The sequence below is a fragment of the Halichoerus grypus genome, chromosome X (genome assembly GCF_964656455.1).
Source record: "Halichoerus grypus chromosome X, mHalGry1.hap1.1, whole genome shotgun sequence".
Lineage (NCBI taxonomy): Eukaryota > Metazoa > Chordata > Mammalia > Carnivora > Phocidae > Halichoerus > Halichoerus grypus.
The window spans coordinates 20,912,957-21,034,852 of record NC_135727.1 but is presented as its reverse complement, the minus strand read 5'-3'; the positions used below and the strand labels follow the sequence as shown (position 1 = coordinate 21,034,852).

The following is a 121,896-nucleotide window of genomic DNA, read 5'->3' as shown; positions in this document are numbered from 1 at the left end:
TAACACAAAGAACAGGTGCTGTATAGCACATTTATTTTTGCAATAGATGCAGTGAGGTACTTTAAAAAAATCTCTAATTAAAAATTATATTTCATCATGTTTTTTGCAAAAGCAATAAACACACAACAAACTAACTCCAAAAATATAAGTGAAAATCTCCCCAAAATCTCACCCCACAGAGGTAACAAGCACTTTTTATTAGGGCATGGTGCCCATTTTGAGATACCATATTTCCAGAAATGAGTGTTTCTACCTTAAAGCTATAATATAAACTCTGAGACTCAGTGACAAGTTTTTGCTGGAAGCACACATCTAAATAATCTCATGTGGATGTAATGTTTTTTGTATCTCTCAGAAAGTTAGCATTGATTCTGTGAGTTGGCTTCTTTTCACTCTACCTACTGGGTACGCCTAATTAATAGTTACCCCCACTTTTGTAACTACTCTTCTGTAGATAATGATCACCAGGAGCATCACAAATACAGAGGAGAATGATGCAGCAAACTATACTTAGACATCAGCCAATCAAAAAGCCAAAATACTGTACAGTGAAGATTGCTATTCACACTGTACCATAATAATTGGTATTCATAATGATGACCTTGGATTAGCCACTTAAGATTAAATCCTCGAGATGGTTTTAATAGTGAATAGTATAATCTAGGGTTTTAGAAATGGGTGACTCACATATTTTGGAAAAGAGTTAGCTGTAAGTATATCAGCTAACTCAGCTAAACAGCTTATTAACAGAAGACCCCAAGTTTTCCCAGCCATTTTGAGTAACTTGGACTTGGCTGAGCGGTCACATTCCAACTTGCTTACAGATCTATCACCGATTCACTGAATTGTTTTTCTCATAGTGGGAATGGACTTGGTCACGTTTGTCTCTTCTGCCGCTCAGCCTCGCACACAAATAAGATGGCAGCTCATGTGCACCGCTGGAATCCCTGACTTCGATGGCATTAGCAAGTAACTCATATGTCGGTGCTACTGACATATGTCAATATTGCCTTGCCTTAGCCTATGAAATGTGTGAGAGGAGGGATAAAGTCTTAAAAGCAAACAAAATGGGTGCATTTTATTGTATGTGAACTGTACCTCAATAAAGGTGATTTCAAACAAGCAAATTCTGAACCTGAATCATCCTTCAAGAGAAGGAATACAGGTCTCCACCAAGATGTGTGATGCTTAGTAAGCTTTGGGAAGCTGCCCCCTAATACCGTAAGAAAGTTCTGTTCATTTATCATCTTCCAAGCATAATCTAGGCTTCTGGCAAATTAGACTCAACCACTTGGTTCTACATTCAGTTGCAGAGGGGTGAACCCTCCTAGGGGTTTCCAGTTCCTTTCGAAACTCCACCATTCTGAAAGGACTTATGATTATATGGACATTATATCATATGGGAGACACTGTGAGGCTTATGCCGTGTCCCAAGATCCCTCCACCTGGGTCAGTAATGGTTAGCCCCGAAAACAAGGTTCCCTTTGGCTGGCGCTGCCACCACTAGCTTCCCCCCTTCTCCTACCCCCCGTTTGGCCCTCTCCGGCGGCGGGCCTTCCCCATTGGCCAGCCAAACACAACCGACTGCGACAGCCAATGGAGGCCGCTCTCCTGAACATTCAGAGGATGGGTGCTCGTGGTGTGATGAGGGGAGGTTGGCGCCTGGCACGCGCCCCCCTACATCTGGCAAGTCGGTGACAGAGACAGTAACTCCCCCTACACACGCACACCCCGTGCCCCCGGCTCCCTCCTGTCAGCTGCGCGGGCCCCCACAACCCAAGGCATGTCTTGGCAGCGCCCTCCCCGGCTCCCTGGGGCGCGCGAGTGCACCTGCTTACTCAATAAGACAGAGCATCCCTTTATCCCAACGCTTGGGAGGGGGCCGAGGAGGCGCGGGAGGTGAAAGAGGTATCTCTGCCCCTCCCCACCCCCCTCCGAGTCGTGTCGCTCCGGGGCCGAAGTGGTCCAGAGATGCCTTACGGTGCAGCTCTCTTTGTCCTCTCCAGCTGTGCTCCCTGCCCACTGACCCCGCGCGCTCCGAGAACATGGGGGCGGGGAGCCCGCAACCTATAAAATAAATGGGGGCAAGGAGAAAGGAAGACCTTCCCGGGGCGGCGTGTGCCGCTCTCCTCACCCCCTCCCTTCCCTCCTTAGGCTTCCTCCCTCCGGTGTGTCCCTGGGGTCCAGGCAGGGGAGGGTCTAGGCAACGGCGCGGCGGCGGCAGCCGCTTGGGGAGTGCCGTAGGACCGCCCGCCCGAGCGTCCGGTCCGAGGGCGCAGGCAGAAGGAGGAGGCTCGCGGCCGGCTCACTCTCCTCCATCTCTCTCCGGCTCGCCGGCTTTTGTGTCGGTGCCTCGGAGCGGCAAGGAGGGTGCGCTGGCGGAGGAGGGGGGCCTGGGGAGAGAGGCACCCCCTTCACGCGCGCGCGCACACGTTGCCGGCGCACGCACACACGCGCGGACATACACTCACAGACACGCACACACTCACACGCACAAAGCTCGCTCGCCTCGAGCGCACTAACGTGGCCGTTTTCTTTGTGTGGAGCCCTCGAGGGGGGTTGGGGCCCGGGTCCGGTCCGGGGGAGATGGCGCAGCCCATCCTGGGCCATGGGAGCCTGCAGCCCGCCTCGGCCGCTGGCCTGGCGTCCTTGGAGCTCGACTCGTCGCTGGACCAGTACGTACAGATTCGCATCTTCAAAATCATCGTGATTGGGGACTCCAACGTGGGCAAGACCTGCCTGACCTTCCGCTTCTGCGGGGGGACCTTCCCGGACAAGACTGAGGCCACCATTGGCGTGGACTTCAGGGAGAAGACCGTGGAAATCGAGGGCGAGAAGATCAAGGTGATCCAGACGGTCAGGTCCGGGAAGGGAGGGATCTGGGAGGGGGGCCTCGCCCGAGGCATCGCTCTAGTGGTTGTAAACGTCCAGCGCGTGGCCGTGTGGCCGCTTGCCGAGCCCAAGACCCTCGGCACCTCCTCATTCCCTTTCGCTTCTCTCAGTGGCCTGGTTCCCACCTCACCCGTTTTGTTTTGCTTTTTAGGGCTGGCGGGAGTGGTTACAGTCCTGCCCTTTGCCCCTGCCTGACATCTGCCACAGGAAAAGCCTGTCTGATCCCATCCTTGACCCTGAGCCAGGAGCATGGCACCTGTGGGCAGAGGGAGGCATGAGGCATCTCTTGGTCCTGGTCTGTGGGATAGATCCCAAAGCACTTTACACATCCTGGGGTCTCTTCTGCCTCTTGGGTATGAATGGGCTGCAAGAACCCACTTGGGCTTAGCCCTGAGGCATTAGAGAGGGGGAAAAGATGGAAATCCATAGTGAGTGAAAAGAGCTTTATTTTAAATTATGGCTTATGGTTAAGCTTAGGGCTGAGGTGGAATAGGGGTGAAGTGGGGGTGGTTCTGGCACAAAGCCATGAGCCCTTTTAAAGCAATTGAGACAGGGTCACACACCAGCCCTGCATAAGAGACAAACTTGTTCTCTTGGAGCAGTCGCTCTCCAATGGTCTCTTCTTTATTTGTCTGCGATACCTAATGAATGAACTGCTTCATTACTCATTCTGTTGGTATTGTCTTCAGTAGGCCTTTGTAAAAATGCAGAGCAACTTATCTGGAGGCCAAGGAAAAGTGTCTTGCTCCTCCCCCCCATCAGTTTATTTATCAAATAGGCTAAGTACAGATATTCTTGTCTGACCATTTATGCTCACTTTAGTTCAGATAAGGTAGAAACCCGGGGCGCCTGGGTGGCTCAGTCGTTGAGCGTCTGCCTTCGGCTCAGGTCGTGATCCCAGGATCCTGGGATCAAGCCCCGCATTGGGCTCCCTGCTCAGTGGGGAGCCTCCTTCTCCCTCTCCCACTCCCCCTGCTTGTGTTCCCTCTCTCGCTGTGGCTCTCTCTGTCAAATAAAGAAATAAAATCTTAAAAAAAAAAAAAAAAGGTAGAAACCCGATAGGACAGAAATAGTTCAATGTGCAGAAATATTTCTATGTGCAGAAGGAGGACATGACAAGGGCAGCTTCATGTGTCAGGGGAGCACAGGGGACAGGATGAGGGGCAGGAATGCACCTCAAAAGGCACTGGGCACTAAAGGCCAACTCCCCTAGGCCCACAGCTGGGCTTTTCTCGAGGCTATGGTCTGACCCTGTCGGGTGAAGGTCAGCCTCCCCCTTGCTGGTCAAAGAGCCCAAAGGACCCCAAGGCCCCTCTTCTGGGTGAAGTGGAGAGAAGGGCTGGGTAGTGGAGAAGGATCAAGCACTCTGAACTGTGCACAACTCCGGATTCCTTGATTATTAAAATGAAGGTGTTTTATTTTATTTTTATTATTATTATTTCTTGGATGAATGTGTTAAAATGGCTTCAGAGACTGGGCCAAGGCACTAGACGTCAGGAAGATGGGCAGCTCAGTCCTGGTAAGGGAGAGCTCTGGAGAACAAGTGAGTCCCAGGGTCAGGAAGATAGGGCACTGTTTTGAAATAGTGACCTTTTTGTCCCTTGCATTTTGAGGGGAATTGCTACATTTCCTTTTTAAGTTAAAAGTAGCTATCCGTCTCTATCCTTTTCTAGGGCTCTTATGTTGAGGTTTACTTGGTTTGGACTTTCTCTGGTGTGTCAAACTTCTTTCATGCAAGGTTGTAAGATTCTGGAATTTCTAAAACATGCCTTTTTTTAATGCAAAGTGGGAATATACTTACGGATGTGCTCTTCAACCCTCAAAGGCCTTAACGCTTAATGCTATTGCTTGCTTAAAATCAAGTGTCCCATTGAGCCAAAGAGTTCTCTGGATTTAAAAGAAGGGAAATAAGTCCACCTGAAATTCATATGGAGGAAAAAGAAGCGTTTGGGAGTTTGGGGGAGGAGGGAGGAGAGAGGACAGGAGGAGAGGAGAGGAGTGGAGAGGAGAGGAGGAAGCCAGAAAGTGGGAAACGGGAGGGAAAAACAAGTGGAAGAGGGCCACTGCCCAATGGCCTTGGGGAAATTTTTAGAAGACTTCTTCCCTTCTAACACCCCAGTACTTAGCGAAACTGGATTTTACAGTCTTTGCCAAAGATTCCAGACTTTTTCCCAGAGGGCAGAGCCTGTGACAGTGTGACTCACCAGAAACAGAGCTCAGCACAACACCATGTGCCGATAAGTGCTTAATACAGGCTTTTTTTGGAAGATGATATTTTCGAGAGGGCAGAGCCTTGTGACACTGCTCCCCGAGGGGCCTTCTGAGTGCAGATTCTGAAGGAGCTCAGGGTGCGGGGCGGGGGCGGCGAGAGGGTGACCCTGCCTCTTGTGAAGCCGCTGCAGCTCGGGGGCCCAAGGCAGCAGGCGAGAGCGGCGTGTCTGTGGGAAGGTGGCCGCGCGGCAGCTAGCACCAGATCTAGAGGGGAGGCGATTTGCCCAACACTCCCGCCGGCTGGGGGTTTTTCAGGGAACAAATGCCGAATCCCTGCGAGGAGGTGACTGCTGAAGGCTTCTCCCTTCGGGGGAGGGAGAGAAGTCCAGGGTGACAGGCTGAAGTGGCCCTAGACCACAGCCAGCGGTAGGAGGAGTGCCAGCCCCCACAGGGCCAGGGTGGAGAGGTCTGGGCAAGCTCTTCCCCGGCCCCGGAACAGGGTGTGGCCTCTGCTGGGCTGCCTCCCCGGGGCCCCTGCAGGGGGATGGGGGACTGTGTTATTGGATTGGGGGCTACTCTCTTAATTACCAGGGCCATCTCTAGGGCTTCGAAGCCCCATTTGGTGTCTCCAATCATGTATCCCCGCCCCCTCCCGATCACAACATTTATAATCCAGTGTTTCCTGGTTAACATGAACATCCAGGAAAGCTTCCAATGCGTAGACAACAACAACAACAACAACAACAACAATAATAATAACTGCTATTTATTGATTAAACCAAGAGCCTGGGCTAGGTGCTTTGCATGCACTATCTAATTTGATCTTCACAGCTGCCCTATGCAAATCGGACTGTTATTATCATTCCTATTTTATAGATATGGAGACCAAAGGTAGGTTAAATAACTTGCCTAAAGGCACTTGGATCTGAGCTCCCGTCTTTGACCCTTGAGCCCAAGCACTCCTCTGTCTCACTCCCCTGCCTTCCCTGGGACAGGGTCCGGATTTCCACGTGGATTCAGAGCCCATGCTCTTTACCACGGCTCTCTGCTCTGGGGAGGGGGGGGGGCAATCTCTGGCCCCGGGCAGTGTGCTCAGGGGCGGGTAGCACGCGGGGCAGCCAGCCTTGTGGGCTCTTCTAGGCCAGGGACCCAGGGTTATAGCCCTGGAACTCAGGAACCTTCAAGATGTCTCCTTCAACTGCACCCCAGACACTGAGTTGAGTGCCTGGGTTTTACTTTTTGCACCTTGACTGTCTCCCTTTGGATGTGGAGAATCGGAGAATGTTCAGAGATGGAAGAGACCTTAAAGAATCTCTAACCCAGTGTCCTCATTTAACAGATAGGAAACTGAGGCTTGGAGAGGGAAAGTGACTTGCCCAAGATCACACAGGGACAGGCCTACCGCTCAGGTCTCCCCATTGCCTGGCCAGTGCTCTTCCCTGGCAATTTGGGCTAGTCCCATGGTGTGCCCAACCCATGCAGTTACCTGTGACAGGGACACGAGGGGCATCATATAGGAAAGATGACAGGTCTTCCTGACATCAGCCTTTAAGGACAGGATGTGTCCATCTCCTACAGGTTTAGCTCAATCATACTGAGCTTGCCACAGCCCAAAAGCACTGAAAAATGCCAGATAGGAGTTGGGGGGGGGGGATGGAGGAGGTAAGAGAGGGGAGGTTCAGAACTAATTTTTGAGCCATTCTTTGTAAATTCTCATGGAATTTACCCCTGCTCCTGTCTAGTTTGGTTCTCCCCCTGACAGCTGGGCACCCCCTCTGCCCCAGCCCTCCAGACCAGGGGCGAACTGCAGGTCAGCCATGGCCGTGGGCAGGTGCTGCCCAGGACTGTGGACTCTCTTCTTCTGCTGAGCACTTGGACCAACACCTTCCTGTGTTACATTACTGAGTGGATGGAGGCTGAGCTAAGTGTTCCCTCAGAAGCTGCCTGCAGTCAGAATGACATCATGTCTTCCTTAGGGCTTCTGAGCTTCCATCTTCTGCCAGTTTGCTTAATGGCTAATTATCTCTTAGTGTGTGTTTCTCTGTCGGCCTTGCTGCCTCTCTTTCTGCACGTGAGTTTCTCTTTGTCTCTGTCCTCCTTTGCCATTCTCTGTGTCAGCATCTTGTGTGAATGGGTGTGTATCTTAGACGCAGATGGGACAGTCCAGCTACTTGAAAAAAGATTTGTTTTAGACTTTTCCCATCATCCATTCGGGCATCCTCCAAAGGTTACAGATGTATTTGTCTCCCTTTTTCCATTTCTACCCTCCCCCACCGGCCTCCAACAAAAGGACATTCATCTATAGAAAGATGCCAGATATGTTCCCCAGGGAAAAGAAATACCCATGTCAGCTAAGAGCACGTGCAGGGGTGGGGGACTTGCTGAAACTTGCTCAGGCAGCGGTAGCCCCAGGAGAATGGTTTAAAAAACTAGATTTATCTTTGGCAGCTCCCCACACTCTGCCCCTCGACCCTCCTCCAGCAGGACAGGACCCCCTGTCCCTTTGGGCCTGCCCCCAGCCACCCATGGCATGTTGCTGGCTTTACTCTCTTCTCCCCCTCCCCAGTGACTGCCTTAGCTTTGGCTCTCGCCCATCATCAAGAAGCCAAGCTTTCTGGGCTTTCCAGGAGGAGAACCAGTGGATCCAAGGACCAGTGCTACCAGGACGGCCGATGGGCCTTCTGAGACAATGGCAACAACTAGCTCTTGCAGAACACTTATATTTTGCAAAAGCTCTTTCTTGTGTGTTATTTAATTTGCCTAGTCATTTACTCCGCTACTAAGTAGAGGAGCTGGAACCCAGGTCTCTCAATTCCAAGGCTACTGCTGCTGCATTTCCCACAGCACCTGCTCAATTAGTTGTCGGGCCAGACTTGATGGTGGAGGTTTCGGGCCAGGGAGGAAGGGAGAGTGCGCATTAGGCGCTGTGTCATGTACTTATAAGGAACGCTAATGCTTACAGCATCCCCACAAGACTGCTGAGGTTATCCTCAGTTTGCAGGGGAGGACACTGAAGATAGAGTAAGTAACTTGCCTAGGGACACCTGACTAGTAATAGCACGTGATTGTGCTGAGGTTTGTACCCAAGTTGGTTTGCTTCCTCTATGCCCCCACTAGCCCTTGGAGAGAATAGAGGATCTGGGGAGCATGTAGGTGGCTAAGGGGCAGTCAGCACCCCTGGCTACTGTGTGGATGCAGGGCCCACAGGAAAGGAAGAATGGATGAGAGGAGTACCAGCTGGAAAGCGGAAGGAGATGCTTTCACTGTCTGGCAGGGATCGTGGGTTTGGGAGGATGCTAAGAACAGGGACACCAAACCCCCAAACAAAATGAGGTCATTTGTGTGCAGTGAACCGACTGCTGTGCTCTCCCTTTGTGATGGCTCTGAGGCCAAACCATCCATTCTGATTTTCTGCTGTGAGCAGCCTGTTTCCTGGCTCACTGCTGCCACAGAGAGGGGTGCAAAGAACTTTAAGGTGGCGTTTATAAGGAGCTAGAACGGGAGCAGTGTTACAGTTTAAATTCTGAGCCTCCAAACAAAAGCTTCAGGGCTCCCCATGGCATTGGAAAGGCAAAGGAGGTCTACAGCAGAAAGGGTCTTTCCCCCACAGCTCCGGCAGTTTGGATGGTGTATACAATTCTGAAGCCAAAGAAAAGCCAAACAGCCAACCTACTCAGCCCCAAACACCTCACACACTCCCACCCGTGTTCCTGCTAGTGGCAGGTATTTTTAGAGTTCTGAGCTCATGGTGTTAAAGCATCTGCCACATGCCTGAGGGCTGGTAGGGATTCAGCCTTGCTCAGAGGCAGGAGTTAGGACTACTGGAGGGTGGGGGTGGGGATCAGGAGCCAAGTGGTAATGATATTCTTGTGCTATACCCGCTCTCTTCCCACTGACCTCCATCCCTTTCCTTGCCCGCTCTCCCTTCCTCCCTGCTCAGAGCACTGGCGAGGCGGAAGAAATAAAATCTTTTCTGTCTCTGCTTTCTGACGCAAATCAGTGTTCAAGGACTTATGTTTTTCTGCGTAACCAAAGTCGAATGTTCTCTCTGAAATCGCCTTGGCAGATATGTAGGATGCCAGACTGCTTGTAGTTTTGGTGGCTCAGGCCAGTACTGCTTTTTGATGATGATGATGGATGATGATGATGATAATGATGATGGTGGCAACCATGGTGACAAGTGATCTGATGCAGAAAAAGAACTGCTTACAAGTTTGGCTGGAGAAATGCCAAGAGCACTGATTAAATAACTAGAGAACAAATAATATATTCTAAGTGGTGTGGTACAGGGACACGTGGGTGGCGCAGTCGGTTAAGGGTCTGCCTTTGGCTCAGGTCGTGATCTTGGGGTCCTGGGATTGAGCCCTGTGTCGGGCTCCCTGCTCAGCCAGAAGCCTGCTTCTCCCTTTCCCCCTGCCCCTCCCCCCTGCTCATTCTCTCTCTCCTCCCCTCAAATAAAATCTTTAAAAAAATAAATGGTGTGGTACAGACTCAAAGTGCAATAGAAAGTTTTAAGAAAAGAGAATTTAAGAGAAGTTGGAGAAAAATGGAGTTTTAGGAAGAAGGCAGATGTGAGCTGAGCCTTGAAGGATGGGTGAGACTCAGATAGGGCAATGAGGGGGCACCCAATTCTGCTGGGGAAGGATGGACTAGCACGAGGGAACAAACCGGGTGTAGCCGAGCAGTATGAAACCAGGCTGGGTGGAGTGGAGACTTCTAGAATCAAAAAGACTCTGCTGTAGTCCAGCAGTGAGGAGAGGAGGATCTGGCCTAGGGACATGAAAATCAAAATAGAAGAAGGGGTGAATCTGACAATTGTGCCAAAGGAATGTGGCAGTCATGTCCCTAGAGGAGATGAAGGGGAGCCTGGACAATGAAAATTGATGTTCAGAATGATGAGGACTCTGGGGCCCTGTAAGATCTTCACTCAGCAAAGAGATTCAATTATATTTACCAGATACTCACTGACTGCTAACTCCAAATAAAGGCTATACTTGGTTTTAAAGAGCTGTAGTAGTCAATTAGTGACCATAATCCAATTTTCTTTGATAACTGAGAATTGTATAGGGCCTTGGGACCATCATTCTGATTATGAATTTCTCTTGTCCAAGACTTTGGATGTATAAAGGGAAGTAGATGGGGCTGAATGTGTGTCGACTCCAGGGTATCCCTTGGGAGTTGCATCTTTGTATATGTTACTGATATCAGCATTTTTCCTTCATAATTTGGCCTTTATCCTAAAAGCTGAGATGCAGAAGAAAAATCCAGTGAGCTAAATTGCCTTTTACATACCAAAGAAGTGAACTTAAAATAAGCTAAAAGATGAGACTTTTAACACTAACTTCATTTTCTTTAAAAAGTCATGCAAAGAATGCAAGACAAAGTGATATATGTTTATAGTAGAAAATTTGGAAAATACAAAAAAGAAAGAAAATAAATACCATCTATAGCCCACGGCCCATAAATAACCATTAATCTCCTGGTACATACGCTTCCAGTCTTTCCTAGGCATATATCTATGTTTAATATTTTTCTGAAAAATTGGGACCATAGTATATGAAAAATTTTGTATCCTGCTTTTTTACTTCCTGATACTTTTTTTTTTTTAAGATTATTTATTTATTTCACAGAGAGAAACACAGCGAGAGAGGGAACACAAGCAGGGGGAGTGGGAGAGGGAGAAGCAGGCTTCCCACTGTGCAGGGAGCCCAATGTGGGGCTCAATTCCAGGACCCTGGGATCATGACCTGAGCCGAAGGCAGACGCCCAACGACTGAGCCACCCAGGCGCCCCTCTTCCTGATACTTTATGAGAATTTCCTCTTTGAAAACATTATTTTTAATGTCTGCATAATAGTCCATTGTATAGATATGTACATTCATTTTAGCTATTCTCTTACTGATATTTTAGGTTATTTCCTGTTTTTAAAAAAGTATAAATAATACTGCAATTAAGACCTTTGTACAGAATTTTGACCACATCTCTATTTTATATAGCTTTCTGGAAGTGAGATTACAGACTTGAAGAATTTTGAATATTTTTAAGGTTCTTAATAATATTGCCAAATCGCCCTCCAGAAAAGTTCACCAATTTACATTAATTTTTCAACTAAAAGCCTTAAGATTTTTTAAAAAAGATTTATTTATTTGACAGAGAGAGAGAGAGAGAGAGAGTATAAGCAGGGGGAGTGGCAGAGAGAGGGAGAAGCAGGGTCCCACTGAGCAGGGAGCCTAACGTGGGGCTCAGTCCCAGGACCCTAACGTGGGGCTCAGTTCCAGGACCCTGGGATCATGACCTGAGCCAAAGGCAGATGCTTAACCAACTGAGCCACCCAGGTGCCCCCAAGATTTTTTGACTCAAGATTTTCAACTAAAAATTTTAAGAAATATTTTACATCCCTGAGAGAAACCTCTCTCTATACTTTGATAAGTCCACTCTGCCAGTCTGTGTCAGGGCTTCTCACCACATTTTTGTTTTTTGAAGATTTTATTTTTTTCAAGATTTTATTTATTTGACAGCAAGAGAGACACAGCGAGAGCGGGAACACAAGCAGGGGGAGTGGGAGAGGGAGAAGCAGGCTCCCCGCTGACCAGGGAGCCCGATGTGGGGCTCGATCCCAGGACCCTGGGATCACGACCAGCGCCGAAGGCAGATGCTCAACGACTGAGCCACCCAGGCGCCCCTGTTTTTTGAAGATTTTAAAATTTATTTATTTATTTATTTGTCAGAGAGAGAGAGAATGAATGAGCGCACAAGCAGGGAGAGCGGCAGGCAGAGGGGAAGCAGGCTCCTCGCTGAGCAGGGAGCCCAGTGCGGGACTGGATCCCAGGATCCTGGGATCGTGACCTGAGCCGAAGGCAGACGCTTACCTGACTGAGCCACCTAGGCATCCCTCTCACCACGTTTTTTATAAGATCACAGAATCAAGTTTTCTCCTATGCATTCTTGTTTCCTTTTCTGACTCCAGATACGGGTTTTGTATCTTCCAGGTTCAGGTGTGGGACACAGCAGGTCAGGAACGCTTCCGCAAAAGCATGGTCGAGCATTACTACCGCAATGTGCATGCAGTGGTCTTCGTCTATGACGTCACCAAGATGACATCCTTCACCAACCTCAAGATGTGGATCCAAGAATGCAATGGGCACGCCGTGCCCCCACTAGTCCCCAAAGTGCTTGTGGGCAACAAGTGTGACTTGAGGGAACAGATCCAGGTGCCCTCCAACTTAGCCCTGAAATTTGCCGATGCCCACAACATGCTCTTGTTTGAGACTTCAGCCAAGGACCCCAAAGAGAGCCAGAACGTGGAGTCAATTTTCATGTGCCTGGCTTGCCGATTAAAGGCTCAGAAATCCCTGCTCTATCGTGATGCTGAGAGGCAGCAGGGGAAGGTGCAGAAACTGGAGTTCGCACAGGAAGCTAACAGTAAAACTTCCTGTCCCTGTTGAAACCAAATGGTGTAAATACAAGATCCATTATTACTGGAGTTTTTTCTTTCCCTTTTTTTCCGTGCCTGCATAACGCTGACACTTGCTTGTTTCCATAAAAATTGATATTAAAATAAAATTTGTATAGATTATCACATGCCTTCATGTCTTGCTTTCCTCCAAGAAGACATTTCTGATTGTGCTGAGTAGAAGAGCAGCCTGCCCTCCTAGAGTGGTACGCTTTGCCAAGGCACACTCCCTACCAGCCTTCTATGCCACCTGAATCATTTGAGTCACTTCTTCAGGACTAATTCTTTCTGTTACTCAGTGTCATCAGTGGGCAGAAACACCCAAAGGGGGTGGGATACAGGCCAGACATGTTTTTCTAGGGTGCCAATGGAGGTGGAGGATAGAGAAGTCTTGAAAGGAGATGTTGACTCACAAATATTTCCTAGGTTCCCTGGATGTCGAGAGTAGGTGGCTCTCTCCTTATTTCCCAAAGCTTAAAAATAAAAAGTATAGGTTTCCCAAGGGGCTCAGTTGGCTTCCAAAGTAGTTAAATCCTGCTTCCCATGTTTCACCATGCAGTCTCTGACACCCAGAGTGGTGTTTCTTGAAGAGGGTAAGACTCAAGCCAACAATCCGTTACGCCCCCAGATCCTTGCTGGGTGCTATGGAGGAAACATAGCAAGAAGAGGATTTGTCCCCTATGTTCAAAGACCCTCTGATCTTGTGGGAACAATGTACACACTGAAACCACTTGTGAACGAAAATTACACAATGACATCCCCAAGTTCGAGTCTGTGCCATGGGAATTGAGAGCGTTAGGTACTCAACATTAGGGAGGAGTCACTGAAAAATAACTGACCTTATTTTGTATGTTGAATAGTGTTACATTTGGATTGGTAAAGAGGAGGGGGGTGGGCCAAAGTAGGGAGGCAGGATTGACCTTGGGGGTTGAGTGAAAGGACAAGAGCTGAGCAGCCCTAGTGGGGAGCTGAGGATAGGGAGGCCTGCACAAGAGGCAGGACAGTTTGTTGCTCTTTGAGTCACTGGGAGTTTTTGGTGGCTCTCCAGCAGGAGTCCTGTAGGTATTTCTTAAATGTCTGGTCCTATGGATGTGAAAGCCCCCTGTCCAATTGTTAAAGCAACTAAGAGTGGTTATGAAGGCAGAGCTACAATAGCCCCAGATGGATTTCTTTGTTTTGGGGGTGCTCCCTAAGGCTGCTCTCTTGTCAGAAGCCCACAGAAAGAGGGTCCCAGGCAGACGGCCCCTGAGCATTTTCCTCTGCCAGGTGAATTCAGGTCTGTCCCCTGTCCTCCTCCCCGTCACCCCAGTGAAAGGTAATACGTACCAGATGTGCTTCCCACCCAAACAAGTAGCCTGTCCGGTCCTGCCTAGTTGTCCCTACAACCTTCTTCCTCTAGAACTGGCTAACTCCCCACCCCATCCCCATCCCACCCCCCCACCTGGCCTCGAGCTGAGTCCCAGCCCCCAGTCTGGTTTTCATCACTTGGCTTCTGCCTGGATCTGTCTTTGGAACCTGCCTAATACCCTGGTTAGGGCTGTGTTTTCTTACTAGTTGTCCCCACCCAATGCCCTGCCCTTGAATCTCACCCAAGGGGCTGGGAGCCTGTTGTCTGTTGGCGAACTGTCTGCCGAAACCCCTGTTGCTATGCTTCTCCCCAGCAGAATAACCTTGGGCCTTGTCTCAGACTTGAGATGCTGACTCCTTACCTGGGACACGACCTGCTATTGTGGTCTTTTGGCTCTTGACCTGGCTGCAGGGCTGGATCATCTCTCAGTGGCCGCAGGTATGCTCGTCCATTCTAGTGGGTACATTTCAGTCTGCGTCCTGGCCTGTCTTGGTCAGGGACCTTCTCTGCTGTAACAGGGTCAAGATAACAACCTTCTAAGTCCTCTAATCAGGATTGCCTCTTCTAGACCTGAATTGCCTCTGACACCTTTTAGGCATTCAACATTTACTGAGCATCTACTATGAGCCACTGTGCTAAGCCCTCGGGATATGTAGGTGAACAATATAAAATTCTGCTCTCATAAAGGAGATAGGCAGTAAACAAGAAATGAGATCCATATGAGAGAATTTGAGAGCAGTAAGGACTCTGAGGGCCATAAAACGGTAAATGGATAGAAAGTGAGGGAGGGGGCGGGAGGGCAATATATTAGATAAAGTGAACACAAAAGATACCTTTGAAGAGATAACATTTGAGCTGAGACCCGAATGAAGAAAAGCAACCAGGGGTAAGATCAGAAAGAGAACCCCGAGCAGAGGAAAGAGCAAATGCCAAGGCCCTGAGGCAGAAGTGAGGTTGGTGCGTTTGAGGAACAAAAAAGAGGCTAGTGTGAGCAAGGGGGGAGATATGGGAGGTGAGGTTGAGAAGTAGGTAAGGCCAGGTCTACTGGCTAGGGTTTTATTTAAGTGCAGTGGGAAGCCAGTGGAAAGTTTTAGCATCATCTAGACTCAGTAACCTTTGGAAAGATTCAGGAGGCTTGCTGACCAGCAAGAAAGAGGGAAAAGCCTCTACTTTTCTTAGCTCCTCTGAGAGGAATAGACACCCTTCCTGGGTAACTCCTGAGTGTGGGCCTCAGGGCTGTCATTTCCATGCTGGCTGGCCCCCATCTTAAAAACCAGACTCCGGGGGCGCCTGGGTGGCTCAGTTGGTTAAGCGTCTGCCTTCGGCTCAGGTCATGATCCCGGGGTCCTGGGATCGAGCCCCACATTGGGCTCCCTGCTCGGCGGGGAGCCTGCTTCTCCCTCTGCCACTCCCCCTGCTTGTGTTCCCTCTCTCGCTGTCAAATAAATAAATAAAATCTTTAAAAAACAAAACAAAAACCAGACTCTGAACTTCCCCAAGACTATCATCTTTTGGTCCTGCCAAGGCTCTGGTAATTTTGCAGTGACTAGCAGGCACTCACCAATCCTACCTGCCTCTGTCCTCTGAGCCTCACCTTCGTGATCCTGTCCTTACCTGCAGTAATGACACTGCTCTCCCTCAGGTACCTGGGAACAGAGAATCCTGAGAACCTCTGGGCTTCACCCAGTCTCCCAGCCCTAGAACTTTCTGCTGGCATCAGCAGGGTGGCACAATGGCACTCAGGCCTCCATCAGATTGAGCAAAAAGATTTGGGAATGGGCTGTTCCTAGAATGCAACCAGAGGGAGGGGACTCAGGAGGCCAGAGAACCATGACACCTTGCTTGTTGTGAGGGTGGTGAGGAGCAGGGAGAATCAAGTGAAGTGAGGTGCTTCTAGGCCTCTCATTCAGCCTCACTATGTCTCTGGAATGATCCATGATGGCCAGGATGTCTCCTCTACAGCTCCTCTTTACTTTTTGGAGCTATGCCCTTGAATCTTCACCTGTGTGACAGAGACAGAACCCAGAGAAATAACTACCAACATTTGAATGCCTATTATATGCCAGGCCCTGTAGTAAAACACTACATTCCTTCCCTAGCTCATTTAATGCTCCCTCAACCCTATGAGGTGGGGATAATGATTTCCATTTTACATATATGAATATAGATGTGCTGACAGATTTAGTGACTTGTCCGATATGGTAAGTGGCTAAGCGAGATCTGTCTTACTTCAGTCTAGGCTCTTTCAGTGATATTATACTGTCTTTCTAGCTAGTTCCAAGCTCCAGAACCCTTGCAGGGATTACAGGTTCAATAGAGCTGGTCCCCCTGACCCATGGGGGTTTGGCAAGCAGGTCATTCAATATCCAGGAGGCCAGAATGGGAACATTCCTTCTTGAATGGGATGCCCTGATCAGGTCTCTGCAAGAAGCCCAAGTGGCTGACAGAATTGTCAGCTCTGAGCCAAAGGAGTCCCAAGATATCCCTGCCTTTGGACAACAGCTGGGAACCACACAGACAGCTGGATTCTGCTGCTCAGCCTTTGGGGCTGTAGGATATTGTCACTGGTCCCCCCCCTCGCCCCACGAACTATCCCTCTCCCAGTATCTTGCATTTGCTCAGGCCTCCAGATTCAGCCTGATGACTTGCTTTGGCCAAGTTCACTGAGGCTGAGGACTGTCTCAGCAGGATCCTTCAGTCAGAGAGCCCAAGACCAGATGCTGCTCTGAGCACCACCACCTAGAGCAGTGCCCAGGAGGGATACCCAGCCCAGAGTAGCTGGAGAAGCCCACCAAGTGAAACTGACTACAGCCCACCCTGAGTGTGGGGTGGGGATGGAGAGTGTGGAGATGTGCTGAGAGCTCCCTGGATAGCAAGGCTCAGCTTCTCTAGCAACTTCGAGTAGCAGATGCAGAAAGAGGTCAATGATTATCCTCTTGTAACACCTGAGGGGACAGAGTCACTGCCTTAACTTACAGGCTCTCCTCCACTCACCATCCCTCATCCCCCCCACTGGGAGAGGCCTTGCTCCCTTTGGAAGGACTGGTCTAAAGCTCCACTGCTTTCAAATCTTGTTCTGACTCCAAGTCCCCTTGAATATCCACGACCCTAACAACTGGCGCTGGGGCAGCAGGACCGAGATAGGGGTCCCAGAAATACCCTTAGATTAGCGGCTCCAAAATGCTGGCTCATAGCCAACTGCATGAACTCACTTGGCAACCTGTTAAAGTACAGATTCCTGGGATACTAGCCCCAGACAGTGGGGGCAGAGCTCAGGAATCTGTATTTTTAAAATGTCCATAGTTGGTTCTCATGTGCCTCCCGGGTCTCTTCTCTCTGGCACGTGTTCTCTCCCTCTGGGTGGCTGGGTGTCCCCACGCTTCCTGATGAACTCTCAAATCAGAAACTACCTTTCCCAAGCCAGAGCTTCAAAACTAGTGATCTGCGCAACCATGGAACCCAGCTGCGTGAAGACCACTCCACGCAAGACACAGCTTGATAATTCAATAGAGATTGCACGTCTGCTGTGTGCCCTCTGCTGGTTAAAATTCATGACGGTTGGAAAGTGTTCACCAGTAGGAGTTTTTCTGACTGGTACTGACCGTTTCCTTGGTTGGAAGGCCGTACAGAAGAAGCTAATCCTGGTCCCAGTTTGGGCACTTAGACACCTGAAACTAGAAGGGTTACTAATTAAAAAAAAATAGCTTTATTGAGGTATAATCGATACATAAAAAAAACTGAACTTATTTAGTTTATACAATGTGATGAGTTTGGACATAGGCATATACCCATAAAATCCTTACCACAATCAAGGTAATAAACATATCCATCACCTCCACGTTTCTTTGTGCCCTTTTTTCGTGTGTGTGGCAAGAACACCTACAATTTGTTAAGAGGGGAGATCTCATGGTAAGGGTTACTCTACGAAGTAAGCTACCTCTACCGAATCACTAGGGCTCACCTCACCTCAGGGAAATCTGCAGACCCTGGTAGGAACTACTAGCATGGCAGCAAGGAGGGAGAAGAGACATTGTGAAGCACCTCACCCGCCCAGGGAGCTAGATTTTGAAGCTGGGTGGGTAAGGAAGCCTGAGAGTCTTAGGAGATACTATTGAGGGCACAAGAATATTCCTCTACACCAGTTGAAAAAGACTGAAAAACGGACCTCAAGACCTGAGCTGACTCTATAGTTGGTACTTAATCCCTTCCCTAGTGATAAAGTAAGTACCGTGACCCTTTGCATTTAATCTTAAAGTACTGGAGGAAGCGTCAGGTAAAATCATGGATAAGAAATCTGGCCTACCTGATCCTTACCCAGCAATCCCAGGTGGAAATCCCAATGCTTCGGATAAAGAGGATGTACCCCAGGTATTGTGGTTTTGCCTATCCTTCCAGGGAGATCATTAGATGGGAAGAATATCAGACCTAGCCTAGTTTCCAACCTCTATTCCTCCAACTGAAATAACATTAATGGCAGCGAACTTTTTTAAAAGACTTTATTTATTTGAGAGAGAGTGTGTGTGAGAGAGAGAGATCACGAGCAGAGGGGAGGGGCAGAGGGAGAAGCAGACTCCCCACTGAGCAGGGAGCCCAATGTGGGACTCGATCCCACAACCCTGGGATCATGACCCGAGCCAAAGGCAGACACTTAACGGACTGAGCCACCCAGGTGCCCAACATTGTTTACTATGCACCAAGTATTCGGTTATGTGCTTACCATGGACTATCATGTGTAATTCTCACAATAACCTGTGAGGCATGGAATGATCGAAGTAGCTTGCCTAGGGTCAAAATGCTGCCCAGTGTTGGAGCAGGGTATGACCAAGATCTGTCTAACTGCAGAGCTAGTCACAATGCTAACTTCTCTTACTCTTCTCTATTTCTCTTAAGCCCAAGACGAGGATGTGTTCCTGGGCCTGGGACTAAGGGCTCCACCACTGCTGCATTTAGGACTAAGTAGTAGATGAGTTGGGAGTTGATGCTAGATGCCAGGTCTTGAACTGATTTAATCACTATTAGCTCAGCTATAGGCCCAGAACCTGGAGACAGGGACTGAGTGGGCAACCGAGGATCAAACTGTCCTCCTAGGATGGGAGGGCAGGATAGGGAGATGGAAAGTCTAGGAATAGGCTGGCTCTAACAATTGGAACTGTTTTCATTCAAAAGAGGTGTTTTAGAGGACCTTCTTGCACCATTTGAAATGGGAAGAAATGACCTCTAAGATCCTTTCCAGCTTTCCATTACTATGAACAACAAACAGTGTGATCATGCATTCGTTTTTTTTCAATGTCCATATGTATTTTAAGCCACCTATGAAGATAATGCAGTTTTAGGCCTCTGAATGAGGATTGTTCATTTGTCTACAGATCAGAATCAGCTTTGAAATTGTGCACATCTTTTATTAATGAAAATGCTCAGATTCGACTAAAACCGGGGCAGGGAGGATAATGTTTCTGTAATGTGAACAAGTCAGTACTTCTTGATACTTTTTTCAGAATGACAAGTGAAATCAGTTTGCTCATCTGTAAAATGGGATTGAAAATCATCTTTACAGGATTTTTTTGAAGATTTAACTAAGATAATACATGTGAAATGTAGTTTATGGAAAAAAGTTTGTATATTATACTTATTCAATTCCTCTGATATAAAGGGCAGCGGGAAGAAATGAAAATGGAAGACCATTCAGGTTTTTCCTGATCATTCAGTTTTGAAAATAAAGCTGCATTGAATATATTCTTCTTTTAAATTATTCAGAACTGAAATAATTTGACCACAAAGCTACTTGAAAGTCACCAAAAGAACTAAATAAACTTTTAAAATCACTTCACATTGTGGTCTTTAGGACATTTGATTTAATCAATCAGACAACTGGTTCAATAGCCTAAGTTTTCTAAGCTTGAGATACTTACTGATTCACTCAAGATTTCTTATGCTACAGGGGTGCCCGGGTGGCTCAGTGGGCTGGGCATCCGACTCTTGGTTTCAGCTCAGGTCATGATCTTGGGGTTGTGGGATCGAGCCTGGCATTGGGCTCCATGTTCAGCGGGGAGTCTGCTTGTGATTCTCCCTCTCCCTCTTCCCCTCCCCTCCACTTGCGTGCATGCATACTCTCTCAAATAAACAAATGTTTAAAAAAAGAATTCTTATGCTCTAAGGCTCTGAAGATTTGCTAGATAGAATTACTCCATTCTATTCTCAAAATTTTATCAAGAAAGAAAATTGTACAACTTAAAATGTTCTTCTGCATTATAATTAGTCAGGTAGATATACTGGAGAAGATGGAGAGGGGGGAAGGAGATAAGGGGCAAACAGAACAATTCCAAGACTGAGTAACACTATCTTTAACCTCTGAAAAAAGGGAACTTCTTAATCATTTCCAAGTCCTACAAAAAGAAAGGCCACTTTACTGTTGGTATTTACAATAACACTTTCCCACAAAATTAATAGTACCGGATAAGTAGCCGAGATTCCTGAAAATGAATTCCTGGTAATAATTACTAAAAAGCCTCCCATAAGGAAAGGATTCTCTAAGCACAAAAGACAATGTTTTTCTCCAAAGCAGATTGGATTCTATACTAGTTTTCAACAAAGCAGTGTCGTTTCATAGCCTTTAGACAGAACTACACTCATTTCCAACGTTGGAGAATTACACCACATGTAACTGAAGCGCTGTGATAAAACATCATCCACTCAGCAGTTTGGAGGAATGTACTGCGAGACCTGGGAACTACAACACTAGGTTCCAGATAACCACAGTGCTGATGGATTGCCACTAAAACTGTCAAGGAGAAGATTCTACTGATGAGGAGCTTCCAGGGTCTCCTCTCAGCAGTGGTAATAGTAGTAACAGCAACGGAAGCAGTAACAGCAGAAGCCGGAGGAAGAGCACTAACATGAGTGGTAGTAGCGGGAGCAGCAGTATTTATCGACTGCCTACTTTCTGTCAAGCCAGTGTCAGATCTTACGCGCGCACGCACACACACACACACACAAATTGTTAAAGCAAACTTGTGAGAAAGTCGTCATTACATACCTTTCACTGATGCGAAAGCCGAGCCTTGAGGAAGTTTGTTTGAGGCTACACAACAAACCACGATGTAAACCTAGGACTGGCTTATTTCAAGGCTTAACTCTATGTACACCAGCATACATCACAGTGGTATGGATAAATAGGTATTTTTAGTGTGAAGGATTACAAACAATTGAAGAGATACACCTTAGCCTCTCCGAGTTTGTGGAGGACAGCAAGCTTTTCCAGGGAGTCGAATAACAAAGCGACAGGAGGGAGGCTGCAGAAGGATCTCAAAATCAGAGAAGTGAGGTGTGTGAGTCTGAGTGTGAGGCGAACCATGGTGAGGTCAAGGGAAAGGCAGTATAATTTAGGGAAAATACCTTAATACTATTTAAAAAAGGCAGTTATGACTCAAACGCACCTAGAAGCATTCATAGACATTCCATAAAAATAGAAGTCTGGTGGGCTTGAGACATGAAAAATCTAATGGTATGCCCACCTTTAGTACTGTGTGCTTCACCAATGACTCTCAAGAAAGACACAGTGGGTTAAGGAAAAGAAAATTACCAGAAATGATTGTAGGAAGGTCATAATGAAAAACAGGGTGGGGGCGTCTGGGTGGCTCAGTTGGTTAAACATCTGACCCTTGATTTCAGCTGGGGTTGTGGTCTCAGGGTCGTGAGACTGAGCCCTGCCTCCAGCTCCGTGCTCAGCAGGGAGTGTGCTTGGGATCCCCTCTCCCTCTCCCTTTGCCCTCCCCCTGCTCTTGCACACGCTCTCTATAAATTACATGAATGAATGAATGAATAAATAAAAGAAAAACAGGGTGAAGATTAGGGCCATTCTATCTGAATAAAATGAAGACAAAAATAAAATCACGAAGGGTGGTAATAAACTAACAGTAATAGTAACAATGGTGACTTACATTCCTGTGTGCCAATCACCGTTCTGCTATACACACGTTATGAAGTCATTTAATTCCCTCAGCCCGATGAGTAGGTGCTGTTGTTTACATTTTACACATGAGGCACAGAGCTCAAAGTCACACACATTTAGTCATTGGTAGGGTAGGAACTCCATCCCACCTAGGCAGTCTGCTGCAGAGTCTGGACTCGTAGCTCCTCCACCACACTGCCCCTTGAAGGTACAGGGAGGGTTTTCTCTGGAGTCTGGTATTGAAGCTCATAATCTTAGTATCAAGGAAGATCTCTTGAAGCTGTGTAAGCAGGAAGTAAACTTTAATAGATACTCCTTAATAGATAATAAATAATAGGCTGAAAATTGTAATGGCTTCAAGAAAAGTAGGCAAGTGGGTAGATTGATAAGCTAAGCATAAGTTATAGAGAGAAGCTAGATGTTTTTACAGTAAGAGTCTGAAGCTTTTGGAATTTGAAATAATGTAAAATGACGATGCCCTCCAACACAAATTACTGGTCTGTTCCAGTTATATATTTCTGAAGTTTTACAAACATCATAATGAGCATACAATTTTTTCCTGATATAATTTCTAAGACTATGAAAATGGTATTACTAGCCTCCAGCTACATATGCCACCTTACAAATGACTCACGAACATGAATGAAATGTCTAGAAGTTCATCTTAGTCAATGCCCTCATTCAACTATTTTTTTATTTTTCAATTCAGAAAATCTGACAATAATTAATCTAGGTCAGCATTCTCCATACTGTATCTTATGGAGATGAATGTCTAGAAGTTATTAAGTAGGGGGGGACATTCCAGGATCCAGTAAGTGCTCACTAAATTCTCCTGGAGAACCACAGACCACATGTAGCACGAACAATCCCGTAATAAAGAATCTATGCAACTGTAACCCGGTATTTCCTACATTTGGCCAGGGCACCTCTTTGTTGCAGACCATTTATAAATTATGGACATTCATTCCAGATCTAGATACTCTCTTTTGGACAAGTGTTACTTTTACAAGAGTCCAGGAGGGGAGTTTATCATGCGTAGGAGTAATTGGGGGTATTTTGTTCTCTCAATGTTTAAAGAGTCCCTGTTTCTGCTATTAGGGATGGTGGTATGTGGCATTCTGAATTCATTTTCTCCTAAGAACAATTTATACCAGCCACTCCTTAGTCTCCTCAGCTGATTCCCTCTCATCTCTCTAACCTCTTATTGTTAGCATGCCCTGGAGCTCAGTCTATGGACCTTGTCCTTTCTCTATCCCTGTTCTATTTGTGGTGATCTCATAGCCTGTGACTCTTTAATAAATTTAAAGGTTACTGATAGCCTGGACTTCTCCTCTAAACTCCAAACTCACACATTAGGATGTCCAGGGCATCCCCACTAGGATATCTCTTAGGCATCTCAAATGCAAACATGTCCCAAATCAAAGTCCTCATCTTCCCTCCCAAACCTACTCCTCCTTTAGTCTTTTCCATTTCAGTTAATAACACCACTTTTCCAGTTGCTTAGGCTAATGACTAATGTGCCATCCTCCACAACACTTTTTCTCTCATACTTCATATCCAAACCATCAACAAATTCTGTTGGCTCAACCTTCAAGATATACCCTCAATTGAGCCACTTATCACCTACACTCTCATCATCCTAATTAAACCTCTATTAACTCCCAAATGGATTATTACAACAGCTTCCTAGCTGATCTTCCTGATTCTGCCCTTGGTCCCCTGCAGCTTGTTCTCAAGACAGCAGCTAGGGTGAGCCTGTTAAGACTGTAATAAAGAATTTTTGTGGGGGCACCTGGTGGCTCAGTCGGTTAAGCGTCTGACTCTTGCTCTCAGCTCAGGTCTTGATCTCAGGGTCATGAGTTCAAGCCCCGCACTGGGGTCCACGCTGGGCATGGAGCCTACTTTAAAAAAAAAAAAAAAAAAGATTTTTTGTTTTTCATTGAGGTATTAAAGACTTCTCCATTCAGAATCCACTAATGGCTTCCTATCTCTGAATGAAAGCCAAATCCTTACAACTACCTAGGAGGCCCTATACTACATGGTCCACATCACCTCACAGGCCCCATCTCCTACTACACAGCCCCCTGTCCAGCCCCACTCTACTGTAGCCCCATCAGTCTTGTTGCTGTTCCTTGAGCTAGGCATGATCCTACTTCAGGACTCATTCTTTCTACCTTTCATTGTTATGTTAGCTGATTTTTATTAGGTTAGGTTAAAAAGGTTTCCTTCATATTCCTAACTTGCTAAGCTTAAGGGTTTTTTTTTTTTTTTTTGTAGAGGTGAGAGTCACATACCATAAAATCAAAATTTAAAAAGTCAACCATCTTGGGGCGCCTGGGTGGCTCAGTTGGTTAAGCAACTGCCTTCAGCTCAGGTCATGATCCCAGGGTCCTGGGATCGAGTCCCACATCGGGCTCCCAGCTTAGCGGGGAGCCTGCTTCTCCCTCTGACCCTCTCCCCTCTCATGCTGTTTCTCTCCCGCTCACTCTCAAATAAATAAATAAATAAATAAATAAATAAATAAATAAAATCTTTAAAAAACATATTAAAAAAGTCAACCATCTTAAAGTGAACAATTCAGTGGCATTTAATACATTCACAATGTTGTATAACCATCTTTATTTAGTTCCTAAACATTTTCATCACACCCCAACGTCAACCCTGTACCCATTAAGTAGTCACTCCCCATTCCCCACTGCCCTCTCAGCCCCTGGCAACCACCAAACTGTTCTCCATCTCTATGGATTTAACTATTCTGGATATTATACATAAATGCAATTATACAATATGTGATCTCTTATGACTGGCTTTTTTCACCTAGCATGTTTTTGACGTCCATCCACCTTGTAGCATGTATCAGTACTTCATTCCTTTTTATGGCTAAATGTTACTCCATTGTATGAATATACTACCATTTATTTATTCCTTCATCTGTTGGGCTCTTTCCATCTTTCAGCCATTGGGAATAGTGCTGCTATGAACATGCATGTACGAGTATCTGAGTCCCTGCTTTAGATTCTTTTGGATATATACCTGGGAGCAGAATTGCTGGGTCATATGGTAATTCTATGTTTTAACTTCTTGAGGAGCTGCTGAACTGTTTTCCGCAGTTGCTGAACCATTTTACATTCCCCTCAGCCATGTGTGAGGGTTCCAATTTTCCCTTCAGGACTTTTGCATTTGCTATTCTCTCTCTGGAATGCTCTTCCAACAGATAATCCAGTGGCCCACTTCCTCACTTCCTTCAGGTCTCTACTCAATATCCTCTTCTCACAGAGGCCTATCCTGACCACCAAATTTAAAATGGCAACCTCCCAACCCCAGCCCACACTTACCATCCTCTTTGCCCACTTTATTTTTCTCCATAGCATTGATCATCTAACATACTACTTAATTTTCTTAATTTTTATCGTCTTGTCTTCAACCACTGAAATGTAAGCTCCACCAGGGAAGAGATTTCAGTCTATTTTTTTCCAGCACCTAGAATAGTGTTAGGCACGTAGTAAGTGCTCAATAAATATTTGCTGAACAAGTAAGTGAGGCCCAAAGAGACGTTTTGGCAAAGTGTGACAAAAAGGAGCAAGAAACTGTCTCTGTAGTTCAGAGGCTATTTTTCTAAGAATGGTGATAGATTGAAACTGAGCCAATCACAACTTTTATTCAGCTGTAACCTTTTAAAAAGCACACATGCACGAGCTGGCTATTTCTGAATCAAGCGAAATAACTATTTAGAAAAACCTGAGGGTAATGGGATCAAAATGTCAAGCTAAAACTCATTTGCCCCAATTAAAACTCAACTAACTGCCTATAATAAGCAAGCTTAGTATTTACTGTTTGAAATGTTTTATTTAAAGAAAGTAAAAAAATATGGTGCTACAGGACACAGAACTTTAAGAGTATTATACTTTAAGAAAATGAACCTAACACATACTGTTAGAAATAGAATCCTATGGAAGAACAAAAAGATGTACCCCTACCTAAAATATTGCTATAGCAACAATGTAGTTTATCATATCCTCAAACTATAACAGAGCCAGGGAAAATATCTGCATACAAAAAGAGACTCTATGTTGAAACCACAAGAATTTATATCTGGACAAAAGTTTAAAACTTGGTGTAATTAGTACTGAATTTTTCACTTGAAAATGGTTAAGATGGCAAAAATCTATGTTATATATTTTCATTACAATCTTTGAAAAGTAAAAAAAAAGTGGATAGAAAGATGGTGGATGAAGAAACATTCTGGGGACTGATACGGAAATAAAGACTCGAACACTGCCAAGTCTACTATTAAGAAACAAGTAGGAGTAGAAACACTACTAAGAAACAACACTTTTGGAGATTTTGGAAAAATCATTTACAGCAGGATCAGTCTGGAAAATTAAAACTAATGGATTCAACTTTTTTGACTATGAATTATAAGAATTAGTAAGAAGTGGTCACTGAAACTGGTTTTCACTATGTTTCTGCTATAGGCTGAATGTTTGAATTCGTATGTTGAAACCTAATCCCTAATGTGACGGTATTAGGAAGTATGGCCTTTGGGAGATGACTACATCAAGAGGGTGGAGCCCTCATGCATGGGATTAGTACCCTCATCAATCAGACCCCAGAAAACTCTCTCACCCCTTCTGCCAGGAGGATACAGCAATATCCTTCTACGAACCAGAAGTGGGTCCTCACCAGACACTGAATCTGCTAGCGCCTTGATCATGGACTTTCCAGCCTCCAGAACTGTGAGAAATACATTTCTGTTGTTCATAAGATACCTAGTCTGTGATACTCTACTATAGCAGCCCAAAGGGACTAAGACCGTTTCAAAGTACAATTACGAGTACAAAGTGCAAGAAGTTCTGATGTTAAGATGAAAAAACCACTCATGATTGAGTCAAACGACTTCAGAGCCTGACCACCTTAATGGTTATTAAAGGTCACAAAGGGACTTTGCCAGTCTCTAAAGTTCAAGAAATTAGTAAAATATACATAGTGAGCTTTTAACTGTGCTGGAGGAAAGACTGTAAGATGCACTCAGTAAAGCTCTCAGTCTGTAGGCCAAGTAATCAAGCTTCCATGTAAGAAGCAAAGCAATGCTCCTACTTACATGATAAAATCTACAGCTTTTACATGAATAACTCCTGAGGCACTTTACCAATACAAATTTTATTAAAAAAATAAGTAATAACATCAAACTGTTCAGCAAATCTATATTCAATGTAACCAAAATAAACAAACACCAAAATAAAAAAAATATACATCTATATATATATGGGCAAGAAACAAGTGCATTTTTTGGTCCCAATATTTTCTGAATATATTATCTTTATCCAAAGGAATTACATTAATGGCTAAGAAGATATTATGTATTAGATGTACAGAAACATAGCTTTAAAATTTGTTTTAAGGTCTGTAGGAAGTGTTTTTTGCCAATTATTTATGTCTTTGAATTGATAATCACTAAGATAATGATAGTCCCAAGATAGGCAGAGGATGTAATAATGTCTAATGGTCTGAATAATTACCAAATCTAGAAGCCATCAATAGGTAGCTACATGAAATTTGTAGAGAATTCTAAAGAATTTCTTGAGGTTCTTAACAAAACAAAACAAACACAAAACAAAAGTTTTAAAGAGAAGAGATAAAAGTGGACATAACAAAACACACATTAATAAATTTGGTGAAGGACAACATAAAACCAAGATAAAATTAAACTTAAAATTTGAATATTAGTATTGCTGAAGACTCCTAGGGTTAATACTGGATAAAACTTCAAATGACAGTACAAATAGCTATAACTTTGGAACTGTAATTTTAGAGACTTGTTTTCCAAGAACATGAAAGTAACCTTGGTTCCCTACACAACCAGTTTTTATATTCCTTGGACTGCATGCAAACTAGACAAAGATTAAAGGGCAGCAGCCAAAATGATTAAACTTCAACTTGGATGTTGAAGCACGGATTTGATGGGTCTTTCTTGGTTAGAATGAACCCAATAAGCATAAGATCAAAAACCAAAGCCCCCAGTGGGAAGTTGTGCTCAATTTGGTGGGCCTTGAGGTCATCTCTGGCCAAATTAGCATCAGCCTTATGGGAGGCCAGTCATGAAGGAAGGGACTCTCCCCAAGGTCTGATTTCTTAAGGCCACAATCTAGAGGAGGTCTCACAGTCAAATAATTCACATTCCTTGGAAAGAGAGAACAGGCATCAGTTGTGTCCATCGAAGGGGGACACTGACCAGGAGTATCCTGGACATTTTTTGAAATTTCTGTGTTGCTTCTGCATCTGAAAAATATGAAAAATAGAACAATGACAGACAAGGAAAGAGGAAAAAGACAGCTATCTGACCTAAAAATGTAAGACTTATAAGAAATTAACTAAGAAACCAGACAAAACAGACAAAGAAAATGAATAGCCATATCATTTGGAATGCAATATTCTGAAGGCAAGTACAGCAGAGAAAAACACAAATTATTTTAAGCAAAGCAAAAAAAGACCATAGCAACAAAAGTTATTTTTGGAGAGAGTCAACTGGAGAAAAAAGCATATGTTAAGATATGTTAACCTGACACAAAGATAAGGTGGAATAAGAATCTAGTGCCATCTGAAAGCTGAAAAGAGCTGAATCAGAGCTAGTGTCATGAACTTGGCTGTTTAACCGCCTTCGTGTGAGAAAACACTTCAGAAGTTTGAACTTAGGAAACTGCCTTTGTGTAAGAAAACACTTCAGAACTTTGAACTTAGGAAATTCCAACTTGTCTTGCACCAGGTTGCACGAGCTCCATAGAGCAGGAATCTATTTCAACAAGCGGCTTTAAAAACAAAAACAAAAACAAAATACTTTAATATTTTTCATTTCTATTAATGATACATTTAAAAATGCAACAGTGCTAAAATCCATCAAAGAAAAATGCACTCAATGAAAATAAAACTTACTCAGAAGTGGATTCAGAACTGGGTTCAGAACTGAGTTCAGAATTGGGTTCAGAATTGGGTTCAGAATTGGGTTCAGAAGTGGGTTCAGAATTGGGTTCAGAAGTGGGTTCAGAACTGGGTTTAGAAGTTGAGGTACTTTCGGGAACTGAAATTAGAAGAGTTTTACGTTTAAAATAGTATAGATAATGAGTGAGACTATTAACTTAATGCAAAAGAGCCCATATTGTGGCTGATCAAAAATGCTGGAATCAATATCAGAAATTCAAAGTAACACAATTATATATACATACCATTCTCTATTATAACTTGGCAAGTATGAGTTTTACGTTGACACAAGTGTTTAGCCATACGGTCTAAACCAGAAGAATCAGTTAGGAAGTCACATTTAAGGCACACGAGAGTAATGCCCCTATGAAGAAAAAAAGAAAGCAAAGGTTTTTAATCTTTTTAATCTTTTATGAAAGTCCATATAGAAGTTCAATAATTATTTTTCCAGGTAACAACTCTTGATGTGCTTTTTATGTGTCATGACCATCAATTTCCAATTTTGTTATACAAGCCTGATTTATCTGAAACGGTACTCTAGAAAATGATAGAGCCATGTTTAAGTCATGCTAACATTCAGTGCTTTGTAAACTGTCCCCTCTCATATTGGCTGCTAAAAGACAGGAGTTAAGAGACCTAAAACCCAGTGGTGGCTCCACTAACATCCTTTGTGTACCTTCGCCCATCTGGAACACAAGGATATAATACTCATTCAATATACATTTGCTTTTTTTTAAAGATTTTATTTATTTATTTGACAGAGAGACAGTGAGAGCGAGGGAGAGAACAAGCAGGGGGAGCAGCAGAGGGAGAGAGAAAAGCAGGCTCCCCGTTGATCAGGGAGCCTGAGGCGGGACTCGACCCCAGGACCCTGGGATCATGACCTGAGCCGAAGGCAGACGCTTAACCAACTGAGCCACCCAGGCGCCCCTCAATATACATTTTCTTTTAAATTTTTTTTTAAAATTTTTTTTTTTTTTTTAAGATTTTATTTATTTGTGAGAGAGACAATGAGAGACAGAGAGCATGAGAGGGAGGAGGGTCAGAGGGAGAAGCAGACTCCCCGCTGAGCAGGGAGCCTGATGTGGGACTCGATCCCGGGACTCCAGGATCATGACCTGAGCCGAAGGCAGTTGCTTAACCAACTGAGCCACCCAGGCGCCCCTCAATATACATTTTCTGAGGACCTTCTTTACACACTCCATACTACTAGGTGTTGTGGATTCAAGAGTGAACAAAAAAGAGGGTAAACTCTGTGGAGCCTATAATCTAATATCTTATTTTAGTGGTGATAAAATTAAAAAAGAAATGGGAAAGTTTTAAAAATAAATCATGTAATTTAATTATTATTATCTGTCAGTTAACGAGCATAAACATACTTTTACAGTTCATTGAATACTTTAAATTTAAGTACTTCACTTGTACAGGAATAAAAACCAGTAGCATACTTTAGACTGACTTCTCCCCTGTGGCTTTAGTTTTTTGTTTTTTTTTTTAGATTTTCTTATTTTGAGAGAGAGTAGGGGGACGGGTACAGGGAGAGAATCTTTCAAATCGACTCCCCCACTGAGCGCAGGGCCTACCTGCCAGAGGGGGGCTTGAACCCATGACCCATGAAATCATGACCTAAGCTGAAACCAAGAGTCGGACGCTTAACTGACTGAGCCACCCAGGTGCTCCTATTGCAGCTCTAGTCTTAACAGCCCGCTGTATATTTATACCTGGCTGTCATGCTGGCACATCAAAAATGATCTTCATAAACGGAAATTGTACTTTCGTCCCCACCCCTGAAAACCATTCCTCCTAACTAATAATCCTTCTTATGATGTCATGCTCCCAACACAAAGGCTCAAAATTATTTGACTCTCTTTGTTCTTAGAACAGTCAATATTTCAAATATTTTATAATATTAACAATTTATTGAACACTTAACTTTGTGCCAGGCTGAGGGTTTTAGACATATTATCTCATCTAAATCCTATAACAAACCAAAGAGGTAGGTGCTAAAATTTTTACTTTTTTATAAAGGACAAGGTCAGGTTTAATAACCTACCAAGGCCAAAATTAGATTGAAAATGAGCCCTTTGGGGCGCCTGGGTGGCTCAGTCGTTAAGCGTCTGCCTTCGGCTCAGGTCATGATCCCAGGGTCCTGGGATCGAGCCCTGCATCGGGCTCCCTGCTCGGCGGGAAGCCCACTTCTCCCTCTCCCACTCCCCCTGCTTGTGTTCCCTCACTCGCTGTTTCTCTCTGTCAAATAAATAAATAAAATCTTTAAAAAAAAATAAAAAAAAAAAAAAAAAGAAAATGAGCCCTTTGATTCCAGAGACCATGTTCTTAAACAGTGTGATACCATTTCACCACCTTAACCCAGATTCTTATTAAATCAGACTTAACTACCGTAATAATCTTCAACAGTCTGTGTGTCCCATGCAGCTACATCTTACCTCATATACCCTCCACGTTGACCTTCCTTAATTCTACACAAAACACCAACAGTTTCCCCAATGGGTCCAAACTCCCTAGCCTAGTTTTCAAGGATTTCATAATCTAGATCTGAGCTCAAAACTATTCCCCCAGACTCTGATCTTAATACTATGTTATATAAACTTCATGCTTCATCTAAATTGCACTACTAGTCATTCATTGTGTATGCCTTCTGCTCTTTCCTTTCTGTACTTTTATTTATACTATTTCTTCCAACTAGAATGCCCTTGTGTTTCTTCTAAGTGGAAGTCTCTCCTCCCTTTGAAATCAGTAACTCTCACGGCACTTATTACGAACCTTCCTGTATTACTGTAGTTACTTATATTCACACCTTATCATAAATTGTACATTCCTTGAAGGTTGGTACCAAGCCTTCTTCATCATTGTCAACTTAATAGGAACTGCTACGTTGTGTTATACATAATAGGTGCACAATAAATAAAAAATGAACATTGCATTTTAACAAAACAGTAATTACAAAATTTACTGTTTTACAGAATTATAAATATGCTAAGTCCCATACACAGAAATTTATCAACTTTCTATTTAAATCTGAGGCCCACCCAAGTTAAGAAAAAAGCATCTCAGATCTTTAAAGTCACAGAATGAATTCAAGAATCAAGCACACAACTAAGCTTGACAATAGTGAGGTAAATAAAATTAAACTCTCTAATCTTTAGAATAAATCCCTTTTCATTCTTATAAAATTTTTCAGTAAAATTCTACTTCCTTGAATTTAGTAATATTTTAAAAATAGCACAAATATATTTTTACAATAGAATCAAACTTTCCCCTGCCTATGAGCTGTTGGTCCATCATCCACATATGTCATTTTCAACATATACACTAATTTACTCAAAATATTTACAGAATGTCTACCATGTGTCAGGCACTATTCAATGCTTAGTAAGCATCTGACAGAGACAAATATCCAAACCATACACATTCTAGTGAAAAGACACAGATAATTAACAAAAGAGTGCAACATGTTGGAAAGTAAAAAGTGAAGAAAAATAAAACAATAAAGGGGGATAGGGAGTGGTGGGAATGGAGCCCAGGGGAAAGAATGCTATTTTAAATGGAGTGGTCAAAGAAAGCCTCACTCATTGGACTAGAGACTTGAAGGAGGTGAGGGAGCTAGCCCTGCAGATATCTAGGGAAGAGTCAACAAGCAGAAAGAATAATAAATACAAAGATCCTGAGATCTATCATCCCCTCCTCCACTTTCCCACTAAGCCAAAGGATCAAAATAAGTACTGGCTAAACTTAAGTCTTTGTCTTAGCCTGGTGCTACCAAGATCTTGGCACTGTAATTTCAAATAGCAATGACGACATGAGCAAAATAATTAAAGGAATATGAAGTCAAAAGAAATCAGAAGAATGTGGAAAAAAATGATGCTTAGTGGATTCTGAGCTAAGGGTGTGTGGTATAATCAAAGTTAATTATCAATGCCTTTAGAAATGTTCATCAGCAATTCCTATTGTAAACAGGTTGTGTACTTTATTTCAAAATTTTAAAAACCCCTAAGAATTGTGAAGGCTATATATTGATCAAAACCGGTGTTATTCAATTTAGTAGATATCTTAAACATCTTTTTAATCTTCAAATATTGTTGGAGAGCCTTATTTTTTTATTTTATAATGCAAATCCATGAAAGTTTTATCTTAATGCCTAACACCACTGCAACAAAGTTTAGCTAGAAAACATAGCTATTTCCTCTTTGATCTATGATATAATGAATAGAACTGTCTTATGTCTGGTAGCAATCATTCATTTTCCAAACTAGGTACTTAAACATCAGGTTAAAAAAAAGTTACTACAGTTTTTCAAAAGAGAGAATGGAAAAAGATCAACTAGTTACCCGAGATATCCAGAATGCTTCTTAAAAATATAAAACGGTTTAGTCGGATGGTTGCTATGAGAGCTGGAGAGACAACAGACAAGTGAGATTTTATTATACAATAAGTCATATTAATTTTATGACCATATTTCAAAGTCCATGTTTAGTTTCTTAGTTTTGAATAAAAGATCATGACCTAAATTATTAAATTCTATTCTTCTGTTTTAATTCGTTTTTTATCTTACATTTCATTTTACCTGTGTATTTTCTAACAACATATTTCCCTGAGAATACTCTTAAATGATCAGTACCCTCACCATTATAAAAAAAAAAACCTCTCAAAGTTAAAAATGCAAAGAGCATCAATTTAAATTTTTACAATAATTAAGAGTTGAAAATAATTTAAAAGGTATTTGTTAATAATGTATTTTGCTATAATATAAATTGTTATGAATAATAATTACCACACTTTCTTATCTTAATATACTTAGCAAGTGGGGAGAATCTGAATGATCCTTGAAGTAAATGCTACTTGGGCTAAATTACATTACCTTTACCTGCCATCAGTAAAACGAAACATTTAAAGAATCTTTTGCAATTATTAGGAGAGCCTTTAGGGAAAGCAAAGCAGAGCTCATGAGTTAAAACAATATTTCTTCTATGCACAGAACAAAAAAAAACCACTAACCAAGTTTTGCAGCCAATGGCATTAGCTTTTATACCCCCTTTTATTTTTACTTCTAAAAGATTTATTTATTTTAGAGAGAGAGCATGTGAGCAGGGGGAGGAGCAGAGGGAGAGGGAGAGAGGATTCTCAAGCAGATTCCCTGCTGAGTGTGGAGCCTTGGCATGGGGTTTGATCCCAGGACCCTGAGATCATGACCTGAGCCAAAATCAACAGTCGACCACTTAACTTACTGAGCCACCCAGTACCCCCTTTTAAACTGATAAGGAAAGCCTTCCTGCATTAGAAAGTCAGGTGGGATTAGCCAGGACTAGCATAGCACAGTGTTACTCAAAGTGTGGTTCATGGACCAGCAGCATCTATATCACCTGGGAACTCAGCAGAAATACAAAGTCTCAGGCCCCACTCTAGACCTGCTGAATTAATTGCTGGCACTGAGACCCAGTAATCAGTTTCAACAAGTTTTTCAGGTGATTTTTTTTTTTTTAATTTTACTTATTTATTTGACAGAGAGAGAGCACAAGCCGGGGGAGTAGCAGAGGGAGAAGGAGAAGCAGGCTCCCTGCTGAGCAGGAACCCGATGCGGGGCTCGATCCCAGGACCCTGGGATCATGCCCTGAGCTGAAGGCAGCCACTTAACCGACTGAGCCACCCAGGCGCCCCTTTTCAGGTGAATTCTTATGCAAGCTAAAGTTTGAGAAACACTAGCTGCCCTAGCTTGCACTGACAGACCCAAACCAGCCAACACACCAGGTCAATGATTATCATTAGACAAAAGGTAACTATCACCAGCGTACCATGTACGCATGGGAAAAAAAATGATTCTGGCTAGCTATAATCCCATGAAAATAGCTGCAGAATAGGTGCCATGCTGAATACAAAGAACTGCTCTCTCAAGTAGATAAGACACATATTTAATATGAGGCAGAATAGCTCAATGGTACAGAACTCAAAGGAAGGAATGATTCCTATGAGTGGCTGTGGTGATCATATTCTTCACAGAAGAAGGTAAACTGAGAGGGAAGAAGGGGAGCAGTCCAAGGAATAACAAAGAATATGGAAAACCACTTTAGATATTGAATATGAAACAAACTATATGTTGGGGAAGATTAATTTGGGGGGCCTGACTTGTTACAGAGTCGGTGTGGGCTGGGAATAAAGGTACTCAACCTCTAAGAAAATGAGACTCTGTAGGTACAGAGCTCAAGTCTATGACAAAAGTCCACACTGGGTCAGGGTGTACCATTCAGAGGGAGGTACCTGAGGCAACAAAGGAAGCAAGACACCACTGAATTAGGAGAAATGCAAAGGCCCTTAGAAAAGCAGAAGTGGATACTTCCAGTTCTTTATGAGGCTAATAATGAGTAAGTGCTCCATGTGTGTGATAACAATGCAGTGCAAGGTTGGGGCTCACTGGAAATTAGGAAAAGGTTATAAAGGAAGCCTGAGGCCAACTGGGAATATTTTGGGATAGAATGGTATTGGAGGTCCTAGAAGACAGCTGAAGAACCTATGGAAAATGGGAGGCAGGAGGACAGAATGACCATGGGTTTAAGAAACACTAAAAATATTTTCCAATTTAATCTCCTACAAATTAGGGGCAGAATTAAAGCTCCATTGGGGCAGCCATGTGTTTGGCACAGAATAAAAGACCAGCATTCATAATTGCTATCAAAATACCAACAACATTTTTCACATAACTGGAAAAAATAATCCTAAAGTTTGTATGGAACCGCAAAGGACATCGAACAGCCAAAGCAATCTTGAAAAAGAACAAAGCTCGAGGTATCCCAATTCCAGATTTCAAGATACACTAGAAAGCTGTAGTGATCAACACAGTCTGTTACTGGCACAAACACACACACATAGATCAATGGAACAGAACAGAGAGCCCAGCAATAAACCCACACTTAACATGGTCAATTAATCCATGACAAAGGAGGTAAGAATATACAATGGGGGTAAAGACAGTATCTTTGACAAATGGTGCTACAAAAACTGGACAGCTACATGCAAAAGAATGAAACCTGACCACTTTCCTACACCATACACAAAAATAAACTCAAAATGGATTAACGACCTAATGTGAGACCTGAAGCCATAAAATTCCTAGAAGAAAACATAGGCAGTAATTTCTTTGACATCAGCTGTAGAAACATTTTTCTAGATATGTCCCCTCAGGCAAGGGAAACAAAAGCAAAATTAAACTATTGGGGCTACACCAAAATAAAAAGCTTTTTTTATTTTTTAAAGTAAGCTCCATGCCCAGTGTGGAACACAGGGCCTGAACTCACCTGACCCTGAGATCAAGACCTGAGCTGAGAGCAAGAGTCGGAAGCCTGACTGACCGAGCCACCCAGGGGCCCTCAAAATAAAAAGCCTTTGCACAGCAGAGGAAACCATCAGCAAAACAAAAAGGCATCCTACTAAATGGGAGAAGAAATGTGCAAATGTTATATCTGCTTCTCCCTCTCCCTCTCCCCTGCCCTGCTTGTGTTCTCTCTCACTCTCTCCCAAATAAGTAAATAAAATCTTAAAAAAAGAGTACAATTATCTTGATGAGCACTGAGCAATGTACAGAATTGTTGAATCATTATATTGTACTCCAGAAACTAATACAACTGTATGTTAATTATACTTAAATTAACAAAATACCAGCATTCTTCCCAGCAGTATACTGAGAGAAAGATTTGCTGGGGCCTGGTTTAGAGCAACCAAGGTATAGAAAGCCCTGCAGTAGTTGGGAGGCAGAGTGATAAATTGCAGAAGGTGGACATTCAGGAAGCCATTATGAATGGTGGCAGATCAAGAGAGCACCATAGGCTTCAGAAACGTGTATTATTTTCAGTTGATGCTCCACATTTCCGCAAATGACACCTTGAGACAAACTGAGACAAACTGAGCTTAAAGAGTATTGGGGTGATGGTAGTTTGGATCCCAGACAGACAGTGATGTTTGACTTATTTTTGTTCTTTATAGATGCCAGTGGGTCAAAGACGAAAATATCTATCAAACTGATGAAGAGATGGATCTCAGGAGAACTCAGCATTGAAACTGGAGGATTTACAGTTGAAAGGTAAAACAAAATTCTGAGTGATTAAGGTACCAAGAAAAGGAATGTAAGGAGGCAAGAAGAGTTGAAAAAAAGAAAAGGTAAGGAAATAAAGGCAATCTACTGAATGGGAGAAGATATTTGCAAATGACGTATCAAATAAAGGGTTAGTATCCAAAATATATAAAGAACTGATACAACTCAACACCCAAAAACCAAATAATCCAATCAAAAAATGGGCAGAAGACATGAACAGACATTTCTCCAAAGAAGACCTCCAGATGGCTAACAGACACATGAAAAGATGCTCAACATCACTCATTATCAGGGAAATGCGAATCAAAACTGCAATGAGATATCACCTCATACCGGTCAGAATGGCTAAGATCAAAAACACAAGAAACAACAAGTGTTGGCAAGATTGTGTAGAAAAAGGAACCCTCGTGCACTGTCGGTGGGATGCAAACTGGTGCAGCCACTGTGGAAAACAGTATGGAGGCTCCTCAAAAGTTAAAAATTGAACTACCCTAGGATCCAGTAATTGCGCTACTGGGTTTTTGCCCAAAAAAATGCAAAACACTAATTCAAAGGGATACATGCACCGCTATGTTATTGCAGCATTATTTATAACAGCCAAACTATGCAAGCAGCCCAAGTGTCCACTGACAGATGAATGATAAAGATGTATATATATACACAATGGAATATTATTCAGCCATAAAAAGAATGAAATCTTGCCATTTGCAATGACGTGGATGGAGCTAGAGAGTATAATGCCAGGCGAAATAAGTCAGAGAAAGACAAACACCATATGATCTCACTCATATGTGGAATTTAAGAAAAAAGCAAATGAGCAAAGGTAAAAAAGAGACAAAACCAAGAAACAGACTCTTAACTACAGAGAACAAACTGATGGTTACCGGGGGGGGGGGGAGGGGGGAGGGTGGGATAGGTGATGGGGAATAAGAGCACACTTATCATGATGCGCACTGAGTAATGTATGGAATTGTTGAATCACTATACTGTACACCTGAAACTAATATAACACTGTATGTTAACTATACAGGTTTTAAAATGAAAAACTTAAAAAGTAAAAAAATGAGGAAAAAAAAGAAAAGGTAATGAAATAGAGGAGTAGCCAAAAGGGAAGAAAAAAATTATGGTAACATATTAAGAGAAGTTGAGATTTTCAAAAGTGAGTGATCAAAAGCATCAAATATTCTCAAGAAGTCACAGAAAAGTAAGAATGGAAATTAGTGAGTACATTTAGTGATTAGGATATGACTGATAATTTTTAAAGGGGCAGCTTTAACTAATAGGTGGGGGTGATACTCAAATTACAAAGGGTAAAGAAGTGGCAAATAGGTAGTAAAGAAACTCTTTAAAATGTTGACAGTAAAAGGAAGACAAAAAATATGCACAGTGAAGGCAAATCTCCTTCATCCTAAAAAAAATGCCTGAAAATATGTGCAGGCAGAAGGAATGTGGTAGAGAAGAAGAGATGAAATGAAGACACAAAATAACTGAACAAGGTTGTGGGGAAAATGGAAGAGATGAGGGGCAGTATTTGCTTTCAAAAAGTGAGAAATGTCCTTTTCTGAGATTTATGTCTGGATAAAGGGAGAAAAACCTGAGGTAGAAAAAAGTTAATCTTGGGAAAAATGAGAAGGATGACCTCTGAGTAATTAGTAGGAACAAGACTAACAACAAAGAGACTAGAATAAAATCTTGAGGGTATTGAAAAGGATTTAAACAGATGTTGTAGTTAAAAAAAACCAAAGAGGTATTTTTAAAAACACAGAACGAAATTAAAGTTAAAAATCACAAATTCAGAGCTAATTAAATCAAGTGCAGTTTGGTAGTTTGGAAAGGAGCACGGCAAAAGATTGAAAAGGATAAGAGATTCACGGATAGCAAGGTTAAACATGTCTGAATATGAAAAGGATTCTAGGATAAAAAGCAAGCAACATTCAAAACAGATGACCTTAAGGGTGAGGCTGATAGGAAGTTAGATTGGTGCAGCTGGACTGGAAAGAAGGGTCAAGACTCTAAAAATCATGAGGTAATGAGAATTCAAAATGAATACTGTATATGATGAGCTAAGTTGGGACACTGGTAAGGAAGGGGGTACAACATAGAACAGAGGTCTTATGCTCTGCACGAAAACCACTTTTATTAGTTATTTCTGACTGAAAATAAATGGAACTACCTCAGTTTGAATAATCAACTTAGCATATTTATATCTGAATAATTTTTATGTATTTAAATAAATCCTTCCTGAAAGAATAAAGTAAGCTGCTACTAATGAGGTCCAAATGAAAGTAATGTGGTCTCTGACGTCTTTCTCTAGCATAGAGTACACGGTAGGTGCTCAAATAAGATAAATTGAATTGATGTATGAAAAGGAATTCTAACAGTAGCATCATGACTAGAATATCCCTATAGTCTCTCATTTCACATTTCATTGTTGAATGCAAAGATAAATGGCTTGAATGACTAATGGACAGAAAGATGGATGAAAGGAAGGGGGGAGAAGGAGGGGGAGAAATTCTTAGCATCTTTGACAAACCTGAAGTCTCTCAAAGTGACTGCTTTGAAGAGGATAACACTCATGGGGTTACACGTATTTATGTGATAAATATTTTGAAAACATTAAACATTTTTATGTTTGAGAATAACCACTTTTTAAAAGACTTAGAAAAACAAATTTCCCAAACCTATTCTAATTTCATTGGTCTAACTGTTCTTAAAAATTTCTGTCCCCCTAATTTCATGATTTATTATGTTGGAAAATAATATTAAGTAATATCCTAGAAGTTCCCTATTGCTCAATCCTTTTAGCTCCTTGACATGACAACTATTAGGACAACTTTATTTTTAAAAAAACAAACAAATGGGAATTTTGATTGGTGGTGTACATGTTTAACTTACCTCACCATGTGATTCATATAGGCTTTGTTACAGTTAGTGTTGTATTTGCAGAAATTACAGTGGACACATACTGAAAAGTGGCTTGCAAAATCTTTTATTTTGGAATGACACTCAATGCACTTGTGAACTTCCCGACGAAACCTTGTAGAGACAGAAAAAAAAAAAAGATGAAAATATATCATGAAACAAAAATAATAAGGTAAAGCCTTATTCATGTTTTATTAACTAAAGCTAAAATGTTTAAATTAACATCTTTAAGTAGAGACATAATTTGAAAATTTGATTTGAAACAATAAGCTAGAATAAAGTGTCAAAAATCAAACACCTGGAATAAAAAGGATCACATTAATCAATTTAACTATCACAAGATATAAGCACAAAATAGATTAGTGTAATTGATGATAATTATACAATGAACACTAATTCCAGTTCTGCTCAGCAGTTGTAAAGAGTACCTTTTTTTTATCTGCTTAGCCTTTATGCCAGACAAGTGATCAGCATGTAACCGTGCAAGGGACCTTTGTGATATGGTAAATTATATTAAAATAACCTTTAATATTTAATATTCAATTAGTATTATATATCTGGAATAAAAGATATTACCTTAAGTTCTTCAAAGCCATGCTGATTTTATTCTTTCTGTTGCGTTGTTTCTTTTGCTTGTAAGAGATTTTAGATTTGCATTTACATGCACCTCTACCTCGCTTACTGGTATTAGGTTTAGTTCCATGAAGCTTACTTGTCTTAGATTTACTTGTATTAGATTTTGTGGAATTTTTAGCAGTTATACTTTTAGACTTCACAGTTGAGAGCTGAAAAGAAGAAGTGCTTGGAACACTACTACTGGGAGATGATGTAACCGGTTTTGAATGAAGCGGTCCAATTGAGGCTCGAATAGTAACCTATAAAAATGAAGGCAAAATATATACATATTTTAGAAAATAAACCATCGCATTAATATTAAAAAGTTCACTGTATGCCTTGACATTATAGTCCATTGGTTTTTGACAAGGATACCAAAACAACTCAGTGGAGGAAACAATAGTCTTTTCAAACAAATGGTGCTAGCACAACTGGATATCTACATGCAAAAGAATGAATTTTGACCCCTACCTCATACTAGATATAAAAACTAACGCAAAATGTATCAAGGATCAAATTATAAGAGCTAAAACTACAAAACTCTTAGAAGAAAACATAGGAGGAAATCTCCATAATTTGGGGCTGGGCAATGACTCCTTAGATAGGATAGCAAAAGCACAACGACCAAAGAAAAAATAGATTAAATGGACTTCATAAAAATTTTAGACTCTTGTGTTTCAAAGGACACTGTTAAGAAAGTGACAAGACAATCCACACAATGAGAGAAAGTATTTGCAAATCATATTTCTTTTTTAAAAAGATATTTTATTTATTTATTTGTCAGAGAGAGAGAGAGAGAGAGAGAGCAAGCACGCGAGAGAGTGCACAAGCAGGATGGGCAGCAGGCAGAGGGAGAAGTAGGCTCCCCACTGAGCAAGGAGCTGGATGCAGGACTCAATCCCAGGACCCTGGGATCATGACCAGCTGACGGCAGGCACTTAACCAACCGAGCCACCCAGACATCCCGCAAGTCATATTTCTAATAAGAGACTTGTATACAGAATATATAAGGAACTGAGAGTAGACTCAGTAATACCAACTTCAACAAAGTACGGCATTCAAGGCACTATGATAGATGCTAGGGACACAAAGATAAAATAAACATGATTCTTAACCTTAGCAGCTGAAGCAGACATATATGCTGGAAAAGCTCACGAACAGCCTATAGAGTATTGAAACAACTCACTGACTCAGTCTACAGTTAATCTAGTTGCACTCACTATAAAGGAATATGCTCCAATATAGCATGTGTCAACTAACTAAAAAAAAAAAAATGGATATTAGTTTTTCTTTCCAAACATAAGAATGACAAAACCTAAGGGACGCCTGGCTGGCTCAATCGGTTGTGTCTGCCTTCTGCTTGGGTCATGATCCCAGGATACTGGGATCGAGTCCCGTATCAGGTTCTTTGCTCAGTGGGGAACCTGCTTGTCCCTCTGCCTGCCACTCCCCCTGCTTGTGCTCTCTCTCTGACAAATAAATAAATAAAATCTTTAAAAAAGAATGACAAAACCTAAAATTAAATCTTAATGAGAAGCAGAAGTTAATTTTTAATATTACAGATAAAGCCAGGCAGGAATTTATTTCGATTACCACACGAAATGTTAAAATACAACATATTTAAAACTCACTTTTGTACCAGGAGGCAATCCTTCTAGCTCTTTAGGCTTTATAAAGGTCCGATGCTGGGTCTTGTGATCCAGTTTCTCTTTGCAGGTCAAAAATTGCAGTCTGCATTTTGTACAACGATGAACTCCTTTTTTCTGTTTACAAAAAACATTAAAAATACTATTAGAAATAATAACTTCTACCACTACAAATCCTGGGACCTGAAGTTGCTCTTAATTGTAATTGCTAAATAATTTTTAAAAACCAGTATTTTACCATATCCCATCATAAATAATGCCAAAATGTTATTTCATTTTTAAAAACACTGCTTGCATTAGTATTTGAGTTTCAAAAGTATTTGTGGGGCGCCTGGATGGCTCAGTCGGTAGAGCATACAGTAACTCTTGATCTCAGGTTTTTAAGTTGGAGTCCCACATCAGGTGTAGAGATTACCTAAAAAAAAAAAAAATCTTAAAAAAAAAAAAGTTTTTGTTACCATATAGGCAATCAAAATGAAAATTATATCAGTTAGTTTAAAATGTGATGAGTCCTATACCTTTGTAGTGTGAAAGTTTTAATTATAAATTTGAAGTATAAACCATTCAAGCACACGATACCGTGAAAATGAGTTAATTTTTAATCCTAGAAAAGACCAAGTTATCTTTAGTTTTTAAAATTTCTATGTTTCATAAAAAACTGAAATTCCTACCGCCAAACAAATTTCATTAATTTAGATTTAAATAGACACAGGTGGCTAGTGGGTGTGCTATTGGACAGCATGGGTGTAGAAGTACAAATCAGAACAACGGATCCCAATCTACTGTCAGAGAACCCCTTGACTAGGTCCCTTCTCAAACTCAGGCCTATTATTATTTTATCAATGGGAATTAGGACCCAAGAGAGATCTAAGTCATTTGCTCACAGCTAGTTGGTCTTCTAGTATATATTATCAACTGCAATCTTTATGTATACGCTCTCACTAATTAAAAAATACATTTTATATTTATATGTAAATTTAGAACATACAAATGCAAAAGAATGTTTTCTCCAAAGCTACATCTCCACAGGCCCGTCCCTATTTCCATGTAAAGCACAACTAATCACTTAGGAAAAGCAAATCAGTTAACATAAACGAAAGTAACTAGCAGTTAATGGTGCACAGCAGGCATTTGATAAATATAAAGTTCTTTAAAAATTTCAAAGCAGGGGCGCGTGGGTGGCTCAGTCGGTTAAGCGCCTGCCTTCGGCTCAGGTCATGATCCCGGGGTCCTGGGATAGAGCCCCGCATCGGGCTCCCTGCTCAGCAGGGAGTCTGCTTCTCCCTCTCCCTCTGCCTGCCGCTCCCCCTGCTTGTGCGCGCGCTCTCTCTCTCGTCAAATAAATAAAATCTTTAAAAAAATCTCAAGGCAATATAGAAATATGTTTGTATATTACTGTTTTAGTTTCATTTTTTTTTTAAAGATTTTATTTATTTATCTGAGAGAGAGAGAATGAGAGACAGAGAGCATGAGAGGGAGGAGGGTCAGAGGGAGAAGCAGACTCCCTGCCGAGCAGGGAGCCCGATGCGGGACTCGATCCCGGGACTCCAGGATCATGACCTGAGCCGAAGGCAGTTGCTTAACCAACTGAGCCACCCAGGCGCCCTGTTTTAGTTTCATTTTTAAGACAATTTGAGAAGTATGGTGCATCGGATCGTCTCACAGGTACAGGCAATGTAAACAGATTCACCTAATATGTGCTCGAGAGAGAGAAGGGAAGAGGGAAAAAGATCTCAGTCAAGAAAGAGACAGCAATATAAGAGGACAGATAGAAAATTCCCCAGAGTACAGTTCCCAGAAGTCTCTTCTCTGCCTGTACCTATATCTCATCCAGTTTCATGATTTTAAATAGTACCCATCCAATTGCCTACTCGACATCACTACTTGATATCTAATAGGCATTTCAAATCAACATGGACAAAACTGAACTCTAGATTTCCCCCCATATACCCTGCAAAGAAAAAAAAAATCTGTTTCTTGCCTAGTCTTCCCAATATCTCAATATATGCGAACACCATTCTTGGCAGTGGCTCAGGACAAAAGAACTCGGTAACTCTTAACTCTTGTCTTTCTCTCACACCCCACATCCACCAACCCATTAATAAAACCTGTCAGCTCTACCTTCAGGAACAATCTTTCCACTTTTTTCATCTGTTCAGCCACCATATCAGTCCAAGCCACTCACCTGGACTCTGACAATCGCCTCCTGCCTTCTTGTTTCCACTCTTTCCTCCTAACAGTCTCTTCTCTCCACAGCTGCCGGAGTCATCTCTCACATGCTTAAAGCCTCCAGTGGCTTTCCATACATACCAAAACCCTAACTCTGGCTCACAAGACCCTACAGCATCTGCTCTGCACTCTATGGTACAATCTTTCCTACCACCACTCTTCCTCCCACTTGTTTACCATGCTCCGGCCACACTGGCCTTGCTGCTCCTTGAACATCTATATATATGCTCAACTCACTGCCTACTTACTGTACCCTGTCCTTGGAATGTTCTCTCCCAGATATCCACACAGCTAACCCGCTTATTTTCTCTGGAGAGGCTCTCTTTGACCCCCCCCCCCCACCATATATAAAACAGAAAGGGCTCCTCACCTCCTAAGTCCTGGCACTTCCAACCCTCACATGCTTTCTTCCCACGGTATTTATCACCAGCTGGCATACATATACATTCAGGCATAATACACATACTTTTTCCACTACAATGCAAATTCCAGAGAGCACAAACTTTGCTTTGTTCACTTCTGTAAAACAGTCCCTGGCATATATTAAGCACTCAATAAATATTTGTTAAATAAATAGTGAGGAAGACAGCAAGAGACTGACAGAGTGTGCACATGAGAAGCAGGCACAATTTAACTAATTCAAAATGTCTGCCATTTCATTCAATGAGCATTTACCCAGAGCCCTGGGATGGGAGACATTCATCTACTATTCCCTTAGTTGGACTCAAGTCTTGCATATCTCTCTTATGCATGTATGCTTGAGATGTGGTAAGAAGGATAATACAGTACATCTTAAATAATATGACATTCAACCAAAAAATTGGTGATCTGTTCCAAGGATAGAGAATAACCTGTCCGGGTTGAACGTTTTGACAAACATACTGTATTGTTTGGGTGATTTGAGGAATTTTCAAGGCTAATTCTGACTATCTGTAATACCTGCTTTGAGACAGTGTCAGTAAAGGATATGACTCTATGATAAAACCTTGGGCTTTAAGTCTATTTTTGGCTCTACCATTTATTAGAGAATATGATATTGGGCAAGTAACTTATTCTCTATAAAGCTTTGTTTCCTTATCAATGAAATGATCAGATACCTGTTTTGTAGGGTGGTCGAGAAGACTAAACAAAATAATGCAAGTAAAAACACTGTGACTGTCATACGGCAAGTGATTAGTATATATTAACTACTTGTGATTTTTATAAAGATCTAATAAGAATATTTAACATATCTAAAATCCCTCATCCTTTCTTAAAAATTGTGTGAACTGTATTTGTTAGCTCTAAAATCACTTAGGACATGATAATATGGTTTTTTTTAAAGATTTTATTTATTTATTTGACAGAGAGAGAGAGAGAGAGAGAGACAGAGAACACAAGCAGGGGGAGTGGGAGAGGGAGAAGCAGGCTTCCCACCGAGCAGGGAGCCCGATGTGGGGCTTGATCCCAGGACCCCGGGATCATGACCTGAGCCGAGGGCAGATGCTTAACGACTGAGCCATCCAGGCGCCCCGATAATATGTTCTTTTTAGGAAAAGGTTACAACTAAAGTCTTTAAAAAGAATAAAATGAGCCATATATTCAATAATTCCTAATACCTAAAATCACACTTATATTACCTCAATTACAAGTATAGTCCTGCTCAGTTATGGTTTTTGAGTCTTTTGTGAACTGTGTAAATTGCAAGTGCTTTCAAAAATGCCCGATGATCCTTCTGATTAACAGAGTCTTTCATCTGTTGACTGCTGACTGCCTACCTCTTAGGTACCCCAAACTCACAAAAACTGGGCCCCAATGGTGTGTCAGTAGTCCTCAAGACTCCTCCCAGGTTTGATGATGCAGTAGAACTTACAGGACTTAGAAGTTGTTATACTCATAGATAGGATTTATTATAGTGAAAGGATACAGAGCAGGATTAATAAAGGAAAAAAGTGCATTGGGTGGAGTCTGGAGGATACTGGCACCAGCTTCCAAGCGCCCTCTCCCAATGGAGCTGCAGAGGACACGCCTCAATCAATCCCCCAGCAACTAACTGCAGCAACATGTATGAAGTGCTTTTTACCAGGAAAGCTCTCTTGAGTCTAAGAGGCCAGGTTTTTTTTTTTTTAAGGGGTTCAGTTACCAAATCTTCAGTCTTCCAGAAGAAAAGCAGGTGCTCACCATAATCATACTTTTTGTACAAATGATCTAGAAAAGCTGGTACAATATGGCTCAAGGTTCCAGGCATGCAAAACACTCATCAATTAATAACAAAGGCTCCATTTCCAGGAGTTAGCCAAGGGCCAATTATGCAAGTATGCAAGTAGACCCTTCTGAAAATGTACACGATTTGAAGAACTCAGACCTGCTGGGTTAACTCTTTCCTATACACATGGCAAGTTAAACATACAATTCAGGGTATGAAGAGTGACTACAGATCAGGTAAAGCACTTAAGAGACACAGTCCCCATACCAAGTCCATCCATCTCTTTCTTACCTTTCTAAGGATACTATTACTCTCCTTATATCTATATCTCACTCTGGAGCTTAGGAAAGCATGGCAGAAAGCACTATGTTAAAAGCTTCATAATGAAATAGAGCTACTGTTTTACATCTCATCCTTCCTTTCAAAATCAAAGGTCAGGGGCGCCTGAGTGGCTCAATCATTAAGCATCTGCCTTCGGCTCAGGTCATGATCCCAGGGTCCTGGGATCGAGCCCTGCATCGGGCTCCCTGCTCGGCGGGAAGCCTGCTTCTCGCTCTCCCACTCCCCCTGTTTGTGTTCCCTCTTTCGCTGTGTCTCTCTCTATCAAATAAATAAATAAAATATTTAAAAAAAACAAAATCAAAGGTCAAAAGATGGAATAGAGAACCAAGACCAGTGCTTTCCGAACTATTTCTCAAGAAATGTTAATAGGTATTGTGCAAATAAATGGTTAAATAAGTCTTGGAAACAATATGTACAATATCCCTTCCTTGGAGATTTATGAGGTTTTCCAGCATTTTAAAAGCTCTAATCTTAAAAATAAAAAACTGTTAATTTTATAAATCTAGCCATTTACTGCATTTGTTTTTCCAGGAGCAAATTTAGAGTGGAACATTTATTAACATCTGATGGAAAACTGTTGGGGAAACTCTAGAATAGAAAGATTTTTGCCAGAGGTTCTTAACGGTGATATGCCCTACCAGCATGTTGGAACCATCCCATTCATAACACAGGTGATCCTGAATGTACTTGGATATTCTACTTTTGTAATTTTTTTTCAATTAACAACTACAAGTTGATTTCATGATCATCTAATGACTGGAACTGAAAACAATGTTAGCACCAGTGCTGAGTAAACTGGCCATGGCAATGCAATCAATAATAAGAAAATGTAATGAGCTGATCAGTGAGGAGACAAAACTTGATTACATAATCACATTAAGTAAACTCACTGACTTCTAATTTTGGCAAAGGTACCACTGCTCTTTCAAACACTCAAGAATAGGCTTACGGTTTCATCGAAGTTTTCAGCCTAGCTAAAGGATGGTCTAATTGTGTCAGTAAAAGACCCAGCAAGAATAAAATGAGAATTCAAGAGAAAGGTACAAGCACTAACACTGGTATCCCAGAAATTACATAGCAGAACTGGCAAAAGTCATCCAGGAAACAAGTTATAACCTAAATATAGTTCTCTGGCATAGTTCACATATCTAGAAATAAGTGTCATTGCTATTTCCTTTGTCACTGGCTGCTACAAAAGACCATTCTGGGTTGCTAATGACAACCACATGTTTTTTCATAATGAAAAGTAAGCTAGAAAGTAGAAATGAAGTTTGAAGAGAAGGAGGAAAAAAGATTGAGTCCTCAATCTTATTCCCCAGTTCAAACATATCCTTTTCCCTACTCTTGATTAACTACCTTCAAAATCCTTTCCATTTTCACCACTCTTAGACACCTGAAATATTCAACTTAAATATTTCACCCATCTTCCCTTTTCCCTTCCACTCTAGGGTTCCTATTTCTACCTTTGTTTCCGTATTTTCACTAGTCAAGAGCCTCATCACCACTAGGAAGCAGACAAAGAAAAGAAGTGGAAGTTTCAAAAGTCATTCAGCATAAATTGTAAATTAATTGTGTCATTTGGAACCACTTAACTTTCCTTTTAGAACAAATCTAACAAATGCTCAAAGTTTTATATATCTACCTTTTTACTAAGACAAAATGAGCAAATAACTGCTAAATCTCACCTGATGCTTCATGTAATGATTCATGTAGGGAGTTGCCATTCTACTAACTTTGAGGCAAAATGGACATAGCAAGTTCTTAGTGTTTTCATGGGATGTTCTAAAGTGAATTTCTACATCAGAAAATGTTGATGATCTAAACTGGCACACCTAGAAATATAAAGAAGGTTTAGTTTAACTTGAAAGTTTATACCTGATACGCAATTACATCAAAGTAGCAATGAGGAGTCACTTGTTTAGAGGAATATTACGCACTGCTAATTCAGCTCTCTTGCCTATACAACCAAGAATTCTAGCACTGAAAATAATAAGTATAATCTTCGAAACAGAAAAGTTATCTTTCAAAGTTTAGGGATATATTCCTAAATATAACCAGATTTCCTTCTTCTTCTCAGATCTACTACCCTCCCTACCTTGCTTGAATTTTTAAACTCTGACATCTCTTGTCCTAGAAAGTTTGTCCTGCTGTATAAAATAGAATATTCTTTTCTTTGGATTTTAAATAGCATCCAGGGTATGACAGAGGAAATTTTTCTTATCTTGCTATCTTATTGGGAACCACTTCAAATTCTGGAAAAATACTAGTCCCAAAGCATTTAGTTGAGTTCCCCATAACTAATAGCATTTCCTATTTCTCTGTCATGTCTATATTCTTCTCTACATGGTAAGAAAATCCATATATTTGTCTTCTCCAGCAGGGCATTTTGTCTGTCTAGGAGAGGGGTCAGTAAACTGCAGCCTCCAGTCCAAGTCCAAGCCACCATCTCCACATACAAGAGTTATGTCAAGGGAGTTTCCACTACTGAAGAGGGTCTTCAATTTTAGTAATCCATTTTATTCTAACGGTTAAAAAGAGCGATAGAATACTACTATTTTGTGGCACATGAAAATAAAACAAACACCTAAGTACATGGTAAAATGAATGTGTACCTGGCAAATATATGGCATTTCACCGGGTTTATGAGTGTCCTTCATATGTTGCAAAAGAGCATGTTCTGTTTCAAATGATAATTCACAGATTTTACAAATAGCTGAAAGTGGAAAAAAACACATTACACCATTTTATGGATGTATATAAACAAAAGATTCATTTTGTACATCCACAACAACAGCAATAAGTAGTAACAGTAATCGTGGTGGTGGCTCCAACAGCTCTATGGTTGTTAACTCCGCAATGTTGTTCCATGGACTTCACTTATATCGGCTTACTTCTCATGCCATCACTGACAGAGTACTGCTATCTTACCCCCATTTGTCAGATGAGGAACCTGAGGCACAGAAAGATTAAGGAACTTGCCTGAGATCTCGCAACTATATTAAGATACAGAACTGGAACTTAAATCCTAGCTAGCCCCGGACTCTGTGATTTTTAACTATCACTGCAGTTACTTTTCTTATGAGAGTGTAAATCAAGACCAATGATTTCATACTTGCAAACCAGAGAATCTGATTTTCTAACTTAGCCCCCTACATACAATGAATGCACGAGTTATGCAAAAGGAAGTTTCTATGTACAAGAAGGACTTCAGTTTTCGCAAGCAATTCTACTGAAAAGTTTGTACAAGTTAAAATTTGTTTTTCAACTGTGTCCTCAAATCCAAAGTCTATTTCTTATTTTTAGGTTTCTTATCAGAATTCTTCAGGATTCCTCACAGTTTAGATGACCAAAATCATTACTGTTCAAGACTTCCATAAAATTGTGACTTACTAGAAAACTCATGGGGCGTGTGTGTACTCTCAATGTGACACTGCAGCTGGAACGGTGTGGGGTACTGACGGTAACAGTGCTGGCAGGTGGTGTGGTTTTCCCAGCTCTCACTGTTCTGCTTCTCAAGTTCCAAATGGTGCTTCATGTGGTTCATAAACCTGTAAGTGATTGTCAACAGGTGCAAATATTCAGATTTATAACCAAGAGAAAAAAACCTCTCAAATAAGGATTTGAACCTAAATGGTAAAAATGCAGTTGTAGTACTCAAAATCTCTCCAAAGCTTTAAAGTCCTCTAGAAAAGTATGCACTTTAAATAATCACACTTGTTTGTTTGTTTGTCAGTCAGAGGGGGAGAGCAGAGGTAGAGCAAGCCCGATGGGGGACTCGATCCCAGGACCCTGGGATTACGACCTGAGCCGAAAGCAGATGCTTAACCGACTGAGCCACCCAGGTGTCCCAATGATCACTTTCATTAAGTGGCTCAGTAAACATTTTTCTTTGCATCTTTGTTTTAAAATAATCCATTAATATAGTTCATATGAAATACCACTAATTTGCTAGAACTCTTCATCATTATTTCAGATTTAAAAAATTTTGTAAAGAACAACAGGCTTCAGGAGCGCCTGGGTGGCTCAGTCGTTAAGCGTCTGCCTTCGGCTCAGGTCATGATCCCAGAGTCCTGGGATCGAGCCCTGTGTCGGGCTCTCTGCTCAGCGGAAAGCCTGCTTCTCCCTCTCCCACTCCCCCTGCTTGTGTTCCCTCTCTCGCTGTGTCTCTCTCTGTCAAATAAATAAATAAAATCTTTTTTTTTTAAAAAAAAGAACAACAGGCTTCTTTTCCATACATGAAGTACTATTTACATTTGAAAATAAAATCCTTAAGGAAAGAAAACCCTATCACCAAAAGCAGCTACAGAGTCCCGAGAGAAATCTCGAGAGAAATCTTTTAAAGGCCTTAAAGATATACAATAGGTTGTCAGCTGCTTAATGGCAAATTAGTATTTTTATTTGTGGTTTGGTTTCTAAATGCATGTACTAGCAATCTTAATACCTATAATTACAAGAACTTTTCTTAATTACAAGAACTTTTTGTTTTATTTAATGATGCTGGTTTACTGTGAGCACAAACACTTCATTTTTCACAGACTGTGCCCTCTGAAGCACAGTCCATTTTTTAGCTCTACATTCCGCTGTCAGATTCCATAATAGGTTTCCTATGAGAAGGAACTGTGACCTTCAGTGGCAGAGAGTACAATATAAAAAGGCAGATCTATTTCATAGGGCTTATTAAAACTTTTTAAATTTCAAAGTAAAGTTATTCAATCAAATTAACAACTTTAATACTGAGTCAAATATTAAGTTATTCATTATGAGTCCCAAAAGGATATAATCCTGAAGTGATTATGTCTTTAACCTAGATAGCAATTGTAATATGCAGGCTTTAACATTTATCTTTTCACATCTCCTGCTGGTGGTACACTTTGAAATATCTTTTATCCTCCTTTAATTTTTTTAAGTAGGCTCCACACCCAACGTGAGGCTTGAACTCATGACCCTGAGATCAAGAGTCACATGCTCTGCCAACGGAACCAGCCAGGTACCCCCTCCCCCTTTAATTTTAACATCATCTCTATTAAAATCTGTTTTAAAAAAATCCTAGTTTTGCCAAAATATTTACATATAAAGGTCTTGAGCCATTAACCTTTCAGCTCATAACTTTAAGTAATAAATAAAATCTATCTGTATAAAGTGATCTGTTAACTAGCTAGCTATCTCTCAATTATTACACTGCCCCATCAGCAGTGCACGTTTCTCAAACCAGCAGATGGAGATATGGGAAAAAGCAACCCCCTCACAAAGCTATTCTCAGAATAAAATAGCCCTAACTGGTTTTAGTGACACTTAATGTAGGAAAAAATAATCCTACAATATCTTGACAGGGCAGAGAGTAGAAATCTTGAACTATTAGCTTCTATCATCCTCTAAAACCATCAATTTGCCATCCTAGATTTTACCATTAGGTAAAATGTTATTTAACACATATTAACCTCTTTGGTTACCTACTGTCTACTGTTCAGGTTTTATTTACTAAACAATATGTCAAAAATGCTACAAAATTTCTAAATGTTGGGGTGCCTGGGTGGCTCAGTCGTTAATCGTCCGCCTTTGGCTCAGGTCATGATCTCAGGGTCCTGGGATCGAGTCCCACATCGGGCTCCCTGCTCAGCGGGGAGCCTGCTTCTCCCCCTCCCTCTGCCTGCAGCTCCCCCTGCTTGCTCGCTCTCTCTCTGACAAATAAATAAATAAAGTCTTAAAAAAATTTTTTCTAAATGTTATAAAATATGGTTAGCTTAAAATTTCTAGATATTCTGATAATCTGTAACCAGTCTTTTGGAAGGAAAACAAAAAAAAAGGAAATTTCATGTTTAATAGTAAATGGACTAATCTTACAGGAAAAAACAAAAAGCTATTGTTGAAAGAACTTCTAATATCATACGCCTAACATTTAAGTATAATAAGGAACTTAAACAGGGACCCACTTTTCTGTGTATTTCACCAAATTTACTAATTTTATTTTCTGATATATTTTACTGTAAAAAGGTAAAGATATGGAAGCAGGTCACAGAGTTATATTGTAACACTGTTTCAGTGTTATATCTCAAAGCACAATTCTCTTCTATTAAGCTACTGGGCCATTAGCAACTGATGGCCGTTAGGGCTTGATAAAAGGAGGTAAAGAAGTATGAAAACTCATATATGTGAAAGGTCTATGAAAACTACAAGGCGCTACCACGAATGTAGCATGCATAATTGTTTCAGGTTTATCTTGCAGTGCATTTCAGGGTTTTTCTGTGTACTTCATTTTGGACTCAAGGATTCATCAGACAATAAAATAAATGCTAGGCTTAGAAATGACCTACAGGACACTTAAGAATGCTAGTTACAAAGGACAGTTATCAGGGTAAATATCTTTAAAAGCTTACATATACACGTGCGTATGTGTGTGGGCCACAATATACATACATATGACTATCTCATCAAAGGGAAGTGCACTGATGTCTACAATTTACTCTGAAATGTAAAATAAATCAGATAGAGTCTATGGATGAACAGGTATGCGGTAACACAAGTGAGGTAAAATGTTAATGGTAGAATCAAGGTGGTAAATATACAGATGTTCACCGTAAAATTTTTTCAACTTTGCTGAATATCTGAAAATTTTTATAATAAAATGTTGAAAAGACAATGTCAGATTACATAGCCAATGCAAAATACCAATCAGTTTATCTTGTTACTTTGTTTTGGTTACTATCTTACTTAGGATTGTAGATATGTAATATGCCATATTACTCCAAGACTGCGAAGTTTAAGTTCCTAACATTTAAAGCATACATGTATAAGTCTTCAAAACCTTCAAAATTGAAAATTAAATCTCTACTTTTAAAACGTGTTAAATTATAAACTCAAAGCAGACATATTTCATAAACTGGCACTTCTCTAAAGATCATCAAAAATGTCACTTTCTCTGCAAGGTTAATGTGGTAAAAATGATAAAATGAATTGAAAAACTAGAACATTAAATAAGACTAATATGGAAGAGGTCAAACTGGATAAAGTACTTCTTGTGATAGGAAAAGTAGATTCAAAAGAAGCTAAATAGTAAAAGTATCACACTGAAAATTCTGAATTCAATGGTAATATAGATAAGTGATTTTTCTCTAAGTTAAAATAAATTTTGCCCTTTCTAAAGCTGTATTAAATACAAATCAAGTGTTAAACTCCTAAAATACAATAAAAAACAAATGCTTTGACATGATAATTTGCCTTTATTCTTAGAAAGTGTTTAAATTGCTTATCTAGGATAGCACAGGAAAATAAAGATACAATATTTACATCAGTTGCATCCCAGTTTTCAGATGGAAAGAGAAATAAGTATTTACATACCTAATATTGTTTTTAAGAACTTTCAAGCAACTGAAGCATTTAAAGGTTGTGTAAGTCTTCTGTTCATCATCAACAGCTCCTTCATGTCTTCCATAGTAAAAGTCACTAACTAACATGATCAATTTTCCTTTCTCTGCACCAGTCTTTTTATTTTCAGCAATTGCAAGTTCTGCTTTAATCATTTCCAAAAATTTGTTTACCATGTCTGGACAACAACGCTGAAAGAGAAAAAAATATATGTAAGTTTTACTTAATCTCTTTAAAAAATTAGATAGAAAAAAATGATTCTGTGTTTATAACTAGGGCCAGCTTATGTAAAACTATGCTTGGCAATATATCTGGAGAGAGTCACCAAAATGTTGGCTTCTTTCTTTATAGAGTCTAAAAAAATTCAAACAATAAACACCTCTTACCTTAATAAAGAAATAACTTCAAAAACAAATTAAAAACCTGAGGCCAGGGATGGCTAAATATCTAACACCATTTTCCTTGTAATTCCAATTTTCAGATGTAAATATTTTTTTTAAAGATTTTTTTTTTTAATTTTTTTGACAGAGAGCGAGACAGCAAGAGAGGGAACACAAGCAGGGGGAGTGGGAGAGGGCGAAGCAGGCTTCCCGCCGAGCAGGGAGCCTGACGCAGGGCTCGATCCCAGGACCCTGGGATCATGACCTGAGCCGAAGGCAGACGCTTAACGACTGAGCCACCCAGGCACCCCTCAGACGTAAATATTTAATAATAATTTGATCCCTGGCCAAAAATCGTGCATATCTGTCAAGATATAGCTTAAAATAAGGAAAGGTAGTTTTATTTTATTTTTTCTTAAAGATTTTATTTATTTGACAGAGAGGGAGAAAGCACAAGTGGGGGGAGCTACAAGCAGAGGGAGAGGGAGAAGCAGGCTTCCCACTGAGCAAGGAGCCCAATGCGGAGCTCGATCCCAGGACCCTAGGATCATGACCTGAGTCGAAAGGAGACGCTTAATTGACTTAGCCACCCAAGTGCCCTGGAAAGGTAGTTTTATTTTTTTTATTTTTTTTATTTTTTTAAGATTTTATTTATTTATTTGAGAGAGAGAGAATGAGAGAGAGCAAGCACATGAGAGGGGGGAGGGTCAGAGGGAGAAGCAGACTCCCTGCCGAGCAGGGAGCCCGATGCGGGACTCGATCCAGGGACTCCAGGATCATGACCTGGGCCGAAGGCAGTCGCTTAACCAACTGAGCCACCCAGGCGCCCTAAAGATTTTATTTATTTATTTGAGAGAGAGAATGAGAGACAGAGAGCACGAGAGCGAAGAGGGTCAGAGGGAGAAGCAGACCCCCTGCTGAGCAGGGAGCCTGATGTGGGACTCGATCCCGGGACTCCAGGATCATGACCTGAGCCAAAGGCAGTCGCTTAACCAACTGAGCCACCCAGGCGCCCTAAGGAAAGGTAGTTTTATATGCCATTCTGCACATGCTAAATTATCAAATAATATAGCAGTATTTTGGTAAAGCCTGGTTGGAACTAGACGCTGAGCACAGGTAACCTGCCATTCCCCAGATTCAAGGTACTGGAAAACGTATGGGACACAAAAAAAGAAGCATAAGTTATAATTTAAAAACCTCAACACATTCTATCTAGAATGCTGAGATATGTTAAGGGGAAATCAACCTCATGAATAAAATTAAGACCTCATATAAACTGACCCTAATAGGGAATACTTTTTCTTTTTTAAAGATTTTATTTATTTATTTGACAGACACAGACACAGCAAGAGAGGGAACACAAGCAGGGGGAGTGGGAGAGGGAGAAGCAGGTTTCCCGCTGAGCAGGGAGCCTGATGCGGGGCTCGACCCTGGGAACCCCAGGATCATGACCTGAGCCGAAGGCAGACGCTTAACGACTGAGCCACCCGGCGCCCCTGGGATACTTTCATACATAAACTTTTAATTTTCAATGAGATAAAACTAGTTCATTTATTATATACAATTTTCAGTTGTGGAATTTCACTAGAAGAATTCTTTAAGAATAACTAGGGAGCAAAAATACAAACTTTTCTAAAAACCCAAACTACATACTCGCAAAGCAACCACAAAGGGAAAAACTTAGAAAAATAAAGAACAAAAAATTGTGACAGAATCAAGACCAATCAAACCTATCAGATCAATTAAATCCATCCTATCAATGAGTACAGATGGGTGGGTTTAACTCAGCTACTGAAAAAAGAAATTTCACATAGGATCACAAAAGAAAAAATGACTCTGTGAAAATTAAGAAATATACCAAAAACAAAGTGATTGGAAGGCTTGAGGGGCGCCTGGGTGGCTCAGTCGTTAAGCGTCTGCCTTCGGCTCAGGTCATGATCCCAGGATCCTGGGATCGAGCCCCACATCGGGCTCCCTCTCCACGGGAAGCCTGCTTCTCCCTCTCCCACTCCCCCTGCTTGTGTTCCCTCTCTCGCTGTGTCTCTTTCTGTCAAATAAATAAATAAAATCTTTAAAAAAATAAAAAGATAAACAAAGAATATAACAGGCAAATGGTAATAATGAGAAAACAAGGGTTGTGAAATTGATGTCAAACAAAATAGAATCCAGGCCAAAAAGGGAACACTTAATAAAAATGCTAAAGGATACATTCACAATGAAGTTAAAAGAGATAGATCCATCTATATCCTAAATAGTAACAGCCATAAAACAGAATTGTAAGATATCAAAGAAAATAGTGGTAATTTGAGACTTTGAGACCTACTCAAAAAATGACAGAGCAAATAGATGAATATAAATGAAGACACAGGAACCTCAATAACATATTAGTATGTTAGATCTGACTGATAACTATCAAATTCCATACTCCAAAAACAAATTAACACCCCTTCTTTTCAAGTTTCTATGTAACATTCAAGAAAACAGCACATACAAATTTCAAAATGGGGAGAAAAGGAACCTGCGCATTGCCAGCAAAGAGACTGAGGTTTGAATCTCAGCTATGCCAATTAATTGGCTATAAAACAATGAGAAAAAGATCTGGCCTAAAGAATTTTCTAAGGATTAAATGAAATAATACTTTAAAGCTTAGTATGCTGTCTTAGATCAATAGGATGTTTGACTTATACTCCCAAAATTCTTCCTTTGGAAGAAAGGATTACCTTTGTGGTATACCAATCTCCTTACCTATAATAACAGCAAAAGATCATTCACAAATAATCTAAAATTCACATTTTTTTCAAAATGGAAATCCTTACTGTAATATTATATAAATTTAACTGATATATAAAAATGCATAAGCGGAATGCCTGGGTGGCTCAGTCGGTTGGGCATCTGCCTTTGGTTCAGGTCATGGTCCCAGGGTCCTGGGATTGAGTCCCACATCGGGCTGCTTGCTCAGTGGGGAGCCTGCTTCTCCCTCTCCCTCTGCTGCTCCCCTGCTTGTGCTCTCTCTCTCTCTCAGAGACAAATAGATACAAAATCTTTAAAAAAAAAAATGCATAAGCTAAAATGTGAAAGTCTCACTTATTTTTTTAATGACTAACAATGCTGTAAGAAACAAAAGCTACATTTTAGAGAATGCTTGCCACTTCCTTCAGGTGCAGAAATATATATAATGTGCTATGATTTGTGTATAAAATAGAGGGAAAATAAGAACATTCATGTGTGCCTGTACATTCAGAAATTAAAGTCAAAGAAGACATAAAACAAATTAATAAAAAATGATTTCTTTTGCAAGTCCTATTGGGAACTAAGCAAATAGATGAAGTGGGATTTTTCACTGTATACCTTCTTTTTTATTTAAAATTTTTACTTTATTTTTTAAATTTTATTTTGTTATGTTAATCACCATATATTACATCATTAGTTTTTGATGTAGTGTTCCATGATTCATTGTTTGCGTATAACACCCAGTTATACGTGCCCTCTTTAATACCCATCACCAGGCTAGCCCATCCCCCCACCCCCCTCCCCTCTAGAACCCTCAGTTTGTTTCTCAGAGTCCATAGTCTCTCATGGTTTGTCTCCCCCTCCGATTTCCCGCCTTCATTTTTCCCTTCCTACTATCGTCTCTTTTTTTTTTTTTTAAGATATAATGTATTATTTGTTTCAGAGGTACGGGTCTGTGATTCATCAGTCTTACACAATTCACAGCGCTCACCATAGCACATACCCTCCCCAGTGTCCATCACCCAACCACCCCAACCCTCCCACCCCCCACCACTCCAGCAACCCTCAGTTTGTTTCCTGAGATTAAGAATTCCTCATATCAGTGAGATCATGATACACGTCTTTCTCTGATTGACTTATTTCGCTTAGCATAATACCCTCTAGTTCCATCCACGTCGTTGCAAATGGCAAGATTTCGGTTTTTTTGATGGCTGCAAAATATTCCATTGTATATATGTATATACCACATCTTCTTTATCCATTCATCTGTCGATGGACATCTTGGCTCTTTGCATAGTTTGGCTATTGTGGACATTGCTGCTATAAACATTGGGGTGCGTGCAATTGCTGAGTCATATGGTAGCTCTATTTTCAACTTTTTGAGGAACCTTCATACTGTTTTCCAGAGTGGCTCCCCCCAACAGTGTAGGAGGGTTCCCCTTTCTCCACATCCTCGCCAACATCTGTCGTTTCCTGACTTGTTAATTTTAGCCATTCTGACTGATGTGAGGTGGTATCTCATTGAGGTTTTGATCTGGATTTCCCTGATGCCAAGCAATGTTGAGCACTTTTTCATGTGTCTGTTGGCCATTTGGATGTCTTCTTTGGAAAAATGTTCATGTCTTCTGCCCATTTCTTGATTGGATTATTTGTTCTCTGGGTGTTGAGTTTGATAAGTTCTTTACAGATTTTGCATACTAGCCCTTTATCTAATATAGTTAACATACAGTGTTATATTAATTTCAGGTGTACAATATAGTGATTCAACACTTCCACACAACACCTGGTACTCATCAAAACAAGTGCACTCTTTTTTTTTTTTTAAAGATTTTATTTATTTATTTGAGAGAGAGAATGAGAGAGAGAGAGCACATGAGAGGGGGGAGGGTCAGAGGGAGAAGCAGACTCCTTGCTGAGCAGGGAGCCCGATGCTGGACTTGATCCTGGGACTCCAGGATCATGACCTGAGCCGAAGGCAGTCGCTTAACCAACTGAGCCACCCAGGCGCCCAAAACAAGTGCACTCCTTAATCACCTATTTCACCCATTTCCTCCCCCTCTGGTAACCATCAGTTTGTTCTCTAGAGTTAGGAGTCTGTTTCTTGGTTTGTCTCTCTCTTTCTCTTTTTCCCTTTGCTCGTTTGTTTTGTTTCTTAAATTCCACATATAAGTGAAATCATATTGTATTTGTCTTTCTCTGATTCACTTCGCTTGGCATTATACTCTTTAGCTCCATCCATGTCATTGTAAATGGCAAGATTTCAATTTTTATGGCTGAATCATATTCCATTGTGTATATAAACCATCTCTTCTTTATCCATTCATCAATTGATGGACACCTGGGCTGCTTCCATATCTTGGCTATTGTAAATAATGCTGCTGTGAATATAGGGGTGCAGGTATCTCTCTGAATTAGTGTTTCTGTATTCTCTGGGTAAATACCCAGTAGTGTGATTGCTGGGTGGTAGGGTAGTTCTATTTTTAACATTTTGAGGAATCTCCATACTGTTTTCTGCATCAGTTCACATTCCCACCAACAGTGCATGAGGGTTCCTTTTCCACACATCCTTGCCAACACCTGTTGTTTCTTGTGTTGTTGATTTTAGCCATTCTGACAGGTGTGAGGTGATATCTTACTGTAGTTTTAATTTGCATTTCCCTGATGGTAAAGGATGATGAACACCTACCTTCTTATACTTTTTGAATCACGTGACTTTATTACCCTTCCCGCAAATTAAATAAAGATAACTAAACTACTCAGCCTTTTCTTTTCTCTTTCCATCTATGATGCAAAACATAAAACATCAAGTATCTCTATACAATATTACATAGATTGGAAGATTGAAAACACTGGCAGAAGTTAATTTTTATTTTTTATTTTTTTTTAAAGATTTTTATTTATTTATTTAACAGAGAGAGAGAGAGAGAGAGAGAGCACAAGCAGGTAGAGCGGTAGACAGAGGGAGAGGGAGAAGCAGGCTCTCCGCCGAGCAGGGAGCCCGATGCGGGGCTCGATCCCAGACCCTGGGATCATGACCTGAGCCGAAGGCAGCCACTTAACCGACTGAGCCACCCAGGCGCCCCAGAAGTTAATTTTTATATAAAACCAAAACCCAAAGTCCAGTTCACAGGAATCACACTCAGGGAGGTAGAAATAGTGATAGATCAAATACAGTTTTGTCCAAGAATAAAGAAATTATGTTTGGAATTTTACACTTCTTTTCTTTCTACATTTTTTGTAAAATGCTGAATTGCAATGAAAAAATTGCCGATCTTTGAAATAGCAAGCAATAACTTTTTCTAAGTTGCTTCTCTGCTTTGCAGTCTTCTCACCCCCTCTTTCCTGAATATAATCTACATTGCGTTTTTTCCTGCCTCCTTTCTCCCTTCTTGCCATTTATACTGGGCATGCAAGAAGAATACAGATTATCTTTCCACAGACACACAGAACACTGCAATATCTACTAAAATATCTTAAGTGGAATAATACCTAGACCTCATACTTCATTAGTACTTCAAAAATTACCTAAAACCTAATTTTAAGAGCTTCCTACACCAACATAAAGGTAGAATTTATAACAACTATACAAACTATATTCTGGATTGAGTTAACACTATGATTTCTTGAGAAATGCTCCACCATTATGAGTTTATGTCTGAGTGCTGAACATTAAAATGCAAGACTGAGATTTTGAGTAATGTGACATTCATATGTCACCAGACAAAAAAATCATGTTAAAAAAAGGAGTTTTTTTTTTTTTTTTTTTTTTTTTAAATTTTATTTATTTGACAGAGAGAGACATAGTGAGAGCAGGAACACAAGCAGGGGGAGTGGGAGAGGGAGAAGCAGGCTTCCCGCGGAGCAGGGAGCCCGATGTGGGACTCGATCCCAGGACGCTGGGATCATGACCTGAGCCGAAGGCAGACGCTTAACGACTGAGCCACCCAGGCGCCCAAAAAAAAAAGGAGTTTTTAAGTTACAGGAAAGATTAAGCACAAAACAAAATGTCTGCTTTACAAGAGCTTTGGAGAATAGCATGATCTAGTCAATAAAATATTCTGATTAATACATTATTGTCATTAAAAGTTAAAATACAACATGCATAGAGATTTTTTTTTTTTAAGTAGGCTCCACGCCTAGCGTGGAGCCCAATGCAGGGCTCAAATGCACCACTGTGAGATCAAGACCTGAGCAGAGATCAAGAGTCAGACACTTAACTGACCGACCCACCCAGGTGCCCTACAATATGCATAGAGATTCAAGTGTCACGTGTGAGTGCCATCCACCTGGGGACCCTACCCGACAAGGGCTGCAGCCCCTGCATGACTCGGTGGCTGTGGTACGTGGGACTCACCTAGCTGGGAACCGTTTGGGATCGAATAAAGAAATGCGATTAGAGGCCACCCCAGAGAGGGAGCGGATTCCCCCACCCCTGAACCATTTTTGCTGGTTGCGGCAAAGGATTTTCCAAATGAGATTTGCCACAGACATCTGCTCTACAAGTGGCAAAATGTCAGAAATGAAGAGAAAGAAATGTTAAGATCCGAGAAATAAATGACTCACCTGGGAAAGCTCTAATACCCGCAAACACTCAGGGCTGTCACTAAGAGAAACATCGGACTTTCTGCAAAGTCTTCTAGATATAATACTTTAAAGAGGTCGGAGGTAGGTCTATTTCTTCCATTTCTTAAAGTACTACATACTGTGTTTAATGCATTCTTCAAGCCTCAGAGAGATCAATGACAGTCACATCTCTTAGACAAAGCAACAACTAAAGCTTTGATCTAGCATTATTAGTTTTAAAGCAACTCCCACATATTGTCACTTTCACCTTACTTCAGCATCCAGCTCCAGAAAACAGATATTTTTACCAATAATTTTATGGTTGATAAAGCCATTATCACATCTAATAAAATTATCAAGGATTACTTCGTATCCTCTAATATCCCCTCCAAAATACAATATGCATATACGATAGTACATATAAGCTTAATTTTTAAGATTTCATGATTGGGAAAGATTTTAAAATCTTGTATAAAGATAATCACTATGGGGTGCCTGGGTGGCTCAGTCAGTTAAGCAGCTGCCTTCGGCTCAGGTCATGATCCCAGGGTCCTGGGATCAAGCCCCACATTGGGCCCCCTGCGCTGCGGGAAGCCTGCTTCTCCCTCTCCCACTCCCCCCTGCTTGTGTTCCCTCTCTCGCTGTGTCTCTCTCTGTCAAATAAATAAATAAAATCTTTTTTTAAATTTTATTTTATTATGTTATGTTAGTCACCATACATTACATCATTAGTTTTTGATGTAGTGTTCCATGATTATTTGCATATAACACCCAGTGCTCCATTGAATACATGCCCTTCTTAAATAAAATCTAAAAAAAAAAGTCATCACAAATATCAATTTTTACTTAAGTTATATAGAAATACCAATGAGAAGATTTCTTATCTAAATACCTGGACAAACGAGCATTTACTATATATCAATCCTTAATGTTTTCAGAGATTTGTCAATATTTTTAAAAATCAAATTTTGGAAAAAGTTTTACCTTCATGTGATATTTCAAAGGATCCAGAAGATTAAACTTTACATTGCACTTTGGACAAGATCTTAGAAAAGGTGTTCCAGTTTTATAGTAAGCTGATGAGGTATTTGTACCTAAAATAGATTAAGAACTTTTACGACTCAAATTCTTTTTTAAACATTAAACAACCAGTAAAAAAAAAGTTTAAAAATTCATCAGAATTTCTAAAATTTATGTATAAATAATACAATTTCTATTTTGTATGCTAGATTCATATTTACCTTTTGATATCATAACATGGGAAGATGTCACTGGAGGAGAGTTAGTTAGAGACAGTGAAGCACAAGGACTTATTTCAGAAACACTTTCGCTGGTCTTTGGCTTTTTTGGAGTAACACTGTTTACTTTAGAAGCAGAAGAACGTTTTAATATAGGCAGAGTTTGATCTATACCTACAATGATTTAAATAGTGGGAAAAATATTTGTAAATATGTACAGAACACTGCTTACAAATGCTACTAAAATGGCTTTATATTTGAATTTAAGTAAAAACACTTTGAAGCTAAATTAAAGATAACATAATTGAATTATATCATACAAATGACAAAGAATGATCAAAATTTATATGATCAAAAAAAGAAAAAATTTATATGATCAATAGGTAAAAAGAAATTGTACAGCTATTATGAACTACACGTATTTGAACAATTCATGAAATAAACTTTTTATACAAGAAAATTCTAAAAATACTTTCAAATAAAGAAATATATAAATAGGTATAAAAGAGGTCAGACCAAAAGAATCCGAAGCAAAAAAATTAAAGCACAGAGAATGTTCTAAGCTCAGTTCCCAAAAATGAATTTATCTTTAGATGCTTAAATACATTTGGGCTTGGAAACAAAAACCACCTTTATTCTAAAAATTTAGAAAATCCCTTTAAGATACTTAAAAAAAAACTTAAGATGTCTAATGGAAAACTCAAGTTGGTTCTTTTTCCACTTATTAACAATCTGATGGGTTTAAATTATCTGTTTGTTCCCTATGAACAAAGTACAAACAACTAATCTTGAATAATACCTTGCTCATTCATATGAAAAGTCTTAAGAAGTTAGTATAATGGTCTTCAAATGATACTCCCCTGAGGCTAATGATTTTGCTTTAGGGAATACAGTAAGCATGTCAGATAGAAAAACTCTTTTACCTTTCTTAAAAAATTAGATTTTTACATAAAATTTTGTTTGAGGAGATTTCATCACTAAAGATAGTTCTGAGCTTGAAAAACATCACCTTAAAGGTTTAGGGATGGTGTAATTCAGGGCATTTGCAAGAAAAGTGGGGCTATTTAGGCTATAACCAGACACAGCAAAAGTCCGTTTGAAAATAACACACAATTGTACTTTGTGATAAAGATTCTAAAACTGCACATCGTATTTTAATGCTCCCAACTGTACACTAATAGGCGAAGCAGTAGAATAGAGAAATACAAGGAAAAGGAGAGCATCGCATTAGTGGGCTCCCTCTCAGATCTGTCTTTCATTCTCTGAGATAACAGAAATGATTTTTTTTTTTTCCATCTTCAAGCACATAGTTACTGACAGCCATACTGCAGGCACTTGGGACTGATTTCTGTGTAATCACTAACATTTTTCTCAGATGCTTAGGTTACTTGAACAACCAATGAGTGCTGGTATTTTGGCAACTAGTTCTCTAGCAGGCTGTGTAGTAAAAATAGACTGTTTTGTATATAATTTTTTTAAGCATGAGTAAATCTCCAAGTTAAATAAAATCACTCTGAGCTCAATAGTTTTGAATTCTAACCGTTTAACTTGTTTATTTCTATTGCCCCTGGCTTGTGCTGTTCACTATCTTCAACAGTGCCAATAAAAATCCTATTCTCATTCTTCAAAATCAAGTTCAAATCCAACCTTCTCCAAGAACCTTCTATGATCATCCTTGACAGGAGTCCATTAATCATGCTTCTGAACACATAATACGTATTATCGTTCATAATTATCATTCTAAGAACTGTTTACTGTCAAGTCCTTTAAAGGTTTAAAGCATTTTTCATTTCTCACTTATCTCATTTGAACCTCAAAAAAGGCCTGAGATAAGTAGAGCAAGAATTAAAATTATATCTCCAAATGGTGACTTCAGGTCTGGAGAATGAATGTATTATCTGAGAAAGATAAAAGTATATATTTCAATAAAATGAGAAAATTGAAGTGTAAAGAGGTGACTCGATAAAGGCCACAAAAATCTTTAGGATACAGGCTCAAATCTACACCTTCCTAACTGACTATAACCCTATTTCCCATCAAGGCAAAGTTCCACTCTCTGCAATACAACAACTTAGAGAGAGAGTAGGCATCACTGTTTTACCCCCTAGAATCTTCAAGAATTCAGACTTTTCTATGAATAAAGACCATGTGCATTATAAAATCAGATTTCAGACAACTCTTTTACCTCCTCATTTATTTTGGTTCTTGGCTATTTTACTAACTAGATAAGTGACACCTAGATAGGTGAATAACAAGCCATGTGTTATCAAAATGGGAAAAGTATTTTTGGCAAACATATTACTATAATTTTTTTTCTATTTTGGTTTGGTAAATGTATATGAATTTGTTAGTAAACAATTTAAACATTAAAAGCTTATGTACCTCTGTCCAATTATTGAAATATAACAAATTTACTAATATACAAACAGCAATTGCTTTGATTATGGGGAATTTTTCAATTAAATAAAATTCTTTCATGGCATACTAATTTATTTCAAGTTAATGAAGAACTTTGTTATTGTACACAAAGAACTGTAATTCTTCAATTAAAAATTTACATTATTCCTTTAATGGATATTTACTAAGTACTATGCACAAATTACTATTTTTGTAATACTTCCTTTTTATAATGATACTCTGTAATCATATTTAACTATCATATCAACATCATTTATTTGGAAAGAAAGACACCAGTCTATTAAAAAAATCAACTATAGCCATGTACTTTTTCTCATACTAATGGCCTTCCAAATGATTAATACTTTTTTTTAAAAAAAATGATAGTATTAGGTCATTAGGAGACTTCCTGGACTCACAGAATTTATATTAAGATTTTTCAGCCCATGGCTGGCTCTAAGTGAGAATGAGCTCAAAAAATACATGTTAGCTAACTTAATAGAAAGAGATACAATATTCTATTATTAAATAAGAAATCACACAAGAAAGGCATTCAGGGATTATTAGCTTCTATTTTATGGTATATGAAAAACTTAACATGAAGGTATGGGTTTCAAAATAAAAATTCATTCCACATCTATATTCATCAAGTTTCTTTTTATTATACTCAAAAAAAGTGCTAAGCCAAACCTTCTATATAAATTGTTGATCCCTCTTGGGACAGTGGAATTGTATCCTGGGTCAAGTCAAATAGTAAGTCTGAAGAATCATCCGATTCAACTTGTAATGAATTCTTTGTAAAATCCTGTAAAAAGTTATAATTATTTTGTTTCATAAACTTTTATAAAGGTAAATTTAATGGTATGACAATACTATAAAGATAACACCTTAATAATTTAATTACTAATAAGCTATAAAACACTAAGGTAATTATTATTCTGTCAAAGTTAGCATTTAGTGGGTAAGGGTTATATGGGAACTCTCTGGATTACTTCTGCAGTTTTTCTATAAATCTAAAATTAGTTTGAAATTGGGCGCCTGGGTGGCTCAGTTCGTTAAGCGACTGCCTTTGGCTGAGGTCATGATCCTGGAGTCCCTGGATCGAGTCCCGCATCGGGCTCCCTGCTCGGCAGGGAGTCTGCTTCTCCCTCTGACCCTCCCCCCTCTCATGTGCTCTCTCTCATTCTCTCTCTCTCAAATAAATAAATAAAATCTTTAAAAAAAAAATAAAATTAGTTTGAAATTAAAAGTTAAAGTTAAGAAATAATGACAATATTATTGGCAAAGTAGACATGTTTTGGTACAACTTTTCTGCAAGAAAATTTTGGCAATATCTATCAAGGGCTTTAAAAAGTTCATATCCTTTGACCCAAATATTCCACTTACATTAATTTATGCTAAGGAAATGAAAATATTTAATGGAGAATTATTTATAATAGCAGAAAATAAAACCTGTATGTCCAACAATGGAGGAATGGTTAAATAAATTAAACGACAGACTATAATGCAACATCATGCTTTTGAAAAATAACCAAAAACAAAGAAAAATGTTTCCAATATAAAGTTCAGTGAAAAAAGAGGAGCACATATCTGTGTACAAAATATAATCCTGATTGATATATTCTATATACCACACTAGCCATCTGCAAAAAAGAAAATCAAAGTACAGTATGTACTGTCTTGTTTCTTTTCTAACTACCGCCCCCATACACAGTACCTTTATAAAATAGGAATATAGGGATCTTGCTTGCATGTTTTGTGCTTACAAGTTGAGAAAAAAATCAGGTTTTAAGAATTTTACTTTGTTATTGTTTTCTGTTTACATGGGCTTAGTAAGAAGTTATAGAGACAGATATGGAACTGAACCAAACCATTCCATTCCTAGAATTTGAGCATAACAGGCAGATTTCTGCATTTGAGCCTTAACATGTACTATAAAAAATGGCTGTATGACTCAATGATGGCTTTATGACTTAACTGTAACCAAGCATAATCTTCTGCAAGGTAAATATTTTCTCCAAATATGTGCACTTACAAATGGAAAATATTCACTAGCAATTCTCCAAACAGTTCTTTCACAGAAGTTCCTCCAAATAAAGTTAATACTTCATTTTTTTCTAAAGATTTTATTTATTTATTTGAGAGAGAGAGAATGAGAGAGAGAGAGAGAGAGAGAGAGAGAGCATGAGAGGGGGGAGGGTCAGAGGGAGAAGCAGACTCCCTGCTGAGCAGGGAGCCCGATGCGGGACTTGATCCCGGGACTCCAGGATCATGACCTGAGCTGAAGGCAGTCGCTTAACCAACTGAGGCACCCAGGTACCCCTGAAGTTAATACTTTAAACCTTTTCCTAGGTGATAACTCTGGCCAATTAAGTACTATTATTTCAGAGAGCAGACATATTAGTCAACAAATAACTTATTAAAATAATTCTCTAATTGGGAATTTTTTATATCTCATAAAATAGTTCAGCAAGATACCAAATACAACAGTGAGGTACAACAGGCAATAGACTGGGATTTAAAAGACCTCCATTTATTTAACTGTGGAACCTTGGGCCAGTCACTTGAGATTCAAGTTTTCACCTTTCCAACTGAAATAATAGCTGCCAATTGTCTATTTAAAACGTCCTTGACTCTTTTACAGTCCATGTGTATATCAGGTAGTTGTCACAACAGTACTAATAAAGACCTAATATTATCTCCCACCTTATAAATAGGTAAACTAAAGTTCAGTATAGTTAAGTAAGGTTCCCAGTACAATCCAGCTTGTTCTCGATGATGAAGCTGGAATTGGAACCGAGGTTGGCCTGATTATAAAGCCTGTGCCCTTGGGACACCTGGGTGGCTCAGTCGGTTAAGCGTCTGAATTTCTTTTCTTTTCTTTTTTTTCTAAGTAGGCTCCACACGGCATGGAGATCACGACCTGAGCTGAGACCAAGAGCTGGAAGCCTGAGTCACCCAGGCACCCCAGGCATCCATCCTACTCTTGATCTCAGCTCAAATCTTGATCTCAGGGTCCTGAGTTTAAGCCCCGTGGGTGTGGAGCCTATTAAAAAAAAACAACAACAACCTGTGCCCTTAAGCTATATCACACTGACATTAAAAGGGACAATAACAATTATCTTCTAGACTGCCCTGAAGAGTTGTGGTAAAGAGAAGAAAAAACTTAAAATTTTCAGAGAAAATTCCCTCACATAGGATTCTCAATTTATTTGAAAATATAGATCTGTCATTCTCCACCCTGGCTCACATTAGAATCACCTGGAGAGTTAAAAAAAAAAAAAAAAAAATCTATCATGCCCAGGCCTCACCCCAGATCAAATGACAAAAAACTGTTTTTTAAAGCTCCCTAGGATTGGGAAACTGATTGAGGAGCTTCGATTAAACACCCAAGCCCACAAAAACAAAAAGTTCTGAGTTTGAATGACCTCTAGTTTCTAAGTTTTTTTTTTAATATGAAAGATACCACCCCCCCCTCCATTGTTCTCCTTCTCTAGGTCCAAGGTAGGAATAATTTTCATCTATCTCCATGTAAATAATCATGTTCCCTTTTTTTTTTGTTTTTGCTTTTCTTAAATGCCAAACAGCTTATGATAGCATGACCACTGAATTAGTCTGATTCCAGCTAAAATAAAATAATTTTAGCATTTCTGGCAGCCTGCCATTATCAGGTACACCTAGTAAGTTTTTATTAAGAACAGCCCGTGGTTGCTTAGAGGATCCAAGTTTGAGAGCCAGTGGTTTGGGTAAAGATTCTCATTTTAAAAATGAAGACAGTGAGGCCCACTGAGGTTGTAAACAATGCTTTAGCTGGGCACAGGCAGAATCAACACTCACGTCTTTCATTTTCAACCTAGATTTCTTGGACTACTACTCCAGGACTCAAATTATTATTGTTTCAGAATGCAGATACAAGTCAAGGATTCAGAGTTAATAAAATTAGTAACAATTTATCACTTCTTCAAGGTTATTCTCAAGTGAGTGAAATTTTTCTACTCTGAGTGTTTGATGGTCACGAATACAAAAACTACCAGTGCTGTTTGGCGCCACTCCCTTCATTCATACGAAAGCACAGCAGTTTTACCCTCCATTGCTTTTGCATCATCAGTGCAAACGTTGACAGAGTGAAAAGAGGAAATGTCTCAGTGTAATTATCACAACAGTTTTAACTTCACGAACCCCCGAAAGGGTTTCAGGGAACCCCAATGGTCTGTGCACTATACTATTGCTCTAAGGCAGTGTTTCTATGTACAGCAATGCTTAAATGTATGAACGGATGTGTGTATGCATATGTTAAAACCTCCGGGCTGGGGCACCTGGGTGGCCTAGTTGGTTAAGCATCTGACTTTGGCTCAGGTCATGATCTCAGGGTGCTGGGATCAAGCCCTGCATCATCTGCTTCTCTCTCTCCCTCTGCCCCTCCCCCTGATTATGCTCGCTCTCTCTCTCAAATAAATAAATAAAATCTTAAAAAAATAAAATAAAACCTCTGGGCTAACCTGGATTGAAATCCCAGATCCATCTTTTACTTATGAGTCATATGGCTTTGAGTGAATTATTTAGCCTGAGTCTCAGTTTCCTCAACTATAAAATGGGGATAATAACTGTGCCTACCTCATAGGGAAATCATAAGAATCAAATGATATTAATTTACATACAACATTCAGAATAAAGACTTACCCATAGTAACAGAATAACAAATGTTAAATATTACCATTAACTATTACTTCTCTTAAAAGTTTTAAAAGCTAAGCCATGAAAGTAGGTTTTCAGAGTAAACAGCAACAATGACCTCAGAACAATCTTCCCAAATAAGAATACCTGGTTCCGTTTACTCTCTTAAGAATGTTGCCATTATGCAACATTCATTACTGATCATTTTTTTTACTCAGTTTTAGATAGCCTAGTTTTCAGTATTATACCTATTTAATTTAAGCATATTACCTGATTTATTGACAAGTTGGTTAGTTCCTACAGTTATTACTTTGGGTATTGGTTGAGCTGTCAAAGATGGTGACATTTTCTGATTGTGATCATGCTTCTAGTGGAATGGTGACTAGCTATGATAGTCCACAATTCTAACTGGGTACTATAATATCCATTGCATCCCTGAGCTAATTATAGTTTCAGAAACACTTACAGGTTTAGACACGTTCTGAACAATAACAGAATTCTGTGAAGATTTAGATTCAGGATGAAATCTAGGCAAGGCAGCCACTGGATGTGATGTTGGATCTTTGCAGTGTTGACTTGTAGGCTTGAATGGATCAGTAACACCTGCATTTTAAAATTACACAACATATTGAATATTTTTCTATACAACCAATTTTGTTAAACTACTTCACTTTAAAATTAAAATGGTATAATACTATACCTTGAGTGAGTGTCTCATTCTTAATTCCCTTTGAAGATGAGCTGGGGTTACCTCTGTTCAAAATATCTACAAATATTATGTTTATTTTAAAACTCGTTATTTGAATTGAACATATATTTAGATAATAAAAAACTTTCCAAAAATATATCCACATACAACTAATAATTTAAGTATATTTCTTTCTCTTAGTGGTGACCCCAGATCAAACCCTTCCCCAATTCCCATGCCACATTCATACCCCCTAAAAGCCTGGAAGTTTCATTATGGGTAAGCTGGTCACATTATCTGTACCACTCCTCGTGAGTTCTGAGAGGGACACTACTGAAGACTGCAGACTAAATTTAATCTAGAGTTTACCAGAGTATCTCAAATCTACTACTATACCAAAAGTCAATTTGAGCCTGACATGACCCTATGAGTCAGTTTAAGATGCTCACTCCTGTACCCATGTAAACCCATAACTTCTAGGTTATTAAGGAATCAAATGAAAATTTGGAAGAGTAGAGATATGCCTAAAATTCCTAATCAGGAAAAGGTATATTTTAAAAATCCCATAAAACCTCAAGAAAAATTTCCTCTTCTCCTCCTAGTAGAAAAGAACCAGATCTCATAGATTAATTCCATAAAGTAAAGGGTCACACAAAAGTAGGGTTGTTTGATGATAATGGAAATTCAGTTCTCTAAAACTAGGCACTACAGAAGTTTCCTAGGAGAAAAATCTGCTCAAACAACTTGATATTGTTTTCATTCAGAAATTTAAAATAAGTATTTACTCAAGCCATTAAAGAGTTAAACCTATAGTACTTTGTTTTCATTCAGAAATTTAAAATAAGTATTTACTCAAGCCATTGAAGAGTTAAACCTATAGTACTTTGTGGTGACTGTAGTCTATCAAACACAACCTTTTACCATCCCCCCAACTTAATGATGGTTCTATATAAATATTTAGCTCATATTCCATATGCCAAAAATATTTTATGGCTCACACATAAAACATCAATAAAATCACCTAAATTTTGAGTTCATTTAGAAAAGAAATTTCACTGGGTCAACTTTCTTTTTGATAGAATCACTTAAAACTAACACACATTATTCAAGTTGAGTACTGTTAACAGTTATCTACAGTTGATATAAACCCAACCTGAACTGCCAGGCTTTCAATAAGATGATCTGAATAATAATTTGAAATATGATAATATTTTGGGATAAAAATAATCACAGCAACTAGGAAACAATATTTATAATATTCTGTTCCACTATCAGCAACAAACATGCCAACATACTTCATTTTATAATTGAAGTGACATTCCACTTAGCACCTCTCAATTTGCCACAGGAAATGATATTGAGAATTAAATTATTCTATCTCTGATAAAACTGAATAGAAGAGCTATTCGAAGTTTAGAGTCAAGAGAAGCAAAAACCGGGCTTTCAAAAAATTAAAAACTCCTCTCTTAACCACAATATTATGCACTGCCATGGTAGGTAAGAAAACACTGGTATGGCTGCCTACATTCTTTGCTAAATTCTCCTGGCTTAAAAAAAAGTAAATATAATGGAAAAGAATCTATTTCCTCGTTCTCCCCTGAAATTCAGTATGTTGTTCCTCTGCACTTTACACATTTTTTATTGGACATTTTAACAAGTGTCATCAATATCTTCACTATAACATTATCACAATGGCAATTCTAACTCTAACTGAAATCTAACAATCTACAAAATTACTGAACGTGTTCTGCCAGAAAGCCATGAGGATTAAGTGTGCTAACCGCCTGCATTGTACCAGTACAGTAGCTAAAGACCAGACCCTCTTTCCTTCATGAATACAATCAGGAGTTGTTGGAAGATGCGTGTGGCCAGAAACTATAGCTCATGTTGGTACACATACCAGAGATTGTATAATCATGCAGTGCCTGTTCATTTTGTAGCCATGATTCAAGATGACACTGTGATGAGGCAGTTGTCTGGATGCGAGAACCCTCACCAGAGACTAACAAACTTACTCAGTATTCTGATATTTTAAGCAAAGCACTCCAAACACTTCCTATTCTAGGTGTGTTTGGACTTAAGGGAGAAAAAGAAAAATTAACAAACAGGTGAATAGGCTACTTAGCTCCAGTAAAACAAGATCGCCAATTTCAGAAGGCCTATAATGCTGTTAGGTAATCTTAACCTTTAGTTACCTTAGTTAACATTTCCCTTTTCTCTCAAATGATATTTTAACCTCTGACCTTACTCAAGTCCCCAACCATATCCTCCCTCTGATTCTCACAAATTCTTACTGATCTGTATGCTTCAACTCCTTACAGAATAACAAGGACACAGAAGACAGCTCACAGATTTTTCTATTAGGAACAGCAACTTATAAAACTTTACTTCACTGAAATAAATGCTTACTTGAAATGGCTGGTTTTGAACTTAATATCTCTCCAACAAAAATCAGCTCATCATCATCTTCATCCAGAATTTCTTCTACTTTCTTCTGCCATGGTTCCAGCTCTTCTTCTTCACATTCCATAAAGAGTTCTGCCATTTTTGGGTTATCTAATTTTCAAGAGAGAAACGCATCTTATTTTTTAAAAAACTTTTTGCAATGCATAGTATGATATTTAAGATATAGTTTAATAATCTCAATATTAATTACTGAATTGATATTTGCAGTCAGTACAACTCACCTCAGTCTCTAAGATCTAAACTAGTAAAATTAAGCTAGCTGGCTAAGTAATAGACGACAGTAATTACTAGTAGTTGCCAATAAATTTTAAGAATAATCAAATCCAATAAAAACTTGAAACATAAAAAAAAGAATAATCAAACCCAGGAAAGAATATCCAATGGGAAAAAGATAGTCTCCTCAACAAATGGTGTTGGGAAAACTGGACAGCAACATGCAAAAGAATGAAACTGGACCACTTTTTTTTTTGAAGATTTTATTTATTTATTTGACAGAGAGAGAGAGAAAGCACAAACAGGGGGAGCAGGAGAAGGAGAAGCAGGCTCCCTGCTGAGCAGGGAGCCGATTCAGGGCTCGATCCCAGGACTCTGGGATCATGACCTGAGCCGAAGGCAGATGCTTAACCCACTGAGCCACCCAGGTGCCCCAGAATCTGGACCACTTTCTTACACCAAACACAAAAATAAATTGAAAATGGATGAAAGATGTGAGACAGGAAACCATTAAAATTCTAGAGGAGAACACAGGCAGTAATCTTTTTGACATCAGCTGTAGCAACTTCTTACTAGATATGTCTCCTGAGGCAAGGGAAACAAAAGCAAAAATAAACTACTGGGACTTCATCAAATTAAAAGCTTCTACACAGTGAAGGAAACGATCAACAAAACTAAAAGGCAACCTATGGAATGGGAGAAGATACTTGCAAATGACATACCTAATAAAGGGTTAGTACCCAAAATATATAAAAAACCGATACAACTCAAGACCCAAAAAACAATCCAATTAAAAAATGGACAAAAGACATGAACAGAGGGGCGCCTGGGTGGCTCAGTCGGTTAAGGTTGTCTGCCTTCGGCTCAGGTCATGATCCCAGGGTCTTGGGATCGAGCTCCGCATCGAGCTCTCTGCTCAATGGGGAGCCTGCTTCTCCCTCTCCCTCTGCCTGCCACTCTGCCTACTTGTGCTCTAACAAACAAATAAATAAAATCTTTAAAAAAAAAGATGGGGCGCCAGGGTGGCTCAGTCGGTTAAGCGGCTGCCTTCGGCTCAGGTCATGATCCCAGGGTCCTGGGATCGAGCCCCACGTTGGGCTCCCTGCTCGGCGGGGAGTCTGCTTCTCCCTCTCCCTCTGCCTGCCTCTCTGCCTACTTGTACTATCTCTATGTCAAATAAATAAATAAAATCTTTAAAAAAAAAGATATGAAGAGATATTTTTCCAAAGAAGACATATAGATGGCCAACAGACACGTAAAAACATGCTCAACATCAATGATCATCAAAGAAATACAAATGAAAACTACAATGAGATACCATCTCACACCCGTCAGAGGGCTAAAATCAAGAACACAAGAAACAACAGGTGTTGGTGAGGATGTGGAGAAAGGGTAACCTTCCTGCACTGTTTGTGGGAATGTAAACTGGTGCAGTCACTCTGGAAAACAGTATGGAGGTTCCTCAAAGGTTAAAAATAGAACTACTCATGATCCAGCAATTGCACTACTAGGTATTTACCCAAAGGATACAAAAATACTAATTCAAAGGGATACATGCACCCCTATGTTTATAGCAGCATTATCTACAACAGCCAAATTATGGAAACAGCCCAAATGTCCATCAACTGATGAATGGATAAAGAAAAGGTGGTATGTGTATACAATGGAATATTACTCAGCCATAAAAAGAATGAAATCTTGCCATTTGCAACAGTGTGGATGGAGCTAGAGAGTATTATGCTAAGTGAAATAAGTCAGAGAAAGACAAACACCATATGATTTCACTTATATGTGGAATTTAAGAAACAAAACAAATGAGCATAGGGGGGAAAAAAGAGAGAGAGGCAAACCAAGAAACAGACTCCTAACTCTAGAGAACAAACCGATGATTACCAGAGCGGGGTGGGGGGTGGCTTGGGGGTTTGGGAATGATGGTTGAAATAGGTGATGGGGATTAAGGAGTGCACTTGTGATGAGCACCAGGTGTTTTATGGAAGTGCTGAATCCCTATATTGTATACCTGAAACTAATATTACATTGTATGTTAATTAACTGGAATTTAAATAAAAACTTAAAAAAAGAATAATCAAATCCAATCAAAAGGAGTTTCAGTTTTATGAACAGAATATATCTATTAAAGGATTGTACCTAACTATATCTGAAAAAAAAACCCATAAACTTTTATGTTAACAAAAAGGAGGTAAGCTAAGAATAAGAGGCAACAGGTTGGAGATACACTAGAAAAACTGAACTAGGTTCATAAACACCAGGCACAGAGCAAAGCAGGGATGAAGTGCAAGAATGAAAATAGGGGACTTAAGTGAGGCTTATTCCATCCCAGGAAAGATTAGACATTTCTCACCTGAAGAAACTAAGCAAAGAACATACTGTGAATACCACCAGCCTACTAGTACTGACCAAGCATTCAGAGTTCTGAGGAAGCATTTTAGTGCCTCCTAAATATGGATAGACAACCACTGAATACCAGAAATATGACTAAACCTCCAATGTGAAAGACCAAAACAATAAAACAGATTAAAAGCTCTTAAAGAAAACAGAGATAGTACAGAATGCAAAAGTTATTAAAATGTAATTAACATTTTTAGAGAAATAAATGTTATAAAATGTTATAAAAAGTATGTTATAAAAAGTAACATTCAGAAAATAAAAGTTTAAAAATAAGACAGCCAAAATTCAGTAAAAGAAAAACCCCAAAACACAAATGCCTAAGTTGAATAACTGTCCCATAAATGGAAATAAAAGACAAAAAATAGATATACACTAAATAGATGGGATTATTAGAAATCAATTTCAAAGGTACAATTCACCTAATAAAAGTTCCAGAAAAAGAGAAAAAAGAAAGGGGATGTAATCAAAGGAAAAATACAAAAGAAATTTCTAGTTCTAAAGGACACAAATGTCCAGATTGAAAAGGCCTACCAGGACCCAGCACAAAAATCAAGGAAAAAAGTCTACAGTAAAGGAATCTCTCATGAGACTTGAGAATGCTGGAGAGGGAAACTATCCTAAAATCAGCATGAGAGAGAGTTAGAATAATGCTTTCAAAAGTATTAGTGAAAATAATTTTCAATTTAGAATTCTATACCGACCAGCCAAGGTTTTCATCAAGCATGAAGTACATATTCTTTCATCAAAAATAAAGATCACCAACATCACACAAAATTTACCCCCCCATTCACCCTTTCTTTCTTAGGAAGAATCCACCAAAATATGGGACTTAAGAAGGAGAAAGATACAGAATGCAGAAAACATGACATTCAATACAATACAAAGACAAAGGAAAAGTCCCAGGATAATAGCTGTTCAATAGGTCTAGATAACAACCAGCCAGACTAGGGCAAGAGAACATGACTCCCACGAGGAATGTCTCCAGGAGACCACAGACAGACACACACACACACAAAGATTCAAAAATTAAAATGTTAGATTACCTGGCAAGTTTTACCATGTAGAAAATTGAGTTAAGAGGCTACGGAAGGGGTTAAGAAGACTTGGCTATAGACTTTAATAAAATTTAGCAAATTCAGTCAACTATACTTCAATAAAAAATAAAATATAGCAAATTTTTAAAAATTAAAAATTTAAATATCTGGGTATATACAAAAAAGAAAAAGGGAATATATCCCTAACATATTAATACCATAGCACTATACTCATCAGTGAACAATATTTATTATGGCCATTACAATAAAAACATTTAATATGATTTAACCAAAAACTGAGATATAAATGCAGTGGGAGATGCTTAGAGGGAGGGGTAAGTGTAAGAAAACTAAAATCATCATGTTCCGTTGATAGAAAAATTATTAGATAATGGCAAGAAAATGATGATTTAAGAGACAGGAGTATGTGTATGTGTTTTAAAAATTTAGAAATATGGAGGGGCGCCTGGGTGACTCAGTCAGTTGAACATCTGCCTTCGGCTCAGGTCATGATCCCAGGGTCCTGGGATCGAGCCCCACATTGGGCCTCCCTGCTCAGCGGGGAGTCTGCTTCTCCCTCTGCCTCTCCCCCCTCCCCCCCGGCTTGTGCTCTCTCTCTCTCACTCACTCTCTCTCAAATAAAATCTTAAAAAAAATTTTTTTTTAATTTAGAAATATGGAAATTATTAGGAAAAAAAGCTAAAATATTGAAAGTGAATGCCTTGCAAAAACAGGGAGTAACAGGCCCAGAACACATGCACACCACTCTCAAACTCTTACCCTTCAAGAAACTGTGGTTATGCAACTTTATAACTTTCAGATTATTTTTTAGAACTACACATGCATTGTTCTGCTTTTAAAAAAGTATTGAGGGGGGTGCTTGAGTGGCTCAGTTGGTTAGGCAACCGCCTTCAGCTCAGGTCATGATCCCAGGGTCCTGGGATCGAACCCCATGTCAGGCTCCCTGCTCAGTGGAGTCTGCTCCTCCCTCTCCCTTTGCCCCTCGCCCACTTGTGCTCGCACGCTCTCTCTCTCTCAAATAAATAAAATCTTAAAAAAAGTATTAAGGGAGCCCCTAAATTAATATAATAGCAATGGGGATGGATACAAGTGGTACTAGATATATGGAGTGAGATGTGGGTGGAGGAACAACTAAAAAGAAACAAAACAAAACAAAATAATAATTCCAGGATTCTGGCTTAGACAATAATCATCTGTTTTTCTTAGACAATGATATCTTTATTTTTTAAATGCAATCACTTCTAAAGGTAATTTTACTAGATTAAATGTCATTTCTAATTTTGACTCAAAATTTGTGTGTGAAAACAATGATTTGGGGATGGCTTACAAAGAAACACCATAACAAATAGGCACCATTTGGGTGCCTGGGTAGCTCAGTTGGTTCAAGCGACTGCCTTCGGCTCAGCTCATGATCCTGGAGTCCCAGGATGGAGTCCCACATCGGGCTCCCTGCTCAGTGGGGAGTCTGCTTCTCCTTTTCACCCTCCCCCCTCTCATGCTCTCTCTCATTCTCTCTCAAATAAATAAAATCTTAAAAAAAACCCAAATAGGCACTATTCTTTTAAAATTATTTAAAGTTAATTTCCTCATCTATATAGGTATGCCAAAATCATTTCTTGGCATAATGTTGTTTAATGTTTAGTGGTCTACTTACCATAAAACAAAACAAAACAAAAACCTTCTCACCCTTCCAAATGTAACCAGTTTTATGAACTTTCTTTTCTAACTTTACTTCGAAAACACATATACAGAATGGTCTAAGTCAAATAATTAAAAGAGTAACTCACAGTTTAGCATTTGCATATTCTGAATACTTGAAAACACCATCCTCATTGTGTCCCCTGGAGTCCTCCTTTGTAGGGTTTATTCTATCTAAAATATTCTTCCTCCTTACCTTATATTGTCCACGTTATTCATGTATAGTAGAAGGAGCATGGACTTGACATCAAATTGAATAGCTCAAATCTCCATTGCACCATTTCTAATCACGTGACTCTGGAGAAATTACTTGGATCTTGTTTTCTTACTTCTAATATGGGTACAATATCTACCTAATAGAAGTGGCAATGTAGACTGAGAAAAATGTCATATGAAGTACCTAACCTAACCTCAAGCAAATACTCAACAAAATCTTAATTCCCAACTCTTGGTTCAGTTACAACTTCCTCAATAAACCAGTAGACCTTGTTTTTCTTCCACCTTTTACTACATTGGCATTCTATACCATATAGTTCAAGATTTACTATATATAATTTCAAATTGCTCGCTATTTCTTAATGTGTTTTTTTTTTTTAAGTCGGCTCCACACCTAATGTGGGGCTTGAGCTCATGACCCTGAGATCGAGTCAGATGCTCTACTCACCGAGCCACCCAGACACCCCTCTTAATGTGTGTTTCTTTACTGTACACGTCTAACACCAAAGTAAGATCCAAAGGAAGAGTGAAGAACTTATTTTCTTCTTCCTTTGTATCTCATGTGGGGCTTGAGCTCATGACCCTGAGATCGAGTCAGATGCTCTACTCACCGAGCCACCCAGACACCCCTCTTAATGTGTGTTTCTTTACTGTACACGTCTAACACCAAAGTAAGATCCAAAGGAAGAGTGAAGAACTTATTTTCTTCTTCCTTTGTATCTCCTCCTATACATAGTAGTCTACTGGATAAGCATCAGCACTTAATATGACAATCAGTGAACTAAGAAACTAGGCAGTCAGGCAATGCCAAATTTAAAAAAAAATGAGGGACACTCATGTATACAGATAATAAAAAAAATAATTTATATCTATGTTGATACCATGGTCTTGATACCATGTCTGACACATAGATCTTCCTCATTCTTTTTAACGGGGTACTACCATTGTCAATATATTCAAGATAGATTGTTGAGTAAAAAAATTTTAAAGGCACATAATAGCATATATAGTATGGTCTTATTTAGAAATTTTTTGACTATGCATAGAAGAAAATTTGTGGGTGGGGGATGGGATAACTCAGTGATGGGCATTAAGGATGGAGGACATGTGATGTGATGAGCACTGGGTGTTATACTGAACTGATGAATCATTGAACATTGTATAAAAAACCAATGATGTATTATACCTTGCCTAATTGAATTTAAATTTAAAAAAAAAAAGAAAAAAGCTTGTGATTATGTGTACCAAACCAATAATAGTAGTTATCTCTGGAGATCAGGAAGAAACACTTCATTTCTACTTTACTGACATTTTTATTGTATATTTTCTTTTTTACTATGAGCATGTATTACTTTAATAAATTTAAGTGTTCTTTTAAAATGTGCATACTTCTGTTTCTTTTACCTTTTCTCATGAAGGAAGGTCATCAGTACAAAAGCCACGCATACTAGTATCACTTGCAGCAGGAATACTTACTTTTTGATGGAAAAGGGTTGTCGTCGTCCATCAAGTTGCAGAGGTCACCTAAGCACCAACACATGACATCAATCAATTTTATGAGTTACTTTAACACCAAATATTGAAACATGAAACTTGGGATTCAGAAATCTTTGGGTCTAATTTTGATCTCCAGCAAACTCACCATATGACTCCAGAGAAGATAGCAAGTTAAGTCTTAGTTTTCTGCCCTATAAGATAAAGATACCTACTATTAGGGTGGATTTGTTCAATGCATTCACATTTAATCATTTTCTCCTACAAAGAGCTTACCTTTTGAGTTTGATATGTTTGATATACATATGCTACTGACTTTACCTAATTGTAAATGCAAATTTAGTAAATAAAATGCTGAAATGTATTAAGCATTTATTACTCGAAGAAATCTGATGGACTGTTAAATTACAAATAAGTTTTGAAAAGCACCTTTGTGTAAATATGAGTAATCACCTTGTACTACATGTTTTAGTCAATCTCAATTTTGAAATGCTAAGTGACATTAATCTTTAACCGTTACTTATTCTCCATATTTCAGAAATAAATGTAATTATTACAAGAAAACACATACAAAAAAGTTTTAGTTTATATATTTTTATTTCTTATTAACACTAACTGCAAGGAATAGAAAATCAGTTGGATAAACTTCATCATAGATTAATTCATTAAAAAATAATGACTCATTGCCTTCTGTGCTCAAAGTGATGTTCTCAGTTCTAGGGAAAAAATAAGATGAATAAATCATAGTCCTTGCCTTCAGAAGATTATAGTCTAATATATCTACAGTTCTTTGGGCTTTTAAAAAAGCTGTTGTATTAAACATTATCAAAAATTGTTTTTGAATTGCTTTCTTTAAAGCAGGAATTCACATTTGTCTTTATTTTCAGACTGATAAAAGCAAGCTTTCCTGCTTTTTCCAATTCCAAATTATTTAGACTGAATTAGGCCAAAGGAAAAAACGTACTTTAACTCCAGAAGAAGTTACTGGTATGAATGTTTGAATTACTATCACAAGGATCTCAAGTGAATTCTGTACTTAAGTAAATGTCCTGAGGTTTGACTATTCAAATCTCTTTAACTCAATTATTTGAATAGTTACTATTTCTCCCTAAACTAGAATTAAGGTAATGCATATGTCAAGTAGAAAAATATATGTCAATTCTTGCTCAGTATTAAAGACCTACTGCCACTAGGAACACAAGTTTTTTTTAAGAGTCACAACTGCATAGCCTATGGAGATTCATGTATAACACTTTTATTAAATGCTCACATAAAATATCTATTAGCACAAATAGCCTAAAATTAGTACTAAACATACATGTAGTTTATATAAACAAGTCATATCCACTGCCTATGACTACAGAGATGAATTCTGAGGCCTGTAACAGCCACCAAGGAGCTTCAATTGGTACATTTATAAACACTCTAAAAAGTCAGAAATCTTCAGATGCCATTAGAACCATAACTTCATCTAAAGCTGCACTATCCAATAAAGTAGTCAAGCCCTCCAAAACTATCACCACAAAAAAACTCTCAAGTCATAATTTCAGAGTTCTGGTGACAATGCAAGGAATTATATGGGAGAGTAAGTCATCTGTCAAAGAAATGGAATACCCAGCAAAACGTGCAATGAGGATCTTAAAGCTCCCATAATAGCAGCTCCAGAGGGTCTCTAGGTTCTGCAACTCAGAGCTGGCACCAAAATAGGCAGAACAGAAAAGAACTCTCCACTTCAGCTATTGACTTAGGTAGAGATACTATGCCCATGTTAGTACACTGTTCCTATGAGGGAAAAATGAATTCCAAGTAACTAATGAAAGACCTCTTGGAATACAATCCGGTTTTTGGAGACGGCCTGTATAAATAATTATAACTACTATTTAGATATTTTATGGTTTCAGTTTCTATATATTTAAAATTCACCTATCTTTTAAGAGTTCAATTCTACAAAATTTTCAAAAAATGTTAATAGATTAAAATAGTTAAAATGGTAAATTGTATGTTATGTGCATTTCGTGCCTACTAGGATGGCTATAATAAAAAAGGCAGATAATAACAAGTGTTGGCAAGGATATGGAGAAATTGGAACCCTCATACACTGCTGGTGGGAATATGAAATGGTGCAGACACTGTGGAAAATACTTTGGCAGTCACTCACAAAGTTATACATAGTTACCATATGACACAGCAATTCCACTCCAAGTGAGAGAGAATTGAAAACATATGCCCATACAAAAACTTATACACGGGAATGTGCATAGCAGCATTATTTATAATAGTCAAAAAGTGGAAACAACCCACATGCCTAACCGATGAATGGATAAACAAAATGTGATATACCTATACAATGGAATAATATTCAGTCATAAAAGCAATAATACTGATACATACTATAACATGGATGAACCTTGGGAACATACTAAGTGAAAGAAGCCAGTCAAAAAGACCATGTATTATATGACTTCATTTACATGAAATGTCCAGAAATGGCAAACTCATAAAGACAGAAAGTACAGTAGTGGTTGCTTAGGGCTGGGAGGGTTGGGGGTAAAGTGGGGAGTGACTCCTAGTGGATATGGGGTTTCTTTTGGGGGTGATGAAAATGTTCTAAATTGACTGTGGTGATGGTTACATGCCACTGTGAATATACTAAAACCATTAAATTGTATACTTCAAATGGCTGAATTGAATGTTATGTGAAATTTTTAAAGATTAGTTATTTTAGAGAGAATAAGAGCATGGGGTGGGGAGGGGCAGAGAGAGGGGGAGAGAGAGAGAATCTTGATCAGACTCCCCACTGAGCATGGAGCCCAATGCCAGGCTCAATCCGATCCCAGGACCCTGAGATCATAACCTGAGCCAAAATCAAGTCGGACACCTAACCAACTGAGCCACACAGGGGCCCCTATTATGTGAATTTTATCTTAATAAAGCTGTTAAGAAAATAATAAGTTGGTAGGATATAAGCCTGGGAGTAATGGAGTCACTATGTGGAGAAAGAATGTCTAAGAAAGAAACCAACAAAGAAAATGGAAAAGCCTTAAGATTCTGGGGTAGAGAAAGAGTAGGGTAGGGAGATATTCAAGTTCTGATAATACCATTAAATACCTGAAGCTAGCCATGCTTGAAGTTAATTAACTATTAAGACTTTTCAATTAAGAGGAGGAATAATTGTTCATTTCTGGTTTAATCCACCTTGAGCGAGGTTTCTGGTACTTGCATCCAAGAGTAATAATACACTTACCAGTGGCTTATTACCCCCATATTTTTCAAACTAATAGACCTCTGGGGAAAAGATAATATTGCGGATGGTGCAGGAGTGCTCTATCTAAAACAATATATTGTTTTGCTATCTAAAAACTTTCAAATATACAATACAGTCTTATTAACTGTAATCACCATTCTATAAATTACATCTCCAAGGCTTATATTACTGGAAGTTTGTACCTTTTGGCCATCTTCACCAAATTCGTCCATCCCACACCCCAGCTCTGGCAACCACCAATGTGTTCTCTGTATCTATAAGTCCCCCCCCTTTTTTTAAGATTCCACATGTAAGTGAGATCATACAGTATTTGTCTTTCTGATTTATTTCACTTAGCATAAAGCCCTCAAGGTCCATGCATGTCATGAATGGCAGGATTTCCTTCCTTTTTATGGCTGAATAATAGTCCATTTTATATTTATACACCAAATTTTCTTTATCCATTCATCCAATGATGGACACTTTGGTTGTTTCCATGTCTTGGCTATTGTAAATAATGTTGCAATGAACATGGGGATGCAAATATTATTTCAAGTTAGTGTTTTCATTTTCTTCAGATAAATACCCAGAAGCAGAAATTGTTGGATCATATCAGTACTGCTGTTTTTGTCTGTCTTTACTACTGCATTTTCATCAAGTACTATCACTTTTACTGCTGCTGGCTAATAACAAACTAAAGAACATAGGAAGAAAATATCTAAATGATGCATTTGCACTAAATGGACAAATGACAGTATGGTTAGCTATAAAAATGATGGTATTTAAAAGATTCAAATAGAAAAATCTTGCCATTGTTTAGATAGGTATGAAAAATGCAATACAAGTAGGCAGTGACTTTGTTTCATCAAAATGTATATTCACTCAATGTATTAAAGTTAATTCCAATAGCATTGATTTTATAGTTTTGATTTTGTTTTATGATTGTGTAAGAGCTGTAGAAATATTTTAAACATTTTAAGTAGGAAGATGTCTATGAAAATGTTTTCTTATAACAGAAATTAATTGCTACGGTACTCAAATGCAAGGAACACTGGATTATACCTTAATTCCTTAGACAATTTCATTGACACCTAAACAATTCAAACTCTCAAACCAGGTTTTGGGAACAAATCACATATAGTTTAGAAGGAAAACTTAGGCTCATCATCTTTTTTTTGTTTGTTTAAGAAATTTTTATATTGTGGGAATTATTTTTTTGCAAGTCTGAACACATGAAGTCCTGGCATATTTTGAGAAGATATTTAATAACTTTCCTATTTCCCCCTTATTTTATTTAGGTTTTCATTTTTTTCCCTCTGTCGACATTCAGATTTCATCTATTTGTGGAAAGTAGCTAGTTGACACTACAACTGAAGTTCATTAGCATAATACTTTGCCAAGATTGCTTATATTTTAAAACATTTTCTTTTATGTTAGTTTTTTGGGTGGGGTGCTATAAAATTTACTTTCCGCAAAGTAATTGTTATATCATACTCAAGGTAAAGATTTTACCTATAAGAATGTTTTTATTGCACTTCATATGTAGAAGGCATAATCTGCAAAAAAGGCTAAAATAAATGGCTTTTCAAAGCCAAATTATATAATAAATATTTTATGTAAGTTTCATAAGATATTCTATAATCACCAATTACTAAAGTAATCTCAGGAAGTATTATTAATTAATTCACATTTTATAGGGATAAAACATCCACTGTGGAAAATGTCAAGTAAAAGAGTAGAGTACAATGATGAAAACACTTGACATAGGGGCTGAATAACTGGGAATTTTGAATCTACCACTTTCTGATTGCCAAACCTACAGGATGTTTAATCAACCTCTCTGAGCTTAGTTTTACTACCTGTAAAGTAAAAACAGTAGTTATCTTCCTTGCAGCACTATTAGGAAGATTAAATAAAGCACAAGAAAAATTATTGTACCGTACTTTACATTATTTTACTCAACTTTTCCTTCTTTACTGGAAGTCATATTACAAGTTGATGAATATAAACACTAAAGGAAAACAAAATCCTAGTTCATGTAAAGAACTGCTAAGATATTGTCACCAATAACGTACACCAGACCAGTAGTTCTCCAGCTTTTTGATCTCAGGATGTCTCAGGACCTCTTTGCATTCTTAAAACCTGAAGACCCAAATGAGCTTGTTTATATGGATTATATCTATTGATATTTACCATATTAGAAATTGAAAACGAGAAAAAATTAAATATGTATTAATTTATTTAAAGTAATAATAAGCCCATTACATGTTCATATAAATATTTTAATGAAAATAACTATTTTCTAAAACAAAAAATTTAATGAGAAGAGTGGCACTGATTTACATTTTTGCAAATGTCTTTAATATCTGTTTAATAAAAGACAGCTGGATTCTTTTATCAGCTTCCGAAATGTATCTTTTTTCTAAATATATACAAAGAAGTACACCATGTTTCAATCCTTATTAAGTATCTAATAAAGTTGATTTCACTATTTCTTTATTTTTATGTAAATTATTTGTAAAAGGACTTAAAATATAAAAAATAAAATAAATGGTCCATTTTATCCAGATGATACATAGGGATCACTATTTTCCTTGACATATTGAGGGTTAATAAAACCACTCCTTAAAATAAAACTGCTTTGCAGAGAATGAATCAAAAACACATTTTTGATACAAATTACTGAGTAAACCATGTCTTCCTGAGTCATTATTTAAAACCTTATAAAAACCAAACATTTTCAAGTCCCTCTCTGAAGCGGGAGGACAGAAAAAATATTCAGCGTTATATATTTAATTACTGAATATATCATAAATATTTCTGTTCTTTGAAAAGTTACTTTTGAAACAACAAACTATGTTTTCAATATGTTTCCTATATCCAGTCACTAAAACTATGGATTACTTTCTATTCACAAAAATCACTTTTCAGCTAAGTATTTTTCCTGTCCAATTAGTATAACAACAGCAACAACAATTTTTTTGATATGGTTCTAAATGTCCTCTTGAATAAAGAAAACAAATGGTAGAGAAGCAAGGATACTGAATTATATACTCTTTCCACTGAAGTCTCCTTTTCTACTAAAAATGCTGGTGCTGGGTAGTAAAACACTGGGATGAAGAAATCAGATTGGACTAGAAAACTTAAGTGAGGAAAATGGGTTGAACAGGGAAGCTGAAATTTGGAGCCCTTCAACATCACAACTTTTTCTGATGGAAAAATGAGCTACTGGAAGAATGGGCTATTCTTCAACATTTCAACATGCTTGGAAATAATAACGATATCATTTAAATACTAAAAAGTTGAAAAGATATTAAGTCTTAAAAATGAAAATATAAAGGAAAGGGAAATTGAAAAATAGCTCCTATATTTTTTTAGGTGAGTGTCCTTGCTTATTCTCCTTGACCACCTCATTCCCATTAGAAGTGGGGCATGATGCAGTGAACTGAGCATTGGAGAAGTCAGAAGACCTAGGTTCAAGAACTGGTTCTATCACTTCCTATCCAAGTCGCCTCAGGGAAAGTCTTCTCCTTGAGGCTGTCTTCTCACCTTCTAAACAGTTCTACCAACACTCCACAGCTCACCTTAAAAGGACCAATTATCAATGACTATACAAATGAAAGACGCAATTATAGCGGAATCTGTACCGATGTTAAAGCACCAAGGGCACACAGTCCTAACTTAATTTTATAAGCAAACCAGTTCCCTCATAAGCTCAGTAAAGTTTCTGCTTAAGGAGACAGCTTGAGTTTTTACAGTAACCCCCAAATCAGGACATCTCACAAATGCTAAGAGGAGACTTTTGTAGTTTGAAACTCTATTTCTTGGTTTCAATTTTATTTTTAATGGCACACAAACACATTAAAATTCAGTCCAAACCAGAAAACAATAAAGGCAAAATTTAAGTTCACAGATTTAAAAAAAACAACTAAAAAATCTTTGCAAACAAAGACAATCCCTTAGATGAAGATCTCCTGTGCTTGCAGAACCTGGCTCACTTGACATTTTCTTCTATGATTTCTCCTTTAAAAAAGCATTAAAACTGAGGTAACTTAAGAGGAACTCCCTCTGTGTCTAGAGAAGGATAAAACCTCAAAATGAAATAATTTTTTCCATCCAAGCAAAACGTGCAAAGCTCACTGTTAAAAAATTGTGTATCTAACTCCACGTTTCTCCTTAGGGCTCTTCTCTTCTAAACAATAACTGAATGGAGCACGATTTCTACAACGAGCAGCACAGTCCCTTTGGCAAGAACAAGGGTATCAGCACTGAATGACCAGTAACCTGGATGGGGGAACCGGGACTGAAAGGAGGGGCCCAAGAGGCTCAGAAGCCAGAAAGTTCAGAACCTTCTGTGGTCTCTTAAGACTGAAGAGACTTGAGGGTGGGCGGGTCTCACCAAACATTGGTATCAAATATACAAAAGACCAAAGGGAGTTGCCTCCTGAAAGAAAAGCCAAAACCAGGCTGAGGACTGACAAGATGCACAGGCCCCGGGTGGTGAGGAGGCAGCGGCGGCGGCCCGCCCGGCCAACGGCCTGAGCGGGCCGCCAAACCCAGCCGCCGAGCAGCTACCTTTCCGAGATCCCTCCCCCGCCGGGGCTGGCGCAAGATGGTGGCCCACCCGCCACCGCGCCGCCAAGTTCGTCCCCTCCCCCGCTCCCTGGGCGATCCTAGCAACACACACCGGCATCCGGACCCTCAACCTGCCCCCCTCAGAGCCGAGCCGGCGCCGCCACCCTCAGAGCGATGCGGCCACGGCCGTGTGGCAGAGCCGCTGCCGGCTTCAGCGAGAAGCAGGCGGGGGCGGGGGATCACTTACCGTGAGCAGAGCAGGTCGCCCTGACTGGGACTCGAAGGAGGAGGAGAAAGAGGAGGAGGAAAGGGAGGAGCGCGAAGACACTAGGCGGCCGCCACAGAAACGGTGGCGGCCGCGGCGACTCCCAGCGCGGAATGAGCGCCTCAGACCAAGGCAAAAGTATATAACTACGCGCACTGCCTCATGGGTAGACGCCAACTCCTCCCCCCCCCCCCCCCCCCCCCGTCCGTGCACATCCGGGTTTCTTTTCTAACCGACCGGGAAGGGCGGCGCGGACATGTGCGTGGCCTTACACTTTCTCGAAGGCAGAGGCACTCTGGCAGTGCACTCTGGGCCACGGGCTGCGGGGGGAGGGCCGGGGTAAGGGTCCCACGCTGATGACGATCTCCTCAGTGAATCCATTGTTCAAACTGAGTTGCAGTCTCGAAATTTGGGCTGCCCACCTTGAAAATGTGAATTCCGGGTCTTCTTTGAGTGTAAGAGACAGGAACACCAATAAAAATTAGTACTGTACCTGAGAGGCAAAGACATAAACCAGATGAGTAAAAGGAATAAAAGTCCGATTATTTGAATTATTGGTTAATTTCACCAAATTTGTTTTAAATAATATAACTTCGCTTGCAACTCCGTTAGTCTCGTCATATAGATGTCTATAATAGTTATTAAAATGTTAAGAAAAATATACATTTACAATAAAAACATTTGCCAAGATACTGCTTGCACAAACATTTTCTAAACATGTGTGTTCTGAAGAGTAAAAAAATTTCTTCTCCCAATAGACCTTCAGAAGGTCTATGGCACTAGGGGTCCCGCTCTCAAATTACCCAGACTTAAAATCTTGCTTCATTAGTTCCTGAACACACACGTAAGTTCAGTCAGTCACTGAATCCTACCAATTCTTCTATTTGAGTTAGTTTCTTCTTTCTCATCTATACTACCCTTTGCTACTGGTCCTGAAAATAAGCTTTACAAGAAAAACAGAATAATCAAAATCACAAATATGGGAAGTTAAAAGTTCCAAAATCTTGGGGCATTCATAGATTCCTCCCCACTTCTGGACAGGCTAATAGGAAAGCCCAGTGCCTTCTCATTTGTTGTCAGTGGGAAATTTAAAACTCGCAACTCTCCAGCTGGCCTCTTCCTTTGGTGCTGATGAGACATTTAAAACTGTCAAATCTGCAGCCTGCCCACCATCTCCTTTGGCACAGGCATGAAATTTAAAACTTGCAAATCTACAGTCCGTGAAGGGAAGCTTTTCCCCAGTCCCATCCTCTAGACCCTAAAGGCCCAGCATACTTTCTCTTCCTCTCACAAGCCAACCCAGACCTGTTTGCTTTCCTGCTCTCCAGGGAGGTTCCTTGAGTAATAAAATTTCTTTCAGGGCACCTGGGTGGCTCAGTTGGCTAAGCGTCTGCTTTTTGCTCAGGTCATGATCTTAGGGTAATGGAATTGAGCCTGGTGTCCAGCTCCCTGCTCGATGGGGAATCTGCTTCTCCCTCTTCCTCTGATGCTCCCACCCCCCACCCCCCACTCCTGCTCTCTCTCTCTCACATAAATGAATAAAAATCTAAAGTAAAATAAAATAAAATAAAATTTGTAATTCTCCCTGTGTATAGAGGGTAATGAGCCTCCACATCCAATCTAAAATTAGGAGGGGGGAGGGTCAAATTGCCTCAGTGGGATAATCAGAAAACATTTATAAACCAAATCAAAATTCCAATCCAGGTTATTCTTTCTTCGTGGAAAATATAACAACCAAGAAGACCAGAAAACCCTGGTCAGCAAATTTTCTCTCAAAAGGAAATGTACACAGAAGCCAAACTATAATAAAAAGGATGCCTGGTGAGAATGGAGTCAACACATGGGAAATTGTTTGAATGGTTGACTCTCCTTAAAACTCCTCCTCAAGCTTCTAGAAAACCAGTCTGTTGGTTCTGTTGATTAACTGGCCACTGGTTATTTTTTCTCTTTTCAAGACTGCCATTAAATGAGGAGTTACTCCTATATAGCCTTTTTGGGGCAATTTTAAAAAATCGAGATACTCACATAAAAAACTCACCATTTTAAAGTGTACATTACAGGGTGGCTCGGTCAGTCGGGCGTACATTACTCACATAAAAAACTCACCATTTTAAAGTGTACATTACAGGGTGGCTCGGTCAGTCGGGCGTCTGCCTTCGGCTCGGGTCATGACCTCGGGGTCCTGGGATCGAGCCCCACATTGGGTTCCCTGTTAGGTGGGGAGTCTGCTTCTCCCTCTCCCTCTACCCTTCTCTCTGTCTCTCTCTCAAGTAAATAAATAAAATCTTAAAAAAAAAAATTAAAGTGTACAACACAGTGGTTTCTAATATATTCACAATATTATGTAACCATCATCACTATCTAACTTCAGAACATTTCCTTCATCCCAAAAAAGAAACCTCATACTTGCTTAAAGCCATTCCCAATTCCCTCCTGCCCACATACCCTGGTAACCTTTAATTAACTTTGTGTAATCTACAGATTTGCCTCTTCTGGACATTGCACATTGCATATAAATGGAATCATGCAATACGTAGCTTTTTGTGTCTGGTTTCTTTCACTTAACATAATGTTTTTGAGGTAGGTTCATCCATGTGGTAGCATGTGTCAGTATTCCATCCCTTTTTATGGCTGCATAATATTTCATCATATAGATTATACCATATTTTTGTTTCTCCATTCTTCAGGTGATGGATATTTGGGTTGTTTCCACTTTTGGGGCTCTTATAAATAATGCAGCTATGAACACTGTGTATAAGACTTTTTCAAAAACAGCTTTATTGAGATATAGTTCACATTCCATACAATTCACCCATTTAATTGTATAATTCAATGGTTTTTAGTATAATCACAGATATGTGTGATCATAACCACAGTCAATTTTAGAATATTTTAATCACCCCAAAAGAAACCCCATACACATTAACTGCCATGCCCCTACCCACCCACCAGTTACTCCCCAGCCCTAGGCTACCACCACTCTGCTTTCTGTCTCTATTGATTTCCCTGATTTGGACATTCCATATAGATGGAGTCATATAATGTGTCATTGTTTGTGATTGGCTTTTCTTTCCCTCAGAATAGTATTTTCAAGGTTCATCCATGTTGTAGCACATACATCATTCCTTTTTATGGCCAAATAATATATCATGGTATGCATATAGCACATTTTATTTAGCCATTTGTCAATTGATGGGTAACTGGATTGTTTCCACATTTGGCTACTATGAATAATGCTGCTATGAACATTCATATATGCATTTCTTTAATTTTCTTGGTATGTACCTAAGAGTGTAAATGCTGAGTCATATGGTAACTCTGATTAACTTTTTGATGAACTACCAATATTTTCCACAGTGGCTGCACCACCTTTCATTTCCACTAGGATTTATTATGATTCCAATTTCTCCACTACTTTGCCAATACTTTATTTTTTCTGTTTGTTTGGTGGTGGGTTTTTTTTTTTTTTTTTTTTGGTTGGTTGGTTTGTTTTTGTTATAGCCATCCTAGTGGGTGTGAAACCATCCTAATGGATATAAACTGGCATCCCATTGTAATTTTGATTCACTTAATGCATTTGAGCATTTTTCATGTACTGATTGGTCATTTGTATATCTTCTTTGGGTGGATGTCTATTTAAATCCTTTGTTCATTTTTACTTGGATTGTTTATCTTTTTTAAAGATTTTATTTATTTGAGAGAGAGAAAGAGAGAGAGAGAGAGAGAGTGAGCACATGAGCAGGCAAGAGGGGCACAGGGGGAGGGAGAAGCAGGTTCCCAGCTGAGCAGGGAGCCCTACGTGGGGCTCGATCCCAGGATGCCAGGATCATGACCCGAGCTGAAGGCAGACGCTTAACCGACTGAGCCACCCAGGTGCCCCTATCTTTTTATTGTTGAGTTGTAAGACTTCTTTAAACATTCTGGATACTAGGTTGTTATTAGATATATAGTTATATGGTTGGCAAATATTTTCTCCCATTCTGTGAGTTGTTTTTTCATTTACTCGATAGTGTCCTTTGATGCATCAAAATTTAATTTTGATGAAATCCACTTTATATTTTTGTTCTGTTGTATATGCTTTAGGTATCATATCTGCTGGCTAATCGAAGGTCACAAACATTTACCTATGTTTTCTTCTAAGGATTTTATTTATTTATTTATTTTATTTTATTTTATTTTATTTATTTTTTTTTTTAAGGTTTTTTTTTTTTTTAATTTTATTTATTTATTTGAGACAGAGAGAATGAGAGAGAGAGAGCACATGAGAGGGGTGAGGGTCATAGGGAGAAGCAGGCTCCCTGCCGAGCAGGGAGCCCGATGCGGGACTCGATCCAGGGACTCCAGGATCATGACCTGAGCCGAAGGCAGTCGCTTAACCAACTGAGCCACCCAGGCGCCCTTATTTATTTATTTTAAAAGATTTTATTTATTTACTTGAGAGAGAGTGAGAGAGCACAGAGGGAGAGGGAGAAACGGGCTCCCCGCTGAGCAGGGAGCCCGATGCAGGGCTCAATCCCAGGACCTTGGGATCATGACCTGAGCTGAAGGCAGATGCTCAACCGACTGAGTTACCCAGGCACCTCTAAGGGTTTTATAGTTTTAGGTTTTAAATTTAGGTTTTTGATCCATTTTGAGTTAATTTTTATATACAGTGTGACTTAGGGGACCAACTTCATTCTTTGCATGTGACTATCCTGTTGTCCCTGCACCATTCTCTGAAAGGACTATTCTTTCCCTATTGAATGGTCTTGATATTCTTGTCAAAAATCAGTTGACTGTAAATGCAAAGATTTATTTCTGGGCTCCCAATTCTATTCCATTGACCTTTATATTTATCTTTATACCAGTAGTGTACTGTCTTGATTACTGTAGCTTTTTAAAAAATTTATTTATTTATTTATTTATTTATTTTAGAGAGAGAGCATGTGCGAGTGGGGGAAGGGGCAGAGGGAGAGGGAGAGAGAATCTCAAGCAGACTCCATGCTTCTGAGTGCAGAGCCCCACTCAAGGCTTGATCCCTCAACCCTGAGATCATGACCTGAGCCAAAATCAAGAGTTGGATGCTCAACTGACTGAGCCACCCAGGAGCCTTGATTACTGTAGCTTTGTACTAAGTTTTGAAATTAGCAAGTGGAAATTCTCCAACTGTTCTTTTTTTTTTTTCAAGATTTTTTTTTTGGCAGTTTAGGGTCTCTTGTATTTCTACATGAATTTTAGGGTCAACTTGTCCATTTCTGGAAAAAAAAACCCAGTTAGAATTTTGATAAAGTTGTAGTTAATCTGTAGATCATTTGGGTAACATTGCCATCTTAACAATATTAAGTGTTCTAACCCATGAATCCAGGATGTCTTTCCATTTATTTAAGTCATATTGAGGATTTTTTGAGTCTATATCCATAGGACCTTTTCTTTTCCTTCTTTTTTATATGATGTCTCTCTCTGGTCTTGGTATTAGGGTAACACTGACCTCATAGAATGAACTGGGAAGCATCACATCCTCTTCTATTTCCTGGAAGCATTTGTGAAACACTGGTATTAATTCTTCTTTAAATGTTTGGTAGAATTCTACAGTTAATCCATTTGGTCCTGGACTTTTCTGTGTGGGAAATTTTGAACTATTAGATAAACTTCTTTCCTTGTAATTGACCTATTCAGATTTTCTATTTTTTCTTGCATTTGTTTTCATAACTTGTGTCTTTCTAGGAATTTGCCAATTTCATCCAAGTTATCTAACTTGTTCACATAAAATTGTGCATAGGGGTGCCTTGGTGGCTCAGTCGGTTAAGTGTCTGACTCTTGGTTTTGGCTTAGGTCATGATCTCATGGTCAAGAGATTGAACCCCATGTGGGGTTCCACACTCAGCATGGAATCTGCTTCAAATTCTTTCTCCCTTTCCCTCCCCCTCCTCCTCTGCCCGTCTCTCCACTTGCACATGCTCTTTCTCTCTCTCTCTCAAATAAATAAATAAATAAATAGTGCATAGTATTCCCTTACACTTCCATATATGGTAATAACTGAAATTTGAACCATGTTGTCTCGGACTGGTGTTCCTTAAACCAAATTCTGGTAAGTAAAATGTGTGAAAATTTTAAAAATTATTTATTAATTTGTTTTAACAATAATAAATCTATTACATGTTAACATACATGACAAAGCATATATAGTAATGATTATGATTATGGCTAAGGGTTGTCAGCACAGATCCTACAGACATTGAAGAATAAGAAGAAAACACTATGAATAACATTATGTCAACAATTCAACAACATAGCTGGAAGGACAAATTTCTTGAAAAAATACAATTTACCAAAATAGACTTAAGGAGCAGAAAATCTGAATATCACTTTATCTATTAAACAAATTGAATTTGTTAGAAAAAAATTTCTCCAAAAGAAAACTGCAGTGCCAGATGGCTTCACTACTGAATAACACCAATCTTACAAACATTTTTCAGAAAACAGAAAAAGAGGGAACACTGTCCAGCTCACTTTATGAGGCTAGCATAACCTTCATACCAAAACATAAGAAAAATATTTTAAAGGGTGCCTGGGTGGCTCAGCTGGTTAAGCATCTGCCCTCGGTTCAGGTCATGATCCCAGGGTCCTGGGATCAAGCCCCGCATTGGGCTCCCTGCTCAGTGGGGAGTCTGCTTCTCCCTCTACCCCTCCCCTCTGCTCGTGCTTGCTCTCTCGCTCTCAAATAAATAAAAATCTTTAAAAAAAGAAAAATATTTTAAAAAACTGTAGATCAATATCCTTCATGAATATAGAGGCAAATTTCCTTAGCAAAACATTAGCAAATAAAATAAACAGCATATAAAAATTATACTTCAAGGCTCAAGAGGGTTTATCCCAGAATGCAATGTTTATTTAACTTCTAAAAATCAATGTAATTCACCATAGTTTTTTTTAAAGATTTTATTTATTTATTTGACAGAGAGAGACACAGCGAGAGGGGGAACACAAGCAGGGGGAGTGGGAGAGGGAGAAGCAGGCTTCCTGCGGAGCAGGGAGCCCGATGTGGGGCTCGATCTCAGGACCCTGGGATCATGACCTGAGTGGAAGGCAGATGCTTAACTGACTGAGCTACCCAGGTGCCCCTGTAATTCACCATATTAACAGGATAGAGAAAACCCATATGATTATTCCAGTAGATGCAGACAGCACGTGACAAAATCCAATATCTATTCCTGACAAACATTTTTAGAAAATTAGAAATAGTAAAGAACTTCTTCAAATGAATAAAGGGCATCTATAAAACACCAACACGTAGCATCATAATTAATGGTGAAAGATTGAATTATTCTTTTTTAAGATAGAAACAAGGCAAGGATGCCACTATCACCACTTCTATTCAACATGGTACTAAGCCACAATGAGATATCCCCTTACACCTGTCAGAATGGTTAAAATCAAAAAGACAAAAAAATAACAAGTGTTGGCAAGAATGTGGAGGAAATGTAAATTGGCATAGTCACTGTAGAAGACAGTATGGAGATTCTTCAAAAAAATTAAAAGTGGAAATACCATATGATCCAACAATTACACTACTGGGTATTACCCTCCCAGAAATGAAAACATTAATTCAAAAAGGTATATGCTTCCCTGGGGCGCCTGGGTGGTTCTGTCGGTTGGGCGTCTGCCTTTGGCTCGGGTCATGATCCCGGGGTCCTGGGATTGGGCCCCGCGTCGGGCTCCCTGCTTGGCTGGGAGTCTGGGAGTCTGTTCCTCCCTCTCCCTAAGCCCCCCCCCCCCACTCTCTCTCTCTCTCTCTCTCTCTCTCAAATAAATAAATAAATAAATCTAAAAAAAAATAAGATGTATGCATCCCTATGTTTATTGCAATAGCCAAGATATGTAAGCAACCTAAGCGTTCAATGATAAGTAAGTGGATAAGGAAGATGTGGAATATATAAATATATATACATATATACTATATATGTACAATGTGGTATTTATATATGTGGTGCATGCACACGCACACACACACACAAACACTAGAATATTATGCAGGCCCAAGAAGGGATGAGATAATGCCATTTGCTACAACATGGATGGACCTAGAGGGTATTAATGCTAAGTGAAATAAGTCAAACTGAGAAAGACAAATACCATATGATGTCACTCATATGTGGAATCAAAAAACGAATAAACAAAAAGCAGAATCAGAACTACAAATTCAGAGAACAAATGGATAGTTGAGGGGAGGGAGGTGGGAGGCAGGCAAAATGGGTGAAAGAGAGTGGGAAATACAGGCTTCCAGTTATGGAATGAATAAGTCACGGGAATAAAAGGCACAGCATAAGGAATACAGTCACTGATACTGTAATAGCATTGTATGGTGACAGATGGCAGCTACACTTGTGGTGAGCACAGCATAATGTATAAACTTGTCAAATCACTATGTTGTATACCTGACAGTAATGTAATGTTGTGTGTAAACTATACTCAAATAAAAAAGTTTAAAATAAACCTACCATAAATTAAAAAACAACAACATATACCTACCATATGACCCAGGCATCCCACTTCTAGGTATTCACCAGGAGAAATGAAAACATATGTCCCTATTAAGATTTGTACGCAAATGTTCATAGCAGTTTTATTCATAACAGCCTAAACTGGGAACAACCCAAATGTCTATCAACAGATGAATGGATAAACAAATTGTGGTATACAATGGAAATTGGGCCATATCCATACAATGGAATATAGCAATAAAAAGGAACAAATTATGAATACATGGAACAATATAGATGCATCTTAAAATCACCACTCTGAGTGAAAGAAGCTAGAAAAGAGCGTACATAGTGTGTGATAGCATTTGTATAAAATCTTAGAAATGGAAACTAACCTATAGTGACAATGTACAAAATCAGTGGTTGCTTGGAGTTAGGGATGGAGGGAGAAATGCACAAGATGGAGGCATGAGAAAACTTTGGGAGTGATGGAAATGTTTTATAACTTTCTTTTTTTCCCCTTGAACTTATATTTCCATTCTACTTCTCTACAGAATTTTATCCTAATTAAATATATTTCTATGTTTGGAAGTCTTTAATGAAATATCCTCAAGTACTTCTATGCAATAAAATCATAGATAAAGCAAATAAATTTTAGGGAAGAATTCATAATGAAGCAGAGAATCTGGAAATTCTAGTTTGAAGATGATGAACTATAACATTCATTTGGTGCTTACTACCTTAAATTGTTAAATAACTTATCTATATATGTCTTATTTGACTAGATGATTAGTTCCTTGAAGGCAGGGATGCATCTCAGATCTTCTATAGCACAGGACCTGGCACTCAGTAAATGGCTCATTCATTCATTTTCTCATTCATCCATGCAACAAAGATTTCTTGAGTATTTATATGTAAGGTACTTAGTAGGCCTTGGGCATATAATGATGAGTACACCCAAGGCTCAGTAAATTCCTCTTGATAATTGATTGGTAATTATCAAGTACCTTTCAGAAAGGGTGTAATTCTCTTTTCTCCTGTAAGTGCAGTTGCGCTATTGGTCCTATTAACCTTGTTATAAAAGCAGGGACACCAAGAAACAGAGATAAATTAAGTGACTCGCTTGGGGTCATGCACTCCATTGTGAGTGAATTAAGACCCTTACAGGTTCTTTCCTGAACCAAGGTGCTGGGGAATTCATTCAGATTGCCTGGGGTTCATATTTCACTTAAATGCTCTCATTTCACATCCATCTTCTCAGACTCATATTTCTGAACTGGCTTAGTTCCACTTTGGACACTGTCAGAATAAATTAGAAACCAAGGGTCCATGATACCATCTGAAGCAAAACTACTGTAAGTAGAAAATATAAAACAGCAGTATTGTATTCCCATATAGTGTAGCACTATTTGTGAAACATTTCTTTTTTCTGAGCAAAAATAGGAATGATAAACTTGGGTGAATTTTTAAACATTAAAATAGAAAATAAAATTCGATTTTACCATATGTTCTCCAGTAAGTGTAGCCAAAAGGTAGTGGGTAACAGTAAATACTTTATCTCCTAAAAAATCATCTACAAACTATTCTGATAAATAACCAGATCGATTCCTGACCATGAGCAGAGAGAGGGTAACAACTCTGATGGCACATAAACTTGGATCAGATACAAGCTCCTTGTTTGCTGTAATCATCTATCCTTGGCCTAGCCCATTCAGATGACAAGGCATGTTGTTAATAAAGCATATTGTACTGCAAGTACATTGCCCTACAGTGTTTATCTTGTTGGAAACTGTAATTGACTGAAACAACGCCCTCAGTGAAAAAATACGATATGTTATGAGTTGTACAAAGATCAAAATACTTTAGACTAATAATAGTAGTTATTTGTGAAGGATTAAAATATGAGTTATACTGTATAGAGTTAATAACTCAGCATTGCTGTTAGGTTTTGTTTCCATTCTGGTCCCTGCCAGAGAGCCATGAATTTCAAGCCAAGTCTTGTGAGAGAAACAGTTTCCTCCACCAGAACATAAGCTCCATGAGGCTGGGAACCCTGATTCATTTACCAATGTCTTCCCAGCATATTGTTCTTGAAACAGAGTTGAACATTTGTTGAATGAATAAACGCATCAATGGAGTGTAAGAAAATGGAACAAGTTTCAAGTTCAAGCCAAATCATTCTCAGTCATTCTCATATCTCCAGGATGGGACACAGAAAATTAGAGTGGAACTCAATTTCCAGGGGATTGTGGCTGGTGGGGAAAGGAGGGAGCCTCAAAACAGGCTGTGGATACCACATGATACTCCTACATACCAGAATGGGACAGAGAATCCTTGTGTATAGAATCCTGGTAGGAAAGAATAAAGCATGTTCTTGGTCCTTACCTCTCTGCCCCCATTCCTGTCCCACCTCATAGGGTTTGAAAGTGTTCTTGAATCTTTAAATCTGTATTCTTCTGGGACAAATAAAAGGTCTTCAGATATTCTCTAATTTTCAGTTAAGGAGTGCCAGGTGGAACAGTATGTAGGTGTGGTTCAGGAATCACTGTGAGGGGCTAGGACAAGAGCAAGGTCAAGGACCTATCAGGTACACAGAGGGCCAGGTCTTGAAATGGAGGGATATTACCTCTCAGATTGTGATAGTACAGAATCTGGATGAAGACAGAACAATATACAGGTGATGAAGAGGGATAGATCCACAAAGATTTTACAGTAGAAGGAAGTACGTACAAACCTTTGAAGTGGAGGAGAGGGAAGGTGAAGGAACTTGAGGCTTAAGCCACAGTCACCTTTCCTTATTTCTGGAAAAAATTGATGTTGTTGGAGCCTACTCTGCCACATGTTTTGGCAAGGTGATTTTCCTCCTCAGCATGAGGAGCTCATTATGATTAGTCTCATTCCTTTTACAAGGAATTAGTTTAGGATGGGTGCATGACACAGTTTTGCCTGATGGGACCCAAGGGAAATTCTGCTAGAGGCCTCCTGAAAGGCTTTTCCTTCCTTTGTTGAGAGAGAGGGTGTAAGGAATGAATCACAGATCTGGGAGGCATCGTCCCTCCTTGCTGGATGCCTCTCTTTGCATCTGATGCCAAGGAATGCTGAAGCCGTGGTGTAGCCCTGACAGGAGATGATAGGAGATATTACCATCATGCTGAGTGTGGCAGAGTAGAAAGAAGAAATCCGCTTGGGTCTTCAATTATGTACTTGAGCTACTCAATTAACCAACCTTGGAATCATCTTCCCCCAAATTTATTTTATTAGATAATACATTTCTTATTTTTAAAAAGTCACTTCTAGTCAGGTATTTTATTGCTTGCACTTGTGTTGATGCCTTGATCCTTCAAGTAAAATAAGAAATGAGAGCATGTGTGATAAATATAAAGTTTGGGATTTGAAAAGTTTGAAACAGATACTTCAGCTTTTACCTATAGCCCCCCTCCCTCTTCTTTCTCTTCACCCCATCCCACCTCACTGCCCTCTGGACTCAAGACAAGGGCCAGGAGACAGAACTGGGCTCAGAGGATCTCTCCCTTCTGATGACCTAGTCTTTGTTTTTGGCTCAAGCTTATTGTGTTTGGCTTCTTCTTCCTTGAGGACATGTGCTCTCCCAGGAGGTTCCTCAGTCCCTGGAGTAATCAGACATGTCTGAATCCCAACCCACAACTTAGGCTCAAGTGGAGAGCCCCAACTTCCACACCATTTTGTGCCTGTATTTAGAATGCTCTGCAGCCTTTGAGCACAAATAGGAAGAGAATGAAAATGGACCAGCCTCAGGGCTGGGAACTGGCAGAGGCATAAGAGAAGGTCAGAGTGCACAGGTGTTGGCATGGTTCTCCTGGGTTATAACTCCTATGAAAACGACATAGCACACAACCTCAAATGCTGCATATACAGAGTTAGTGCTCAATAGATGCGCATTGAATTTAATTAAATGAATGGCTTGTAAACTGAATGGCTTTCTTCTACTAAATCTTCCATTCAGAGAGCTCCTTTCACCCACCACTCCCTTCCCTTGCCAAGCAAAACCTTCAATATTTTCACCTCGATTAAAAATGTAAGTTTATTTTTATAACATACTTGTGAGATAAGGAATGGTAAGAAGAGTTTAATTTAATTTAATTTACCAAGAAGAAGCGAAGATACATCCAGTTGATCTAACCTGGCCAAGGTCCCAGAGGGTATCTATGCAGAGTTAGGGTGGTCCACTAAGTCCTCAGGCTCTGAAGCCATTGTTCTGATGTCCTTCTATGTACTTGTTTGATATCACTTTCTTTGTTCTTTCTCACTAGCTTGCTGATTACCCGTGCCAATCAAATTCAGGAACACCACAGGCTACAGGTCAGCCACAGTCTCAGGAGGATGTAATTCAAGTGAGAAAACAAGGCACAATATAATATTTTCCTCTTTCAAATATGTGCATCAAGTGTGGCTCATAAGTCTGAAAATGTGTGCAGGAGGGAGTGGTGCTTTCCCCCCCAAGATATAAAAAGTAAAAGATATATCAAATGCTCTGAATGGACCACAGCTGAAAACCAAATGAGAAATTCACCAGTTTAAGATTCTCTTAATAGAGAACACTCAGAATGTTGAAAGGGTTCATCACAGAGTCGCTAAAGAATCAGGAGAGATGCATTCTTTCTCCCTCCTCACTGAGAAGTCTCCATGGCATTGCTTTAAATGCAATCTGTTAAGAAAGCCTGGACAGCAGTGGAACGTTTAGTATAAACCTTGACAGAAATGTTAATTACTATTCTAACAAACATCCTCTTGGCTCATTCATTTTCACTGTAGAGAGAAATATCACGGTGTTCAGACGGCAGGGTGTAGAACTGGAGAAGGTTCAAAGGAGAAAGGCTGTGGAAGAAAGGATGCTGAGTGGGAAGGGGAGCAAGCATGGGGGTGGAGGCTGCTCGAGCGAAGAGATTCTGCATTAGCCCTAGGCTAATCTCTGCCACTCATTCTGCCAGACAAGCAGACAAGGTCTCTGGGGCCCCAGAGTCTTGGACCCCCGCTGCAGAAGGACAAATTTTTCTCTCGAGCTGCTCCACCGCCCAGAGGCTGGGCCAGAGGGAGGTGAGTGGACTGGACCAAAGCTACACTCTTGGAGCCACATGGGCGGACTGTGCTCCCCTGGGCAAAGCATTCAGTTTCTACAGTTAAGTATGATGCTCTATCATTGTTGAGTATAATATTAGCTGTAGGTTTTTGTATATGTACTTTATAATCTAAGGAAGTTCCCTCTATTCCTAGTTTACTGAGACATTTTATTCTGAATGGAGTTTGGATTTTGATAAATACTTTTCATTGTCAATTGATATGATCAGAGGATTTTTCTTCTTTAGGCTGTTGATATGGTTGGTTGCGTTGAATGATTTTTAAATGTTGAACCAGCTTTTCGTACATGGAATAAATCCCTCATGGTTGTGGTATATAATTCTTTAGTTAAAATTAGATTTTGTTGGCTAGTATTTTGTTGAAGATTTTTGTGTCTAAGTTCATGACAGATATTATTCTGAAGTTCTTTTTTTGTATTGTGTTACCTCCTATTCTATTTTCTGGAAGATGTTGGGTAGAATTGGTATTATTTCTATTTAAATGTTTGGTATAATTATTCAGTAAAACCATCTGAGACTGGAGATTTCTTTTTGAGGAGGTTTAAATTATGAATTAGTATTACTTAATAGTTACAGGAACATTCAGAATATCTCTTGTTTTTAGTGACTTTTGGTAGTTTGTGATTTTCAAGCAACTGGTCTACTTCATCTAAATTCTAAAATACAGGTGTGTAGAATTTTTTGTAATATTCCTCTTCTATCCTTTTGATGTCTGCAGAATCTGTAGTGATATTCCCTGTTTCATTCCTGATATTGGTAATTGTGCCTTTTTTCCTTTGTCAGACTTGCTAGAAATTTGTCAATTTTACTGATCTTTTCAAAGCTCCAGCTCTTTGTTTCGTTGATTATTGTCTTTCCGTTCTCAGTTTTGATTTCTTCTCTTAGACACAGGCCTTTGGGGCACTCATATATAGCAGGAAAAAACCTGTGTAGCAAATAATTATGATCGAATGATCCTATATATTTGAAATGGCCAGAGAAAGCAAATCTATAGACACAGAAAGTAAATTAGTGGTTGCCCAGGCCTGAGGGTGAATATGGGGATTAGCTAACAGTAAATGGGCCTTAGGGATCTTACTGGGATGATGAAATGTTCTAAAACTGGATTATGGTGACGGTTGGACAACTTGCTAAATTTACTAAAAGTCATTAAATTGTACACTTGAAATGGGTGAATTTTATGATGTGTACTTTGTATCTCAGTAAGGTTGTAAAAAAACAATAATTATGAAATAATGTGAATAAATGCAATAGTACAATCATGGAGCCTTGTCCCCCTTTAACAGGAAACGGAGGACTAAGTGGTTTGCCCAAATCACATAACTGGTTAGTGATAGGGTGGGTATATGAACCTTGTCCTATTAAGCCAAGACCAATCGTCACCAGAATAATAAAAGAAGAGACATAGAAATGTATGCCAAGAAATAGATATCCTTCCCATGAGTGGAGGTTGCCTCTCTCTTAGAATGAAGCTCACCCTGCGAGGCAAAGATGACCCTGAGTGGTGACCTGATAGTATCTCACACATATACTGCCAACCGACAGGGCCATACAGATCAACTAGCCTTTGGCAGATCTTTTGGCTTGATCAAACAGAGGTCTTCGTTTCAAGCCACAAAGATCAGTTCTGAGTGATTGAGGTAGGAAAGGAATCAGGCAGCTCACAGAATCATTATAAGGACGAGGAACCAAGTTCAGAGCTGTGCAGTCAGGAACAATGCCTAAAATCATGCTGCAGATTCAGCCCTGCCAGAGGACTGCTGTTACTGATGCTCCTGCTCATGCTGGACTCTGCCCCTTCCTCCACCAACCCCTACTGCCCTGGGAACTCATTTTGGCCACAGCTGTGGCTCTTGTCAGAGAGAGAACTCACTGCCGTCATTGTTTTTATGTGATACTAATTCTTGATTCAGATCACTTTGTAGGGGTTTCTGATTGGTCCAGGGTAGATCCATACAGCTAAATCCAGGCTGCAAGACAGGCTGGTAAAATGAGTATTTGACACCTTTTATCATCTTCCATAGTGGAAACCAGGCTCTACGTTCCTCCAAGAATCATACACTGGTGAATTCCCTATGGAAAGTGAGTTCAGACGCTGGGCAGCTAAAACTCGCGCGCGCATGCGCGCGCGCGCGCGCGCGCTCGTGCGCACACACACACACACACACACACACACACACACACACACACAATTTTCCACCACAGCCTTGCTCAAATTGTGGTCTACAAACCAGGATTATTGTCACCGGCTGTTAAAAATGCAAATCCTCTGGTCCTGCTCCAGATCCTCAGAATCAGAATCTGGTTTTTAACAAGCACCCCAGATAATTTGTATGTACGTTAAAGTTTAGAAGTGCTGCTTTAGGGGTGCCTGGGTGGCTCATTCGGTTAGGTGTCCGACTCTTCATTTCTGCTCGGGTCGTGATTTGGGGGTTGTGGGATCGATCGGCCAGCGTTGGGCTCTGCACTGGGCAAGGAGAATGCTTGGGATTCTCTCTCTTCCTCTCCCTCTATCTTTCCCACCCCCACCCCCCATTGAGTGCTCTCTCTCTCTCTCAAAATAAAAATAAAAATAAAAAATAAAGAAGTGCTGCTTTACGTTATACAATATGTAGTCCTTTTTAATTTCTAAAGATTAGTCACTATTACCCTCTACTCATAAGTAGGGCTGTCAGAATTAGCAAATAAAAATACAAGACTCATGGTTAAATTTGAATTTCAAGATAAACAATAAATAATTTTTAGTATAAGCATGGCCTGTATTTTATCCGGCACCTGCACTCATCCATATACCCCTCTCCCCACAATTAACAAATTGAACAAAAGGAAAAATTAACATAGCCTACAGGAATGCATGCAAACCAGTTTTCTGTTTTGGCATGGTAGATTATAGAGAGCATGACAGCAGAACAGTAAACTCTACATAGATTCAAGCACACTGAGTTCTGTTGTAAGCAGTCCATGCCTGGGGTCTCTATAATTTGAAGGGAGAGTGGCTTCCCCTGTTAACTATTCCATAGAATGAAGTCTTTTTTTCCCCCAAATACACTATGAATTGCAACTACTTTTACTTAATGAAATTTGATCAAAAACACCTTTATCTCATAGAACCTGACTTACATTTCTTTCAAAATATGGATGAAATGAGTCTTAAAGTAAATAAAGAAAATATGTGGTAAATTAAAAAATATGAAAATATGTGCTGGCATTTCTCTGGAGAATGCTTCGTTTTCTTCCTAAAGAGTTATTGCCCATGTCTAGGAGTCTTAGAAAAATAGCTTTCAAACATTCTGTCTGAGAAAGAGAGAGATTCTATAATGTATCAATAGGAATTAGAAGCATCATGGTCAAAAATTAAAGAAAACTTTTAGTACTCCAAAATATATACCAATTGCCTTGATATTTATACCAAGTATGAAATGGCTTAAGTCACTCTAACGTTTCAGCCAATACAAATATCACCAAGCAACCAAACGGAATTTTGGGTGGTTGGGAGAGAGTGACTTTCTGTTTATAATTCTTAGGAGTAAGAGAGCAGTTTTCTAAATAAAAGCTTCTTGCTGAGATGAATAAGAAGTGAGCCATCTCCAGTGACGCTTAACAACAAAAACCTTTCAGTTATCTTATTCCCACCAAGTCTTACCGAGCTGGCTGGTGATGAAATGTCCAGGGACTGTGAAGGGATTATAGTTCCAGGAAGCAGAACATCCTTAAGGGCTAATGAGTATTAGGGACTAAATATACATGCTTTTCCTTCCAGAGATTTTATTTCATGTTTGCTGCCACCTTTTATTTTTTAAATTTTTTTTTTTTTTGCTGCCACCTTTTAATTCATTATTTGCAAGCCCCGCTTTAGAGGCAGATGTTTCTCTTTTTTTTTTTTTTTTAAGATTTTATTTATTTACTTATTTGTCAGAGAAGGGGAGAGAGAGAGAGCACAAGCAAGGGGAGCAGCAGGCAGAGGGAGAAGCAGGCTCCCCGCTGAGCAAGGAGCCCTTTGAGGGGCTCAATCCTAGACCCTGGGATCATGACCTGAGCCGAAGGCAGACTCTTAACCGACTGAGCCACCCAGGCGTCCCAAGGCAGATGTTTCTAATAGGTTAATGATGCACACTAGTTCATGAGTCAGGCCATAAATAAGTCAACTGACTAGGCTTTCGTTAAATATTAAATAATAAAGAAAACACTTATTTATTTTTTTGGTACTTTTAAAATCCATTTATTTCAAACTTAGTCCTGACCACATATAAAATTCTTTTCCATAAATTTCCCTTCACAAACCTTCTACAACTTTCTTTTTCTCTCAACAAAATGTATTCATTTCTTATACCTTCCTTACACATTTCCTACTTCCCTACATACAGATTTGCTTTCCTTATCATTTCTAGCAGTCTTAATTACATTTAGCAGAATTTTAACTCTTAGAAACCTGAAAATTAAGTAGTAACCATTTGTCAACTGTCTGTTACACTGCAATTCTTTAGATTGGCAAAATTACAAATACATTTCATAATTTCTAAAAACATATCTTTTCCCATAGTACAATAATAAAACATTTATAAGCATACTATCAGTCAACTTATATATACTATTTCTATAAAATAGCTCAGTATTTAATTTATAATACAAAACAATTAGAAATTATCTAAAGCTCTTTCCCTTCAAATAGTGGACTGGTTAAATAAATAATAGTACATCCAAAACATGCAGCCATTAAAAATCAACTTTTCCAGGTCTCCTTGGAGATATAGCTGACTTCAGGATTGGAGCAGAAAATTACAAAATGGGGGCGCCTGGGTGGCTCAGTCGGTTGAGCATCTGCCTTTGGCTCAGGTCATGATCCCAGGGTCCTGGGATCGAGTCCCGCATAGGGCTCCCTGCTCAGCGGGAAGCCTGCTTCTCCCTCCCTCTACCCCTCCTCACTGCTCTTGCTCTCTCACTCTCTCTCAAATAAATAAATAAAATCTTTTTTTAAAAAAGAAAATTATAAAATGATCCTCGAACATCTTGTCATATAAGAGGTTAAGTATCAAAGACCACTGGGTCATGCAAAGAAAGACTCAGGAGCCAACCTGAAGATCTTCCTGCTGCTCAAAGAGGGGACAATTTGAGTAACAATGAGAAGAATAACTAATGGATTGAAATATATCAAATCTATTTCAGTGCATTAGGTCAGACTGATACTCTAAAACAATGCTAGGGAACCAACTCATAATTTTAAAAACTGGAAAATAAAAAAGAATGAAATATCTTTATCTCACGTTCCTTTTTTTTTAAGATTTTATTTATTTGACAGAGAGAGAGAACACAAGCAGGGGGAGTGGCAGGCAGAGGGAGGGGGAGAAGCAGGCTCCCTGCGGAGCAGGGAGCCCGATGCAGGACTTGATCCCAGGACCCCGGGATCATGGCCTGAGCCGAAGGCAGACGCTTAACCGACTGAGCCAGCCAGGCGTCCCCTTTATCTCACCTTTCATATGCATATTGTTCTTAAGGTTATCCACATAACTAATAAGAGGACATTTCCTTTTTTTACAGAAGTAGCCCAGTTAATAAATGGAGAAGAAATGATAGAGTGTCATAATTTTATTATCCTTGGTGAAAAATTGTAGCTAGGATGGGATCTTAAGTGGCTGTTAGCCTCCCCAAAATAGAGCCAAGCAGACAATAATTGCCTCCTGATGGCATGTATACAACACCACATATGAGGTATTCTTGTGAAAAACCTAACTAAAGTCTATTAAGCCTCTAGCTCTAAATAATAATTCACAGAAAATACAGAGGATAAATACACACTAAATGACACAATGAGAAAACCCAGACTATGGAAAACTCTATAGGACAGACAACCCAGAATTGCTTCAACAAATGCATTGAAAGAGAAGGAGGGAGATGCCCTGGACTAAAGCACACCTAAAATATATCAAACAATTGTAGTGTGTAGAACTTATTTGGATCCCAGTTTGAACAAACAAACCATAGCAAAAGCGTTCATGATACAATTGGGGGAAATCTGAACACCGACCGAAAGGTTGATGCTATTAAAATTATTATAAAAATTATAATATTGGTATTCTTGTTATGGTTTTAAGAAGTATCCTTACTGGGCGCCTGGGTGGCTCAGTCGTTAAGCGTCTACCTTCGGCTCAGGTCATGATCCCAGGGTCCTGGGATCGAGCCCCGCATTGGGCTCCCTGCTCAGCAGGAGGCCTGCTTCTCCCTCTCCCACGCCCCCTGCTGTGTTCCCTCTTTCACTGTCTCTCTCTCTCTCTGTCACATAAATAAATAAAATCTTTAAAAAAAAAAAAGAAGTATCCTTACCTTTTATATATATATGCTGAAATATTTATGGATAATATGAATTGATGTCTGGGATTTGCTTTGAATTAATCAGGAAGTAAAGGTGAAGGAAAATTGACCATGAATTTTTTATTTTTTAAGATTTTATTTATTTATTTGAGAGAGAATGAGAGAGAGAGCATGAGAGGGGGGAGGGTCTGAGGGAGAAGCAGACTCCCCGCTGAGCAGGGAGCCCGATGCGGGACTCGATCCCGGGACTCCAGGGTCATGACCTGAGCCGAAGGCAGTCGCTTAACCAACTGAGCCACCCAGGCGCCCCAAAATTAACCGTTTTAAAGTGTATAATTCAGTGTTTTTTAGTATATTCAAAATATTGTGCAATTATCACCAATCTAATGCCAGAACATTTTCATCACCCTAAAAAATAAACCCATACCCATTAAGTAGTCACTCACTAACCTCCTTTTTTCTCCCTTAACCATAAACAACCTCCATTCTGTTAGGCGTTTCTACAGATTTGCCTATTCTGGATATTTCATATAAATGGAATCATACAACATGTAGTCTACTGTGTCTGGCTTTTTTCATATAGCATATTTTCTAGGTTTATCCATGTGGTACTTCATTCCTTTTTATGGTTGTATAATATTGCATTCCATGGGTATGCCTCCTTTGGCTTATCCTTTCATTTGATGGACATTTGGGTTGTTTTCACTTTTTGCTATCATGAGTAATGCTGCTCTGAACATTGGTTACAAGTTACTGTGTGAACATACGTTTTTCTTTTCCTAGGGTGTGTATCTAGGCATGCAATTTTTCTGGGCCATCAAAGAGTTTCCCACAGCAACCATACTATTTTATGTTCCCACCATCAATGCATGAAGGTTCCAATTTCTCCACATCCTTGTCAACACTTATTTTCCTTAAAAAAAAAAAAAAAAAAAGCCGTCCTTGGGGTACCTGGGTGGTGCTGTCAGTTAAGCATCTGACTCTTGGTTCCAACTCAGGTCCTGATCTCAGGGTGGTGAGATCGAGTCCCGTGTCTGGCTCCCTGCTCAGTGTGGAGTCTGCTTGAGACTCTCTCTCTCTCTCCCTCTTCCCCTCCCTCGCCTCTCTCTCTCTCTCAAATAAATAAATAAATCTTCCAAAAAATAGACAAAATAGCCATCCTAGTAAGTGTGAAGTGGTATCTCATGGTTGTGGTGTGTATCTCTCTAATGATGAATGATCTTTTCTCAGGTGATTATTGGCCATTTGTATGTCTTCTTTACCACAGTGGATTATAGTACATTTTTATCACTTCAAAAAGAAACTCCCTATACTTTAGCTCCATCACTTTCACCCCTAGGCCCCCAGCTCCAATCAAACACAAATCTACTTGCTATCTCTATAGATTTGTCTATTCTGGATATTTCATATAAATGGCATCATACAATATGTGGCCTTTTGTGTCTGGCTTCTTTCCCTTCACAAAATGTGTCCAGGGTTCCTGCATGTGGCAGCATATAGCAGTACTTCCTTTCCTTTTATGGCTGTATACTATTTTATTGTATGGGTTTACCTCCTTTGTTTATTCATTCACCAGTTGGTGGACATCTGGGTTCTTTCTACTTTTCCTGTATTAAAAATAATGTTGCTAGGGGTGCCTGGCTGGTTCAGTCTGTGTAGCACACAACTCTTGATCTTGGGGTTGTGAGTTCAAGCCCCATGTTGGGTGTAGAGTTTACGTTAAAAAAAAGAGTAATGCTGCTATGAACATTCATGGACAAGTTATTGTACGAACGTATGTTTTCAGTTCATTAGGTGTATACATACCTAAGAGTGGAAAAAAACCTGCCTAATCCAGAAGCATGCTTTACACCTATGTTTCTTTGCAAGAATTTTAGATTTTTAAGTCCTACATTTAGGTCTTTAATCTTTTCTGAGTTAATTTTTGCTTATGGTGTGAGATAGGGGGCAAAATCCTTCCTTTGCACGTGGATGTCCATTTCTTTTAGACCATTGGTTGAAAAGATTATTTTCTCATTGAAAGGTTGTGGCACCCTCATTGAAAATCAATTGATTATTGATGTGTGAGGTTATTTCTGTACTTTCATTCTATTTCACTCCTCTATGTTTTCAATATGATTTTTGCTCTTCAGGGTACTTTTCAAGTCCATATGAATTCTAGGATTTGTTTGTCTATCTCTGCAAAAAAGGGCAGGTTTTAATAGACTTTCATTCACTCTTTAAATCAATTTGGGGAGATTGCCATCTTAACAATATCATGTTCTTCAGTCCATGAAACTGGAATGGCTTTCCTCTTATTTATGTCTTCTTTTTTTCAACAATATCTTGTAGTTTTCAGTGTATAAGTCTTTTACTTCTTTGGTTAATAATATTCCTTAGTATTTTTTTTATCAGTTTTGACTCTATTTTAAATACAATTCTTTTCTTAATTTTGCTTTCAATTGTCCTATGCAAGTATATAACAATACAATTAAAAAAAAAAAAAAAAACACGGGTTCCTGGCTGGCTCAGTCGGTGGAGCATATGACTCTTGATCTTGGGGTTGTGAGTTCAAGACCCATGTTGGGTGCAGAAATTACTTAAGAATAAAATCTTTTTATTTTTTTTTAAAGATTTTATTTATTTATTTGACAGAGAGAGACACAGCGAGAAAGGGAACACAAGCAGGGGGAGTGGGAGAGGGAGAAGCAGGCTTCCCGCAGAGCAGGGAGCCCGATGCGGGGCTCAATCCCAGGACCCTGGGATCATGACCTGAGCCGAAGGCAGACGCTTAACGACTGAGCCACCCAGGCACCCCAAGAATAAAATCTTTTTAAAAAACAGCTTTATTGATATATTATTTATGAACATACAATTCACCCATTTAAACTGTACAATTCAATAATTTTTACTAGAGTCATACACATGTGCACCAATTTCTCTATATGTACACCATCACCACAGCCAATTATTATTAACATATTTTTGTCACCTCAGTAAAAATCTCATAGTCTTTAGCAATCATTCCCCTATCCTGCAAAACCTTTAGCCATAATAAACAACTAATCTACTTGCTCTCTCTCTTTAGATTTGCCTAGTCTGAACATTTCATATAAATGGAATCATATAATGTTGCCTTTGTGTCTGGCTTCTTTCACTTAGCATGATGGTATCAAGTTTCATCCGTGTTGTAGCATGTGTCAGAAATCATTCTTTTCTAAAGCTAAATAATATTTCATTGTACACACATACCACAAGTTGTTTATCTATGTATCTGTCAATGGACACTCCCACCTTTTAACCATTGTGAATAATACTGTTATGAACATGGGTGTACAAATAACTGTTCGAGTCCCTGCTATCAATTCTTTTGGGTATATATCCAGAAGTGGAATTGATAGGTCATATGGTATTGTTATGGACTAAATGTTCGTGTCCCCCTTAAATTCGTATGTTGAAGTCCTAAACCACAATGTGACGGTATTAGAAGTTGGGGCCTGTGGGGGACGACTGGGTGGCTTGGTTGAGCGTCCAACTCTTGATTTCAGCTCAGGTCATGATCTCAGGGTAGTGAGATTGAGCCCTGCCTCTGTTGGGCTCCGCATTCGAGGGGGGGGTCTGCTTCTCTGCTCCCTCTCCCTGTGCCCCTCCCCCCGCTCATGCTCATGCTCTGTCTCTGTCTCTCTCTCTCTCTCAAACAAATAAATAAATAAATCTTAAAAAAAAAAGAAGTTGGTGGGGGGCGCCTGGGTAGCTCAGTCATTAAGCGTCTGCCTTCGGCTCAGGTCATGATCCCAGGGTCCTGGGACAAAGCCCCGCATCGGGCTCCCTGCTCATCGGGAAGCCTGCTTCTCCCTCTCCCACTCCCCCTGCTTGTGTTCCCTCTCTAGCTGTGTTTCTCTCTGTCAAATAAATAAATAAAATCTTAAAAAAAAGGTGGGGCCTTTGGGAGGTAAGTGGTTTTAGATGAGGTGATAAAGGTATAGCCCCACGATGAGATTGGTGTCCTTATAAGAAGAGACAGGAGACAGAGTTATGCGAAGATACAGCAGGAAGGCAGCCATCTGTAAGCCAGGAAGAGGGCTCTCACCAGGAATAGAATCGGCCAGCACTTGGATCTTGGACTTCCCAGCCTCCAGAACTATGAGAAATAAATATCTGTTGTTTAAGCTACCCAGGCCGACTGAGACAATAATTATATGTCTAACTTTTGAGGAACTGCCAAACTGTTTTCTATAGTGGCTACACCATTTTACTTTCCCACCAGCAATATACAAGGGTTCCAATTTCTCTATATTCTTACCAACACTTGTTATTTTCTCTTTTTTTGAGTACTTATAATGGTGGATGTGAAATGGTATCTCATTGTAGTTTTGATTTGCATTGGAATGATGCTGAACATCTTTTTGTGTGTTTGTTAGCCATTGGGGAGAAATGTCTGCTCAAGTCCTTTGAATTTGATTGTTTTTAAGTTGATTGTTTTTCTTTTTGTTGTTGAGTTTGGAAAGTTATTTCTGTACTCTGAACTAGCCCTGTCTGAGAAATAGGATTTGAAAATATTTTCTCCAATTCTGTGGGTTGTCTTCTCACTTATTAGTTTCCTTTGAGGCACAAACATTTTTAATTCTGATGAAGTGCAATTTATCTACTTTTTTCCTTTTGTCAGTTGTGTTTTTGGTGTCATATTTAAAAAACCTGAATAATCTGGGACGCCTGGGTGGCTCAGTCGGTTAAGCCGCTACCTTTGGCTCAGGTCATGATCCCAGGGCTTGCGATCGAGCCCCATATCGGGCTCCCTGCTCAGTGGAAAGTCTGCTTCTCCCTCTCCCTCTGCCCCTCCCCACCACTTGTGCACTCTCTCACTCAAATAAATAAATACTGTTAAAAAAAAGAAACCTGAATAATCCAAAGTCAAGATTTATACATATATTTCATTCTAAGAAAATCATAGTTTTAGGTCTTCGAGCCATTTTAATTTTTGTATATAGTATGAGATAGGGGACAAAATCATCCTTTTGTATATGGATATCACTTGTCCCAGAAGCATTCATTGAAAAGACTAATTTTCTTCACTAAATGGTTGTGGCACCCTTGTAAAAAATCAATTGACCATAGTTGTCTGGGTTTACTTCTGGGCTCTAATTCTATTCCACTTGCCTATATTTCTATCCTATGGCAAGACCACACTCTTTTGATTACTGTAGCTTTGTAGAATGTTTTGAAATGGAGAAATGGGAATCCTACATTGTTCTTTTTCAAATTTGTTTTGGCTATTTGGGGTCCTTTGCAATTTCATATGAATTTTATGACCAGCTCATCCATTTCTGAAAAAAGAAAAAAAGCAGGTGGTGTTTTGACTGGTCTCACATTCAATCTAGAGGTCAATTTGGGGAGTATTGCCATATTAACACTAACACCCCTCAGCACTAATAAACCCCTAATTTACTTGCTGTCTCTCTTTATTTGCTTATGCTTGACATTTCATAAAATTTAACCATACAAAATGTGGCTTTTGTGCCTGGCATCTTCACATAACATAGTTATTTTTAATGTTCATCTATGTGGCAGCATGTATCAGTACTTTATCCTCTTTTATGGCTGTATAGTATTCCATAGTACGGATACACCATATTTTGTTAATGTATTTATCATTTGATGGGTATTTAGGTGTTTCCATTTTGGAACTGCTGGCAAATGCTAAACATGGCTTATGATAGAGTAGATCTCAATCTTGGATTTTAGTTCAGTGGTGATTGGCATGCTGTGAACTAAAGGCATGAACTTGATTGTTATTAATTTTTATATCATATTGTTCCCTCTAGTCCCAAGTGGACAGAGCTATTATAGGAAATCCACTGGGGGGAATAACAAAATATGTCATTAAAAACATTAACAATGACACATGCAAAGACTGTATTACAGCATAAAAATTATTTCTGTTATAATGTCATGTGATTGATAGATATCATTCCAGCCCCAATTTCTGAAGTGTCTACTGTGTTAGTTATATGTTACAGAAAGAGGCCTGGCAGCTCGAACCCTGATGGAATTTGCAGTCTAATAAGGAAAAGAAAGTATAAAATAAAATATTATGGGCCATAATAGATATGAAAAATTCCACTATTCAGAGGATCAAAAATGACACCAAAGTCAGATTTCTTTCTGCCTATGTTTTCTTGACCTCTGCTTTATTTTAACTTGGCTCTTTGTTATGTTGAGATATGGCTGCCCACAGTATCAGGAGCTCCTTATTTCTTTGAGCACATGCAGAAGAGGGGATTGCTTCTGAAACTCCTCCAGAACATGAAAGAAAAACTTTTCCCAAAGCCCCCAGGAAATTGCTACACTCACTGGCCCCAACTGGGTCATGTTCGTAGTCAGTCAATGGCAGGGAATGGGATTATGCTGATTAATTTAGATTTGAATTGTGCTAATTCGCTAAGATTGGAATCACACATATCAGAAGGGGGTCAGGGCAGGGATGTAACATTAAAGAACAGGAGGCGGTTACTAACAAGGAGAAGCAGATATTGGGGAAGTTACCATACGGTCAGTCTGCCTCAGGGTCTTGGTTTAAGCCATTGATATCATGGAAATTCCCACCCCCAAGCTACAATTGCCTTCCCTGCCGGACACTTTCTTTTCTTTTCTTTCCTTTTTTTTTTTTTTTTTAAAGATTTTATTTATTTATTTGACAGAGAGACACAGCGAGAGAGGGAACACAAGCAGGGGGCGAGGGAGAGGGAGAAGCAGGCTCCCCGCGGAGCAGGGAGCCCGATGCGGGGCTAGATCCCAGGACTCGCCGAAGGCAGACGCTTAACGACGGAGCCACCCAGGCGCCCCCGGACACTTTCTTTTGTAAAGAATTATATCCATATATTTTCCATCGACTCTACCTCCCTGTTTTCATCCAATTCACAGTACCAAGGGCTCCTTCTTGTCATGGTGCTCAGCTCTGGCTGTTTCCTTCAATTTATTACTCTGGATGTGTCTTCTTTCTCCGCACTGCCTCTTCTGCTTGGGTCTTACCGGTTCTACTGCATTCACTGACCGAAAAACTGCCTGGTTGTCAGTGGAGACGTCCTTACTTCCATCCCTGAATTGAACATAATAGAGGTCTAGTAATGTTTTCTTTCTCCGTTTGAGGCTTCTTCCTCAAGCCAAGTTCAAAACTTGTGCCAGATAGTGGCTATGTGACAACACCTGTCTGGTTCACCTCTGTGAAATGAAAAGGATTGTTCTGATCCATTTCCACGGACTGGTTCCACTGCGAAATTCCGTGGAGCATTCCGAACAGGATTCGGATGGGAGGACATGATTTGTGGACATGGAGGGGGTTGAGTGATTGTAGTGTTTGGAAACATGAAGCCCACGCTGCTTTGTGGAATTCAAGGGCTGTTCTGCCCTTTATTCTGCATTGGGTGCCGCACCGAATTTGACCAACCAAAACCTACTCGGAGAGTGGGCCGAGATGGGCCGACAGGGCCTGGCCTCCCTTCCCCCACGCGCCCATCTTCAGCGCGGAGCGCAGCGCAACCTCGCGGGGCAGGAATCTCCAGCATCCAGCGCGGCTTGCTGGGGGACGACAGCTAGCCGTGGCATGGGCAATGGATCCAGATGCGGCCGCAGCTGCTTCTCCTTCTGGCTCCGCTTCGGGGCGGAGTAAGGAGTGAGAAGAGCGGGAGGCAGGCTGTGCCCACGCCCGCCGCGCTGCGTTCCCCAGGGGGCCTGCATGCCTCTCCCGCCAGCCCTCCCTCCCTCCCGCCACTGAGGGCTTTGTCCCGGCGCGCACAGCGGTTCCTCCCGGTTCCCGCCGGCTCTTCCGCGTCCCCCCACCCACCCTACTTCCTCCGCGCAGGTGACGCCAGCGAGCTGGGGACTAAGGGGTTAACTAGGGGCTTTTCCAGGCATAGAGGGCGCCAGAGCTGGAGCCGTGGCCAAGCCCCGGGCTAAGACCGCCCCAGGGAACAAATGCCCGCCCCAGACCCACCAGTTCAAGTCCCGGGGGAGGGGGGTGGGGCGGCCACTTGGTCCTGGGAGGAAGAGGCGGGCTGGGAGCACCCTCCGCCCTCGCTCGGACCCAGAGCCCTTTGGCGCAAAGTAAACCCAGCCAAGGGGAACTTTAATCCCGGTGGCTGGATGCGGCCAGAGGGTGGCAGGCAATTTCAGGCGGGGGGAGGGGCGCCCCTGGCCCGCGCTCCTCCGCAGGGTGCCGAACTCGGAGTCAGCCCCACGTTGGCGAGCTGAGCCGGGCGGCGACTCACGGTCACGAGCCCGCGGGCGGCTGCCGGGGCTCCCGGGCAAGTGGGAGAGCACGTGGCTTTGGCGCGCAGCGGGCTTCGTGGGCTCGGCGCGTCCAGGGCTAGTCGCTCGCGGACAGGGCAGCAAAGGCAGGAGGGGGCCCGGCGAGAGTGACACTAGTGGTCGGTGTCTCTGTTTTCTTTGTAACAACGCGCCTTGGACCTGCAGAGGGGAGCTTTCCGACTGCACACCTGCCTGGGGATGTAAGGCGGCTGTAACGCCTCAGACGTGCGCCCTGCAGCTTGTCAATTCCATCCTCGCGGAGCCAACGGGTCGCTTCTCGTCTCTCGCCGCCCAGCTGGCGGGACGCCGAACTGAGCCTTCACCCGTCCCGGGCTCTGCCGCCTCCTGTTCACACTGCTTTGGGAAGGAGTAGGGGACATTGGAAGTCAGCCCAGCGCCCCCAACTTTATTCCTCTTTCCTGACGCCCTGCCTCATCTCCCCACTCTCCACTTTGGGCTTTGGTGGTCTCCTACTGAGCCCCTCTTCGCAGCGTTAGGACCTCCTAGAAGTGGCCAAAGATGAATCCCAGCAGCAGCGCATGGCCGCTCATAGGAATCAACAAGCAGCTGAGCGACCTGCTCGACTTTAGTGCCCTTTGAGAATTTTCCACGGCATCTTGGACTTCTGCCGAGGTTTATAAAAAGAGAAAGAAAGAAAAAAAGGCGGGGGGGGGGGGGAAGGCGATGTGTAGACTAGGTATCGTGAACTCCATCTACTTTGGGTGGTAGTTCCTGGGGCTGGAGTCCAGCTTCCCCAAGCTGGACATCTAAATTTTGATGTAATGTCTAGACTTGCAGATTTAAAATGTGAATGCTAGAGGGGTCATTTGATTTAACCAGTTAAAAAGGATAAAAGTGTGATCATGAGTCACCCTCTGATCCTGCTGTTTATTAGGAATTTAGGGATCAGGTTTTATATGCAAAAAGAATATTAATTTTTTTCAACATCCCTTTCCATTCCCCTCCCAAGATCAGATTAATAATGGTTTATGATACCTGAAATGTCAGTTATAGGAAAGCCAGTACAGGGCTGGAATTTCCAGCCGTTTGAGCTGGGCACTTTTATTTTAAGACTGCTTTGGAATTTTGGGGGAAGGGGGGAATAACTTAATGACTTAAAAAAAATATATCAACTCAAACCAGAGGGCCTGCCCTTACTTTTAATGGGTTGAATTTTGTTGTTAAGTGCTGGGTAGGAGGCAAGACCAACACCTGCTCTATAGAACTGTGTTTTTGTTTTTGTTTTTAAGATTTTATTTATTTATTTGACAGCAAGAGAGACAGCTTGAGAGGGAACACAAGCAGAGGGAGTGGGAGAGGGAGAAAGCAGGCTTCCCGCTGAGCAGGGAGCCCGGTGCGGGGCTCCATCCCAGGACCCTGGGATCATGACCTGAGCCGAAGGCAGACGCTTAACCACTGAGCCACCCAGGCACCCCTAGAACTGTGTTATAATGAATCTTTCCTGCGGTAGAGTTATTGAACATGATTTTGACTGCATCTGTGTAAATGTAAATGTAATGAAATTTACTTTTTTCCAAAGCGAAGATCATAGGTTAACTTTACAATTTAATCTTAAGATCTCTCATCTAAGTGACTAGTTTTCTAGAATAGAACATAACTAATATTTCCAAGTGGTGTTAGGAAATAATATCAATATAGTTGCCTTATATTTGTGGACTATTATTTAAAATGTTACTGAGTGATATAAATGAATAGAAATTTATATGTAAAGTTAAATTAGGTTTTATTCCTGTAGTAGTGCTGTCTTTGAGTTTACTTTATGTATATTTATGACTAATTTCCATTCTTAAACATTTATCCCATTTGTGTCCCTTGTTTTCCTAACTTTTAAGACTCGTAATTTTTTATAAACATTCCGAAAGCAAGGTCCATTTTATCTCAAAAGGAGGGTATGAGAATTATATACAGGAAGCTTTTTAAAGTGTTTAGCACAATATCTGGAATTTATTAAGCACTCTATAAGCATTCGTTCCTCTTTTTCTTCTCTTCCCATGAAAAGTTACAAATTGATTTTGATACAAAACCCATATTAGGAACTCTTAAAAGTCTTGGATGCTCCTTAGAGAGGCAGCTGTTTTGAATTCCTACAGTTTGTCCTGAACAAGATGATGCACCTGTTATCATTATTAAATGCTCAACAAGAAGTTATGTGAGTCAGAAAAATTAAACTCTCTTTATAAAATTGAGGTCACTGGAGAAGTTCACCACATTAGAGCAACTTTGGTTTTGGAAATTATTGGAGGGAAAATTGGGGCAACCCAGATTCTTAGGACAGAATGCAGATTCTTAGAAGAGAAGATTTAGTTCCTCAAATCTTTTTATTTTTTAATTTTTAAAAAGATTTTATTTATTTATTTGAGAGAGAGACAGAGAGTGAGAGAGCACGAGCAGGGGAGAGAGGCAGAGGGAAAGGGAAAAGCAGGCTCCCTGTTAAGCAGGAGCCCCTGTGCTCAATCCCAGGGCCCTGGGATCATGACCTGAGCTGAAAGCAGACCCTTAACCGACTGAGCCACCCAGGCGCCCCTCCTCAAATCTTTTTAAAATGAACAGGGAAATGTTTACCTTACAGGGTAGTTATTAGACCTAAATGAGCTTATGTATGCTAAGAGCTTGTTGTGATCAATAATGTCCTTTTTGTGATGTAATTTTGTTTTCATATATTTGATTTTTATTTTGAGAATAACAAGCTTGAAATGATTTCCCCCAAAATATTGAACTGATACTTATGATAGATATTCAGTGTTACCCAACTGAAATAATTATTTATTTACCTATTTCTTAAAGCACACTCCACCCCAACATGGGGCTTGAATTGAGTACCCTGAGATTAAAAGTTGCATGCTCTACTGAGCCAGCCAGATGCCCCTGAAGTAATTATTTTAATGTGGTTATGTCATAATATGTTATTTATTTATTTTTTTTTTGCAGGGAGCAGAGCATTTTCTTGGCATTTACTATAGCTAATTATTTAGAGATTATGCAACAACACACCAGCTGTCCTGAACCAAATATCTTCTCTGCATTGGTGACTACTTTCCTGTTTCCTTGTTGTGAGAATACTGTTCTTAATTTTTCTCCAATCCTGTCTCCCTCCCCTAGATCACTGTTCCTCAGTATCTTTTTTCCCAACTTGGAGTCTTGTACTCTTCTCTTGGATATCTGTACTCTTGTTATTGGGCTGTTCACATGGAAGTCCTTCCCCCACCCCAAGTCCTTTTATTCGTGGAACATTCACTGAGATTCCACTATATTCTAGTCACTGGAACTACCTGGGCAAAACAAAAATTATCCATCCACATTCCCTGGGCAGAGGGAGTGCTCAGTCTAATGGGGAAGACAGATTACTGTACTATATGATGATAAGTGCTATAATAGGGACAGGCCCTGGAGTAGTGGAAGCACAGAAATAGAAAGAGCACTTGCTTATGAAACCTTCAAGACTTATCCCATATCTAATGAAAATGATAATCTGTTGCATAATACAAGGAGCAGAGAATTTATGCCTGGAGACATCATTAGACAAGTGGTCTTGGTCAAGTGAGTTACTGTCTCTGAGTATCAGATTCCTCACAAGTAAAGCAAAAGTGATGAACAGAATCATGGTTTCCAAAGTGTGTTTCATAGAATATTACTAATGTGCAAATAAAGCGCTCCATGATCAAATACATTTGTGTATTACTGGATTAAACAAAATTAAAGAGATTTATTATTGGATTTCTCAGTTTTTAAAAAAAGATTTATTTATTTGTCAGAGAGAGAGAGAAAGCACACACAAGCAGCGGGAGCAGCAGACTCCTCGCCAAGCAAGGAGCCCGATGCGGGACTTGATCCCAGGACCCTGGGATCATGACCTGAGCCTAAAGCAGACGCTTAACCGACTGAGCCACCCAGACGTCCCATTTTAAAAACGTCAGTTTTTAATTGGTTATTTTACATTATAAATATTTAAGAGAGGAATATAATTCTTCACATTTTTTTTAACACCATGGAATCCCTCTATATCAGGAATTAAGTTTAAGTGCTGCATAACAGCTTCAAGAAGTATTTTAATACCTGTAGGTCTATAGTACCTTGTGAATTTATTTTTATATATGACAAAATGAATCAAACTTGATTTTTTTGCATAAGGTTATCCAATTTTGACAGCATCATTTGTTGAAAATATTATCCTTGTCACTTTGGTCAAAAATCAGTTGACCATATATGCAACCTGGACCCCCTATTCTGGACCCTCTATTCTGTTCTTTGTTTGTTTGTTTGTTTAGTAATCCATTATGTTTTATTATTAATACATCTTGGATTTTACCCTTCCCTTTTACCAAGGGTATTACCATTTTGGAAAAATCTAAACAACAGACATATCAATCAAAATAATCCTGCAGAATCTTTCTGAAATGATCTAGAGAAGACTATCTAATGATGTTCGCTGGTCCCAGGATACAGAATCTGTGACTTCCTGGAATTCTAGAAATGCAGCCATATGCTGAGGGGATTGATGCAAAATGTTCAGCAGCTTTTCCAATGTATCTCCGGCAGCTTTCATCATTTGTGTGAAAGAAGTGCCTTCACCTCAGGGAAGAGATCCAGTGCAGATTCAGTATCTTGAGGTGGCAAGTTCAGGGCAGGGGACAAAGGCACCATGCCGTCCATGAGTTCCAGGGAGAGCAGCCTATGGAAAGAGAAGCACCAAGACGTGGATGCTGCTGGCTGATGGCTTTAGCAGCCCCATTACCCTTCCTGTGATGTCCAGGGTTAATGAGATCCTGGTCCCATCAGGGCTAGGCATAGATGCATGAAAAAGAATCTGGCTGTGGTCTTTCCTCTTCAGAATAACATCTCAGCCACCACCTCGGCTGAGGATCTATCCATCTGCTCCTTGGTCAGCACAAAGCACCAGCCGGCAACCTGGTGCTGCCTGGTGTCTTCGCTCACCATTGGCTCCCCATAGAGGTATATGCCCATGCCCTGATCCTCCTGGAGGAATCTCTCCACGTCTTTGTACGCTTTTGTGCATTTGTGCTTAACAATGAGTTCACACCACCAATGGCGACCCTCGGCATCCTGTTGGGGGAGGTGGTGTGTCCTCTTGAGGCTTTGCAGAGTTCGGGGGTTCAGAGTCTTCTGCTCCAAGAGATGCTCCAGAAGCAAGACAAGCTGGTCTGGAAGGAGCTTTTCAAACACT

General features: G+C 39.8%; 2 protein-coding genes across 4 annotated transcripts; one reads left to right on the top strand and one right to left on the bottom strand.

Annotated features, from left to right (window-relative positions):
• The first annotated feature begins 1,798 nt into the window (after positions 1-1,798).
• On the top strand, positions 1,799-12,676 carry RAB33A (RAB33A, member RAS oncogene family). 2 transcript variants are annotated; one of them, XM_078063864.1, is made up of 2 exons: positions 1,799-2,856; positions 12,093-12,676. In XM_078063864.1, exons 1-2 carry the CDS (start codon positions 2,587-2,589, stop codon positions 12,546-12,548), a joined length of 726 nt encoding a protein of 241 aa, XP_077919990.1. In that variant the 5' UTR covers positions 1,799-2,586; the 3' UTR covers positions 12,549-12,676. The 2 variants fall into 2 exon arrangements, with proteins under 2 accessions (XP_077919990.1, XP_077919991.1); XM_078063865.1 differs by having other exon boundaries at positions 1,861-2,844.
• A 14,317-nt stretch (positions 12,677-26,993) lies between these two features.
• Positions 26,994-88,689, bottom strand: ZNF280C (zinc finger protein 280C). 2 transcript variants are annotated; one of them, XM_078064655.1, is made up of 20 exons: positions 88,514-88,689; positions 80,592-80,641; positions 80,430-80,472; positions 73,306-73,452; positions 70,909-70,974; positions 70,675-70,811; positions 66,225-66,339; positions 63,141-63,311; positions 62,884-62,993; positions 54,200-54,417; positions 50,255-50,412; positions 49,477-49,577; positions 48,550-48,696; positions 42,094-42,225; positions 40,424-40,722; positions 39,821-39,961; positions 33,174-33,236; positions 29,073-29,191; positions 28,783-28,927; positions 26,994-28,131 (listed from the first exon to the last, which is right to left on the bottom strand). In XM_078064655.1, exons 3-20 carry the CDS (start codon positions 80,458-80,460, stop codon positions 27,828-27,830), a joined length of 2,604 nt encoding a protein of 867 aa, XP_077920781.1. In that variant the 5' UTR covers positions 80,461-80,472; positions 80,592-80,641; positions 88,514-88,689; the 3' UTR covers positions 26,994-27,827. The 2 variants fall into 2 exon arrangements, with proteins under 2 accessions (XP_077920781.1, XP_077920782.1); XM_078064656.1 differs by having other exon boundaries at positions 27,990-28,658; positions 80,430-80,477; positions 80,596-80,641.
• Between the last annotated feature and the right edge of the window lie 33,207 nt (positions 88,690-121,896).

What these genes read in the sequence shown, in the direction of transcription:
- RAB33A (XM_078063864.1), top strand. Translation starts at nt 2,587, where the DNA reads ATGGCGCAGCCCATCCTGGGCCATGGGAGCCTGCAGCCCGCCTCGGCC. An exon ending in AGATCAAGGTGATCCAGACG is followed by an intron (nt 2,857 to 12,092) that starts GTCAGGTCCGGG and finishes TGTATCTTCCAG; the next exon opens with GTTCAGGTGTGGGACACAGC.
- ZNF280C (XM_078064655.1), bottom strand. Translation starts at nt 80,460, where the DNA reads ATGGACGACGACAACCCTTTTCCATCAAAAA. An exon ending in ATCATTACATGAAGCATCAG is followed by an intron (nt 42,226 to 48,549) that starts GTGAGATTTAGC and finishes TTTTGTAAACAG; the next exon opens with AAAAAAGGAGTTCATCGTTG. An exon ending in AAGCATTCTGGATATCTCGG is followed by an intron (nt 29,192 to 33,173) that starts GTAACTAGTTGA and finishes TTTTCTTCATAG; the next exon opens with GGGCATTACTCTCGTGTGCC.